Source organism: Ochotona curzoniae, unplaced genomic scaffold (genome assembly GCF_017591425.1).
Source record: "Ochotona curzoniae isolate NIBS_2020 unplaced genomic scaffold, NIBS_Ocur_1.0 contig_3819, whole genome shotgun sequence".
NCBI lineage: Eukaryota > Metazoa > Chordata > Mammalia > Lagomorpha > Ochotonidae > Ochotona > Ochotona curzoniae.
Genome location: NW_024466004.1, coordinates 1,659,142 through 1,773,082, shown reverse-complemented (window position 1 = coordinate 1,773,082; position 113,941 = coordinate 1,659,142). Strand labels below are relative to the sequence as shown.

The 113,941-nt window shown below is 50.6% G+C and overlaps 3 protein-coding genes and 1 long non-coding RNA gene across 6 annotated transcripts; 1 reads left to right on the top strand and 3 right to left on the bottom strand.

The window, feature by feature from the left end:
• Positions 1 to 8,298: 8,298 nt before the first annotated feature.
• On the bottom strand, positions 8,299 to 33,049 carry DEF6 (DEF6 guanine nucleotide exchange factor). Its single transcript, XM_040983234.1, has 11 exons — positions 32,472 to 33,049; positions 16,019 to 16,159; positions 15,341 to 15,526; positions 13,464 to 13,700; positions 13,215 to 13,361; positions 11,769 to 11,877; positions 11,376 to 11,674; positions 10,270 to 10,436; positions 9,967 to 10,165; positions 9,050 to 9,140; positions 8,299 to 8,903 (listed from the first exon to the last, which is right to left on the bottom strand). The coding sequence occupies exons 1-11, from the start codon at positions 32,565 to 32,567 to the stop codon at positions 8,674 to 8,676; spliced, it is 1,902 nt and encodes a 633-aa protein (XP_040839168.1). The 5' UTR covers positions 32,568 to 33,049; the 3' UTR covers positions 8,299 to 8,673.
• Positions 32,916 to 35,676, top strand: LOC121158511. The gene is made up of 3 exons (XR_005884193.1): positions 32,916 to 32,986; positions 35,259 to 35,351; positions 35,453 to 35,676. It is a non-coding gene; the product is annotated as an uncharacterized LOC121158511 (long non-coding RNA).
• On the bottom strand, positions 33,201 to 72,146 carry ZNF76 (zinc finger protein 76). 2 transcript variants are annotated; one of them, XM_040983236.1, is made up of 14 exons: positions 71,872 to 72,146; positions 52,215 to 52,383; positions 43,142 to 43,222; positions 42,955 to 43,032; positions 41,614 to 41,813; positions 39,642 to 39,758; positions 39,367 to 39,442; positions 38,702 to 38,827; positions 38,383 to 38,562; positions 37,522 to 37,755; positions 37,263 to 37,426; positions 36,496 to 36,660; positions 35,481 to 35,594; positions 33,201 to 34,971 (listed from the first exon to the last, which is right to left on the bottom strand). In XM_040983236.1, exons 2-14 carry the CDS (start codon positions 52,285 to 52,287, stop codon positions 34,867 to 34,869), a joined length of 1,713 nt encoding a protein of 570 aa, XP_040839170.1. In that variant the 5' UTR covers positions 52,288 to 52,383; positions 71,872 to 72,146; the 3' UTR covers positions 33,201 to 34,866. The 2 variants fall into 2 exon arrangements, with proteins under 2 accessions (XP_040839170.1, XP_040839171.1); XM_040983237.1 differs by lacking the exon at positions 36,496 to 36,660.
• Positions 72,147 to 80,820: 8,674 nt separating this feature from the next.
• Positions 80,821 to 112,496, bottom strand: SCUBE3 (signal peptide, CUB domain and EGF like domain containing 3). Of its 2 annotated transcripts, none has more exons than XM_040982950.1 (22): positions 112,064 to 112,196; positions 99,254 to 99,376; positions 97,881 to 98,006; positions 96,109 to 96,243; positions 95,039 to 95,164; positions 94,755 to 94,871; positions 90,401 to 90,517; positions 88,664 to 88,786; positions 88,133 to 88,249; positions 87,582 to 87,707; positions 87,234 to 87,350; positions 86,965 to 87,069; positions 86,575 to 86,691; positions 86,097 to 86,258; positions 85,637 to 85,852; positions 85,167 to 85,328; positions 84,754 to 84,921; positions 84,129 to 84,290; positions 83,515 to 83,712; positions 82,892 to 83,044; positions 82,656 to 82,735; positions 80,821 to 81,148 (listed from the first exon to the last, which is right to left on the bottom strand). In XM_040982950.1, the coding sequence occupies exons 1-22, from the start codon at positions 112,146 to 112,148 to the stop codon at positions 80,999 to 81,001; spliced, it is 2,985 nt and encodes a 994-aa protein (XP_040838884.1). In that variant the 5' UTR covers positions 112,149 to 112,196; the 3' UTR covers positions 80,821 to 80,998. The 2 variants fall into 2 exon arrangements, with proteins under 2 accessions (XP_040838884.1, XP_040838885.1); XM_040982951.1 differs by having other exon boundaries at positions 80,999 to 81,148; positions 95,039 to 95,161; positions 112,064 to 112,496.
• Positions 112,497 to 113,941: the final 1,445 nt, after the last annotated feature.

Sequence of the window (113,941 nt, the reverse complement as noted above, 5' to 3'; positions counted from 1 at the left end):
GGCTCTGAAAATTTGTCATCTTGTGTCCAAAAGAGACTGGTTTGTGGCACCAGCATGGTGGTGGAGCTGCCACCTGTAATACCAGCATCCCATATGGGCGTCTCTTCAAGTCCCTGTACCCATGTGGGAGACCTGGGATCCCTGTACCCATGTGGGAGACCTGGAAGAACCTCCTGGATCCTGGCCCAATTCTGGCCCAGCCCTGGCCATCAGAGACCATTTGGTGAGTGAACCAGCAGATACAAGATTCTCTCTCTCACCCTTACTCTCTGTGCAACTCTGTCATTCAAATAAATAAAACTTAAAAATGTAAAATAAATAATAAAATGGAGGTTAAGTTTATTTTGGTGCAAAAACAATTGAAATACATGCATATAAAGGGGTCTTAAAAAACTTTCTGTGGGGCCAGTGTGGTGGTGTAGCAAGCCAATCCTCTGTCTGTGGCACAGCATCCCACTAGCTTGTGTTCCAGCTGTTCTACTTCTGATCCATCTCTCCGCTATGGCCTAGGGAGGCAGCAGAGGACAGCCCAGTCCTTGGGCCCCTACACCCATGTGGGAAACACAGAAGAAATTCCTGTCTCCTGGTTTTAGATCAGCTCATCTCCAGCTGTTGCGGCCATTTGGGGAGTGAACCAGCAGATGGATGATCTGTCTCTTTCTGTCTCTACTTCTCTCTGTAAATTTGCCTTTCAGGTAAAAATAAATAAATGTTTATATATACATACATACATATATATATAATATATAGTCTGAAAAACTATAAGAATTTCTCATTAAAATAAACTTATATTTTAATTCTAACTTTCTGTGAATTAAAAATTTTTTTAATTTTATTTGAAAGTCACAGTTACAGAGAGAAAAGGAAAGACAGAAGGATATCTTGCATCCCCTGGCTCACTCCCCTCATGGTCATAATGGCGAGGGCTGGGCCAGGCCAAAGCCAGGAACCAGGAGTTTCTTCCAGGTCTCCCACGGGGTGGCAGGGATCCAAACACTTGGGCCATCTTCTGCTGCCTTTCCCATGCCCTTAGCAGGCAGCAGGGTATGACGCAGAGCAGCCGAGACTCGAACCAGCACCCTTCTGGGAAACTTGTAGGATACTACATCACAACACTGGCCCTTTCCTGTGAACGCTAAAGTACCTTCACATGCTTAGATGTTTAGATCTCATAGTTCCACTTGGGTAGCCTGTCTTGAGGAAATAATATTAAATAGAGGGGGAAAAAAAACTTTGTACACAAAAATGTCCCTCACATTATTATTTGAAAAATAAAATCTGAAGAAAATTGAATTTCCAACAACAGAGAAATGTAGGTATGTTATACTGTATCCTAGCAGAATACTACACAGTCATTGAAAATACTAAAATGAGTTGGCAAGAAAGTGGGAAAATGTTATGATGTGATATGAAGTGGGAAAAGATGGAATATGACAGTAGGAATAGAGTAAAATCACATGGTCTGGAAAACCGGGAAAATCCTAGAGGAAAACGCAATGAAATGTTACCAGTCATTGTCTTTAGCTCGCGGGTCTCTGAATTATTATCTCTCTGCATTTGTTTTGTCTCCATAATAGAAACATGGTTCATTTGATTTTAGGACCCCAAAAGGAAATTTTTCTTCATATTGATCCAAAAAGAATGTGTATCTCCCATTGTTATCACCCAGGAATCTCTCCTTGGAGGTAAACTGAGGCACATTGCGTTCTACATATGAGCCCTTCTGATGTTGGTCCCCTTCCCCTGTGCTGGCTCCGTCAGGTGGTACCATCCTTAGTGCCTTATGAAGACGATGTGGCTGTCTCTCCCCACGGGGCTCAGGAAGCAGCCCCTCCCGGGCACCTGTCCTGCCCCCCGCTGGCCCTGAGTTCCCTTCCACTGTCAGCACCCCTGCTTCTGAGGAGACGAAAACACTGGGCGTTTCTTCCAGCCTCCCCTGCAGTGGGGGCGTCACAGCAAGATGAAGACCCGGTGGGTCAGATGCTTGTAAAGCTGGGGACGTGAAGAGCATGAGGGGAGCGGCGGGGGGGAGCTCCACCTCATTCCCAGCACCTTGCCTCCGCTCCGTCCCACCCCCTTGCGATACACACATGGTAACCCTGGCGACAGCAGTATCTGCGCCCAGAGGTGGCAACCGGGGCGTCTTCCCCAAAACTGCTCTATGGTCTGATTTGGAATATTCTTCCTGATATCCCAGCCTGCCTTCTGATTTCCTTCTGCTCTTGATCTTTCAAGGAACTCCTCGAGATTCTTTTTTTTTTTTTAAATAATTATATATTTTTATCGGAAAGTCAGATATACAGAGTGGAGGAGAAACAGAGAGGAAGATCTTCCATCCGATGATTCACTCCCCAAGTGGCTGCAATGGCTGGAGCTGAGCCAATCCAAAGCCAGGAGCCAGGAGCTTTTTCCAGGTCTCCTTTGCAGGTGCAGGGTCCCAAGGCTCTGGGCTGTCCTCGAGTGCTTTCCCAGGCCACAAGCAGTGAGCTGGATGGGAAGTGGGGCTGCCAGGATTAGAACGCCCATATGGGATCCTGGTCTGTGCAAAGTGAGGACTTTAGCTGCTGGGCTATCACGCTAGGTCCTAGATTCTACTAAAAGATTCATTTTCATTGTCTGCTTTAATAGGCCCATGATTGTTGCTTCAGTCATAAAACCAGATGAGAAGAGCTTCCCTGAATCTCCCTTTTCACCAGATTTGCCCCCCAGCTCCCTGGGCAGCCAGGTGGAAAAAGTTAGTCCTTCTCAAGTCTCTGCAATCCTTTCCAAACCAGACAGGGAGCCCATTTTCCCAGCCCTACTCTGGTACCCAGCTGCTCTGTCCCTGGGTGACTGTGTGGCGTGAGAAGCTGCACCCAGGTTTGTCGCCCTGCCATGTCCATGGTATGAAGAGGGTGGGAACATAACCCCAGTGTTTGGAGGTGGAGTGTCTGAGAGGTGATGGGATTGGCTTGTTGGGGTGGTGCCACCTGGATGGCATTCTTGGGGCTCTGCAAAGACAAACGAGGCGTTCCCTGCCTTCCTCCCTTGTGAGGATCCGTGCCACGGTTGGCCTTGCCAGCAAGGACACCATCATCCAAGGCCAAACCAGTGGGAGCCCCCTTAGCCATGGGTTGGACTGAGAGCCTTCAAAACTGTGAGGTAAAATCAACTTCTCTTTATCAAGTTGCCTGAGATGGTCCATAATAGTCATGAAGAGCTGCCCAGGACACTGAATCTGTGGACCTTCTCCATGGCCATTTCAGACTCAGGCCAGGAGGTGGGAGCCTCCGTAGTCTCCTATAATCATCCCCCTCCCCTCACTGCAGAGAGGTCACGTTGAATAGGCACTTCCTGCACCAAGGTAGGCACCTGCCATTGAGTTGTATGACATCCCTGCCCTACAGCCCATGTCCCCACTCCTGTTCACATATCAGCTGCAGAGTAAGAGAAAGACTGATGCATGGTTGTGAGACCACAAAGGCTGTGCTTCCCACTGGTCCCGGAGTTTAGGGATATCTCTAAGGACTTCATAGGTAGGACACAACTTTCCTTTGTCCAGACTGTTGGAAAGGGCAAAAGAATTATTTTTCTAATCTTGGAAATAAAATATTAGAAAATGCCTTCTTCAGAGCCAGCATTGTGGTTCAGCAAGTTAAGCCACTGCCTACAACATGGGCAGCCCGTGTGAGTGCTGGCTTGAGATCTAGCTGCTCCACTTCCAATTCTGCTTGTAATCCCTGGTGGAAACAGTAGAAAAGTGCCCAAATATTTGGGATCTCACTACCCACATGGGAGATCAGATAGAGTTCCAAGCTCCTGACTTCAGCTTGTCCCAGCCCTGGCTATTGCTACTATTTGGGGAGTAAACCAGTAGATTGAAGATCTCTCTCTCTCTCTCTCTCTCTCTCTCTCTCTCAATAACTCTGTCTTTCATACAATAAAATAAATCAAAGTGTCTTGGGCTTTATCCTGCCAGCATGCCCCATGGCCACCAAAGGGTGAAGTGATAGCGTGTTTTGGCCACAAGAACCACCAGAGGTCCCGGCGTGGTGGTCTTGTGGCTAAAGTCCTTGCCTTGAACACACTGGGGTGCTGATTCTAGTCCTGGCAGTCCCACTTCCCATCCAGCTCATTGCTTATGGCCTGAGAAAGCAGTCAAGGACAGCCCAAAGTCTTGGGAGCCTGCACCTGTGTGGGAGAACTGGAGGAAGTTTCTGGCTCCTGACTTTAGATTGGTTCAGTTCCAGCTGTTGCAATCATTTGGGGAGTGAATCATTGGACAGAAGATCTTCCTCTCTGTCTCTCCTCCTCTTTGTATATCTCACTTTGCAATAAAAATAATTTTTTTTTTTAGTTTTAAAGTACGATTTATTAGAAAAAGTTGAGAAAGGAGACTCCTGTCCTAGTGACAGGAGGGGGCGTTAAGATCCTCTGCCATAGTGGCAGGAGGAAAAGTAAAAAAATAAAAAAAAAAAAAAGAACCACCAGAACAATCTGGTGGGGGAATCTCTGTTCAGTGTACACAAATTACAAGCTTATAAAGGTTAAGGAAGGGAAGGACTGGGGGGCATCTCCCAACAGTCCCCCCAACCCAAAATGACACTGTAATTGACTAGAAGGTATGTCAATTCCAGTCATGTCAGAGGTCACCTTCTGTATGCAGGGCTAGAAGCTGTGTCTCAGGTCATGGGCAGGTAAGCTGTGAGCCATGCCCACCAGGTAGCAAGCGGAGATCGGGGGCCATCTCCCACAAAAAAAGAAGATACATCTTTTAACCCTTAATAATATCTCCCAGAGCTGACAGCATTGCATGCTTATCCCAGAGTGGATCACAACCAGGCACTTGAAAGGATGATCTTCATTTAATTGTATCACACCTCAACTGTCAACTGTCTACGTCCCACCATAGACAAGTCAAAAGCCTGGAATGATCCCCATATACAGCTGAGGAAACTGAGGGTCCAGGGTTGACTCACCACCTAAAGTCAAGACTTCCTAGCAATTAAGCATCTCTACAGACAGGTCCCATGGGACTTTTTAATATGTATTTTTATAGTAGTCTTTAAGATAAGCTCCTCACCTTTCCTGAAGCAATATATAAGATCTTTGCCATCTGGGTCTGGCACAATGGCTTGGATGGTTGGTTTTCTCCCTTCAAGTGCCAGGATCCCATATGGGTGGCTGCTACCCACATGACTTGAAATCCTGAGTTAACTTCATGCTAAGAGAGATCCTAGAAGATAGCAATAGTTCAAACAGTTGGGTCCCAGTCATGCTTGTGGGAGACATGGATTGCATGTCAGCTTTCACAGTAGCCCGGCCCAGGCATTGTGAGTATTTGGATAGTGACTCAGTATCTATCTCTTTATTAAAAAGAATTTAGAAGAGGTCTAGAAAAAAATGAAAAACACATAAATGGTTTTGCTCAGCAATCAGAAATTTTATATTGTCCCCTTTCCCCCTTAAATGTGGTTGCGTATCTCCATTCCACTTTCCTCTCAATCTCATCTCATTGTCACACATTTTTTTATGTCTAAGCCTTCTTGATCACCATCTCTGCAATCATATACATTGCAACTAAAAATGTTTCTCAGTTTCATGTAGCTATAAAGCTCTAGATGGGAAATTTTCTTCTGGTTTGATTAATCATTAAAATTATTACTAATGTGGGGCACTGGCATCATGGTACAGTTAAGCTATTTGTGTCAGTGGCATCCCAGTGTCAGAATGACAGTTCAAGCCCTAACTCCTCCATTTCTGATCCAGCTTCCTGCTATTGCACCTGGGAAAGCAGCAGATAATGGCCCAAGTGCCGGACCCCTGCACCCATGTGGGAGACCTGGATGAAGTTTTGGATTCTTGGCTTTAGCCTGGCCCTTACCTGGCTGTTGTGGCTGTTTGGAAAGTGAGCCAGCAGATGAAAAACCTTCTACCTCCTTCTCTGATGCTCTATCTTTCAAATAAGTAAACATGTAAAAAAAAGATTTATTACTGAGCCCCGTGTGGTGACTCAGTGGCTAAAGACACCTTACACACACTGGGATCCCATAAGGGTGCACATTCATGTTTCAACTGCTCTGCTTCCCATCCAGCTTCCTGATTGTGGGAAAGCAGTCGAGGATGGCCCAAAGCCTTGGGACCCTGCACTCACATGGGAGACCAGGGAGAAGCTCCTGACTCCTGGCTTTGGACTGGCTCAGCTCTGGCCGTTGCAGCCACTTGGGGGAGTAAACCTGCAGATAGAAGAACATTCTCTCTGTATTTCTCTGTCATTCTGCCTTTCCAATAAAATAAATCCTAAAAAATGGATTTACTTATTTTTTTTTTAAAGATTTATTTTTATTATTTTTTTATTGGAAAGGCGGATATACAGAGAGGAGAGACAGAGAGGAAGATCTTCTGTCCGATGATTCACTCCCCAAGTGAGCGCAACGGCCGATACTATGCCGATCCGAAGCCAGGAGCCTCTTCCGGGTCTCCCACAAGGGTGCAGGTTCCCAAAGCTTTGGGCCGTCCTCGACTGCCTTCCCGGGCCACAGGCAGGGAGCTGGAAGGGAAGCGGGGCTGGCCGGGATTAGAACCGGCGCCCATATGGGATCCCGGGCGTGCAAGGTGAGGACTTAACCACTTGCGCCACCGCGCCGGGCCCGGATTTACTTATTTTAAATAAACCAACTGATGGAAGTCTTTTTTTTCTCTCTGTATAAATTCTGCTTTTCAAATGAAAATAAATTTTAAAAATTAAAAATAAGCATTTGTCAAATGAGTGGAGCAGAGTTTGAGTCTCAAATACTTCATTACTTTTCTGCAATGTGACATTCAGCCACTCACATCAGAATTCCTTTGTTTATATGTTTGTTTAACAAATATTTGTTGCTGACTTCTAAGAACAAGACCACTGAGTTAGGCACTAGGGCAAAGTTGAAGACATGTCCCTGCCCTTAAGGAATGCAAATGTTTATTTCTGGATAATGTTACAAGAAGCGAGATGGAAAGTCAGGCAGCATGAGACCAGGTGGATGTGAAAGGCAACTGCGAGAGCTACAAGGCGACGCTCAAGATGCCCTGCTAGGCAAGCTTGTCATGAGTCTCGTCTGCCATATACAGGAGTGTGAACGTTAATGAACAAAACTCTAGGATACCATGGAAGAATTGGAAATTAGGAAGAGGCAAGGACACATCTACACTTCAGAAGTTCTAGCCAGGTAGCGAGGGGAGAGGGGTAGGCGGAGAACCGGTTACAGTTTTTAGTAGGGAGGTGACAAAGGGCAGAATAAGACAGCAGCCATAGGACAATAACCACTAAGTGGTGATTTTGAGAATAATCAGGAAAATAAAATAATTAGACATAGGGCAAGATGGAGGTATCAAAGATTAACGCTGAAGTAGCAGAGACAAAGGCTTAAGGTGTGGCACTAGGCATGGGATTGAGAAAAGAGCAACAGGTGTGAGTAGGAAGGTGGAGATGCTACTTGATTTGATAATTAGTTGTGAATGAGGCAGGTGAGCAAGGGGAAGTGAATTTTTCTAGATTCCCCTGAACAACAAGGTCCGTGAGTCTGAGAATGTGAGAGTGAAAGCAAGTTAAGCCTCCATTTGTTCATGTATACAATGACAACAGTGACAGGCAGCCTTTGGAGTTGTTAAGAGAATTAAATACACAGGCCAAGTGTAGGACAAAGAGTCGATGGCTGGTCAGTAAATATTAGTGTCTGATACTAACACAGGTGCCAAGTACCTAATCTTCATACAACCCTCTCGAGTAGGCACAATGATGATCTCCAATTTACTGATGTGAAAATGTAGCACTGATACATGAAGAAACTTGGCTAAAATCAATCATTTAGTGAGCAGCAGAGCTGGGTTCAACACCTGCACAGTCTGGCTCAGAGCCTTCATTAAAAAAAAAGGTTCTGCTTATTTATTTGTTTGAAAGGCAGAGTTACACACACACGCACACAGACAGAGTTCCATCTGCTGTTCATTTCCTAAATGTTTGCAGTAGCCCAGGCTGGGGCCAAGTTGGAACCAGGAATTCCGCCTGAGTCTCCAATGTGGTTGCAGGGGCCCGAGCAGTTGGGCCATCTTCCGTTAGCTTTCCCAGGCACATCACCAGGGAACTGGATTGGAAGCAGAGCACTCAGGACCAGAACTAGCACTCTGATATGGGATGCTGGTATCTCAGGCAGAGGATTCACCCACAACGCCACAATGCCAATCCTTCATGTCTTCATTTCTACCCATTCACTACACCTGGCTTTCTTTGGACTCTTGGGGAAAAAATATCACACAAGATGAATGGACTCAAGCCAGTAATTCATTCCCAGAGCAGTTTTTATTTGGAAACGTCCCTCCGCACTTAGTGGTGGCCCAGGAGGGCAGTTGCCCTCTGGCTTGCTTGTTCACTCTCTTTCCCAGCCCAGGTCCTCGGGTCCATGGGGCTACAAGCACAGGGCCAAATTCCCAAGTATCAATGGCCTGGATCACTTCTGTAGCCTGGGACTTGGGGCTGGTGTGAAAGATGAGCTAGGCTCCAGCCAACATTGTCATAAGGTTGGTTGGCAGGTCTAGGTCCCAGGGACCAAGACTCCAGCTCTGTCTCCTTGCTGGTACTGGTGTCACCCACAGGCCTGCTGTGGCCACGTCTTGGCAGGCAGGAGGACACTGGGACAAAGAAAGGACTGAGAGAAGCTAGTTTTCTGGAGTGGGATCCAGTTTGTCTTCTGCGGCAGCAGCGGCAGTGGCGGTGGGGATGGGAGACTCCTCGCCCCCGTTGAGGGACTTTGGCTGCTCACTGCTGGGGGAAGGAGTCCTGTGGCCTTGGGATCCCCAGCGGCTCAGGCGCTTTAGGGAGGAGTCACGACGGGCGAGCAGGGAGGGCTGGAAGCCCGTGAAGGAGCTGCTGGTGACGGGCCGCTTATCTGGCGGAGAGAAGGCAGGAGCATGAGGGGACCTGTGAGGGGCCTCTGTCCAGACCTTAGCTGGGCCTGGAGATCTGCAGGTGCCCTTCTCCTCTACCTTCCCCCTCCCGACTCCAGAGGGCGCTCCAGAGCTAATCCCGTCTCACCTCCAGGTTCGATGGGATGCATGAGCCGGTTCATCTGGACATTCCAGTGTTTCACGTTGGTGCTGGCCTGGCGCAACTTCCTCTGGGCAGCCTGTGGGGCAAGGCCAGCCGGGATGGGGATGGGGGAGGAGTGGGTCAGAAGCACCATCCGCAGCAGGCATCTTGATCTTTTCAGGTTCATGGGCGCCCTTGGCCAAGGTTACTGGTAACTCCCCCCAGGACAACCCATGCTAAGTTCACAAGTATGTACGTGGACAGAGCCTGCCCACTTTCAGGGAACTTATGGACACGTTGTGTGTGCAGATACATGGTCTTATCTAATTTACAAAGCAGAAATAAACAGCAAGCAAGTTCACCAGAGGTTTCTGTGACTCGCCCAGGAACCATGGCAGCACACCGCCCTGTCCTCCGTCACAGGGCCACGAGCAGTGGCTGGGGATGGGCAGTGGAGGCTGTGTGTGTGTGTGTGGGGGGGTGGATATTGAGGGAGGAGCATTTCCTTTTATGGATGTCTTTCTGAGTCTGTTCTACCATGATTGTGTAAGTCAAAGCAAAATGCAGTAGTTAAATGAGAACAAAACAGCAAAACTTCACCTTAAAAAAAGAACTCCATTTTTATGGAGATTCAGGCTCCAAGGAGTCTGGCAGTTAAAAGTACAGAGATAACAAAATTGAAGCTTGGGAGAGTAGCAGGTAAGAAAATAATTGCCCAGATTAATAACTGTGTTCACAAGCAGCAGCAACTATATGCCATCTACCAAATGTTACCTTGTTGACCCCTGACTGCAATGTTCATACCAACTTCCCTCCCCAGAGTAGAGGCTTGAACCTCAGGGAGGTTAGGCAATTTGCTGGAGGTCCCACAGCCAGGGGAGAGGACCTGCTAGCTCCCCCTGCACGCTCAGCTCCGCACTCACCTCCACGTCCTCGTCGGCCCTCTGCCGGTTCTGCCGCACCTCCTCCAGCTGCTGCTGAGCCTGCTGCAGGGAGCGGCTCTGCAGCGCCATCTCCTGCTGCAGCTCCTGCTTCTCCTGCTGCGCGCGCTCGATGTAGCGCTCCTGTTCCTCCTTCAGCTGCATCAGCTGCTTCAGCTTCTCCTCCTCCTCCTCCAGCAGCCTGGGTGGATGGGCGGGGAGGCAGTCACGGGGTGGTCGGCAGGCAGGGTGCTTAGGCAAGGGGGTGGTGGCTGGAAGCACCAGGTGGGAGTCCCCCAGGCCTACCTGGTCTGGGCGAGGCGCACCGCCTCCTCGTCCCGCCGGGCTTTCACCTCCAGCTGCAGGGCCTCCTGCAGTCGTTGCTGCATCTCCTCCAGCTCTTGGATGCGCTGCCTTTGGCGGGCAGCCTCCTCCTTCTTCAGCTCCATCTCGGCCTGCATGGAGGCCCGGGCCTGCAGGAGGATGGCAGAGAGCTTAGGCAGGTGGCCTCCAGCCCCGGGGGTTCCCAGGTTCTCCCCACTGGGCAACCTGAGGGAGAGAGCCTAGGGAGCTACTTCACGTGGGATTTCCTGATCTCACCCCCCTTTTTCAGAGTTTCCTAGGTCAGCTAATGTCAGTGAATAGATGCCACGTGGGGGCAAAGGGGCCCAAGTCATTACCTTCTTAGCATTAGCTTTAATAATATGAATATACATCCTAGCTAAATGATGTATTACACTACTATGCTAAACAAATATTATAGGTACCGCCTCCCAAGCACCCATCTTAATAATAATTATTATATATGCATATATAATTAGGGCTTGTGCTTGGGAGGCTACTGTAATTATTACCACTGAGATTTATTGAACACAAGTGTCTCCTCATTTAATCCGCCTACCTCTATGAACAAAGCTGTGTTAGCACCAACATTTTACCGCTGGGTAAATAAAGCAGAGACCCTAAGGAATTGCCTGAGGCCACTGAGTTCCTAAAAGACAGAGCTCAGATTGAATCCCCACATCTCTGACTCTGAACCCAGCTCTCCTCAGTGGTCCATGGAGCTGCCAGGGCACTGCTAGCCCGCCTTGATGTGCAACCTGCCTACCGCCACCCTATGGTCCCTCAACCACTATCAGTGTGAGCACAGCTCAAGTCTAGTCCAACCTTGGTTCAAGCCAATCCGCAATCAGCCACTCTTTCTCTCCAAGCCCAGTCTCTGCCAAGCCCAGGTCTCCCCAGAGACTCCACTTTATGCCCACCTGTTTACCGTCCCGCTCCACACATTCTCTATTAGTTCCTTCCCTGCTTCCTTAGCCACAGGTCCCACTCCTCCACACACCCACATCCCTCTTTCTCACCCCCCACTTTCTAAACCCTAGGCTCCTCCCTGCCGGGGGGGGGGGGCGGACCTGCTCCGCCTCCCGCAGCTGCCCTTCCAGCGCCAGCTGCAGCTCGCGGTGCTGGCTGCGGCGCCGCTCCTCCTCCTCCTGCAGCAGCCGCTCCGCCTGCCGCTGCGCCTCCTGCAGCAGCTCCAGTTCCTGCAGCTTCCGCTCCTTCTCCTCCTGCAGCTGCTGCAGACGCAACAGCTCCTCCTCCTTGGCCGCCCGGCGCCGCTCCCGCTGCTCCCGCTGCTCCCGCCGCTTCTGCTTCAGGTCCTTGTGCAGCGACGTCTTTCCCTCGGCCTGCAGCCGGATCGCCGTCTGGATGGCTGCGGGGTGAGGGCAGGTCATCAGCTGGCGCCCAGCCCCTCACCGTGGACCGTGGGAAGTTGGCTGGGTCCGGGCTGCTCCGCTAGCACTCACCGGCCGTCCATTCCTGGCGCTGGCGTGTGTCCGAGGCACTCATCTCATACGTGCGGGTGGCTGTCTTCACGCAGAACATGCAACGCTTCCCGTCGCGGTCCGCGAGCACCTGGGCAAGAGGACAGGCTGGCTTCACCGAATGCCCTGGGATGTCCCAGCTCAAGCCCTGGCCTACTCTGGCTTATCATCTTCCCTGGGGGCCTTGCCCCCCTCAACATAAATGGTTAGTTTAGGGCATACTTGTGCCTCCCGCCCAGTGGCCGCTCTCCGCCCCTCTCCGCACTCCCCCCCTCTCCGCGCTCCCCCACCCCGGGTCTGCAGTCTTGCTTGTTGAGAAAGCAGATGCCTTCATTCTATGGGTATTTTGGTAACATTTGTTCTTCTTTGAGGTTTTCATATGGTGGAAGATACCCCAAGGTGTGGGGAGGGGAATCTGCGTTGTTAGATAAAAATTAGGCATGATTACCTCTATTTATTTCATCCTGGACCCCTGGTCCAGCCCACACTGCCTGATAGTGGTGAGGCTGTGCTATTTGCTTGCACTCATGCTGTTTACAGCACCACCTGGCTCCTGACATGACAATGGATGACCAAGCTCCCATGGCTGTTAACAGTTTTGTGAAATGTCATACAGTGTTGGCCAGGCTGGGAGACATTCAGATCTCCCACAGCTGCTGGGGAGAATGTTATCTGGTGAAGCTGTTGAGGAAGTCTGGTAGTTCCCCAGAGAGCTGGGACCTCCCCTTGCTCAGCCCCCAGGAGCCAGCGATTCCGCATTGGGTGTGACCGATACATGCTACAACATCGATGTTGATGCTAAGTGAAAGACGCCAGACCCAAAAGGGTAAATGTAGTGTGAGGAGACTCACGTGAAATATCTGGAATTGGTAGACAAATTCTGCGAGAGTAGAGGTTAAGTGGGGGCTGGAGACCAGGGAATGAGGAGTTAATGGGTGCAGTGCTTCTGCTCTGAGGATGACACATTCGCAAACAGGCAGTGGGGATGTTTGCACAATAGCATGAATGTACGAATTGCCTTGAGGCTGTACAGTTCAAGTGGCAAAATTTTCATATTCTATATATAAAACCACTGCTTCAAATAGGGTTGTTTTAAGCCTCTAAAATAATACTGAGCAGGGCCAAGGGAGTGGGGAGGCGAAGGAGAGGAGTTTGAAAGAAGATATGGATAAAGGACAATGATCTTTGTAAACGGATGCTTAGCAGGATTTGACGTGCAGTGTGGACATGAGCCATCTCCTCTTTAGCAGAGATCTCTATCTTCAACACAAGTCACGTGATTCACTCATGCTTTGGTATTTGATTTGTGGCTTTGTCTCCCCCTTTTTAAAGTGCTTGCATGGATGAGAATGGCCTTGGGGTGCCTGGCTGGATTTCACTGTTTCACCCTAGTTCTGCCCCCATTTCACCCCCAGCTTCGATTCTCACCTCCACGCAGCAGTGTGCATCCAGGGGGATGCTCCCCCTCTTCTCTTTGCACTCTTCACTCCCGAAGTAGCAGAGGCAGCTGGGTTGCAGCAGGAACCAGCGCTCGGCCCAGTTCCTCCTCAGGTGCCCTCGCTTCCACAGGTAGCCCTGCCAGCCAGGGTTGAGTCAGACTTTCTGGGCCCCCCAATGGCTTCTTCACCACAGCCCCACCACCCCAGTGGCTCTCCCCTGGGTCCGTGCTGGTCTCACCTGCTTCAGGACATCCTGGATGAGTTCCTGGTAGACTTCATGGATGGCCATGCTTAGGGTGTCCCGACCCACACCCCGCAGGCAGCGGCCTGAGTTGAAGAGTTCTAGAAACTGCCAGACACTGAGCCCTCCTGTGGTCTGGGCCGCCTGGGCCTCCTGGGCCAGCAGTTCGTCCAGCTCCCCCAAGCCCACCTCCAGGCTCATGCTACTGAGCACCTTCTTCAGCAGGTACTCCACCTACAGGGGGAGAATGGAGGAAGAAGGCCTGGTGACTGCAGCAGGCAGTGTGCACAGCGTTGCGTTGACATGGGGGAAATATTCCTAGGGTCGGGACAGAGGGAACCAGGACAGGTGCATGGCAGTGGGCCAGACGACCAACTGCCTGTGGGGAGCAGACTGACAGATTTAGTAGGGAATCCAGGACCCCCCCCCCCCCAATTCTGGTGTCCTCTCCCCCTCCCTGTCCACCTTTTCCTCCTTTCTACGTTAAGGACAAGCTGAAGGCGGGATCTTGCAGTGGGGGCAGGGGGCGGGCAGACAGAGGCAGCACATCATAGAAAATATCAGGGGTGCGCAAGGGCCCTGCTCTCCAATACCCTTGGCTGGCAGATGACAAGACCAAGGTCCTGTGGCTGAAGAGACTTGCTCTTCATCCCCCCATAAGTTGGGAGCAGCCAGAGTTCCACCCCCAAGCTCTAGTCCTCAGCCCTGGGGAATCCTTCCCCTTGTGAGAAAGCAAGAGGACTGGGGGTTGGGGTAAGCAAAGTTGGGACAGGAAGCCTGTTACAGAAGAACAGGAAGTGGTGGTTGGGGTACATCCTGCTGAAACTCATTCTCTCTGCATGTTGTTGGCAAGAGCAAGTGGCCCTACAGCCTCTGGGAGGCCACCTTGCCCTGACTGGCAGGGATCTGAAAAGGGTGGCCATCCCCTGGCTTTCTGGGACTTCAAAGACAATGACCACAGGGAGGTGGGTGCGGGCCTGCTGGGTTTCCGATGGGGAATTTGTAGAGGGCACCAGATCCTGTCCCACCCCCATGAGGTGTTTTATCAGTGACTCTCAGTCTACCCACAAGCAGAAGCAAAAAAAAGGACATAAATTTCACTGCAGTTGGACACGCCAGAACCTCTTGTCCACACAGAGGCCCCTCCCACAAACACCTGCTCTGAAGACCTAAGATCAGTTTGACATCTGCCCAGCCACTAGGAGGACGAATGGGTCAGGAGAAAAGCTGAATATGCAGGGGAGGCAAGGCTGGAAGCATTTGTCCAGGCCTCTTCTCTTGGGAGGCTACATCTCACCCCAAGCTGAGTCTACCCTCGTTCTGCTAAAGGGAGACGGAGAAGGGACACAGGGAGCTAGGGCCAGACTTGGCACCCCACCTGGAACAGTCAGAGTTGCTTCTGTTCCAGGCAGGTCTCCTTCCTTTACAAATCGCCCCTTCTGGATGACTCCCAGGAATGGCCCAAAGCCTTGGGTTCCCGCACCCACGTGGGAGACCTGGATGAAGCTCCTGGCTCCTGGCTTTGGTTCAGCTCAGCTCTGGCTGTTGCGGCCATTTGGGGAGTGAATCAACAGACAGAACATCTTCTTCTCTGTCTCTCATCCTCTCTGCATATCTGACTTTGCAATAAAAATAAATAAATCTTAAAAATTTTTCTTCAGGTTGCTTTGCTCCCATGAGGGCTAGCAGAACCCTGACTGAAGTGTGACTTCAGCTCTCCTAGAAGGCACAGTCACTCTTGATTTGGGCAGTTCTAATATGTATGTATGTGCAGACACCTGGGTAGGGTGAACAGGTGTCAGCATGGACAGGTGCCTTCATCATTTCTGAGACAGGACCCTTACAGACTCAGTCCCCGGGACTGCCATCCTCACCTCATCAGGAACCATGATCAGAGGGTACTTGTCCTCAGACAGGAAGTTGAACAGGCACCAGAGGCGGAAGGCATCCTGATTGGAGAGTATGCTGTTCCCATTGCTGTCCACTTGGTAGTTCTTCTTGGCCGTCAGGGTCCAGCACAACTCATCAAAGTGCTCCTTGACGAAAGCTCCCTCCTCCACCTGCCACCAGATCCACATGTCAGCCAGCTGCCAACCAGCTGTCACCCAACCAGACCCCACCCCAGGCCACCTGGCTGAACCCAGAGTGCTGCTTTGAGGAATCTCTGGACCAATTAGCAGGTGCTTAGCGGGTTCCAATGACCTCCCCAATATACCCAAACCCACCAAGTTCCTCAGGGAAAAAAGCGGGGGAAACACAGGGGGAATGGACAGCCAAGCAGGACCTGGGAAGAAGATGACAGGTGGGACGGAGGGGAGACGGGGGTGCAGGTGCAGACAGGGTCAGGGCATGAGCAGGATGGAGGCTAGAATAGGAATGAAGGACATCAAGGAGGGGGCTGGGATGTAAAGAACAGGTCGGGAGAGTAGGGGTGGACAAAGTGGGCAGAAGTGGAAGTCTGTCAGAGGAAAAGTTGCAGTGGCAAGGTATCGGGGTGAAGGTTGGCTCAAGGAAGAGGGGACGGGCTGGAGGTAACCTCAGCTGGCTCCTACCTTGTCCAGGATGTACTTGTTGAGGTAGGGCATGTAGCCCTGGCTGGACACAGGGCCGTCATCGTCATCCCGGAAGTGCTCCTCCAGAGCCACAGGGTCATGGGGGATGTGCAGGACAGTGTACAGGTTGTGGGACAGCACCTGAGACAGAGCAGCCATTTGCCTTCCTGTACCACAAGCAAAGCCAGGCCAGAGGACAGATGCTCCCACATCCCTGCCTGTCCCCACCCCCAGCCTGGCTGAAGTCTCTGCAACCCTGATCGGTTCAGTGAGCAAAATCCACACAATTGCCATGTGCCAAGCACAAACAAAAGCTATTCAGTTAGCCTCCATAACAAGTATTCATAGCTCATTTACACAGGATAAGCCACCAGAGGCCTTGAAATATTTCTTATCCAAGGTCACAGCTGACAGAACTAGGATTTGCATCCAGGCAGCCACAGACTTAGCCATCCTATTAGGTCTGCAGACAAGGACACTGCCCCAAACTCCAGGATATTGCTATGGCGCAGCACGTTAAACCTCCATGCTATATGGGCATTGGTCCAGGTCCTTGGTGCTCCGCTTCTGTGATCCAGCTCTCTGCTAATGTGCCTGGATAAGCAGCAGAATTTGGCTTGAGTGTTTGGATGCCTCTACCCACGTGGGAGACCTAGATGAAGCTCTAGGCTCCAGGCTTCAACCTGATCCAACCCTGACCATTTCAGCCATTTGGGGTGTAAACCAGCAGATGAAAGATCTTCCTCTGTATTTCAAATCAGGCCATCTTCCTGCTGATTTCCCAAGCACAAAAGCAGGGAACTTAATAGGAAGTGGAGTTGCTGGGACTTAAACCAGTGCCCGTACTGGATGTTGGAGTCACCAGTAACAGCTCATCCCATTATGCCACAACACTAGCCCCAGTGCCGTGTGTGTTTGTTTTTTGAGAGCTTGGGATTCACCTCCACAAGCTTTCTAAGACTAAGAGCTCTCCATGCTGCTGAACTGTCTACAGAGACGTAATTACCACCCCAGGACAGAAGTCCCAAACCCAGCTGTTTTCATCAGACTCAGTGTTTAGGCTACAGCGTGCCCACACCCAGGCATGTCCACTCTGGAAGAGCCCCTCTAAAGACAGGAAAGAGCCTAAACAAGGTTCAGGAACAATGGCCCATGGGAAGTGGCGGCCAGGGCTGAGATAGGATCATGGTCATGACCTTGTGCAGAAAAGGGTAGTCTGTTGAACAGATGCATGATATTAGAACAAAGGGGTTGGGCCCAGCGGCATGGCCTAGTGGCTAAAGTCCTCACCTAGAACGCCCGGGATCCCATATGGCGCCAATTCTAATCCTGGCAGCTCCACTTCCCATCCAGCTCCCTGCTTGTGGCCTGGGAAAGCAGTCGAAGACGGCCCAAAGCTTTGGGACCCTGCACCCACGTGGGAGACCAGGAAGAAGTTTCTGGCTCCTGGCTTTGGATCGGCATGGCATTGGCCGTTGCGCTCACTTGGGGAGTGAACCATCCTCCTCTCTGTATATCTGACTTTATAAATAAATAAATCTTTAAAAAAAAAAAAAGAACAAAGGGGTTGAAGCTTTCAACAAGACCATGTGGTTAAAAAACATATAGGTCAGTTGGCCTTGGAGTCATTCTGTAAGGGCAGCGTGAATGATTAGGGATGCACTAGCCACTCCGCGAGGGACTTTCAGTAGCTCCCTTCTGGTCTCTTGATACACAGATGTTCCCATTTCTGCTTTTCAGTTGAAGATGGCAGTGCTTTGGAGAATCTACCAGTAAATGGCAGAGCTGCCGTTGGGAGCAGGTGCATCTGGCTCCAGAGGATAGCTGGCTGGCTCCTGCTCAGAGCAGTGGCTTAAACTTCTCTCTCCCCAACTGGCCCATGAACCCTGGAGACAAGATTCATCTCCATAGCACCTCTGTCCTCTTCTGTCCCCCCACCCCAAATGCCATCCATCAGTACTGGATGCCAGGGCTTCCTGTGCCACCAGCAGTTCAACTGGCCCTGTCTCAGAGATGTGTGTGTGTGTGTGTGTGTGTACAGCAGTGTTATCCAAGGTGCTTAGTTCTCCTTGGTGAAACAGGGAGGTGGAGAGCCTGGCCCTGGGGCCAGTGCTTCTGTTTTTTGTCTGGGTAGCCATCACTGGAATTTGGCTATGTGAGTCAATAAGTACCCTTTCCCTTATGCCAATTGAGTCTGTGTTTCATCACTTGTATCCAGAAAAGTCCGGGCTCCTGCTCTAAGGGGTTGCCACTGGCTCAATTCCTAGCTTCAACTGACTCAGCAGGATTCTAATGCCAGATATCCACTGGCCACCACTGAAGTGACAAGCGTTATCCCAAGAGCTTTATTTATTCCCTTCTGCCTCCTAGCCTCTTCAAATTATGCATATCCTTTTCTCCCTGCAAGCCTCTTCCAGACGTGCTTAAGGAAAACTCACACACTGCCCCAGCTGTGTGACTACACCCCAGAGTAAGGAGGGACCATGAAAGGCCATGACCTTTACTGCTGAGTTGTAAGATCTTGGATAAATACCTTCACCTTTCTGAACTTCAGTTTTATTGTCAATAAAATGGGCTAAGAGCTGCCACAGGGAAGAGCTGGGAGGATGGTGTGAGATGATATGTTCGACCTGCTGGACTCATGCGTGTACAGAGCAATGGTTAGTTCCTTCCCTGGATGGAGAAGAATGCTCTTAACTCAGCAAATCAACTCAGATGCCAAAGACAGAGGGTAAAAGGCACGGAGGAGGTTGTGGGTGAGGATTAGGGGGATCTGATGTCCCACTGGCATGGTGTGAATTGAGGGTCTTTATGGAGAGTGAGCATTTACCAAAAGTAAAATTGGATATGACCTTTGCCACAGCATCCAACCTACAGGTGCCCAAGGGAACAGTTACACGTCCAAGAACATTCACTGAAATATTGCTTATAGTAAGAATTACAGGAGCTGGCATTGGGGTACAGTGGATCAAACTGTTGCTTGTAATGTTATGTATCAAAGTACTGGTTCAAGTCCCAGCTGCTCTGCTTCTATTTCAGCTCCCCACCAATGTGTTTAGGAAAACAGTGGGTAATGGCCCAAGGACTTGGCCCTTGACACCTATGTGGGAGATCTAGATGGAGTTTTATGCTCCTGGTCCAGCCCTAACAAACGCAGCCATTTGGGGGAGTGAATCAGAGGATGGAAGATCTTACTCTCATGTTTCTCCCTCTCTGTGTCATTTTGCCTTTCAAACAAATAACATATAATCTTAGAAAAGAAGAAATATATAATATAATAGTATAATAGCCTGCCTTATGGGCACTAGGATCTTACACGGGTGCTGATTTGTGTCCTGGCTGCTCTGGTTCCCATCTGGCTCCTTGCTCATGGCCTGGGAAAGCAGTCAAGGACGGCCCAAAGCCCTGGTGCCCTGCACCTGCCTAGAGAACCCAGGGGAGGCTCCTGGCTCCTGGCTCCTGGCTTCAGAGCAGCTCAGTCCAGTCTTTGCTGCCACGTGGGGAGTAAGCAGCAGATAGAGGATCTTTATCTTTGCTTTTCTTTCTCTCTGTAGGTCTTTCTTTCCAATAAAGATAAATACATCTTGGAAAAAAAAATAGAAAAGGAAGCAGGCTCTGTGGCACAGTAGGCAAAGCTTCCACTTGTGGTTCTGGTACCCCATAAGAGCACTGATTTGAGACTTGGCTGTTCCACTTCCAATCCAGCTCCCTGCTTATTGCCTGGGAAAATAGCAGACAATGGCCCAAGTTCTTGGATCCTTGAGCCCATGTGGGAGACCCAGAGGAAGCTCCTGTCTCCTGGCTTTGGGTCAGCTCAGCTCCAGCCATTACGGTCATCGGTAATCTGGGGAGTGAACCAGCAGATGAAAGTTCTCTCCTTCTCTCTGTAAATCTGCCTTCCCAATAAAGATAAATAAATCTTAAAAACAATAAACAACATAGAATTGCAAACAACCCAAGGCTCCATCAATAGTGGGTGGGCAGGCCCAACTCAGTAGCTTAGTGGCTAGATGCCTCACCTTGCATCTGCCGGGATCCCATATGGATACCAATTTGTGTCCACTGTTCCACTTCCCATTCAGCTCCGTTTGTGGCCTGGGAAGGCAGCTGAGGATGGCCCAAAGTCTTGGGACCCTGCACCCACATGGGAGACCCAGAGGAAGCTCCTGGTTCCTGGCTGCAGATATGCGAAGCCCTGGCCATTGTGGCTGCTCGGGGAGTGAACCAGCGGACAGAAGATATCTCTCTGGCTCTCTTCTCTGTAAATCTGACTGTCCGATAAAAATACATACATCTTAAAAAAAAAATAGTGGCTGGGCATACCATGACAAGTACCCTTATGTAAGGTTGGACTTCTGGCAATTGTGTGCTCATCAGATGACTTAATTCAGGACTGGTACTGTATGCAGTGGGTTAAGTTGCTGCCTCTAACACTGGCACTTCTTGGGTTCTGACGTGAATGCTGTATGTTCCATTTCCCATCCAGTTCCCAACTAACATGCCTGAGAGGGCAGCAGAAGATGGACCAAGTGTCTGGACCCCGTATACACTTGGGAACCTAGATGAAGCTACTGACTTCTGCTTTCAGCCTAGCCCATCCCTGGCCATTGCAACCAACTGGGGAGTGAACCAGCAGATGGAAATTTTTTTCTTTCTCTCTTTTCCCCCTCCACACTCCCCCCCCACCCATTCTCTCTGTAACACTTTCAAATAAAATCAATAAATATTTTAAAAAAATTCTCCCAAGACCTTAATCTTGTCTGCCAGGATGATAATCAGGCCTTCTTCAAAGGATGTGTTGAGTCAAGAGCTTACTAGCAAAGTGCTCAGATGTGAACTACCTGTACTATTTATAATTATATGTGTAGACAAGGAAAGATAAGATGCTATATCCTCATGTGAAAAAAGCAAGCTACAGAGTGAATGTTTGTGATCTACATATGTGTGCAAAAATTAGTGTGAGGAATATGAAACTGCGACTAGTAGGTCTAAATGATCAAATGTCAGAAATTCATTTGGTTTAACCTAACCTGTTTATTTGTCCATAGAAAAGAATCCAGAAGACTCAGCAAACTTCCCAGTGATTATCTCCCCACACCCTAGAGAGAGCCATAGAGCTCAGGGGATAACTATGATCTTAACACCTTCCCTCCCTACTCTGAATTTTTTTTGTTAAAGGTAGACAGAGGGAGAGAGCAAGCATCTATCCTCTGGGATTCACTCTCCCAAGTGCCTGCAACAACTGGAGGGACTGAAGTTGGAGCCAAGATTTCCCTGGCAGGTGGCAGGAATCCAGGGTCTGCTCTGTCAGAAAGCTAGAGTCAGCAGACAGGGCCAGAGGCTGAGCTCAGATATTCTGATGTGGGATGCAGGCTTTCTAACCAGTATCTTTTTTATTAAAAAAAGAAGAAGAAGAAGAAGAAGAAGAAGAAAGAAACAAAATCACAGAGAGAAGGAGTGCTGGTTCATTCCCAAAATGGCTGCAATGGCTGGAGCTGAGCAGATCTGAAGCTAGGAGCCATGACTTTCCCCTAGCCCCCTACATGTGTACACAATCCCAAGGCTTTGGGCCATTCTCCAGTGCCTTCCAGGCTATAAGCAGGGAGCAGGATAAGAATTGGAGCAGCCAGGATACAAACAAGCCCCCATTTGGATGCTGCTGCTGTAAGTGGAAACTTAGGTTGCTATGCCACCAATTGATCCTGGTAACCAGCATCTTAATCACCAGGCCAAATACCCACCTCTGCGGGCCTGGCGCTAAAGTCCTCGCCTTGCATGTGCTGGGAACTTGTACGGGTTCCGGTTCTAATCCCGGTGGTCTTGCTTCCCATCCAGCTACCTGCTTGTGGCCTGGGACAGCAGTAGAGGATGGACCCTGCACCTGTGTGGGACCCTTAGAAGAGGCTCTGGGCTCCTGGCTTTAGATTGGCTCAGTTCCGGCCGTTGCAGCTGCTTGAGGAATGAATCCGTGGATGACAAATCTTCCTCTCTGTCTCTCCTCTCCTCTATATATCCAACTTTCCAATTCAAATTAGTAAACAAAATCCTTTAAAAACACCCACCTCTTAATTTTTAAACACAAAATGTGGTCTACTTTTGTAACAAACATCATCACCTTTCACAATATATTTTTTTTTATAGTTTGACTTTTTAATAACCAGTAGTATATATTGCTTTCATGGAAAAAAAATTAACAAATAGAGATTAAAAAAAAAAAAAAAAACGGCACCAAGGCTGCCGTTTACCACTAGTAATAATTTGTCCTGTGATGAAGTTGTTCTGTAAACACATTCCTTTGCTGTTCCCTGTTTGAGTGAGCAGTTCTGGGTGTCCGGTATTCTGTGAATGTGGAAGGACTCAAATCCAACCCTGGCTCTAGGAATCTATGTAAGGCCTCCTAGCAGTGGGATGTGCCTCACTCCCCAAGTCTAACCGAAACTCTCCCGTGGTTTCCCTTCATCTTCAGAATGAGAGCACAGGCCCCTGCAGAGGCCTCTGGGCCCCTGTGACCTTGCCTGCTCACCCATGGTCCACACCCTCCGGGGCTTGGCTTCCCTAACACTCATCCAGCCCCAGGGCTTTTGCACGTACTGTCCTGCTAGCCTGGATCATTCCTCTCCAGGTAACTCTCCCATTTTTGTTTAGATGTCACCTTTGGTGGAGAGCTTCCTGACCATATCAAATCAATCTACAACCTAATCCTCTCTTAACCCCTATACTCATTTTCTCTTCCTCTTCTTTCTTTCTAATTTATTTGAAAGGCAGAATTATGGAGAGAGGGAGAGAGAGAGAGAGAGAGAGAGACAAACATCTTTCATTCACAGGCTCACTCCTCAAATGGCCCCAACAGCCAGAATAGAACTGATCTGAAGCCAGGAGCCAGGAGCTTCTTCTAGGTCTCCCATATGGGTGCAGGGGTCCAAGCACTTGAGCCATCTTCAGCTGCTTCCCAAAGCCATAAGCAGGGGGCTGGATCAGAAATAGAGCAGCCAGGACAGGAACCTTTTAGGTCACAGTACTGGCCCCAAACTCTTACACCTTTTATCCCTGCTTCTGCTTTCTTTCTCTCAAGCTGTATCTCTGATATGTATGTGTTCTGTTTATCATCCAGAGATACCACAGGCAGCGATAGATGCGTGCTTTGCTCTCTGCTGTATCACTGGGCCTGGCACAAAGAAAGGGATGCTCTGTACATATCTGCCAAATGAACTTGAATGCTTCATGGAAAGACAAACAGAACGTAACAAAGAGAAAAACACCAACGTTAGACAGACATGGGTTGAATCTCTCGAAGCGCATGAGCCTCCTTAGGTCTCAGTTTTCCCTATCTCTATACAGATTCTGCAGGAGTCTGCGCAGCCGCCTGTGGTTATGTGAGCCATGCTGCTCCTGGGTTCACCTGCCTGTGCCGTTTTACTCACCTGTACCCTTTAGCACTGGACTCTGGAGAGCCCAGGTCCCCCGAGCTATCAGGTGTCGGGGCCAGGCCCAGGGCTGGGGGTCTCTGCCAGAGAAGCTAGGCAGACCTCAGCCAGTGGCGTTTCCTGTGCCTGGGTGTGGGTAGGGCAATGGGGTGGAGCCAAGGGGTCAGGCTAGAAAGGAAATGGCAGGGGTGGAGTGGTGAACAGGAGCTCACTTGCAGATCTCAATCAAGCCCCAGCCCGGGAGGCAAGGACTCTCATGATTGTCTGCTCATGGGTGAGGAGATGAAGGCTGGGAGAGGTCAAGTGTCTTGCCCAAGATCTGCTGGCAAGGCCCTGCTTCGGTCTCTGAGCCACGTGGGCTCTGGCTGAGCGTCAGTCACCTGGGGAGCTGCTGAAACCGAAATCTGCCTGACCCGCCCTGAGCTACTGACTCACAGTTTCCGGCGCCGGGTGGGGAGCGTGTCCAGGTGTCAACACTCCTCACCAGCTGTGGGCTGGGCTCCCACCCCAAGGCAGTCCCCTGTTTGTGGGTGGGCAGCCTTTGACCTTTGAGAAACTCTGCATATTCACCCTTTCCTCTGGGGTGTGTGTGTGGGGGGGGAGGGCTGGCGTGGTGGCACATTGCGTTAAGGGGCACTTGCAACTCAAACATTCCATATAAGAACCCAACCAGGCTGTTCTGTTCCTGGTCCAGCTCCCTGCTAATGCACCTGGGAAGGCAGCAGGAGATGGCCAAGTGCTTGGGTCCCGGCACCGAGTGGGAGATCTGGAGGAAATTCCTGATTCCTGGCTTTGACCTGGCTCATTCCTGGCCTTTGTAGCGATTTGAGAAGTGAATCTACAGATGGATGATCTCATCTCTCTAGCTTTGCTTTGAAAATAAATCCTTAAAATTAAAAAAATATGTATTTTAAATGCAAATGTACACAGAGATACATCTCCACCCATCGGTTCGCTCCCCAAATAGGCACAAGGGCTGGAGCTGGGCCAGACTGAAGTCAAGAATCTGGAGCTTCTTACAGTTTCACATGTGGGTGCAGGAACTCAACAGCTTGAGCCATTCTCCATTGCTTTTCCAGGCACGTTAGAAGGGAGCTGGGTCAGAAGTGGAGTAGCCAGGCCTTGAACTGCTCCCCCAGGATTAGGCACCTCAAGTGGCAGCATAACCTATTACACCATGGTGCTGGTCCTCTTCAAATCAATCTTTAAAAATAAACAGGGACAAGCATTGTGGTATAGTGGGTTAATCTGCTGTCTGCAATGATGGCATTTCAAGGAAGGGCTAGTTTGAGTTCTGGCTGCTCCACTTGTTATCCAGCTCCCTGCTAATGCGCCTGGGAAACCAGCAGAAGGCCACATAGTAATCTCTGCTAGTCATGGTGTAGACTAGGATGGAGTTCCAGGTTCTTGGTTTCAGCCTGGCCTAGCCCCTGCCTTTACAGCCATTAGGGAGTGTACTAGCAGATGGAGGACTTCTCTCTCTCTCTTTCCCCCTCTCTTTGTGTAACTCTGCCTTTCAAAGAAGTGAAATAAATCTTTAAAAACAAAATGTGGGATAAATGTGTGGGAGTTGGTGTCAGGTTTGTGCTGATAAGTGACCAAGAAGTGGTTCTGTTTGTTTCCAGTCTTCATGCTCTGGAACCCCCGTCTGACGAAGGGGTAAGTGCAGACACAAGGGGTGTTGAGAATCCAAAAACAGCAAGCAATGATTTCAGAAAGAGTGGATAATTTTCATCTGCTCAGTGAACTCTGTGTGTGTGTGTTTAAAGATGTTAATTATTTGAAAGGCAAAGTCAGCACCATGGTGTAGTAGGCTAAGCTTCTACCTGCACTGCTGGCATCCTATCTGGGTGCTCTTTCATGTTCCAGCTGCTTCACTTCTGATACAGCTCGGTGCCTGTGATCGGGAAAGCAACAGAGGATGGCCCAAAGCCTTGGGCGTCTGGACCCACATGGGAGAAACAGAACAGGTTCCTGGCTCCTGGCTTTGGATTGGCTCAGCTCTGGCTGTTACAGCTACTTGGGGAGTGCACAGCAGATGGAAAACCTTTCTCTCTTTGTCTCTCCTCTCTGTAATTCTGCCTTTCCAATAAAAAGAAACCAGCCTTAACCAAAGGGGAAGAAAAACAAAGAGAAGCAACTTCATTTATTACTTCTGCTAACAAAGTGAGGACTTTGGGCCCTGCACGGTACCCTAGCGGCTAAAGTCCTCACAGTGAGCACGCCTGGATCCCATACGGGTGCTGGTTTTAATCCCAGCAGTCCTGCTTCCCATCCAGTTCCCTACTTGTGGCCTGGGAAAGCAGTCGAGGACAGCCCAAGGTCTTGGGACCCTGCACCCACATGGGAGACCCAGAAGAGCTCTTGGTTCCTTGTTTAAGATCGGCGCAGCTCCAGCCATTGTGACCATTTGGGGAGTGAATCATCGGACAGAAGATCTGCATTTCTGTCTCTCCTCCTCTCTGTATATATCTGACTTTGCAATAAGAATAAATAAATCTTTTTTAAAAAGTGAGGATTTTCAACCCAACTCGTCTTTCAAATAAAAATAAAAGAAACACGAAGTGAAAGTGAGAGGAGAGACAGAGATCTTCCATCTACTGGTTCACTACTCAAGTGACTGCAAAAGCTGGGGCTACGCCAGGCCAAATCCAGGAGCCTGGAACTCCCTTTGGGTCACTTGTGTAGGTGACAGGGACACAGGTACTTGAAGCATCTTCCACTGCATTCCCAGGCACATTAGCAGGGAGCTGGATTGGAAACAGCTTGAAGTCTGAATTACAGCATGCCAGCATTACAGACAGTGACTTAACCTGCCACAGTGCCAGTCACAGACTAGGGTCTTTGCATGACATTATCCTTTTAAAAGACACAAAGCGGGTCCTCACCTTGAATGCGCCAGAATTCCATATGGGCACCGGTTTTAATCCCGGCAGCTCCACTTCCCATCCAGCTCCCTGCTTGTGGCCTGGGAAAGCAGTCGAGGATGGCCCAAAGCCTTGGGACCCTGCACCCATATGGGAGACCTGGAAAGAAGTTTCTGGCTCCTGGATTCAGATCAGTGCAGCATCGGCTGTTGCGGTCACTGGGAGAGTGAATCATTGGACAGAAGATCTTCTTCTCTATCTCTCCTCCTCTCTGTATATCTGACTTTCCAATAAAAATTTAAAAACAAATAAAAAATAAAAGACACAAAGCCTTGTAAGATTTACAAATACAGGGTCTGGTCTTTAGTGGTTAAGCTGCACCTTATGCTGTAGGCATTTCTTATGGGAGCCAGTTTGAATCCAGCACCCTGCTAATTCTCCTGAGAAAGCAGCAAAAGGGAGCTCAAGTGGTTGGACCTCTGCCACCCAAATGGGAGATCTGGATGAAGTTCCTGGCTCCTGTCTTCAGTCTGGCCCAGCTATGGCCGGCTGTAATGGCCATTTGGGGAGTGAACCAGCATGTGAAAAATCTCCTTGTCTCTTCCCCTATCACCCTCTGTAACTGTTCATTCCAAATAAATAAATAAAATCTTACACAATAGCTTTGGGTATAGTTTCATGAGTACCAAAGTACAACTATTGGGGGACCTAAAAAAAGTTTGTGGAAAACGTGTATTGTGAGAAAATTGTTTATATATTTCAATTTGTTTGGCACTAAAATAAACTTAGCTTTTAATTCCATTTTCCATGAAGTGAGTAACCTCAAACTATCATGATGCATGCTAAAAATTTTATTTTACTTTATTTTAAAAAAAGATTTTTATTTTATTTTTATTGGAAAGGTAGATATATAGAGGAGGAGAGACAGAAATGAAGATCTTCCATCCGATGATTCACTCCCCAAGTGACCACAACGGCCGGTGCTGTGCCGATCTGAAGCTAGGAGCCAGGAGCTTCCTCTGGATATCCCACAAGGGTGCAGGGTCCCAAAGCACTGTCCATCCTTTATTACTTTCCTAGGCCATAAGAAGGGAGCTGGATGGGAAATGGAGCAGAAGGGACACAAACTGGCGCCCATATGGGATACCAGTAAGTGTAAGGCAAGGCTTTAGCTCTTAGGCCATTGCATCTAGCCCCTAGAAATTTCATTTATTTATTTTTTAAAAAGATTTATTGATTTTTATTGGAAATTCAAATACACAGAGAGGAGGAGGAGAGACAGAAAGGAAGATCTTCTGTCCGATGACTCACTCCCCCAGTGACCACAATGGCCAGTACTGCGCCGATCCGAAGCCAGGAGCCAGGAACCTCCTCCACGTCTCCCATGTGGGTGCAGGGTCCCAAGGCTTTGGGCTGTCCTCAACAGCTTTCCCAGGCCACAAGCAGGGAGCTGGATCGGAAGTGGAGCTGCCAGGATTAGAACTGGCACCCACGTGGGATCCAGGAGTGCTCAATGCGAGGACTTTAGCCACTAGGCCAATGTGCTGGGCCCGAAATTTTTTTTTAAAAGATTTTCTTTAGGGGCCAGCACAATGGTTCAACTAGCTAATCCTTTATCTTGGAGCACCTGTAGCCTATATGGGTGTTGGTTCTAGTCCTGGCTACTCCACTTCTGATTTAGCTCCCTGAAATGGACTAGGAAAGCAAGGGAGGATAATCCAAGTCCTCAGATCCCTGTACCCACATGGGAGACCCAGAAGAAGCTCCTGGCTCCTGGTTTTGGATCAGCTTTGCTCCAACCACTGCAGCCATGGAGGGCATGAACCTATTGGGTGGAATATCTCTGTCTGTAAATCTTCCTTTCAAATAAAATAATAACAATAATAATAATAATAATAATAATAATAATAATAATAAAGAGTTCCTTCCTTCCTTCTAAAAGCCAGAGATCCAAGAACTCAATGTCTCCAACATAGGTGACAAGAACTGGTCATGGGGACAGCATTGTGGCATCAGGTTTAACAGCCATTTGCGACACTGGCAATCTGTAACAGGGTGCCAGCTTAAGTCCTGGTTGTTCTCACTTCTGATCCAGGTCCCTGCTAATGTGTCCAGGAAAGGGGAAGGGAGGCGGTGCTTTATTCAGATTTTAACCTATTTTGGTAGGCTGACTGGATGGCTGCTTCAACTCTCCTGTTTTATAGATGGGAAACTGGACATGCAAGGCTGCGCAGGCTTTCGACACTAGCTAGTGGGCTCTGTCCTGGGGCTGTTTCTAACAGTCCTCCACTAGGAAGGCTGTCCCCTCTGCAGAGAGCTGGAAGCTCAGGGACTCTGAGTGAGAGATGCCCCTAGGCCCCAGGACAGCCTTGAGTGAGGCCCCGCTCCCCTCTCCTCCCTCCCCACAGTGCCTGCCAGCCAAGGGTAAGGAGGGAGCCTGCTCACTCCGGCCCAGCTGCCCCAGCGGGAGGCGGAGGTGGAGCTGCCAGGTGACCCTCCACTAGGCCTGAAATCACAGCTACTCCCTGAGGGAGAAGGTGTGGCCTGAGGAAACCCATCATTGCCTAGAGTGCCTCCCACTGCAGTTCTGACCTCACTTTAGAGCTGGTTTCATGGATCTGCACTCACTCAGGGCCCTTGGCTTCTGGGAAGTTCTAAGCCCTAGTCCTTCCCGGGCACTAGGGCCATTCCTATGATCTAGCTTCACTGTCTTCTCCCAGATGATGAAGGATCTGGCTTCTTGCTGAAGTCCCCTTCCCCACCCCACCCAGGGCCAACATTCCCAATTTCTTCCTCCTCCCTTGGGCCTCATTGTGGCCTCTTTATCAGCAGCTCAGGGGAGAGATGGCACTTGTCACTCGCAGATGTAGCTTGCCCTGCACTGGGACGGGTCTCCTGCCTGGCCCCCCACTGCAGCCCTCAAGGCCGGGCAATTTCAGTTAGCACAGGATGACCTCCGGCATCTTCTTGCTCATCCCTGAGGCTGCCAGTGGGAGGGGTGGGGTGGGTCCTGCTGGTCCAGCTCTTCTCTGCTCTTTCCTCATCACTATTACACTCCAGCCTTTCCGGCAACTCCGCCCCACCACCATCACTACTTTTTCCCGTTTCAGTGTCTACCAGGAGCAGCTGCTGGTGGGGGCGGGGGGGGGGTGGAACAATCTTTCTCCTGCCTTCTCTCCTATGATGCAGACCACGGGGTCCTCAGAGTGCCAATTTATCTGAAGTGGGGAACTCTAGCATCCATCTAGAGACACGGCGTGCAGTAGGCTTAACCTGCGCTATGAAGTGATATGAAGACAGTTGCACTGTGCAAGCTCTCCACGGAATCTTCCCGAGAAGTAACCTGGACAGGCAGAGAGACTGAGGGAGGAGCTGTCCAGTTAGAATCCAAGACAGAGGCTAAACCTGGGAAGCCTCACTGCTTTACAGTACTAGGAAAGGAAGAATCGCCTGAGGGCTGCCCCTCCCTGTGTGAGGGGTTTCAGAAGCCACAGGTGATGGAGAGGCGCAAAATGCAACCTTGGAAACAACAGGCCATGGGGGGTGGGACTGTCCTAGCCATGTTGGAGGTAGGCATCTAGCCAAGTGGTTAGAATGCCTGCCTCCTTTATCACAGTGCCCAGGGTTTGGCACCTGACTGGTTCGCCCCATTCCAGTTTCCCGCCTAACGCAGACCCTGGAAGGCAACAGAGATAGCTCAAGTTCATTGGGAGTATATGGATTGAGTTCCTGGCTCTCAGCTTCATCCCACTTCAGCCCAGTCACTGTGGACATCTAATGATGGAAGCAGGGGAAAGTTTATATATATATATATATATATATAATAAGTAATTACAAAGGGGGCCTGGTGTGGTAACCTAGTGGTTAAAGTCCTCATCTTACATGCACTGAAATCCCATATGAGTGCCATTTCTATTCTTGGCTGCTTCAGTTTCCATTCAGCTCCCTGCTTGTGACTTGGGTAAGCTTTAGAGGACGGCTCAAATCCTTGGAGCCCTGTGTGGGAGACCTGGAGGAAGCTCCTGGCTTCTGGCTTTGGATCAGCTCAGCTCTGGCCCTTGTGGCCACTTGGGCAGTGAACCAGCAGATGGAAGATCTTTCTCTGTATCTCTCCCTCTCCCTATAAATCTGATTTTCCAATAAAAATGAATAAATATTAAAAAAACAATTTAAAACGTATTTGTACAAAAGGGGTGCTGGTGGAGAGTGGAGGTGAACCAGAGTTTCTGTAGGGATAGACTTTGAATGATTTATTTCTTTCCATGAATCCTGAGGACCCAACAACCTGCAATACAGGATTTTATGAGCGTGCTGGTTGGGAGATTCTCCCCAGGTGATCAAAGGTGGTAGTGGGAGTTCCTTCCTGGGAGAGTAGAAAATCACTTCTTAGAAGCTTTCAAAACTAGCCAAAGGGATAGCTTGTGGATATGATCACTGTGGAACATTCAAGTTCAGGGAGGTGGGAATGTCTACTATTCTGCATCCATCTCTCAGGTTTCTAGGCACCTCCTACCTTACTAAGAGTGAAGCAGAGGACTGGCACTGTGGCTTTATGGGTTAATCCTCCACCTCCAAGTGCCAGGATCCCATGTGGATGCTGGTTCGTATCCCAGCTGCTCCACTTCCCATCTGGCTCCCTGCTTGTGGCCTGGAAAAGCAGTAGAGGATGGCCCAAAGCCTTGGGACTCTGCATTTGTGTGGGAGACTCAGAGGAGGTTTCTGGCTCCTGGCTTTGGATCAGCTCAGCTCCAGGTGGGGTAACCATTTGGGAAGTGAACCAGCAGATGGAATATCTTTCTGTCCTTCCTCCTCTCTGGAAATCTTCTTACCAATAAAATAATAATAATAATAATAAATATTGTTTTCTAAAGAGTGAGGCAGGTGGGCACCTGGTACAACCTTTAAGATACCTTTCAAGACAGTGGGTACAAGTTCGGGCTCCTCTGCTTCTGACTTGCTTTCTGCTGAGTGTGCACCCGAGGAGGCAGCAGGGGATGGCTCAAGCAGTTGGGTCCCTGCTGCCCATGTGGCAGAGCTACATCAAGTGTGTTAATTCCTGACTTTGGTCTGGCCCAGCCCTGGTTGGCTGTGGGCATTTGGGAAGTGAACCAGCAGACAGATTTCTCTCTGCCTCTGTGTCCTTCTGCTTTTCAAATAAGTACTTTTAAAAGAAGAAGTAAGAAGATGGAAGCTTTTCTGAGATGACATTGTCCCTTGGGAGAAGGGGGCAGGTGAGGGGGCTGGGGGTGAGGAGAGGCTAGGGCCTTGCCTGATGTCTGGCATATAGCTTCAAGTGGGAAACTCAATGATCTACTTGCAGAGTGAATTAAATAAACCTCTATGACCTAGAGAGCTGAGGCCCACCCTGCTTCTTTCCCTCAGCATTTCCTGGTTCTGGCTACCGAGGACCTTTTTTCTCTGTAGCACTAACCTGGGAGGGGTGGGCAGCACTAGCCTAGGACTAAAGGAAGAGGGAAAACAATTTAGGCTTTGGTAATTATCTAGCCTGAGTAATGGGTTTTAGGGACGATCAATGATAGGATCCAGCCAGGTTTTGGTTTATGTGCACACACACACACACACCCAGCCTGGCGTCTCATGACCCACGCTAACAGTTTGCTCTGTGTGTGTACACACAGTGGGATGGTGAGCTGGGCAGCAGTCTACTGGGGTCCCCAGCCTTGTCCCCAGTGAGAAGCAGGGCTCAGCAACCAGCCTGGGAGCGTGGCAGCATGCTATGTCCCTCTCTCAGCTCTGGAGGAAGTTGACTGACAAGTACTGGCTCAGTGTCTTCTGAGGCAGGAGGAAGCGGCAAGCAGCAGCAGGGTGCGTGTCCAAGCACGACTCAGGGGAGCTGTGTGTGCTCATCACTCCAAACCTGAGACGTGGCCTGGCTCACGGCCAGCAGAACCCCATGATGCCACTACCACCTCCACCAACCAGTGAGAGAGGGAGGTGGGCAGGAGCTCTGTGGCACTTCACCAACCTCACCAGCCCCATGGTGGGTAGCAGCATCCACCCGGCCGGCTGGCCGTGGTGGCCCGTTACTCGGCAGCAGTGCTCCGCCCCAGGGGACAGCTGGGTGCCTCCGAGGCATCCCCGGGCTCCCAGATGGATGGCGGCGCACGTCTGTTGGCCTCCCCCGGCCCCAGCGCTCCTCACCTTCAGCTGGGACTTGGAAACTTTGCCGCTCTTCTCCACGTCCAGCGCAGTGAAGGCGTACCAGATGGACTTCAGCAGCTCCTTGCGCAGGGCCATGGCTGAGGCGCCCGCCCGGCCCAGGGGCGGCTCTAACACTGAGATCCGGTTTCAGGAAATGCAAACGGCTGCCGAGACCGCAGAGGGGCCGTGGTGCGGAGCGAGAGCTCCACCTGCCTGCTTGCTCTGGCCTGCTGCTCAGTAGCCCCACTCCCTGCTGGCGGCCCAGGGACCAACTCCTTGATGGTTAGAGCCCTGGCTCAGCGTTGGCCTGGATCTCTGGGCTTGGGAGGTCCTTTCAGAAGTCTCCTTAGCCCCGGAGCTCGCTGGAGCTGTCCTGGTTCCCCGGAGGTCGTCTGCTGAAGGACAAAGGAAGCCCATCCTGACTTGGGAGCCAGGCAGCCTGGGGTTCCGGTCTCAGATCCACACTTACCAGGTGGGAAGCCGTGGGCTACTTCACTTGGAGAAACTCCCTCTTGGTAAGATGGGAAGGATCCCAGACTCACAAGGCCCTATGGGTGCCGGAACAGCTGGGAGGCATATCTTAGGCTCTGTACAAAGCACTTCTTCCAGAGCCACTTAACACCACTGTGGGGTGGGGCTCCACCCAAGAGGAAGAAAACAAAGGCAATGCCACGAGGCTGGGGGGAGGAACGCAGCCGGGCACCTCTCCAGGTCAGGCGGACTCGGCATTTCATTTGCTGGCTCCATCCCCTGGGCATTGGCCTTAAAAGGCATGCAGAGTCCTGCCCACTCTGGGCCCAGAAGACATGCAGATTGTGAGCACTTGTGGGTGAGCCTTGTGTGAGGTCCAATCGCAGTGGTCCTGGCAGTAGGCAGCCACACCTTCAGGTCCAGCACCCAAAGGGTGGTAGTCACACTGAGGATAACAATCATGGGTGCCCCAGACACCTGTCTGGGCCAATTCTGAGACACATGTCCCTCCTCCCACCCTGGTTTTCAGGGTGCTGGTGTTAAGAGTAGCTGGAACTTTTCAGGTAACCCAGGAGGGGATGTCTGGGTCAGGGCGTTGAGGGTGCATTTCCAGGACGCAGGAAAGAGCTTGGGGTACGGTCATCATAATGGGGAAAGAGACATTTCTAATCCTTGGCAAGTCCCTGTTCAGCCAGGACCAAACCTAGAGTCTCTTGCCATCCCATGCCTTTCCCACGTCCCTTCCTCTGGCTCCTCTGCCCTTACCACTTGCTTTGTAGTGGGTCTGACTGTGGCTTTGGAATCCACAGCACAGCCCTAGAGCTCGGCTGGCACCCCAGAGTGGGCTAACAGAGCCAGAATTTGGGCACCAGTGATCTCACATTCTGCCCTTCTCCCACCAGAGCTGTGCCCTCTGGGAAGAGTGACACGAATGCGGCTGCAAGGTGCGACTCTGGGAAGCACAATTCCCCCAGCCCAATCACCCTGAGGCCTGAGACGCAGTCTGGAGCCACCTGCTCAGCTGTGGGCAGGAAGTCACAGGGGCTCAGCAGGGTTTATTGCAAGCAGACCTTCCTCCCTCCCCACTGTGCCCCGGCAGACCAGCTGCTATGGAGGTGTGGAGGCTGAGCGGGCCTTGCGCCAGGGAAACAGGACCGACAGTCTCACTTGACAGAGGAGCTAGGTGGAAACTTGGGAACTTTTATTAAATACTCATTCATCCGTTTGCTGCTGCCATCACCACCCACAACAGGAGAAACAAATTATCAAAATGGAATTAAAAAAAAATAAACCAAAACAAATGAAACCCAAGCGCCAGCCAGTCTCTCTCTCTATATATACACACAGGGCTGTTCTTCTGCCTCTCTGGGCTGGGGGCAGTTGGGGGTGGTGCGGGCTGGGCACCTTTTCTCCAGCCACAGGCCCCTGAGGAATTAATTCTGACTGTGGTGGCAGGGAGTCCCTGGTGCCGAGCAGCCAGGTATCTTGGGTTGCCCTCCAGCCTCTGGGGAGGTGGTTATTGCTGGGGGGGGGGGGGCGGGCGCTGAGTAGGGCTGGGCCAGGCCTGTTCTGTCCCAACTCAACTAAAGAGCCAGCTGATCTCTCCCCTGACGGGCTGGGATCAGTAAGGATAGAGGGCCAGCTCACTGCTGCCCACTCTCCACCTGAGAACAAAGGTGAACTGAAGGCAGGAAGTGGGTCCTCTGTAAGGGAAGGCTCCCCTCAGTGTCTGATGATGACCCACTCCCCATCTGAGGCAGGACCCATCCCCTTCAGGAAAGCTGTTTTTCTGCTGCCTTTTTTGCCTCAGAAACCCATGTGCAGCCACCTCCCGTGGGCTAGCCGCAGCCAGGACCCCTGGCAGCAGGCATGCCTGTGCAGCATGGCACCTCCTCCGATGAGGTGTGGGACCCAGGCCTCGGGCTCAGCAGCCACTCTCCGACACCTCTGTCTCCAAAGTCACGGTCCCTTGCTGCATGGCAGCAGTGGCTACGCTGATGGCCTCCTCTAAGGTCTGCTGCTCTTCCAGCTGCAGAGAAGGAGGAAAAGAAGCAGGACAATGAGACCTTGGCTGCTAGGTTCTAGTGTTAAGTTGTATGTGGTCTGTTTGGTTGAATCTCTTCCATCTACCCAGGCTGATCTGTCACACCCTGAGCACTTACAAGAAGCCCCAGTAAACAGGAAGCTCACAGAAAAACATCTTAGGTTAGGCATGGCCAGGGAGTCATGGTAGGGTCCGGGGACAGCCTGTTCACAGGACAACAACTGGCTGGCGAGGACTGCAGGATCCTCTACTTCTGCCTTTGTATTTCTTAGAATCTGGGGCCTGAACCACAGGTGGACTGCATTCAAGGCTGGAAGAAGACTCACAGTCTGCCTCAGCCAAGAGAAACTGACACATGTGAGGATGTACGCAAAAGGAATCTGCCCCCGGAAACGGTTCTTCTTCAGCCACATGCCCTTGCCCATCTGATTCCAACCCCACTCCCTTTCCTTCCCTTCTCTGGCAGTAGGATGCCTTCCTATACTTCTACCCACCTGCACTGCAATGTGGGTTCCATTGGCTGTGGCCAATAGTGCCACCTGTTGATGATGAAGGGATGCTACACTTGAGTCCTCAGCCATGACAGCTCCAGAAGTGATGATTGTGACCTGAAACAGAGCAGGTGTTGTGGCATAGTAGGTAAAACCACTATCTGTGACTCCAGCATCCCATATGGGCAGCGGTTCAACTCCTGGCTGTACCACTTCCGTTCCAGCACAGTAAAATGGCCCCAAGTGTTTGGGCCCCTGCCCCTCATGTGAAAGACTTGGAGGAAATTCCGGCTTCAGTCTGGCTCAGCCTCAATTGTTGTGGCCACTTGGGGGAGTGAATCAGCAGGAGGGGGATCTGTGTCTTTAACTCTTTAAAATAAATAAATCAATCTTTTTTTTTAAGCCTGTAAACTAGAAAGAATATTCAAAAAAATGAGATCTTCCCACCCACCTGTAGGATTCTCTCTTCCCTCCCACACCAAATAATAAACTCCTTCAAGTAAGGTAGCTTGGCTAGCAGGGAGCAATCCAGAAGGGAATTAAAACCATTATGGGTCAGATGAATCCGCTTGGGGCTGAGAACTAAGGAAGTTGGAATTTTCCCAATTTAGAGCCTAGCTTCGTTTTGGGATTTTGAATCAAATAAGGTAAAGCTGTAAAAACAAAACCAACCCAGAGATAACTTAATGGCCTCATTTGAAAACAGACCCTGAAATCCACGAAAGAGTGGTTTGTCTGTGGTCCTAGCAAACTGGGGTTATACTGGGATCTAGAAACTATCTCTTATCACTTCTTGGCCTTTGGCTAAGATCAAGTGTAGAAACTGTCTCCTGCCTTAAAATGCTTCTGAAGATAAGAGCAGCGAAGGCCCAGTGGTGCGCTGGGAGGAAGATCCTTCTCAGTGCAGAATCTGAGACTTTCTAAGAGGTGTAGTGGGGTTCGCCTGTATTTTCTTGCCCAGCCCACAGAAAGGAATGACAAGCAAATAGGAAACACCGAGCAAACCGCCTGGTCATACGGGCTGCGTCTGCGTGCCATCAGCGCTGACCATGGTGACCGTATGCGTGCCAGACGTGGCCAGGTCGTCATCATGACTGGGGATGGCGAGGGTGGTGCTGCCGTGCTGGGTCACCATGCTGATGGCACTCCCCAGGGCCTGCAGGTCCTCTGGGGTGATGTTGACCTGCCGACAGATGGGAGCATGTGGGCTGGGGGTGCCAGTGGAGGATGTGTCTGTTCTCCTAGATGAGGCTAGTTTATCAGTAAGCTAGGTTAGTGTTATGTCACAGAGGGCAAACAAACACAACAGGCCCAAGGTTACTCAGAGAAGTTATACTAGAGGAATTCCACCGACCACTTCTATTTGCTTCTGGGCCCTGTTGTGTGCAATTCAATTCCTCGTAGTGACAGCTCCAGAAGGCACTAGTGTACTTGACAGAGTATTGCCGAGGGTCAAGCTATACCAGTAACTCTGGTGGGAACCAAGCCCTCACCCCATGTTCTGGCCCCTCTTCCAACATGCCTGCCTAGAGAAGGGCATCCACAGGTTTCACTGGGAGGATCGAGGCCTATCAGCCTCTGAGTAAAGAGGGAAGCTACCAACTGCTCCAGAGTTGCACACTCCAAGCTGGAAGCAGCAGGGGGGACTGTGCTATAAGCTTTGGCCTGTTATCCTTGGGCTTTTAAGGTCTATAAAGTCAAAACAGAAAAGGTAGAGCTGTTGGAACTCCGGGGCTCCCCACAGAAAATGGGGGTACTCCATCCCTAGCCCCCCAGGGCCTGTACCTGCTGGGTACCATCCTGAGTGATGAGAGCCACTTGGGCAGCCCCATCTTCCTCAGTCACCATGGCCACCTGGGTTGGGATGTCATCACCCTCTTCTTTCACCTCCGAAACATAGGTGATGCGGGGTCGTTTGGGTGGTGGGCTCTCTTCGGCTGCAGAGGCGGCTGGGAAGAGGACAGCCCAGGTTGACACCTGTCAGGGGTTGCCACTGGGAAGGTGTGGCTTGTCCCCACTCTCACCCCTTGCCTGCTCCCCTTACCCTCCAGCTGCTGCTGCTCGTAGAGGGCCTGCTCGCTCTCCTCTGTGGCTTCCAGCTCGCCGTGCACACTGCGCTTGTGCATGGCCAGGGTGGAGGTCTGCCGGTAGGTCTTGCCGCAGGTGCTACAGGTGTAGGGCTTGCAATGCGTGTGCACCACGTGGTGCTTGTACAGGCTTGAGTACTCGGTGAAGCGCTTCCCACAGCCTGGCACGGTGCAAACGTATGGCTTCTCCCCTGGGGACACTGGGCTGTGAGGGGGGTGGGAACTGGGGCTGGCAAGGGGAAAACTAAGGGGAAAGGGGCAGGGGACAGGGTTGGTGAAGGGAGGAGAGCCAGAGGGAGGGAGAGGAACTGGGACTTCAGGCTCTGAATGAAGATGGAGGGGACAGGGCTGGGGGGAGGGGACAGGGCTGGGATGAGGGAGGGGCTCGTGGGGTTTATCAGGGTGTGGTTGGGAGAGCTGAGTGTGAACAGAAGAGACAGGAGCCAGGAAGGATGCCTGCAGTGTCAGTGATGTTGGGAGAAAGGGGGCCACACATGGGCCAGCTGGGGGACATGACATTGGGGACAGGACATGTAGCAGTCACAGGGATGGTGGATGACATGGGGAGCTCAAAGTGACATTCCCCATCATTTCTGATCCTGGCTCCTTTTCAAGAGCTCAGCTGGATGCAGTAAAGGAAGCATTGCTCAATGCAAGGAAATGTGGTTCTGGGGATCCCCAAGCCCACACCGGCCTGGAACGGTTGGTTGGCAGGGAAAGGCTTTAGGCTGGGAGGTGAAACTGCCTCCCATCAGTAGCCTGCAGCAGATGGGGCCAGGGGCCTTGGAGGGGTGGTCCTTGCACACTGGCTGGCCCACCTGTATGGATGCGCACGTGATTCTTGTAGTTGGTGGCACTGGTGAAGCCACGGCCACAGTGGGGTTCAGGGCAGGTGTAGGGCCGTTCGCCCGTATGGGTGCGCACATGGACCTTGCGGATGTTGGATGTGGTAAAGGAGCGGCCGCAGCCCTCAAAAGGACACCGGAATGGGCGTTCACCTGTGCAGATCAGGGCTGTGAGGGTGGCTCAGGAAGTGGGGGGCCCTGCCAGAGCATGAATGCAATGGCTCCGGGTCCAGTGGGAAGGGCGGGTTGAGCTCCCTTTCAAAGGGAGTGCTGGGATCAGGGCCCAGCCTACCGGTGTGGGTGCGGACATGCTTCTGCAGGTCTCCTGAGGTCTTGAAGGCCTTGCTGCACAGCTCCTCTGGGCACTTGTAAGGTTTCTCTCCAGTGTGGGTGCGGACGTGGCTCTTCAGCCCATAGCCTGTGAGTGTATGGTAGAGAGGAGTGAGGAAAGCATCTCATTCTCTCTGGCTACCTCATCTGGAGGTTTCCACGTGAAGGTGTACCTCTGGGAGGCTCCAGAGCGCTGCTGGCTCAGGAAGCCCTGGTTTACTGCTAGCCCAATCCTGCCGGGGCATGTAAGAAATGCTGGACAAAGCCATTCTGCCCTCCTTCCCTCTCCAGGGGAAGCTAGAGCCATTTCAGAATGGGCAACCACGAGAAGGAATTTCACTACTTGGTCCTCATTTCACAGAGGGTAAAACAAGGCCCAGGAAGACGCCATGGCCCGTCTTACACCACGTGGTTGGTCAGTATCAGAGAGGATCCAGAGCCCAAGTGTCTCCAGCTAACCTCCCAGGCCACTTGAGCTGGCCAGGACCATGCTGCCTCCAGTCCCTACAACTGCTGAAGAGAGCAGTCTTGTGTTGGGTTCCCTTCAGGCAGGCCCCAAGGCTGACCCAGAACCCCCGACCCTCAACTGTAAACCATCTGCCTTCAGTTTCCATCCTGGAAGCTTACCCGTGGCAAAAGCCTTTCCGCAGCTGGGGAAGTCACACCTATATGGGCGGTCACCTGTATGAGCTCGCTCATGCACCTGTGAGGACAAGCAACCACACGATTCAGAGGGACCAGGACGTGGCCTAGGCTGATTCTCATCCCTCCTGCATGTCCACATGTGTAAATTTTGGTACATTCACCTCTCCCTTCAGCAGACAATGAGTAGCCTGAGGGTTAGGGACCAGTTCCAATCAGAGTTGGAGGGAAGACAGGTAAATCTATACTGGCACCCCTACCTTTAAGTGATGTGCAGTGGTGTAGAGACGCCCACAGCCCTTGTAGCCACAGCGGAATGCTCGGTCTCCAGTCTGCTGCCCTTTGCCATTATGGGCAGCCTGGCTGTCCTGCAGAACCTAAGGAACAAGTCTTGGAGTCCCTATATGTACCCTCCCCGATAAAGGGTGGGGAGGAGTAGGACATAGGGGTTAGTTGGCAGCTGGAGACCCAGGGTGAAGCCTGACAGTGGCCTCTGGGGCTGAAGGACATATCCAGGTAAAGAACAGATGCAGTGGAGAAACAGGGGTGGCTTGAGGTGCCACCACCCATCTGTGATGCAGAGGATGGCTGGTGTAGGGACTGTGATGGTAAGGTATCTGCCAGACAGCTAGGTAAGAGGGAAAGGAGGTTGTCTGAATGCATACATTTGAGTTAGGCTAACAAAAACCTCTCTTTTAATCCCAGCCACCTATGAGGCCCTGGTGGTTGATACCTTCCACTTCCTTCCTTTGGGAAATTCGTGCTTAGAAGGAACATTAACTTCGCTGTGGGGATGAGGTCACCAGGTTTACCTAGTAGAAAATAAGGCCCAGAGAGAAGTGACCATGACCCAAAGCACTCCAGGAAGTGGACAGAAATCTCAAGTTCAGTTAACAGCTTTTTAAAGAGAAATAGGACCTAGGGCCTTTTAATATGAATCCCAGTCTGAAGTTTACACACACACACACACACACACACACACACACACACACACACACACACACACACACACAAACTGAGACAGACATCTCCCATCTCTTGGTTGATTTTCCAAATGACTGCAATAGTCAGACTAAGAACCCTGCCCAGGACGGTGTGAGACGGCTGTCTCTTGCAGCATCCCCAGGAATAGAGATGATGGGGGAAGACTTGTCAGCTAGCAGGGCACTCTCTGGCCTAGCAGTTTGAATGCCACAGCTCTTATCAGAGTGTTCAAGCTCCTGACTTCAGCTTCCTGTGCATGTGCACCCTGGAAGGCTGTACTGATGACTTAAGGATTTAGGTCCTTGCCACCCATGTGGGAGACCTGGGTCGAGTTTCTGGCTCTTGGCTTCGGCCTGGCTGTTGTGACACATTTAGGGAGTGAACCAGAAAACAGAAATCTTTCTCAGTTTGTCTCCATCCCTGCCTTTCAAATAAAATGAAAATAAAAGTAAGTAGATGAATAAAGCCCAAGTCTCTTCCCATCAGCAGCTTGTCTCCCATCTGGTCTGTGAAACACACACCAAAGGGGCCTAAAGCGCCACGCTTCATTTGGAAAAGACAAGGATTTCCTCCTCCACACAGCTATTCCAGGCTTCAGGTGTCAGCTTCAGGGTACTCTGCCACATGTACACCAAGGCCCTGCAGTCCAGTCCAGCCAGGGGGCACTGGACTCAGGAAGCTCAGAGAGGCCCATACTCCTGACTCCCTCGGGCAGGATGGGAGTTCCAGGGGACAGCACTTAGACTGGCCAACACGGGGATAGCCAGGACCTTTCTCTCTGGCCTCATGTCCAAGGATGCCAGCTGCTGCATTTCATACGCCCTCACAAATGCCCACTGAGACTAATTTCCCAAGGGACTAAATGAGTCAAGGAGAAGAAAAAATACAAGGGCATCTGACTTTAGTGCACTGGGAAACTAATAAATATCATAGACGAGAGCTTTCCCAAAGAGTGCAGAGGATGATGACAGTGAAGCCACGCCCAACTTCCCATCAGATGATGTCACTGTTTCTGACAGGGCCTTCTCTCTGCAGACAGCAGGAAGAAAGCTGAGTGTAAGTGGCTGTCAGCGGTCCTGGCCAGGCTGTGATGAACGCTTTGGAGGATGACATGTGAACACTGAGTTGAGGGGAGCCAGGATGAAATGGCAGAGGGTGTAGCCTAGGTTGTGTCCAAGTCCAGGGCTGCCCTTGTCCTAGCAGGGGGCAGGTGCAAGGGATGGGCAGCATCAGGCTGTGTGTGCTCACTTTACTGGCATACTGCTCCAGGGCTACCACTGTGTCTGCGCTGAAGCCCTCCTCGTCCTCTGCAGCCAGGTCCTCCAAGCCCACCTCTGTCTGCACAGCAAGGATGGTGCTGTTGGACGCCACAGCTATGGGGTGGTGGATGTAGGCGGTGGAACCGTCTTCCAGCTGGACGGCCTCCAGGGCGCTGGGGTCATAGCCCTCTGTGGGGAACACAAGGTTAGCCCCAAAGCTGCACACGGGGAAGAGATACAGAGGGACATTGGCTTTCAGTTCATAAGAGGTACAGATGCCAAGCGGGGCTTCAGTACCCAGTCTCTCCTGGCCTCTAACGTGCTGAGCTGCTCTAGCCCTCCCCCTGCAGCCACCTCTCTAAAGGAGGAGTTCTCCTATGAATCATGGAGTGGGAACTCAAAAAGCTCCTTTAGGGCCTAATGGCAGACCATTATCACTTTGGCCCACATGACCACAGCAGCGTCCTAACCAGCTGCCCTTTCCCACTTCTAGTTCCTTCCAGGCAGCAGAGCAAACAGACACGGATGTGATGATGTCATCTAAATGCCTTTCTACTACTTCCCACTCTTTCCTTTATCCTGACACTCAAGCATGAGTGCTATGGCCCTGCCATTCTCTCCTGGCTGCACCTTATGCCTCTATCCTCATGCCAGCACTCCAGCTCTCGATAGTTCTTTGAATGTGTGAATTTCCCTGGCCCCCAGCTCCACGCCTGCCTGCGCTGACCCTTCAGTCTGCAGAACTGAGCCCTCCCTGGCACCCTGCTTCCCCCAGCCAAGTCCACTTCCATTTCCTCAGATGCTTTCCCTGAGCCTCACCCCTTATGCAAAGGCTACGTCACAGGGCATGGCCGTTCCACTTCTCTTTTCCTCACCAGACTCTGAAAACAGCCTGAGTTAGTTCCCTCTTGTGTGCTCCACCCTGAGTATACTGTGCCTGGCATGCAGCAGTTACTCCAGCAGCCATGTACAGCAGGAATAAACTGTTCTTTTTCAGTCTTAGGAGCTTTATTCTTAAACATTAGGAAGGTCTTGAGGGTCCATTTAAAGCTCTAAGGGTCGTTGGCTGTGATGAAATCATATCTTATGCCATTGAGGCTCATGGCTCAGTCATGTGCTGGCAGAAACTGGAACTCCCATGGTCTACACCAGGAAAGGGAGGTGAGGCTGCTAATCCAGGTAAACACATATGTACTTTGGAGACGACAGCTCCGTCACCTACAGCTCCATCTTCTATAGACCAGCACCCGTGGCGTGCTGCTCCTTGCTTCAGCCTCTGCCGCTCGTGCCTCCCTTCCCTGGCTGGCAGTCGTGAGAACCATGAGCCCACCTTTGGGTGTGCGGTGTATGTAGGCCATGCTGCCATCCTCCAGCTGCACAGGCTGCCCATCCTCAAAGGAGAGACATTCTGGAATGAGAACAATGCCTGACTTTCTCTGGATCTCAGGGCTTGCAGACGGTCCCTTGGGGGCCTGCTGGATCTCTCTCCCAGGGCAGGGTTTCAGGATGGCCCTCACCTTTCTGTACCGTCACTTGATGGATGTAAGCTGTGGTACCGTCCTCGAGCTGGATCACCTGTCCTTCAAGCAGCTTCTCTCCTGTGGAGGTGGAAAGGGAGAGAACAGGGCCAGGCACAGAGGAGCTCTAAGAGCTGCCGGCTTGTTTGCAGCAAAGGCCTCTGAGTCTCAGAACTATGGGCTACAGGGTTAGGTCTGGGTAACATTCTCTGTGTTCCTTCACCCCCTGCCTCCTCAAGGCCCTGAGGGTGAAGACACTGCACCAAGTAGGAACCTTACATGTCCTAAGAGATTTTCCTCTTGTCATTCCTAAGAGAAGCAACCTAGGCAGGCACTGTAGTGTACCAAGTTAACCCTCCTCCTTCCAGAGTGCCAGCATTCCGTATGGACTCTGGCTTGAGTCCCAGCTACTCCTCTGTCAATCCAGCTCACTGTTTATTGCCTAGGAAAACAGCAGAGGATGGCCCAAGTCCTTGGACCTCTGAGCCCACATGAGAGACACAGAAGAAGCTCCTGGCTTTAGACCAGCCTAACTCTGGCTGTTGTGGCTATCTGCAGAGTGAACCAGTGTATGAAACCGCACTCTGTCTCTCCTTCTCCATAATTCTGCCTTTCAAACAAAAAGAAATACAATTTTTAAAGAGCTCATTCATTTGTTATTGTTGCTAGCAAAGTGAGGATTCCATCTTAACAGGGAAATTGCTGAGATTGAAGCGAATGGAGAACAAATGATGCCCTGAAAAACTTGAAAGAACTCATGAGCCACGTTTAAGCAACAGCGTGAACTAACAAGATCAAAATGCACTTCCTCATCCTTCCCCGAGGAGAATAGGCCAAGACCCAGAGCCTCTAAAAGGCAGAGTCCAGCACTGGGCTGACAGTGATGGGTTTGGGAAGTAGGCCACGCCTTCTCTGAGTTCTAGCTCTACCTCAGATTAATTGTGATCTGGGGTACCTTTGTGCCTCAGTTTCCTTTTCTTAAAATGGGGATTGTGGGCTGGCACTGTGGTGCAGTAAGTTAAGCTACTGCTTGTAATGCTAGCATCCTCTTTGAGCACCAGTTCAAGCCCCAGCCCAATCCATTTCCCAGCTGATGTGCTTCAGAGAGCAGCAGAAGATGTTCATGTACCTGGACCCCTGCTACCCATGGGGCAGACCTGGTTAGAGCTCCTGGACGCTGGATCAGGTTTGGCCTAGTCCTGGTCGTTGCAGCCATTTGGGGAGTGAATTAGCAGATGGAAAATCTTTTTTTCTGTCTCTCCCTCTCTGTCATTCTGCTTTTCAAATAAATAATCTTTAAAAAATAAAAACAGGGCTTAAAAATTGTTCCTTCCTCATAGAGTCATGTGAGTGAGACTATTCTGCAGGTCTATGTTCACCTCGTTCTTGCTAAGCAATGTTTTTTCTGTTGACCACTGATACACTCATTTCAAATTTTTAATAAAGGACTGACTCACCTAAGACAGTGCAATAAGCAGTGCAAAAATTATCAAGATTCCAGATTTCCTTAGATATCCCCATTTGTCTTTTTTTTTTTTTAATGGGAAGTCAGATATACAGAGAGGTGGAGAGACAGAGAGGAAGATCTGTCTTCCACTGACTCACTTCCCAAGTGACCATAATGGCCAGAGCTGTGCCAATCTAAAGCCAGGAGCTTCTTCCAGGTCTCCCTCGCGGGTACAGGGTCCCAAGGCTCTGGGTCACCCTCCACTGTTTTTCTAGGCCACAAGCAGGGAGCTGGATGGAAAGCAGGACTGCTGGGATTAGAACCAGCACCATATGGGATCCTGGCGTGTGCAAGGCAAGAACTGAAACTGCTAGGATACCACGCTGAGCCCATCCCCATTTATCTTACAGGAAAATACTTCTGAAAGGTCTATAAATTAGATTTGGGCAATCTCTCCTGCACAGGTGTTGCAAATCAGAGAGAGAACGAAGGAAGGAAGGGAGGCCGAGTAATGTTTGCTCCTTTCTTTACAAGTTTCAGACTTAGGAACATGAGCCTGTGTGAGCTGGGAATAATGATCAAGCTGATGCCTCTGGTCCAGCTCTAACAGAGAACTCCACAGGCTTCCCCCCAGATGCCTCTTGAACAACAGATCCCCAACTCAGCCAAGGCAGGTGGGAGGAAAGGTAAGAAGTAGGCAAGAGAGCTGAGATGGGGGAAGAGGACCTGCTGCCTGCCCTCTCATCAAGACAGCAATAGCGGGGTCCAGTGCTGTAGCTTAGCTTATCTTGCATGCACTGGGATTCCATATAAGTACCAGTTTGTATCCCGGCTACTCCACTTCCCTTCTAGCTCCGTGCTTGTGGCCTGGGAAAGCAGTACAGGTTAACAAAAGCCTTGAGACCTTGCACCCATGTGCAAGACCATGAGGAAGCTCCTGGCTTCTGTCTTCGCATCCGCTCAGCTCCAACCATTGTGACCACTTGGAGAGTGAACCAGCAGATGGAAGATCTGTCTTTCCTTCTCTCTGTAAATCTTTCCAATAAAAATAAATAAATCTTGGGCCCATTGTGGTAGCCTACCAGCTAAAGTCTTCTCCTTGCATGCATCAGTTACCCACATGGGCACTGGTTCATACTCAGTGGCCCCGCTTCTCATCCAGCTCCCTGCTTGTGGCCTGGGAAAACAGTCAAGGACAGCCCAAAGCCTTGGGACTCTGCACCTCTGTGGGAGAGCCAGAAGAAACTCCTGGCTCCTGATGGACTCAGCTCTGTCCATTGTGGCCAAATGGGGAGTGAATCAGTGGATGGAAGATCTTCCTCTGTGTCTCTCTTCCTCTCTGTGTATCTGCCTTTCCAACAACAACAAAAAAGTAAATCTTAAAAAAAAAAAAAAAACTTGTCTTAAAAACGAGAGAGCAAGCAACAGCCAACCCTCATTTTCTCACTTTGTCTATTACAGCAGGACCACCAGAACTTGGGACTCTGAATGCTCCAGTGGAGCTGCTGTCAGCACAGTGAGTTTTGCTTAAGGCAGGAACCAAATGTTGAGAAGGGTTGTTTGAGGAAAAATTTGTAATTACATATTTATTTGAAAGAGTTTACAAAGAGAGATGGGAGAGATGAACTGAGAGAGAAAGAGAGAGAGGCAGAGAGAGAGATATCTTCCATCTACAGGCTCATTCCCCTAATGGCCACAATAGCCAGGCTTAGGCCAGGCTGACATTGAGAGCTAGGAGCTTCTTCCTGAGCAGTCATTTGGGTGCAGGAGCCCAAAGCACTTTGGCCATCTTCTGCTACCTTCTCAGGCCATTAGTAAGCAGCTGCATCAGAAGTGGAGCAGCTGGGACATCAACTGGTACCCACATGGATGCTGGAGCTGCAGGAGTCAATTTTATGATAGTCCCTGAGGAAAAAAAAATTTTTTTTTAAGATTTATTTTTATTGCAAAGATAGATATACAGAGAGGAAGAGAGACAGAGAGGAAGATCTTTCGTCCGATGATTCACTCCCCAAGTGGCCGCAATGGCTGGAGCTGAGCCAATCCAAAGCCAGGAACCAGGAGCTGGCTCTCCCACAGAGGTGCAGGGTCCCAAAGCTTTGGGCTGTCCTCAACTGCTTTCCCAGGCCACAAGCAGGGAGCTGGATGGGAAGCAGGGCTGCTGGGATTAGAACTGGCGCCCATATGGGATCCTGGGTATACAAGGTGAGGACCTTAACTACTATGCTATCTCGCAGGGCCCCGAGAAAAAAATTTTAACCTGTAATTTTCTCTAACAATTGGACTACAATGGGGAGAAGAGCTGATGAATGGGGGCCTTGAACCCATTACAACAGGGTGATTATATGTTTCCATTGGCCTGGAGCAACCCTAGGCACATTCATTAACAGCATACTCTTCCACTTTGCAAAGCATGGGGCCTAAATGACAAGTTTCATGCTCAACTTAATTAGAAAATAAATCTCGTAAAATGTTAGGGCTGCTTGCTGGCTAAGCAGGATGTTAGCTGCCTGTTGACAGAGACAAGCAGCTCTAGCAAAGTGTCAGAGGCGGTCAGCACTGTGATAGAGTGGGTAAGATGGCTGCTTGTGTTGCTGGCATCCCCTGTGGGTAAGTACCAGCTGCTCCACTTTTGATCCAGCTTATTGCTAATGCTCTTGGAAAATCAGTGGAGAATGGCCCACATACTTGTCCCCCTGCATCCATGTGGGAGATCAAGATCAATATTCGGCCTCCTGGCTTAGCCTGACCTAGCCCCAGCTATTGTAGCCATCTGAAGAGTGAACCAAAGCTGGAAGAGCTCTATGTGTGTGTGTCTCTCTCTATATATATATAACTCTACCTTTCAAAGAAATAAAAACATATCTTAAAAAGGGTCAGAGGAGGGGCCCGGCACAGTTGCATATGCTGGAAGCCCAGCTGCTTCATTTCCCATCCAGCTCCCTGCTTGTGGCCTGGGAAAGCACTCGAGGATGGGCCAAAGCCTTGAGACCTTGCATCTGCATGGGAGACCTGGAAGAAGCTCCTGGCTCTCGGCTTTGGGTAGGCTCAGCTCTGGCCGTTGTGGCCACTTGGGGAGTGAACCAGCGGGTGGAAGATCTTTCTCTATGTCTCTTTTCTCTCTGTAAATCTAACCTTCCAATAAAAACAAATCTTGAAAAAAAATGTGTCAGAGGAGTTCACTGGTCTGTCAGCTCATCAATGGGAAAACTGTGTGTGCACACACGTGTGTATGCAAGCACATGCAACACCATGGAGGATGCAGAAAACAGAGCAGGCAGGAGTGACGAGACAAAGATACAAACGGGGAGGCAGCCCAGCTAAAGGCAGCTACATAAGAAGTTGCCTTGTACCTAGACAAATGTCACACTGCTGGGAGAAAAGTGCCAACAGCTGGCTGGTATTCTGGGTCTGGCTCATGCCAACTCTATTAATTGTACTAGTGTGCCAGTAGAGCTGCCTAGTCATTAACATTAAATCTGTAAGGCAGAGGTGAGTAGACTGCTGCCACCTACTTGCTGGGGTCTTTGGGCCAGGGTGGAGGCCACTGAGGGTTTTTAATACGGGCAGAGTTGCCCATAGGCCTCTCCAGGCCAGGCTGCTGCACCTGCTGGTGAGAGCAAGAGCCAGGCTGGGGTCAGGCCAGGTAGTGGGTCTGGAGTGTTATCATCTATGGGCCTGGGCTATGCTGCTATGCCTGCTGATGCATGAGAGCCATGGCTGGGGGCGTGCTGGGCAGGGGGTGCCTAGAGGGTCTTCCTGGGCTAAGCTGAGGCATCCACTGGCATGCATGTGAGCTGGTGGTGGTGGTGGGCTAGGCCAGAAGCCTAAAGAGCTGGCATATCTGGGTTCCCTGGGAAAGGCTGCAACACTTGCTATGGGGAGAAGCCCACCAGTGGCTTTTGGTATCAGCAAGCAATACTTCCTTTCATCTTATGCTAGCCATGACACATCAAGATCTCAGACCTCAGGGACCAGAATCCATGGGTCTGTGTTCTGGCTCCATCTACGTTGCTGATTCACATGCAAAGAAGTCAGAGTAATGACGACAATATGGAGGGTCATAGCCATTAGCACTGAGAAGAAGTTCTCTGGCTCATGAGAGGAACCCATTAAGATAATATAGTAATAGTTTCGAACTTGCGATGGGTAAAGCCTATGTCCCTAACCAGCAAGATTTGATGAACCTGCACCTTTCAGTAACTCCTGGAGAAACAGTTGAAAATCTCTGAGGGGAAAATGAAATGGAGCAGATGGGTAGCTAGCTTAGGGTCATGAGCTGAAAGCCACACTTCCCTGCTCTCTGTAAGCCTCACCTGCCTAACAATCGATGACCCCTCTCCCAGGATGTACCTCCCCTTATCAAGGTTCTGGGACCATATCATGAAGCCACTCCAAAGATCATATGATCTTCTAAATAAATCTTAAACAACAACAAAACCAGAAAAATACAAAGGCAGGGGAACAGACAGACCCCAACACAAGAAGGAATGAGGAGAATGTGATCAGATGGGATCAGTTGTTTTTCATTCATTTATTCAGCCATGAATTCTTCATGAAGAACTGAAGCATGGGAACAGCGGCCAAAGCAGGCGGTAAGCAGCCCTACCCAGGGTGCCTAACTTCCTCCATTCTAGCAGACTGTTCCAGAAGGACAAGATCCGTATTGGCAAGACTTCACACAGAGGGTTTCAGGCTTCAAAAGTCTTCTAGAGTAGTTCTATTCTCAAGAGAATGAAACCTTGAGAACTGAGACACAACAGACAGCTCATGACAAGAAGCCTGTTCAGAAGGCCCCCCTCCCCACAGTCACATGGGAGACAGGTTCAGACAGCCTGTTTAGTTGCCATCAGGAAACAGGCAATTACAACCGAAATAAATAAATGACTCCTCTGTAAACTCAGGAATGGAGATTTATCTTGGAGGGGATGTTTCAATTACAGCGTGTTCATGAGGATAAGGATGTTCACTGAATCCAAAGAAAGGACAAGTAAAGAGCAGGAATGAAGGAATGTGTTTGGCCTAGTGGTGGAGCCGTCAGTTAGGAAGCCCATTTCCTACAGCGGAGTGCCTAGGATAGCAACTTGGTCCTGCTGGCACCGTGGCTCAACAGGCTAATCCTCTACATGTATGTACCAGCATCCCAACCAAATGAGCACTGGTTTGTTTCCTTTGGGAAGGCAGCATTTTCTTAAATTTTTAAAAGATTTTTTTTTCCATTGGAAAGTCAGACATACAGAGAGGAGGAGAGACAGAGAGGAAGATCTTTCGTCCACTGATTCACTCCCCAAGTGGTTGCAACGGCTGGTGCTGTGCCGAACTGAGGCCAGGAGCCAGGAACTTCTTTCCAGGTCTCCCACATGAGTGCAAGATCCCAAGGCTTTGGGCTATCCTCAACTGCTTTCCCAGGCTTCAAGCAGGAAGCTGGACGGGAAGTGGGGCCACTGGACACGAACTGGCATCCATATGGGATCCTGGTGCAGGCAAGGTGAGGATTTTTAGCTGCTAGGCTATCGTGCCAGGCCCAGCATTTACTTAATCTTTATTGGAAAGGCAGATTTACAAAGAGAAGAAAAGACAGAGAGAAAGATCTTCTATTTGCTGATTCACTCCCCAGTGGCTGCAATGGCCAGAGCTGAGCTGATCTGAAGCCAGGAACCAGGAGCTTCCTCTGAGTCTCCTACATGAGTGCAGGGTCCCAAAGCATTGCGTCATCCTCTGCTTCTTTACCAGGCCACAGGTAAGGAGCTGGATGGGAAGAAGAGCAGCCAGGACAAGAACTGGTGCCTATATGGGATGTGGCGTTTGTAGGTGGAAGATTAGTCAGTTGAGTCAAGGTGCCAGTCCCCCAAATAAACACATTTTTTTAAAAAAAAGAAAGAAAAAGAAAAGAAAGAAAGAAATTTGGCTGTGGTTCCTGATTCCAGCTTTTTGCTAATGGAAAATCCGAGAGGTAACAAGAGAAATGGCTCAAATAGTGGGGCTGATGCCATCTATGTGGAAAACCCGCACTGGCTTCCTGGCTCCTGGCTTCGGTTTAGTTCAGTCTTTGCTGCTGCTGTGGAAATGAACCAGCATTTGGGAGTGTGCATCCTCTCCTATGTATTTCTGTCTATATCTCAAATATATACTTTTTTTTAATTAAAGAGAGGAATGAGGTAGCGTTTGCCCAGTGCTGCTCAGGGAAGTCATAGCTGACACGCCTGAGATGGCAGGGCAGGAGGCAGGAGTGTCCTGCTTGCGGGTTTTGCCCTCAACAGTCTTCTTCTGCCTGCACATCTAGCACGATCTCAGTCTCCTGAGGATATGAATAGCATTACCAGACCAAATATAGTAAACTTAGGGAAATCTGAATTTCAGATAAATGACAAACTTCTTACTGCAGATTGAACATCCCTGTATCTGCAGATCTGAAATTCAAAGCTCCAAAATCCAAAACATACTCATCCTCAAAAGTCTCAGATTTTGAACTATTTTGGATATCAGATTTTGATTGGTTATAAAGGATTTTCAACTTGTAAGTCTATGTAAATATCCCAAACGCTCCCCACCAAAAAATTTCAAATCAGAAATACCTCTAGTTATGAGTTTACTGAAAAAGGCTACTTGGGCCTGGTGCAATAGCGTAATGGTTAAGGTCCTCGCCTTGAACATGCCAGGATCCCATATGGACGCCAGTTCTAATCCCGGCAGCTCCACTTCCCATCCAGCTCCCTGCTTGTGGCCTGGGAAAGCAGTCAAGGATAGCCCAAAGCCTTGGGACCCTACTACCCGTGTGGGAGACCTGGAAAGTTGTTCCCAGCTCCTAGCCTCAGATCGGAACAGCACCGGCCGTTGTGGCCACTTGGGGAGTGAATCATCGGATGGAAGATCTTATCTGTCTCTCTCCTCTCTGTATATCTTCCTTTCCAATAAAAGTAAATAAATAAATATTAAAAAAGAAAGAAAGAAAAAGGCTACTCAACCTGTACCCAGTATTATTGCTTTAGTGCTTTGTTTTTTGTTGTTGTTGTTTTTTAGTATTTAATACCGTTTTAAATATTATTTTATTTATTTGAAAGAGACAGATTTTTATGTGTCTGCCTCATGCAATATTTGGAACATAACCTATGGTGCCACAAAAATATCTGCTGTTATCTGTAAATCCAAACTGACAGTGTGTCCTCTATTCTTGGCAAGCCGCATATTAGAAATGAAGCACATATAGAAAGGTACTCGGGCGCCCCCTGGGAGCCTAGAAGAGCATCTTGTGCATAGCAGATGCTTTGCAAATCGTCTGCGTACTTCCAATTCTTGAAGTAAGACGATGACCTGCTTCTAGAAAAGTACTGAGAAACTGGACAGGAAATATGTAAGAAACAGGAAGTCACAGCACCGCTGTGTTCATCCATTCCAGGAATATGAACTGCTCACTACATGTCAGGAACTCTGCTAGGGCAAGGTCCTGGCTCTTCCAGCTCGGGCAGTCTGGCTTCCTGGGCTGTCTTTTCATCAAGTCCCACCTGAGACATTCACACGGAACAAGCCATGGCAGTGGGCAGGGTGACGGCGAGATGTCTAGAAGGGGACGCCCTTTCCCAGAGGCTATGGGGCAAGGCAGGAGGCCGAGGGCTCTGGACCACTCACCTTTGACGGCCTGCTGGATGTAGGCTGTCGTCCCATCGCTGAGGGTCACCGTCTGCATCCCCAGGCTCTCCATGGCAAACTGCTGCTCGTGCGCTTAGACATGAAGCGGGCTTCTGGCCAGCACTGAGAGCCACAGTGGAGGTCAGAGATTTTCTTCTGGGTCACAAATCTGAGAAAATGACAATGTCATGTTATGCGTTGTGCAGCTGTCTCCTCTTGCAAGGTTGCCCATAGATGGAGCTAATGAGGCAGTGGAGAAGAAGAAAAGGAGACCAGTTCTTCAGAGTAGAGAAAACGATGTTGGTTTTTTGGAAAGGGTTCAAAATATGAGTTCTAAAGGTTGGGCGCAGACAAGAAGCACATCAGCTCAACTGCTGTAAAGGAACAGCTGACTGATCAAAAGCCACTCTGAAACTGGCTCCTCCTGCAGGGGACCCCTGGGAAAGGCAGACAGCCAACCCCAAACCACCGCTGGTTCTCTATGCCTGCTCCAACATCCCTCTGTGCTCTCACCCATCTGCCCAGTGGCCCTGCTGCCTATCCTTAGGGCACATCCCACAGCTGTCCCAAGTGGCAAGTGTCCCCAACACAACTCACAGTGTCCCCTAAGCCCCAGAACTATTCTCTTCTCTAGTACCCTGTCCTGAGGTTGGCACCTCCTTCCACTCAGAATTCAGGGGGGTCCTCCCGGAGTCCTTGTCTTCCTTCAGAGGTCTGGGTGTCCATTTTGGGCAAGCATCACATCACAACTATTCTAACAGCCTCCTAACTTAGGTCTTCAGATAAGCCTTTGCCTGTTTCCAGTCCATTTTTGTACACATTGTCAGGGTGACTCTAAAAACAAACAGGACACATCTTAACACGCCCACTTTCCCAATTACAGTTCTCCACTAGCTTCCTGCTGCCCTGAGGATCTAGCTAACTGGAAGGCGTGGGTGCCGCCTCTTCCCAGCACTCAGAGCCCTAGGCTCACCTGCTCCAGTACCTATTCTTGATCATTTTCACCTTCACTGCCTACACAAGACTCTGAGTCTTAGTCAGCTCTCTGACTCCCAGTGGTGTCTGTGGTGGTGGTACTGTGGGCCCACACAGATCGTTCCAGAAGGATTCAGCAGCGTGTCTTGTGTGAGGCAGGAGCTCTGCTCTGGCTGGCCCAGCTAGCAGAACTTCCTCTGCATCCCAGGTGTAAGCCCCTCTCTGTCCACTCTACACTGTGACCCCTGCAGGAGGCTCACCTGGCCTGCCTATGTGAGCATTGTGACCTACCGGCTGACATCCTGCTGCCCACTGGGTTTTCACATCAGAGCGCCAGAAAGGGATGTCTGTGCACCACCATGTGCCCTCTCCTGCTTGAAGCCAGAAGTGATCAGTTGGGTTTTGGAGGCCCCAAGGATTGATCAAGATCAATTGTCTTTGCTAAATTACAGCCTGTCTCTGACACACTGGTTGCAATGCTCCACCCCCGGTGTGGTATCTCATTTAGATTTATTCATTCATTCCATCCATAAACTTTTAACAAACGAGCTAAACTCCAAGGAGGCAATACTACTGGTAGTCAACACCATTGCAGGGGATAACCATGTGCTAGGCACAGTGCAGACACGAACTCACTCATTCTCACAACAATCCCACACTTGGCACTATTTTGTTTGTTTCAGATTTTGAAGGTATTGAGTCCCAGTAAGTAACCTGCTTAAGGCTGCACAGCTATAAACGGGAGAGGAAACATGAACCCAGGCCATAGGATCCAAAATGTTCTAAGTATTCCACTACGTTGCCAAATACACAAGTGCTTGAAGCTGGTTGTTCATGAGCCATGAAGCCACCCAAAATTATTTTTGTGGCATGTGAGTCTACACATTTTTCTGCAGGGAGTCTGAGGTTATCATCAGAGCCTGACAAGGATAAGGCTAAAGCATCACTGCTCAAAGTGGAAATGCTAGTGTTTAATCCACTTTCTCAGATCTATTAGGATCCTCAATGAGACCCTAACCTTAGCCAGATTCCCAAAAACCTCTACAAAGTCCTTATCTTGTGAAAGCTCTGGTTCTGGCCTCTATTGGTCTGTTCCATGACTTTCAATTTTCACTTTTTAAAAATAAAAGAAACATTTATTTTTATTTGAAAAATTCACAGAGAAGGAGAGACAGAGACATCTTCCATCCACTAACTCATTCCCCAAATGGCAGCAAGAGCCAGAGCTGGGCCGGTCTGAAGCCAGGAATCTGGGGCTTCTTCTGGGTCTCCCATGTGGGTGCAGGGGCCCAAAGACCTGGGACATCCTCTACTGCTTTACCAGATGTATCAGCAGGGAGCTGGATCAGAAGTGGAGCAGCAAGGACTTGAACCCGCAACCATGTGGGATGCTGGCACGGCAAGTGAAAGCTTAGCCTACTATACCATAACACGGGCTCCAACTTTCGCTTTTTAAAAAAGATTTTAAAGGCAAAACTACAGAGGGAGGGAAGGAGTGAGGAGAGAGAAAGAGAGGGTGGAGAGAGAGAGAGGAGAGAGGAAGAAAGAGAGATTTTCCATTGCTGGTTCACTCCTCAAATGACTACAACTAGGGCTGGGCCAGGCCAAAGTCAGGAGCTAGGAGTTTCATCTGTGTCTTCCATGTAGGTGTGGCAGCCCAAGGAGTTGAGCCTCCTTTGCTGCTCCCATGTTAGCAGAGAGCTAGATCAGGAGTTGAGTGGCCAGGATAGGAACCAGCACCCAGATGGCATGCCAGCACCAACATTAAATCCTTTAATCAGGAAGAAAGAGATCTTTTCAGTAACTTATTTTAGTGTAATAGCATTGCGTCAGAAATAAGGGCATACATGGCAGATTCAGTCTAAAAATGAAGCACAATACAGGATTGAAAAGGTATTGCAGGGTAGCCTCAAGTCTTTACAGTGGGGCCCTGCAGCTCCTGCGGCTTTGGGATTCTGAGGCAGTTAGCAGTGTGGTTAATTGCACAGGTTCCGGAGTGGGCATCTGGCATGGCAATGCTTCGGTTGAAGTCTCAGCTCTACTTCGGATTTCATCTTCTTGCTATTGCGCACTCTGGGTGATAACTCCTGTACTTGGATCCTTGGCACCCATGTCGAGGAGCTGGATTAAGCTCTGGGCTCCTGGCCCAGTCCCAGCAGCTGCAGGCATTGGGGGTAGGGGATGAGAGAAGGTGAATCAGCAAGTGGAAGATCTCTGCCTCTGCCTTTCAAATGAACAAATATATATATACATCAAAAGGAGCACAGGCACAGGCTCTGGATACAGCCAGCCTGGGTCGTCCCAATGCAGGTTCTCCCTTCTAGAAGTCATGTAGATGTGGGCAAATCAATGAACCTTTCTGAGCCTCAGGTGCCCCATCTCACCAATGGGGACAATAGTGGCACCTGTTTCACAGGTAGCTGTAGGGGTGCGAAGTGTATGAAGTCACATGTATATGAAGCACTGCCATTCAAGGCGCTGACACACAGAAATACTGGCTTTACCCGAGTGGGAGACCTGGAAGAAGATCCTGGCTCCTGGCTTTGGATTGGCGCAGATCCAGCCATTGCAGTCACTTGGGGAGTCGTCGGGTGGAGGATCTTCCTCTCTGTCTCTCCTTCTCTGTATGTCTGACTTAGCAATAAAAACAAATAGATCTTAAAAAAGAAAGAAAGAAAGAAAGAAATACTGGCTTTGAGGAGGAGGGGAGGCAACGGAAGCTCAAGGCAATGCTTTTGAAGCAATGCACATTTCTAGAACGTTGTAAGTGGTGACAATAGCTGCAGGTGTGCAACACCAACTTCTAATCTTGATTGTCTCCTATGTCTGCCCCCTCACCCAGATGGCCCAAAGAGCTCTTCCACTGCTTAGAAGGACTTCACTGATACACATACACCCCTCTTATGTGTTGTCACTGCTGAAAGCGCTTTGCCTATACTAATTAAAACATTTTTATTTGAAAGGCAGAGTGATGAAACAAGGGAGAAACCAAGGGAGTGATCTTTCACAACTGGTTCATCCCCAAATGCCTGCAATAGCCAGGGCAGGGCCAGGATGTAGCTAGGAGCTCAGAATTCTATCCAAGTGGGTGGCAGGAACTCAAGTCCCAGAGCAACTACCTGCTGCTTTCCTGAGCATCTGAGTAGGCAGCTGGGTCGCAAACAGAGGAAGCTGGAACATAAACCAGCACTCTGATGGATGTGAGGATGTGAGCCTTTCAAGTGGCAGTATAACCCGCTATACTACAATGCCTGTGCCTACATTAACTCTTATGATCTGCAAATAGTCCTATGAAGATATAGGTACATTATTTCCATTTTACAAGATGCAGTGACTAAAGCTTGGAAATACAATCTGCCCAAGGCCCCAAGGCCACTAAGGGCTGACTAGGGAGTTCAAAGCCAGGCCAGCTGAAGCCAGATTCTGCACTTCTCAGTGTTTGGTACACTGCTTCCTTTGGCCAATCCACCATGACTGGCACACACTGTCAGCACGGAAACACTTGGACATGGGTTGTTTAGCTTCCATCTCAACCACTGAAACTTAAACCGAGCCCTTCTTAGCCTGCCTGCAATGGCAAGAGGGAAGGGCTGGTAGCCGCACTTAACAAAATAACCCTTCTTAGATTCAAAGAAAACAAACCTCTACCCCTTTACAAGTTTTCTGTCCAGGCTAAATAATCCCAACTCATCCACTTTTCCTCCCATAACACTGGCCTTTCAAGTGGCTCACTGTTGCTCTCTAACCTTGCCCAAGTCCTGGGTGGACTCCCAGCAGAGCTGGACTGCGGTGGGTGAGGTGAGTGCCTCTGTGGTGCCAGGCATGTCCAGGGCCCTGCCATTCTTCAGTCGGGATGTGAATCTCTGTCTAGTAGGGGGTCTCATATTGCCTGTAAAATTATTTAGTTTGGCCCTGCCAAGGCAACTGCAGGTGGGACTGATTCACTAAGTCAGTAGTGGGTTAATTTTTAAGTAGATCATCTTGTATGGCCCATGAACGATGTTATAAATATATAGCCAAACGGCCCTCTTGGCAGGAGAAAAGATTCCCCACCCCTGCTTTAAGTGACGGTCTATTCTGAATTCTCCCGTGCTGGCATCGCGCCAACAGGAGTGACCTGGGCAGAGTGACAGACTCTTGGTGGTGCTTCAGGATGGCTGTTACCTGAGGACTTCCTCCACTCAGACTCTGGTGGGCCCTGAGGAAGGGCAATGGGGGTGGCTGGGGGTGGGGTATGGCTGCTTTTCTCTTTGTCCTCCAAGGGCATATGGTTTACCAGCGCTGTAATAACGTGAGCTGAGGACAGGGGAGACAGACTGGAAAAGAGAAGAGTGGTAACAGAAAGGCCAGGGATCGAAACGGAACACTCAGAAACCAGCAGCAAGTCTTGTTCTACCAAACCCACATTTCAATGGACTTGGCGTCACAAGACATCAGTGAGTTTTAGCTACTATGTTAATGTAAAACATGAATTAGAAATTACGAGGGAGAGGTGACATTTGGAAAAACGTTTTGGATACTTGGGACTTTCAGGTCGCCTTGCACTGACACTGCCTTTCTAAAGCAAATAAGGGATGTGAAAGAAGGAAACCCAAGAGTAGCTACGGCATTTGTTTTTCTCCACTTTGTCATGGATGAAGACTAATCTGATCCACACCAGGCTGGGCCGGGCCGACCATGGGCACCTGCTTGCTACCACGACCTGCTTCTGCCAACCAGAACTCCCCAGACGATGGGAACAAGGCTTTCTGTATGCTACCTCGGAGGGCAGCCCGGAGGGCAACTGCATTGAGTAACCCAGAAAATGAAAAAAAAAAATTTTTACTTGGAAAGAGAAGAATGATCAATTTTGACTAGGAAAAAAATATGACTTAATTTTCACTCAGAAAATTCCTCATTTGCAAACATGGAAGACTTCTCATAGATGACAAAGACACATTAGGTTGGGCGGAGTGAAGCTTGATGCAGACCAGTGGCAGGCCAATTAGACCCAGATTTGGAAAAAACTGCAGCAAAATGATTCAATATTTGTTATTACCCAAAAAAAGACTTTGGCGCACACCAAAAGCCCCTAGCGCAATGAGCTTATTTCTGTGGTTTCCTAAACACTGGAGAGAAAACAGGAAATCAGTAACAGAAATCTGCATTAATGTAATGAGCAATTCCAAACACCACCTAAACATCTCTTCGCAACAGACACACTGAAGTTAAAAGCCTGATCACTTTAGTATGGTTCCTATTTGCCTACTGCAATTTTTACAGATTTGAATTAGTCACAAAAAGAGAGTCATCAAAGCAAATTATTTCCAATTCCAAAAGGCAATGAAAATACAGACCCTTTTATTATTACAGACTGGAAAGCATTTAAACTAAAATAACTTCCCTCTCTGTCGCTCTGCATTTCAGATGAATCACTGACTCTAGGGGCCAGGCACTGTGGTAAAAGTACAGTAGGTTGTCATTTTCCACGCTCACGTGTCATACTGAAGGGCAAGTTCGAATCTCAGCTCCTTTGCTTGTGATGTAGTTTCCTGTTGAAGTTTGACAGGAGGCAGTGCATGATGGTTTAAGTGCTTGGCCTCCTGCCACCCACATGGGAGACCCAGTGGAGTTTCAGGCTCCTGACTTGGGCCTGGCCCTGTCCTGACCCAGTGGAGTTTCAGGCTCCTGACTTGGGCCTGGCCCTGTCCTGGCTGTTGTGGCCATTTGGGCAGTGACACAATGGATAGAAAATTTCCTTTCACTCTGTTGCTCTCCCTTTCAAGTGGACGAATATAAGCAGTTTTTTAAAAGTCACAGGAAAAAAAATTTATCAACAACATCAAAACTACCAAAATTTCAGCCATATTTTTAAGTGAACTTTTATATCCTAGTTTGTAAATATGTAACATGGCACTTGATGTTAGCCAAAAGCAATGCAACACGGCAACTACAGCTGGTTGTCAAGCCCACCTTTTGAAGTTTATATCAAGATAGAAATCAAGCAGATATGACAAAGCTGCACCCAGACTGGTTTCTGGAATTCAGTTTCAGGTCACTGGTGTGAGAAGGGCTGTTTGAAAATGAAACATTCCACTGGCAACAGGAAGGACTAAGTTTAGCATATCTGCCTGGTATTCAAAAAGTCATCCTGGGACAAAAGGTTAGTCTTTACATTTTAATTTTTCAAAGATTAAAGTTCTGTTTCATCAGTTCATTAAAATGGAACAATATGCAGATCCTCATTAGGAAGTGAACGTTGCGTTGGACCTCTGAAACAGAAGGAAATTATGTAGAACAATTTGATTTAAAAAAATTTCAGGAGCTGGCAATTGGACAAGGCTTCAGCCGGCAGTGCTGATGTTCTCTACGGGTGCTGGCTATTGTGCTGGCTCTTCTACTTCTAATCCAACTCCTTGATAACGTGCCTGGGAAAGCAGTGAAGATGACCCAAGTGCTTAGGCTGCTGCCACCCAATTCGGGGATATCCAGATGGCGTTCCAGGCTCGGCCTTCGGCCTGGCTCATCTCTGAGTTATAGCCATTGGGGGGGGGGGGGAGGCAAGGCAGTGGTTGTAAAACTTGTCTCTCCCTCTGTCACACTACATTTCAAATAAATAAATATATTTTTGTCAAGGTTTACTCTCATTAGTAGTTAAAGGACAGGAAAGAATAACAATGGCAATATACCTATTAAATCACCAAAAATCAAAGTAAAAATGTAAAATCCAATTATCGGGCCTGGTGCAATAGCATAGTGGTTAAAGCCCTCACCTTGCACGCACTGGGATCCCATATGGTCGCCAGTTCTTATCCCAGTGGCCTTGCTTCCCACCCAGCTCCCTCCCTGCTTGTGGCCTGGGAAAGCAATCAGGGATGGCCCAAAGCCTTGGGACCCTGCACCTGTGTGGGAGACCCAGAAGAAGCTCCTGGCTTTGGATTGGTTCATCTCCAGCCGTTGTGGCTGCTTGGGAAGTGAATCATCAGACGGAAGATCTTCCTCTCTGTATATCTGACTTTCCAATAACAATAAGTAAATCTTAAAAACAAAAACCCAATTGTCAATGTTGGCAAGGCTGGGAGACTGACACAGGTTGTCATGATCCAATTTAACAACTGGTAACAGATAGATCACTGAAGATCCACAAATGGTAAATAAGTGCTTTGAGAACATGCTCTGGAGATGGCATTGCATGCTGTGGGTAGACCCCTGCTTGAGATGCCAGCTTCCCTTAATAGAGTGCCTGGACTCAAGTCCCACCTCTGCTTCCGATGCAGCTTCCTGTCAATGACCAGGGGGGAGCTCCAGGCTACTGGCTTTGGTCTGGCCCAGAACTGGAGAACGCATCTATCTGTGGAGTTAATCAGCAGACAGAAGCCAGCTGCTTTGTCTTTCTCCCCTTTTCCCTCATCTGCCTTTTAAACAGAGGAACAAATAAATAAGCCAATAAACCTCTGAGACGAGATACCACTACACAGCTATCAAAATACAGAGAAATCCAGTACACGGATGACATCAAAGCCAGCAAGGGTATATATGTGATGGCAAGAACTCATGTCCATGGCTGATGGGGAGACCAAGCAGTACAGCCACTCAGGAAGACAGTGACAGATCCTTACGAGGTTCAACATGCTTCCATCATAACATCCAGCAATAAAAGTTCCTTGGTATTTATTCCAATGATTTGAAAACTTAAAAAAACTGTGGCACAACCATACAACTGAATACTACTAAGTGATTTAAAAATAAATGCGCTTTCAAGTCACAGAAAAACAAGGAGAAATCTTCAATGTATTTTGCTGAGTGAAAAGAGTCAATCTGAAAAGGCTACATATATAGGATTTCAATTATGTGGCACTCTGAACAGACATTACATGCAATAAAAAGATAGGCGGCTGCCACAAGTTCAGGGTGAGGGAGGGAAGGATGAACAGGTGCAGCACAGGGAACTTTGAGGACAATAAAACTCCTTGGTACAATACTGTCATGCTGGATACAAGACATCATGCACTTGGGAAGACCCACAAAACATCCAGGACACAGTAAGGCCTAATGTGAACCACGGGCCTCAGTTAATAATCATGTGTACTGGCTGATTCCTTTCACAAATGCACCTCATCAATGAGAGATGTTACCAAAACGGGCAACTGGTGGGAAAAGGAGTATGTGACAACTTTCTTGTTTCATTTTTCTGTAAGCTTAAAGCCTTTTTATAAACACTTTATTGATGAGTATTTTTTTTTAATCCAACAACTAAAACTGGCATATGTGTATTGCTGACAGTACTGGAGGTTGTCTCAGGTTCTTCTAAGAACAACCTATCAGTATTTTTTTAAAAGACTTATTTATTTATTTTTACTGAAAAGTCAGAATATAGACAGGAGGAGAGACAGAGAGGAAGATCTTCTGTCCAATGATTCACTCCCCAAGCAGCTGCACTGGTTGGAGCTGAGCCAATCCAAAGCCAAGAGCCAGGAGCTTCTTCTGGGTCTCCCATGCAGGTACAGGGTCCTAAAGCTTTGGGCCATCCTTGATTGCTTTCCCAAGCCACAAGCAGGGAGCTGGTTGGGAATTGGGGCCGCCGAGATTAGAACTGCCACCCTATGGGACCCCAACGTGTGCAATGTGAGGACTTTAGCCGCCAGGCTACCGCACCAAATGATTTAAGATTTGAGAACTGAAAACCCCGTCTTCATAATTCACAAAAAGCAAGAGCTACATGCAAATAAAGCTTGTTTAAACATTTCAGACAATCATGACAACTATACAGGTTAATGAATGGGTGTGGTTAACAAACTAACGAATGATAAGAGAAAAACAGACATGAGGTTAAGGATTCATCCAGTTTCAACTTGCAGAAAACTTAATTTCAAATGAGACTGTCAGACAGTGAACAACTGTGCTAAAAGAGGTATAATTTTTAAAGCGTAAAATCACTGAAATAAAAACACACCATCTACTTTTAGGCTTTTCTTCTATTCTTTTCACAGCCTTCCTATTATCACCTTCACTTCAAGGCTATACAAAGAAAAACACTGAACTTTTCCTGCCCCATTTCATGTCGATGTAGATACTGAGGTGGGGGAACTTCTCTCTCTCTACAGGTTTTCTTGCTTTTTCTAATAACCATGAGACACAGTTATACTTTCAGATATCTATATCTATATTAAGATTTATTTACTTGTCTGAGAGGTAGAGTTACAGACAGGAGACAGAGAGAAAAGTACCCCATCTGCCGATTTACTCCCCAAATGACTGCGATGGCCAAGGCTAGGCCGAGCCACAGCCAAGAACCAAGAGCTTCATCCAGGTCTTCCCTAGGAGTGCAGGGCTCCAAATAGCTGGGCCATCATCTGCTGCCTTCCCAGGGGCATTAGCAGGGAGCTGGACTGTAAATGGAGCCGCTGGGACTTGAACTAGCACTCACAGGGAATGGCAATGCCGCCGACAGTGGCTTAACTTGCAATATCACAATGCCGGCCCCTGATATGTTTTCAAATACTATACTCTTCAACCATGGGGAAAGGAGTTTAAACCTATTAGTTTTTGAAGATTTATATGAAAGGCAAGAGTGACAGATCTTCCATCTACTGAGTTATCCCCAGATGGCGACAACAACCAGGGTTGGGTCAGGGGGAATCCAGGAAAGTAGCCTGGAACTCCATCCAGGTCATCCCACATGGATGGTGGGATCCAACACCTGGGCTACCTTCCACTGCCTTCCCAGGAGCATTAGTAGGGAGCTGGATGGGAACCAGAGGAGCCAGGATTTGAAACTGCACTCTAATGCAACATGTCTTACTATCTTTTGAGATTCATTTAATTGAAAGTCAGAGTTACAGATATATATGTATATGTATATGTGTGTGTGTGTGTATATATATATATAGAGAGAGAGAGAGGGAGAGGGACAGAGAGAGAGAGAGTCTCCCATCCATTAGCTCACTCCCCAGATGGCCACAAACGACAAAGCAATAAGTTTCACCTGGGTCTCCCACATGGGGACAAGGGACTACGCACTTGGGCCATCCTCCGTTGTCCTCTTAGGCATATTAGCGGGGAGATGGATCAGAAGTGGTGCACCCAGGCTGTGAAGCAGCATCCATATGGGATGCTGGCATCAAGGTGGCAGTTCTACCCATTATGCCATAATGCCAGCTCCACAGAATCTTAAACTGCTGTGCTATAGCCCCAGATGGTCATCTTTGGTATGAAGTATCTAGAACCAACACATGGCTGCGACTCCAGACTCTGGCTGCTCATTGACATGGACCCCAGGAAGTGTCAGGCATTGCCCACTCTTAGCCCTGGCTGCTCTGAGAACCTAAGGAGTAAACCAACAGATGGAACTACTCTCTGTGTCTTTGTCTCTCAAATCAACAAGTAACTGAAATATTTATCCTGGCATTTTATCCTGGCACAGAATGTCACAGAGGGACCCTGTGATTCAGTATCCTATGCTAATCTTCAGGAAGTTTGCTACATTCACAAGTAAAGTGATTTTCATATTTTGGGGAAACAGGCACATTCCTACCATATTGGTTGGAATATGCATTATGCTGATCTCTATGGAGTATAGTTTTGGCAATGTTAATCAAAACTGCAAACATATATACTTATGTGACCTGGCAATTTCATATCTACCTTCAGGGGAAACACGTGTGAAAAACTGCACATGTCCAAGTTTCACGGCAACCCTGCAAGTTAAAATAATAAAAATTAACAGCAGCATGAATGCCTGTCAACATGAGACTTCCATAGATGTAGACAGAAATAAATGAAGCTCCTTAAATATTAACATGGAAAGAGCGCCAAAATATACGGAACAAAAACAACAAGGTAAAGCGGTCTAGCACTGTGGTGTAGTGAGTAAAATTGCTTTCTATCATGCTGGCATCTCATACAGGTGCTGGTTAAAGTTCTGCCTGCTCTACTGATCCAGATCCCTTCTGATGTGCCCTGGAAAGCAGTGGAGGATGGCTAGAGTGCCTGGACCCCTGCACCCACATGCAAAATCTAGAAGAAGCTTCTGGTATCACACCAGCCCAGTTCTGGCCATCGTGGTCGTGTGTGGAATAAACCAGCGGATGAAGATCTCTTTCCCTTTTTCTCTCTGTAACTCTTTCAAGTAAATAAATAAATCCTTTTTTTTTTTTTTAAAAAAAAAAAAGCAAGATACAAAACAGTAATTTGGGTATTCTGCCACTGGTATAAAAAACTATGAAAGGGTAGTCAAGAAGTTACTGCCCAAAGTTACTGAGTGACAAAGATAGAACGAGAGACTTTCCAATGTCTATCTTTACTATTAAAAATAATAAAGAATTAACCCCTTTGAGACTGTATTGTCTATGTGAAATAAAATAATTAACAAAAAGCAAAGTCTTCAAAAACATGCTTTGCCCTGCCTTTGTTGGCTACAGGAACATCCACAGTCCTCCACTCATAAGGCATGGATAGTCCATGTTTCAGGTGTTTAGTAAAACTGTGCCTGAACACTTAGCTTTACAAATGATGGACGCCACTCTGAAACGGTCTAGGCAAAGCTGCTCAAGGTGCGCATGGGACGACAGTGAGTCACAACAGGGCCTTAAGCCACTCTGGCTCTGACACTGTGTCTTCAGTCTGGTTAGGAGTGTGGGTGGTCCAGGTAGGCGCTACCTTCTTCCTCACTGTTCCATGAGCCCTCAGACAGTAGCTGCTAGGCTGACAGGATAACCTCAGAAAGAACCCTTGTCTCGGAGACTCCAGCCATATCCCCAACATCAAATCTTCAGGGTTGTTGTACAATCTCAAGGAGCTCCTAGTTCCTTCGTCCTTATCTCCAGCTGTTTCCAGTGTCCAGGGGTCTCCAGTGGTAGTACCCACTCTAAAGCAGCAGGGTCTTTAGACAAACAAATCAGTAACGCAGTGAGACATGGTGGCAAGCCAACAAGTTCTATCAGGGCTTCTCGGAGATCGATGGTTCAGTGAAGGACAGGCTCTGGGCCCGGTGTTAAACCAGAAGTGTCAGAAGAGGGCTCCAACTCACGGGTGGGGACAGTCCAACTTGCTTTCAGACTCTGAATGACCTGTCCACCAGCACAGATCTTTCTGTTCCTAAACTGAAAGTAGGTCCTGTACTTCTACCAGGAAACCCACTGGTTACACAGAATTTGAGACCCTCATGCTTCTATACCTTGGGTGGTAACTGACAGAGCCAAAAGCATGTTTGTCAGTAGCTTGAGGAAACGGCATCGGAAGCAGGTCAAGGCCATTATTTAAAGTTAACAGCAGCAATGGTGCTTGAATTTACATTCCTCCGCCCCTACCTCGCGCACCCACTGCAGCAAGAACAAAATTTCCTCATTCCATCAAGTGGCAGATACGGATTACATATCTACTTTAAACTAATTTCATGAATGACTAAACAATTAGGATGAGCTGTATCGTGTATTCTCTTGTTTATTGGCCAGATTTTCCTCACAAGTAGTTCCCTTCATCCTTAGATTGAGCTATCCGTAGTGCAAATATCACATGGAAAATTCCAGAAATGAATAATTTGTACTTTCTAAAAGTACACTATTCTGTAGCATGATGAACTCTGTCCTGCTCTCCAGAAGGTGGGAGGTGAATCACCTGTGTCCAGTGTCTTCACGGTGTATTTGCTATTTGCCTGCTGCTATTTGCCCTGGTGCTTATCAGACTGAACTGCCTTGTCAAGCAACCCTTCTATTCTTATTAATGGCCTCAAAGTACTACAGCACTGATACGTAAAAAAATCATAAAGCGCTTCCTTTAAATTAAAAGTGGAAAAATAGTACATGCCCATGTGGAAAATTTTTAATAAAGATTAAAAAAACAAACAAACAAAAAAACCTGCATGCTGAGATTGCTAAGGCTTGCAATAAGAATGAATCTTAAACCCACCACATTGCAAAGGAAAAAGAAAGGTGTGATAGATTTGCTGGTCACCCCAAACTGCAGAAGTCTGACCAGAGTGTAGTAAGTACTTAGCTAAATTGTAAACAGCTTTACGTCTGTGAATGCAAAAACAGGAAAACATGCTGTATTTATAGGGTTTGGGCATCCACAGGGGACACTGGAACATAGCCTCAAAGACAAGGGGTGGCTGTGTACAGGCAGACATCTCAATGGCACAAACTTAAACTTAAACAGGCAAAGGACAGTTTCCAAACACAGTTAAAGGATTATGCTGCCACTGCATATGTTTTGCTTAGCACTTGATCCTTTTAGTGGAAAACAACATTCATTTTCTGTTATACTGATTCTAATTTAAGTTCCTAGGGAGCAAGCATTTTGGCTTAATTAGCACCTAACTGAAAAAAAAAAGATGTGCCTTCAACTACCAAATAATTAATACCATTAGGTCTACATAGTTACCAGAGCTCTTCATTTTAAAAAAAAAGTATTCATTTTTTTGAAAGACAGTTACAGAAAGAGAGGCAGAGATCTTCTGACCATGGGTTCACTCCCAAACAGCATTAATGGACAGAGCTGTGCCAGGCTAAAGGCAGGAGCTTCATCTGCGTCTTCCATGTGGGTGACAGGGGCCCAAATACTCGGGCTGCTTTCCCAGCAGCATGAGCGGGGATCTGGATACAAAGTGGTGCACCCAGGATATGAACATACGGGATGCCAATGTCACAGGCAGCTTAATCTACAACATCATCAGGTGGCCACTTTAGCTTAAACTTGAATCCTGATTCATTTCCACTTGAGGTGAATTACAGCTCACTGAAACCTCCAAAACCAGATTTGAAACCCTTCACTGACTACAGAAGTACGGACTCTTTAAAAGAAGCTCCCAGCAAGGGGTAAGTGCGGAGTCAGGGACTGAAGAGGGACCAGGAGACAAGGCTCACACCCCATGCCTTCCCGGTTGTGGCACAACACTCTCTTCCCCAACGAGGCTATCTCTCTCACCGGCAATACCATGTTACCTCCCCTGACATCCTAGTTCACTGCCTCCTCTCACCCTCAGGTCAAGAACACAGGCTGCCTGGCTCATGTTACACCAGACCAGCAGGCTCCTCCTCAATCCTTTGGCTTTCTCTGCACCGAGCAACCAGCAACTCCAGGAGTCTTTTCCTGGGGCCTCCCTCAGGGCTTAACTTCACATTCTCCATCCTCAGATCCCCTCGTGTGCAGCACAGGACCCCAGCACACAGCAGGCACTTGCTGGGTAGTTCAGGAAGAAAGGAAGGAATCTCATCACCAACATCCCACATATAGTTCAGCAGTTTCCCAAATGCCCTCGGTTACAGACACCTTATTTACTCTTTAGTCCTTAATCCACCAAGTCTCACAACCACAGGGCTGAGCAGACAGCTTCCTTCTAGACTAAAGCAGTCATTTTGCAGGCAGAGACAGAGGTCAGGCACTATGGGGAACGTTCCAAAGGACCACACAGCAGCCCCATGGCGAAGCAGAGCCTGATACCTGATCTGTTGGTGTTTTTCTAGTTCCTGACATTGTCTAAGGTCCAGCAGACCTGTACACATCTGATTGTTTAAATCTAACACAGCGACTTTTAAATCCAAAATCACATCTCAAACTTGGCATGTGGAGAAGTGAATTCTTCCTCTCTTCTTCACAAGCCTGCACCTTTTCTCCCCCACTTAAGTCAATGGCAATTTCATCCTCACTACGCTCAGGCCAAAAATGTGGGAGCCATCTTAAACTTTTTTTTTTTTTTGCTGCTGTTGCTGTTGTTCTAGATTTCCAACAGACACAAAGGAGAATAAATAGCATAATGAACTTTTGAACCCATTTACTTGACTTCCAACATTTGCCCAGTTGGTTTTTGATCTCTGCTAGGTCCACTGATTTCCTCTAGCTGTTTTCTTGAGGACAGATCTAAACCAGACAGACCTTGAACTTGCTACCACTTTATTCTAGCAACTGTGCTAACCCATGTCTCTACTCCAGAGTCTTTACAGAAATATGGTTTAAGAAGCACTTACACCCATTGCCCCCAACAAGAACCATGACGAAGAGAGAAGCATCTAAATCCCAGGCTATCTAAACCAAGGGATTCTTTCATTATCATGCATGGGAAAGGCTTTGAAGAGAGGGCTCCTGGTCTCTACAAAATGAACATGAACGTGAACTGTTTTTTTTTTATCTGATGCAGGACTTCAGAGTGGGTTACTTGGATCTGGTAAGTATTCACTGATTGCCACTGATGAGCTGATTAAAATGGAGGAAATATAAAGAAAAACCAGCTTCTGCTCTCGAAAAGTCACAGGAATGAAACGCGGAGGGGGAGGAAATGAGGGGGAGGAAAGAGAACTCAACTAAAATTCAAGCAGAGTATGTTCTGTGCCTTAAAACAATCTCCTTTTTCAAAGCTACCCACAGAATTAGTAGACCCTAGGCTATATCTCCTCCTTTAGTTTCATCTTCTGCTATATTTATTGATGTATGTACAACCAATAAGTAAATGATAGGACACCTGGGAATTTGGTGGCCCACAGAAAACACTTCTGGGTGCGGATATTTAATATCACTTTTTTTTTTTTACTACTCACTGGTTCAGTCTTCCAAGGGGCAGGAAGGGGGCCGCTGGAAAGTCCTCACTGGGTCTGCTAAACAATGGGGCTAATGTAACGGCAGCTGACAAAGCACTCTACTCTGAAGGCATAAACAGCAAGCAGTTTCAGAAACAGGCCAGGATAGTGGGAGTGTATCCAGGAGATATGGCTAGATCACTTCTCCTTGCTACTTAAAGGACTGCAATCTTGGTAATCTATTATTAGAAGCCATCAGAAGTGTTCAGAGTGCAGTTCTTCGGGCAAACCAAGGGCCAATGAGATTTGGCGGACATGGTGTGTGTGAAGGAAGGAGGGTTGAGAGTAGCAAGGCAGATGATGGGGCCATGGCATCAGATGTACGGGAGAGTGGAGTAAGAGGGGCAGAGTTGGCAAGGGAGGGAGATGTACATGATGATCAATGTGTTATCAAGACTGTGCGGTGGGGGAGAGCTGGTTAGGGAGGCAGGAAGGAGAAGGCATCATGAGGACAGGAAGGGGGAAGGTCTGACTATTTTAACTGCAGTTTGAAACAGTGGACACTGATGAATCTGAGGGAAGATGCCATGAGATGGACAGGTCTTACCTCCCAGGATACTTCTTCACCAGGGGTATGAAGAGGAAGAACCTTAACGTGAGGGTGTCTGGGTTATGAGGAATGTGTTTGTCTTGGGATAGAAGGGGCTTCCCATCAGGAGGTCACCTGATGAAGGTCTCATCACCTGAAGGTTTCAGGTGACAGGATGTGGCTAAGGAAGGTGGGAGGGAGGAGGGGACAGAACACCGACAATGAAAACAGGAATGGATCACAGGGGGAAAGACTACTGGGCTGCAGGTGTCAGAGTGTATGAACACATGTGTTCCTGGAGGTAACAGGACCAGAGGATCGGGGAGAGGGTCCGTGAGGTAGGAGGCAAGGCAGGGTGGCAGCATCATGGGAGGAGGGCTCAGAATGCCAAGGACTCACACACACAGGCAAAGGTTATCTGAGCAAAACATCAAGAGAGGCAGTAAGGCTGGTCAGGCTCAGGACAAGCCAACCCAAATAGGGTACTTTGAGAAAATGACAAGCGGGAAGGTGATTCTCATCTCCTCCACCCTCTCCCCTGAAGCAGTCCCTAACCAGCAAGCCTTAAGGCTGTGAGAGGTGGTCAGAGAGACACTGAACAGGCTCTGCTAGGTTGCACCCAGTTTATAACCCTAAGACCACACCCTGTTATCCTCCACAAACAGCCATTCTTCAAATCTAGCATAAAACCACACAGGTTTCAGATTCTTTGGGCCTTCCCAAACGAAGGGTCATATGTGATAGAATATTATATAAATCTGGCTTTCTCTTTTTTATCTGTGTTTTGTTATAGGGACCTCAGCCACAAGCCTTTATTTTCCCTCTCCTATAAGGAGGAAGAGTCTGAGAGATCAAGAGTCATGAATAAAAGGATGAGAAAGTCCCAAAGGCACAGGCCAAAGGGTAATGGAAACTGAAGGTCATGGGATGAGGTGATGTTCTGATTAGCAATCACTAAAAACGAGGCTGAGATTGACAATATTGGGGAGATTCAAGGTTGGGAAAGGCAATGGAGTTAAGTGGGTGTTTTGAAGCTGTGAGTTCAAATTCCAGCTGTGATAAACAGTTATCTTGACTTCCAGGCTCATTTACTTAAACTCTCATACCAGTCCCTGTGAAAAAATAATGTGGTAAATATAATACTAACTTCTTCTTGGGCTGAGAGGTAAACTTAACATATATGCCAAGTTTGGAATACAGTAGGTGCTCACTAGATCAATCATTATTAAGGAATTGTTGGGGTAAAGAAACAGAAAAGCAGGGGGCCATAGCAGAGTTAAGACTAGGATGCGGATGTCAAGAGGCTGGGCAAGAGGTCGTAAGGCACTGTTGACTTCCCAGCACCCAGGACAGGGTAAGACCCTGGGGGAATTTCTCAATAATCGCAGCTGCTGTTGCAGCTTCAAGTCCTGCAGATGAAGGGCCGGGGTTAGCCTGGAACCCAGACTTCTTATCACATAACGCTCCCAGCTGAACCACTCTCCAACACTGCCTTACAGAGGTGTCAACTGACAGGGCCTGGCCAAGGAAAATGGCCTATCAAGAGCACAGAAGGTCACAGGAAAAAGACCCATGAAGCCGACTCAGGTAAATTCTCTGTAGAGGAAGCTTCCAGGGAAACGTACAAAGTCGATCTACAACATTACCTGGACTGAGAACAGCAGGATTTCACAGCTGGAAGGGAACTCTTGGGATTGCCTAACCCAAACTCATCACAAAGTTAATGAGGAACTGGGAGTGTGTGTGTGTGTGTGTGTGTGTGTGTGTGTGTGTGTGTGTAAGGGACTTTTTCAGGTGTGTGTGTGTGTGTGTGTGTGTGTGTGTGTGTAAGGGACTTTTTCAGGTTCCCAAAGCACAAGAGTAGCAGAGCTGGGACTTGAACCCGGGACCACACACTCAACCCAGACGTCTCCAATACATCCATCTGTTCTCAGTATTCATCTCCATATCCTCCTCAGCACTTCTGGGTGGCTTGTTAAGTCACGTGCTGATTGACACTGGAGGGCTGAGGACACACAGAAGATGCCAGCAAGAATGACTTCAGGATGAGGGAGACCAGGAAATGAGGACCACGGGCTTATACGGGGCAGATATTTAGGGTAACCCAAAAGATAAATGGGCGGGAAACTATCCCAGTTGTTCTGAGGGACATCACCAAGTTTTTGAGAGAGTGTTTTGGGGGAGAAGGGGGTCGCTGAGAAGGAGTGTGTGAATCACTGTGGATTACACCTGAGGGTCACTGGGTTGATGGATCCCAGAAGTATTGAGCGAATTTCTGGGTGGGCGGTCAGGGAGTGAGATTTAAGGTCCTGGGGTCAGTGGGTGGCCAGGTGGGGGACACAGCAGGTGGAGGCTGGCGCAGCCACGGGGTGGGGTTTGGGAGTCCTGGGGGAGGAGTCGCAAGGCAGAATGGAGGGGCAGGGACCCTGGGTGGGGGAGGGGTCAGGCCACCGTCCAGCGGCCCAGGCCACCGTCCAGCGGCCCAGCTGCCCAGCTGCGGCCGGAGGAGGGTGGGCAAGACGGGCTCGGGACCTTCCCAGGGCCCTGCGCCCGCCCGGCCTCCCGCCTCGGACACGGCGGACCCCCTTTTCCCGCAGCCACCAACCTGACAGCCCCCGAGGGCGACTCCGCCGACAGACCGCCATGCACCGGGCCCCGCCACCAGCGCCGGCCCCGCAACCCGCCTGCGCCATAGCCCGCCCGCCCGCGCGCAGCTTGCCTCGCGCGGTATCCAGGTTCCAGGGCCGCCGCACTTTTTCCTCTCCTCTCGGCGAGCCTCTACCGGGCCCCGGAACCCGTCTAGAAAGTAACAGGGCACGCTCCACCCCGCGCCGCTCCCCCCACCCTCACCCCCGTGGCCGCGGAGGATGTCCACTTATCCTGGTTCCGGGGCCCCTGGAGCCCCGGCCGCCCGGCTCTGCACCGGACCCCTCGGAGCCCCGTCCCGCCCCCGGCCGAGCTGACGCACGGCCCTCGAGGCCGGCGTCGTGACGTCACCACGCCCGGGTCAGGGCCTGCGGGCGCGGCTCGGGCCCGGCCCGTCGCTATGGCAATGCGGAGTCGCTACGTGTCCCTGCTTCACGGGGCTTGCGGCGGCGGCGAGGTCCGCTCCCCGCGCTCCCGGAGCGCTCCCCGCCGGCGTCTGCGCTTCAGCAGCAGGGCAGGTTGTGAGGGACGCCACGGTTCGCGAGTGCCACGGTCCGCGCTGGGGCTGCCGACGCTCCTCCGGGCTCGGGGCTGTGACTGCAGGCTTCCTTCCTCCTGACGGCGCGCCCTCAGCACCCACTGCACCTCGCCGTGCACCTTGCTACTGCTCTTGGAGGCCTGAAGGAAGCATTTGCAGGTATTCTTGCAGAGCCTCGCCTCATGGAGCGCACCCTGACGGTCCTCTGGGGTCTCTCTCCCGTCACCTCCACCCCCTACCCTGTGAGCCCCCTCTGGCTTCTGGTCCCCCATCCAGTTACTCCCCGGTGTCGGCTGTCTGAGGTGACCAGGTCCCAACGCTTTAACTCTGTTCCCCTACTCACTCATGCCACTCCCCTACCAACATGGAGCAGCCGCGACTTCGGGGGACGTGAGGAACCTGAGGAAAAATGAAAAGGGATTTTTTTTTAATTGTTAAATGAAGAAGGAGTTAGATGAAGAACCAGTAACAACCGTTTCTTAGAGGAATGGGTGCCTGGAGGGATGAGGTGAGAAACCCCCCTCCCCTCGCCCTCCCCCATCCTTTCAGACTACTTTAGCATTCTCGGCTCGCCACAATTTGATTCTTACAAAACCTTGCACATCCCCTTGGCTCCAGCGTTTCCAGAGAGGGGACTGGGACCCGAGTTCCCAGGCTGCCAGTTTCGGAGACAGTGACCCTTGTTGGCCCGTTTATGGGTCATTCTGTTCTATATATCTTTGCGTGGAAACCCCTGAGCCCGACCACTGTGGTGCTTTCCTGTTCTTTTGTAGGGGGTTGACAAGTTAGATGTTTAGAACATAAGTAACCCGTCTTGTAGCATGACTCTGTTAGACGTGAGGTAAGGGGACATTTTGGCTCATAGCAGTCGCTCAGGTTGTGTAAACACATTCTCTGATGTTTTGCACAGGGACCGAAAGGAAGAGTTTCTAAGAATGTGCCCTCTGTTAAGCACAAGGTGAGTGTACATTAGGAACTAGAACAATAGATACATGAGTTGGTCCCCTCCAATCTTACCCCAAACCATCTTTTGTCGTAGTTTAAAAAAGAAAAAAAAAAACAGTACTTATATTTTCTGCAAATCCGAATCCCTAATCTATTTTGCATTAAACATTCAGTAAAAATTCTGGAGAAAACATTGTCTGTGTAAAGTAATTTTTTTAAAGGTATTTAAAAAATTATTTGGGAGCCTGCCACAGTAGCTCAGTGGTTAAAGTCCTCTCCTTGCATGCGCTGGGATCCCATACAGGTGCCAATTCGTGTCCTGGCTACTCCACTTCACATCCAGCTCCCTGCTGTGGCCTGGGAACAAAGCAGAGGATGGTCCAAAGCATTGGGACCCTGCATCCATGTGGGAGACTTGGAAGAGACTCCTGGCTCCTGGCTTAGGATCTGCTCAGCTCCAGCCATTGTGGCCACCTGGGGAGTGAATCATTGGATGGAAGTTCTTCCTCTTTATCTCTCCTCCTCTCTGTATATCTGACTTTCCAATAAAATAAAATAAATCTTTAAAAAATATCAGTGGGAAATAAAACACTGTTTCTTACAAAATAGATCACTAAAAATTAGTCAAGAATAAGATTATGTAGTTCTGGGCCTGGCGCGGTGGCGCAAGTGGTTAAGGTCCTCGCCTTGCACGCCCGGGATCCCATATGGGTGCCGGTTCTATCCCGGCAGCCCCACTTCCCTTCCAGCTCCCTGCCTGTGGCCTGGGAAAGCAGCAGAGGACGGCCCAAAGCCTTGGGACCCTGCACCCGCGTGGGAGACCCGGAAGAGGCTCCTGGCTTCGGATCGGCATAGCATCGGCCGTTGTGCTCACTTGGGGAATGAATCATCGGATGGAAGATCTTCCTCTCTGTCTCTCCTCTCTGTATATCCGCCTTTCCAATAAAAAAAAAATAATAAAAATAAATCTTTAAAAAAAGATTATGTAGTTCTAATATTATAATAGATACTAAAAACAAGATAGTGCTATTTCTCATATATTTTGAATAATATGTCACTAATCCATGATTTTGAGGAAAAGGTATGTTATTGCCATGGTAAATGTGTGTACTTACTTGCACACCAAACTCTGATTTTTAACTTTTGGGAACAATTAAAATGATGTCTAGACTTCAAAAATAACTCCAATAATTTTGTTAGGTTCTAAACTTTTTGGGTCCAATGACTAACAAATTATTTGTAGATTAAAAACATAGACGATGATAAACAATTTTTTAAAAGATTTATTTGTTTTTATTGGAAAGATTTAGAGAGAAGGAGAGATTGAGGGAAAGATCTTCCATCTGTTGGTCCACTCCCCAAGTGTCTTTAACAGCCAGAGCTGAGTTGATCTGAACCCAGGAGCTTCCACCCGGTCTTCCATGTGGGTGCAGGGTCCCAAGGCTTTGGGCTGTTTTCCCAGGCCACAAGCAGGGAGCTGGATGGGAAGTGAAGCAGCTGGAACATGAATCAGTGCCCGTATGGGATCCTAACACATTCAAGGCAAGGACTTTTAGGCTATCATGTTGGGCCTGGTAAACAATTTTTTAAGTTGAAATAAGAGGACTGACTGATAGTAATATTGTATGTGAAAGAAGAATACACGCCCTCCCTGCAAATCCCTAGATTTTTTTCACCCATGGCCCATGGCTCAAATGTGAGAAAGACCATGGTGAAAAAGGATGCAGACTAGTCAGCGCGTGAATGTGCCGCCAGCTCTCGGGTTGGCTTTAGGAAACATTGCACAGGGAAGATGAAGATCTGGAAATTTACCTCCTTGAAACTCCCCTCAGGTTGATTTCATTATGAGGGTGGATCCCTTGCAAAATTTTCATATCCTTCTGAAAGAATTCCTCAGACAGTCTTCATCTATCCTCACTTCAGAGACAACAGACAGCCTGTCCTCCTCCAGTGGCTATGACTGTTCACTGTTCTAGAACACCAGTGCAGGTGTCTGAGGCAGTAAAGAGGAAGACAAACTTGGTGTTCTGAAACTAGAGGAGGGTCAAGAAGGGTTCTATAGCACTGTCGGGTGACTTGAGTTCCTAACCATGAATCAGATGCTGTAAAAAAAAAAAAAAAAAAAAAAAAAGAGGAAAAAAGGTGCTGGCAGATAGCAGGCTTCAAATGTAAAAGGTAAGTGCTCATCAAGTGCACTATGTTTGGTTTTTTTTTTTAAGATTAATTTATTTTTATTACAAAGTCAGATATACAGAGAGGAGGAGAGACAGAGAGGAAGATCTGTCTGGTGATTCACTCCCCAAGTGACCGCAATGGCCAGTGCTGCGCCGATCTGATGCTCCAAAGCCAGGAACCTCCTCCAGGTCTCCCATGCAGGTGCAGGGTCCCAAGGCTTTGGGCCATCCTCAACTGCTTTCCCAGGCCACAAGTAGGGAGCTGGATGTGAAGTGGAGCTGCTGGAGTTAGGACCGGCGCCCATATGGGATCCCAGCACATTCAAGGCAAGGCCTTTAGCCTCTAGGCCACCGTGCTGGGCCTGCATTATATGTTAATAAAAATTTTAAATAATAATCAGAAAGATTTCTAAAAAGATGGTTAAGAGTTCAAAAGAGAATGGATTCGAGTTCAGGGTACCCAATGGTTTTATCAGTATCCATAAAGATAAGTCATGTTTTGTCACATACGGTTAAATTCACAGAAAGTTAATGTGCTCAACACAAGTCCAGTCAACCACCAAGTGAACTGGGTTCTCTCTCGTGTTAGGAAATCTGTGTGGGATACTCAGTTATAATTAGAAAGTTACATGAGGTGTTATGGGGCTTGAGCATGGTTATGGTTGTTAAGCCATAATAGCCAGATGCTTACCACCTGGGATATAAAAGGAAGCTCGGCAAGTGTGGGATGAATGTGTTTCTCTTCAGTATAGAGGTTAAAGGAAAGTTCAAAATTCTGGTGAGCCAACACAATGTATTTTTTGACAAGATAGATTTTTTTTTTCCTCTTGTTCCTCAAGCCATATTCCTAAATAACCCGATCGATAGATATAGAATCCTTTATCATGCATTTATTAAATCTGAGCCTAGGAATAGGAATTGTTCATTTATGAAAGAGATTGGTGATTACATGCCAAGGCTGAGTTAACTGTATTTCAGAGTTTTTGTGGCCACGAGTAAACTGTATGAGAAGATCACATCAGATGACCCTTAGTGCTGGGACTGTGCTAGAACTGCAACCTTCTTAAAGATATATTTATTTGAAAGGCAGAATTACAGAGGTGGAGAGATGGAGATTTGCCCATCTGCTGGTTCACTCCCTAAATGGCTGCAACAGCTGGAGCTCGGCTGGTCTGAAGCCAGGAGCTTCTTCCATGTCTCTGAAACAGGTGAGGGGTCCAAGAATTTGGGTCACTTCTGCACGTTCACAGGTAGCAGGATTGAACTGTAGCAGGGGGTACTTGAACCTGTGCCTATATAGGATGCTGGTGCCGTGCACTGGGACATTTTAACTAGGGAGGTATACAAGTTGCCTGTGACCTGGGCCAGTTTTGTTTTTTGGTTTTTTTTTTTTTTTTGACCATACAGTGGCGAGGAGGAACAATTCTCTAGACTTCCCACACTCTCTACATATCCCATCAGCAAATAATTCTTGATCCTGCTTTTAAAGATAAGAAATAAGCCTTTCCAAATCCTTGAATCTTTAGGAAAAAAAAATGGATTGGCAAAACACGGAGGTGAAACTAACAGATACCATGTCTCCTCCAGGGTTTTTCCAGCTGTAAGATAAACTGCTGAGATAGAAGAAGAGATACCAGGCTGAGGAGTTTCATTTAGTATTTTAATAATAATAATAATAATAAAAAAGACAATACAAAACCCAAACATTTCTTTTTACAAGTTCAGATACATACTTTTCCCCAAGTGCAAAATACTCTATGAAGCTGCATCATTTGCTGTTTATCATTGATTGTGTAGGAGGTGTTTACTATATTGGCAGAAGTGGAAGGCAGATATATAAATACAAGATTTTGAAATTTCTTCTGCATTAAGAAAAAAAAAGCGCCTCCCACATGATGATGATTATTCTCTGAAACATCAGCTCAACTTACACAGAAGAATAAAGGTTTCAGTTTATCCAAACTGCTACAGTCTGTGTTCTTTAGATAAGCTGATGACAACTGGGGAGTTCTAGTCCCTCTAATCATACATTTTCTTAATTCCTAGTTCAAATAATGGCCCAACGAACAGGGCAGGCTACCTTTGAGACAGGTCACATTTAAAGATACGCTTATGTTTGCTTCACTTTGCTTTTACCATGCTTACAAAAGAAACTAGGCAAGCTAACATTTTCTGCCTTACGGTCAGTCACGGTTTGCCTCTGTCCTCCGTTTGAAGCTGTCTTATCGAGATTAAGTAGCAAATCCACAAGTCTGAGTGCTCCATAACATCTCCTGACATTTTGAGATAGGACCTCCTTCCTGCTCCATTCTACCATGTGTAAAAGGGTTTCACTAGGGCCAACGATGAGGACTTTTCTTTCTTTCTTTCTTTTTTTTTTTTTCCCTCTGACTGAGAGTTCTTAGGTTAAGGAAACAGGCCTAGCCTAATCGTAAAGAGAAAGGGGGACAGAGAAGTAAAGAGGAACAGCCATGGCGTTGAGGAGATGAATGTCTTCCTGGCAGGCATCACTTGGCACTTGGAGACTTCAGGAGAACAGCTGCCCATTCTGACGCACATCAGAGCAGGTTTTGTATTGAGATGAATAACTCCTAGTACCATGGCCCTACCAACACCCCATCCTGCAGAGAGGCCTCTGGGTGGGTTCATAAATGTTGCTATTTCCACCATCTTCCTCTTTCCCTCCATTAGTTCAAAACAATAACAACAACAACAACAACCAATACCTCCTTGCTGTCTGTTCTGTGAAGGCCTTGAGAGTCCCTGAGTGTCGACTCCTCATTCAGTCTACCCCAACCCTCATTTGATGCCCCAGGGTGTCTTCTTCCGTAGGTTTCAGCAGTAGCTTTGCTTGGGTCCTTAACTTGGAAAACCTAGATCAGACTTGGTGGGCAACAGCAGGCTTGTACCTGCCCACCAAGAAGCCTAGTGGTCTACACTTTCCCAGACTGTGCAGCTCCTCTGGAATAAATGACTGGAGGGAAGTATATGTATGCATGTGTATGGCATCCCAGGAAAGGAAGGGATCAAGCCAGACCCTGAAAGTATATACTGAGAAGCAGTTTGGACTTTCCACGAGGGTTACAACATGGCAGGGGGAAAGGAACCAGAAAATAATCCTGACTTCCAGTGGAGAATTAGGATGGTCAAAGGCAATTGAAGAAGCTTTCACGGCTCTGCTTGGTGAAGTTGTTTTGGGTCCTTTCATTGGCCCTCTGACACAGAGCAAGTCAGACAGCCAAGAACTCCACCAAGGGCCACAGGACTGGCTAGCGGGTGTCAGGGGATGCAACTGTGTCATTGCTACTCCCAGCTAAAGCAATTTTGGTGGGCATGAGGCTCCTTTAACTAGTTGAGTCTTCCAGGGGAGCAGTAACAGGGCAGTCACCTGGAGATGGACCTGAGGAGTCTAATGGCAGCCTCTTACAAGGACTACAGCTTTGGGGAAGCCAGAAGGAACAAATGGAAAACAGTTTTACAAACAGCAGCTGGACTAAGGGTGGCGTGTGAGGTCTGGTCTTGGGGCATAGACTCGATTCCTCTTCCTTTTGCAAAAACAGTAGTCGAGGAAGCTAGGCTCGAAGTCAGCTCTGAGTGGGAAGTGGCCAGGGTCAGGCCAGTACCTGGGGCCTTGGCCAGCTTTCTGCCTGGGTAAATGTCCTGTCCTTGCCTCCCACAGCCTCGTCTCTGCTTCAGAAAAGGAGTCAACCCATCCCTGGATGGTGGGTCCTGGTCCTCTTCCACATGCAGAAAAACAGGATGAAGGCAAGGCAGGAAAGAGGTGAGGGTATTCCCCATCTGAGACAGAGAATCAATGACCCATTCCATTGGCCTCACCAACCAAAAGGTCCATGCTGAATCCTTGGAAAGGCAGAGCAATGGCAGCATTAGTTGAACAAACACAGGCTCCTCTCCTACGGTTCCAGCAGGTGGCCAGAACCCCCAACCTACACCTCAGATAGCTCGGAGTTCTAGCCCTATGTTCCCCCAGCCGAGGGTCCTGGAAGTCTGGGTGGCCGCTAGCGGAATATGGACAGACAGATGCTCCAGCACTCAAGGTTCATGAGATTCAAAACTAGTATTCTTCCACTCCATGCAGTTCTTCACTCCTGGGCAGCTATAAATAGGGTTGTTCTAATTGAAGAGAAAGAAACAAAACAAAAATACCAGAAACAAAACAAAACAAAACAAAAAACAACTCCTCCCTCTAGACAACATAGACTCAAAGTGATTGCACTTATTCGATGTGGACAGGATGAGCAGGAGGCTTGCCAGGTGTACACACTCCTCCGGCAGCCCACAACCCAAGGCCAGAGGTAGGCGGCTCCAGGCTGGCTGCAGAGCGGTGTCAGGGTGTGTGTGGGGGTCCTCTCTGGAGGAGCCCACGAGCCACCTGGGTTACAAGGGGAATAAGACAACTGTGGGGCAAGGGCCAGCTGGCTTCAGGTCAACAGCCATCACGCCTACCACATTTAGCCTAGAGAGAAGGCCTACCCCCAGGGAGCACGTGGCTGGGACAGAGGGAATAGCTGGGGCACGGAAGAGCAGAAAAGGGATTCACGTTTAAGACTGGCTTCCAGTTGTTCTGTAGTCTAGTCCTTTAAATAATCCATTTCCTTTTCTCTCTCTTTCTGTTTTCTAACCGCTCTTCCTCCCCGCCTGTGGTATCTGTCCTGCAGAGCTGTTGTAGTTTTTCTCTTGGGGAGCCACAGTAGTGCATTCAGCATGGTGATGCCTACCGTGCTTCCTCATTTGGCTGGCGTTCGTGAGCCCGTGAGCCCGTGAGCCCAGCCGTGGGGGCCACTGGATAATCCTTATGGATTAGACTTTAGGCAAAGACATGGGGAGGGGAAAGAAAAGAAGGGAGCTGCATGGTCAAGAAAGCCAGCCATGTCGGTGGTCTAGGGCACACCCTGTACCCCGGAGGACTGCTATTAGCATTAAGCTTGTTAAGTCGGAGACTTCTTTGGCACGACCCTGGGTTGTTAGAGTAACCCTAGGGTGCACAGTCCAAGGACATCCTGGCTCCCAACTAGCAAGGCACAACCCTGCAATGGCGGACGCCCCCGCTTTTCCCTCGTTATAGCCTGCTGGGCTCACATTCTTCATGGGCCCCTAGCACTCTTGCAAGCTGCTGGACCCAGGGCTGGTGACCTGTACTGTTCCTTCCCCCTGCTGGGGAATAAAGCCAGCACTGAATAGCTTTTCCAGGGAGTGTGTAGGAAAAAACAAGAACAGCAAGTAAGGAATGAGAGAGAAAGGAAAGGAAGAAGAGTGCCTGGTCTGTGTAGTGATAGTGTATGTGTGTGTGTGTGTTTTCCTCCAAAGAGAAGAGAGGACAGGATTCCTTGTGTGGAGTGGGAGCTTCCAGCTCTTGAGGGCTGAGGAGTCTGGGGGCTTCAAAACCTGGGTCTCTGGATTTAGGGGCACTATTTGTAAGGCCTGAGGAAGCTGGAGACTTTGGAGCGGAGCAGCTTGATGAAGGATTTTGGCAGCATCTCCTTGTGCTTCTCTGTATACTTGAAGTAGTTCTGGGGGTGGGCCAGCACCTCAAAGAAGGCCTTGATGAGCTTCTTGTCCTGCAGAGGGATGGCAGGCAGCATCCTCAGCCTCAGCGGCCGTGTTGGGCAGGAGGGACACAGGCCACTGTGGGCAGCCCCTCTTGCTATCTAACGGGCACCTCACACTCAAAGTCCAGAGTGAAGTCTGCATCCCCTTCCCCATCATCAGCTCCTTGTCTAGCATTCCACAGTCCTGTCCTTGCAGCCCCACCTCTGGAGCCACCCTTGGCCCCCCTCTTTCTCACAGCTCTACCTTTAAACCACAGTCAGAGCCTGAGCACCTGCACAGCTTCCATCTCGCTCCAGGCCACTACCATCTCTCCCTCAGGCTACTGGAGTGGCCTCCCAACTGGTCTCCTGGTGTGCTCTCAGACACTGTTCTCCCCACAGGCAGCGAGTGGGGCTTTCAGACACTTCTCTGGTCCCTTGCCTGGCCCCTCTTACTGTTCTCCCCCTCCCACCCTCCTGGGTCCTCCCCTACTCTGCCCCCTGCACCCTGCCTCAGTCTGCCAAGCTGCACTGGCTTCTGGGAAGTTCTTGAACACACCAGACTCTTCTCTCATGCAGTGATTCTCCTTGGACCATTTACTGAGTAACCCTGATAGCTCGTGCAGGTTTCCTCCCGTCTGAGGCCTTTCCTTACTGTCATGATATGTGGAAGAGTCTGTCAGGTGCCAGGACTGTCACTAGAACTCAGATCTCCTGGTTCCTGGGCTGGTGGCCTTTCTACTGCATCATTGCATTTCTAGAATGACAGGTGGCAGGTGCTTCTAGGCCAGCACCCTACTTGAATCAGAATGGCTGTACTACTCCATGCGTCAGAGTTTCATGGTACATTTGATTTGAAATAAGGGTTCATTTAGATGCCTAAAAAAATATCCGAAAGGTATGTTTGAAATTGTCTTCTTTGAAGCCTACAAGTTCTAGGAGGTTGTTTTTGTCATGGCTTTTATTTTGATGATAATACAGATGCTGCTAATGAAGATAGAACTTTTGTTTTTCCAGTCATGACTTATGAAGGACAATTGTATATTTAGGACTGTGAGTATACATTCTTAAGTAGAATTAGGCTCCATAGACCCACAGTGTCCAGTCCATTCTTTAATAGAGGACATAGTTCTTTTCCTTAAAGACATCTACCCAGTCTACCCAGGAGTGGTTCCGGAGAGAGCTTCTCCGTGGGGGCTTGGGAGAGCAGGAGGGGAGGAAGGGACTGAGGCTCAGGCATCTTTCTACACTTCATTTTCCACCCTGTATCTCTTAGCGGAGGCGGTAAGGGATCATTTTGCCTTATCTTCCCTTTTCCACATTTCCGCAAAGGTATGCTATTGCCTGAGTGATGCTGCAGTCAGATAGATGGGTTGGGCTCAGATCCCAGGTTCCCCACCCCTGGACAGAGTACTAAACTCTGTGTGCCTCAGTATTCCCCTGTCGTAAGCCAGGAGCAGTGAAGGCGTCTCCCTCACCAGGCACACTGCCTGCCCATCATTAGGTGCTGTCATTACTGATGCTAATATTCACTTGCCTTTAAAATCTCCTGATGGTTTTCAGAAGCATAGAGCCGGCCGTCTCGCACAATGTCTTCTACCAGCTGCTCGTAGTCCTCTGGAAAGACCCAGATGTGTGTGTGTGGGTGGGTGGGGGGGTGACCAGAGGAGGAGGCAGCATTGAAACAGGCAGGGACTCGCTCCCAAGAGCCATGAACCCACCCTTTCGCACCCGCCTCCCTGGCTCTGCTGCCCTCTGCTGCCCTCTGCTCACCATCGTAGGTCACATAGGGGATCTGGAAGCCGCGAGCGCTGTTGGCCTCGCTTGTCTTAAAGTTGATCCAGAGCTTCCTGGAACGGGCCGTGAAGGCGATGGGGCGCTCATAGGTCTGGCATGTCTCATAAGTGGTAATGGAGGATGGGGAAGCTGGCAAAGCAAGCAGTCAGTAGGACAGTGGGACAGTCAGTGGGGCAGCAGTGGGACAGCAGTGGGACAGCAGTGGAGGCTATCCACACCCTCCCGGTGGGCAGGAGGGCTGTGGAACAGGGCGGGCAAGGACTCACTGACAGAGGCTACACACACACACCCCATCCATCCTCTCCCATGGCTCCTGCTCCGCAGCTCCTCCCTCTCCCATACGGTCTACAACATTTGGCCATTGAAATGAATGTAGTGGCAAAAATGCTAGGCTTAGGAAAGTTACACACCTACTAGGGTCACTGGAGTACTAGCCCCAGTGCTGGCCTGAACCACTCGCCACCACCATTCTCCTCCATCGCCTTCCCTCTTCCTGGGGGGCTTTCAACGGGTCCCTGACTTCAATGTCCCAATTCTTCCCTGTCCTTCCCACCCAGTTTTGGACTGCCCTCCCGTAGCCCAGTTCTGCAGCCACCCACAGTTCTTTCTCATGACGAGGACGTCCCCACACTCGTCCTCGGATGGCAGGAAGATCTCAGGTACCACGATCAGGATCTTGCGCTTGGGTGGGGGGTTGATGTTCCAGATGCACTCCACGCCGGCTGGGTAGTTGCCCGGGTAGTTTGGGGACTCGATATAGCCAGTGAACTCACCTAGCTCCCCACCACACTGACGATCTGCGACCAGCAGCGGTGGGGGGAGAGGGTGGGTGCAGAAAAAGAAAGAGAGGTCAGCGGGGGGAGTGGGGCTGAAGAGTTCTCAAGTGGAGGGCAGACACCTGCAGATGGCCTCCATGCCACGTCATCTCTCCTACCCTGCCCCTGGGCTGGGTTCTCCTTCCTGCCTTCCCTGTTCTCTACTAACTTTTCTTCTCACTCCCCTTCCTCCCCCGCTCCCCGTTAGCTGTCCCCAGCCTCATAGCTGCCTTTGAGACCGCGCGGGTTGGGGAGAGGCAGAGGGTGGGACTTTCCCCTCATACCTGCTCCCCATCGGTTTGCCGCTGCCTCCCATTTGTCCTCCCGGCTCCCCCAACACGCCCTCCCTGGCCTCTCTGTCCCGCTCCCCGCTTTCCACAGTCTGGCCTGGCACATACTTTTGCACTGAGTCACACTGGTAGAGCCATCAAAGTCAGTGCTGGTGTTTCCCGGGCAGCGGGTGCAGAAGTTCTGACGGAAGTCAGGCTGATAGGAGCCCATGGCGCAGCGGATGCAGCGGTGGATGCTGGTGTTGTAGTAGTGCCCCGGGGAGCACTGGACTGCAGGCAATGGGGGAAGAGGCAGGAGTCAGGCTGGCAAGCAGAGTTTCTCTTGGGGGTCCCTACCTTTTCCCAGTCATGTCAGAACTTAAATTCCAAGGGGAAAAAACAGACTTTACAGAGTGGTTGGCTGCAGTGCCAATCCTTGTCTTCCAGGCGCTGAGCAGCATGCCATCTTAAACAGAAACTCCTATGGGGAACATAGGGTACTGTGCCCGCATTTCATCAAGGCAGAGTTAATGGACCCCCAAGCAGACTTTGGTTCTTGATTCTCAGACTTAGGACTTGTTGGGGAGATCAGGATGGGTTGAATAAACAGCTGCTGGGCCCTTCTCAGTTTGGAGATAATGGTGGGGCAACATGGCCAGGTCTATCCTCGGGGTCCAAGGAGGTGTTTTTGTTTTTTGTTTTTTGGGCTTTTTTGGTAGGGGAGCAGCCAGGGTGGAGTGAATAGCCCCCTCACCTTTGGTGTCACAGTCCTGGAAGGACACGGCCCCCTCATGCTTGGTGGTGAGGCCCCCGCCACACGGGAAGCATAGGGTCCGTCCCGCTTCAGGCTGGTAGGTGCCACGTGGGCATGGCTGGCAGGGCTTAAACCCATCTGTAGAGTGTTGGCCAGGTGGACACTGACCTGCAATGAACCAAGGGTCCAACTCTGATGGGGGTGGTCCTGAGTTACACACACACACACACACACACACACACACACACACACACCCGCCATGGGGTCACCCAGTTCCAGGGGACAGAGGCATACAAACAGGATGTTCACTAGGAGAGTGGCCGGAGGCCTGGGCCTGCCATTCCGGAGATCCCGTGCCCATGGCGTCGCAATGCCCACCCTACCCCAATCTGTATTGTCTGTTCCCCTGGCACCTGCACATGTGGTGACGTTGGTGGCTCCGAGAGGCCCTTGGGCATCACTTCCAGGGCAAAGGTCGCAGGAGAGCTGCCCTTCTCTCTCCTGGAAGGTGCCCGCTGGGCATGGCACACACTGCTCCGTCTGGCCGTGGTAATAGGTTCCCTGCGGGCAGCTGACTGAGGGAGAGTCGGCCGTGCTAGCCACCCACCCCCTCTTCCCCCCACCACCCAGCTTCTCACCACCCAGGCCAGGGAACAAATGGAATCCCGCTTGGCAAGTTGGGGTGTGTGGGGGGGGGTTGGGGCACAAAGCTGTGTGCCAGAGAGTTGCTGGCTCCAGTGGGTAGCTCTAGATTTCACCCTGGGAAGGGAGGGTGGTGGGTAGGAGGGTCATGGCTGCCCCATGAGAGGTGCAACTGAGGCCATTAAGAGGTCCCAAGCTGGGCCTTACCCATGCCCTCCCAGCCCCCATCAAGCTCCCTTACCACACTTGGTCCCAGAACGGTGCTGCCCAGGCCTGCAGGCCTCCAAGGGCTCTGCTCGTTCCCCAGGCGCTGGCCCCGGCTTGTGGGCCAGTTCATAATCGAGGCCCGCCAGGCGCAGCAGGAAGCGGTCCTGGTTGATGGACTTCCTGAGCATCTTCAAAGACCCTTTCAGTCGCCGTTCCATCCGCTGCCGGAGGCAGGGCAGCCCACAGGCAGCTGGTGGTGGGTGGTGGTGGTGAGAGTCAGGGAACGCAGAGAGAGAGTGGTGTGAGCGGAGGGCAGGGAAGTGAAGCTGGAAGCTTGGAGGGGCCGGTTAAGAGGGACCCAGCTTCGGGAGTGGCATCAGGCAGGGTCTGCCCCTAATAGACAGGCTGCGTCCCTTTCTTCTGCTGCTGAGACCTAAGGCTCCCCAGGGTGTCTTCCCCTCCTGGCCCCACTCCCAGCAGTACTTCAGTCCTACCTGTGGTTTCTTCGGCTCTGACCTCTGCCTCCAGTTCCAGGGTGAGCCGGGTGACCTCCTTGCCCGGAGGGGTCCGGGCTCGGCGACCCTTGCCCTTCCGAGAGGAGGAGTCACACTTGAGGTGGATGAAGGTAACTTGGCAGTCAGAGCAGGGGGCACCACCTGAAAGAGAGGCGTTGTCAACCCCAAAGGCATCTCAGGGGACAGGGAGAGTTCTCCCCGCTCCCTCTCCCTCCAAGCTCTCACTTCATTCCCTAACCCAGGCAGATCATGCCAGGTCCCTGGTTGCAAATGTCTCTCAGTGCCCTTTTTAGCCTGGGACACTACCGAGCTGACAGGGGAGATCCTGGGAAGCGTCTCGGGCCCTACACCCCTAACTGCTTTGACCTTGCTGGTATGCAGGATTAGGCAGTGGAGCCAAGGGGTGGGGAGGGTTTGGTGGCCCCTTGGCTATTAGAGTGGGGTCCCCGGTCCAGACCTGGCCCTGGCATTTTGCCAGCCTCCTCCATCTTGCCCTTGTTGCGCAGGTGCAGGCGGCATTTGGCGTCCTTGATCTTGAAGGAGGCGCGCTGTTTAACTGACAGCACTGCAGTCTCTAAGAGGGATGGCAGAAGCTCAGCACAGGCTGGGGATCCCATAAGGGAGAAGCTGGGCAGTAAAAGCCAGAGACACAGAGGCTCGGCCAGGAGAGCGACATGACGAAAACCAAGGGGAGTAGAGGGAGCCAGACAGCAGGGCTGGGGAATTACAGAGCAAACATGGGGTGCAGGCAGACGGTGAGGCCGGGGGTGGGGGAGAGTGGAGGACACGCACGAAGTGGAGCATTCAGGGGCTCATTCAAGAGAACAGGGTGGCACCAAAGCCTCACCATGACAGTGGTTGGAGCTAGTGCTGTTCCCGGTATGGCCAGCTCGTGCCGGAGCAGCCCTGGGGCTGGGAGTGCCGCAGCTCACAGTGAAGCCGTTCTCAGACTCTGGGAGAAGAGGCCCATCACTGCTCTGACCTGCTTGCCTAATCTCTCCCAGCCTTCATCCCATCAGCTGGGTGAAGGAACCCTAAGGGAGCTACCCGAATAGCCAGCCTTTCTGCCCTTCTCCCCCTACCCCCTGAGTCCTCCAGTCCCCTTCCCCCATGTACCTGGCAAAAACCTGGCCCGGGAGGGGCAGGTCAGGGCACAGGTGTCCTTCTTGCCAGAGCGGTTGCAGCTGAGCATGGCTTTCGACGCCCCGGGATTGCCCTGACACTTCACTGGCTCTAGGAAGGGGAAGAGAGGCCTGAGGAGAGGGTGCCTTCCTCCCCTTCCATCTCCCTCGATTGGCTCATGTGCAGAAAGAGAATCAGATACACCCAGAACTCCTGCTGTACCCATGGAGTTGGATGAAGGAATTAAACTTGCCAGAAACTTGAATTGGCTACTTTTCCCCAGTCCCTTACTCCCCGCTGAAACTGCAGTTCCAGATTCCGCCAGCAGAGGGCACTGCCCACCTGTGCAGTCCTTGCCGTTCCAGTGCAGCCGGCCGTGGCCTGCTGGGCAGGTACACTGGTAGCTGCCAGGCGTGTTGATACAGCCAAAGCGGCAACCTCCTCGGTTGATGCTGCATTCATCCACGTCTAGAGGGAAGGAACAGAGACACACATGGTGGGAGCACAGTGGGAGCCGGGGATGAGCAGTGAGCAAAGCACCCCGAGTTACAAACTGTGGAGATTCACTGTACAACTTTATCATACCTTAGTGTACGCTGTAAAATTTGTCAAGAGGGCAGATCTCATGTTTAATATAATTAACAACAACAAGCTTTAAAAACGACCACTGGCCTCATCCCCTCATCTCTGTTCCCAAAGGGACAGGCTGTCATTTGGGAGTTGAGGATGGGTGGGGTCTGGGAACAGAAATTCTGGAGGCAGGATGCTATGCCCTGTGCTCCTATCACCCAGGTGGCCTTCAGAAACTGTCCTGAGCCTTTCCATTTCATCCCAGCAACTGTAGACCTCACACACAAACACACACACACGCAGGGTGAGCCTCGCTGGCTTACCCCCACAGTGAGTGACCCCATACAGCAGGTAGCCACGATGGCAGAGACACTGGAAGCTTCCTGGCGTGTTGACACAGATGTGGTCACAGGTCCGATCGAAGGAACACTCGTCTATATCTGCAAAAACAAGGATTTGAGCCACTGAGTCTGTCTGAGGGGCATGTGGTCCTTGCTCAAGTCAAGGGCTCTCCGCCTGCCTCCCTGCTCCCCTTGAATCGGAAGAGCCCTGGGATCAGCGTTTGAGCAACATGTTCGCTCCACTTGGAATCCTTGAAGTCAGTAACTGCAGGATGTGCTGCCTGTGGATCTAGGCTACTACATGCGGTTTAGACAGACCGTGCTCTGCCAAGGATGGGAACTGGCCAAGCCATGTGTGCTCCAGCGTGGAGGCGGCCCTTGCCAAGAGGAAGCGGCACCGTTTGCTAATTCACAGCACGACGCTGTCCAGAGACTTCTCTACACTGTCGATGGATTTTCTCAGACTCCAGCCCTCTGTCCTCCTCGACGGTGCCCAGACCCAAGTCCACTTACCCTGGCAGTTTCTCTCATTGATGAGGAGTTTATACCCCTTCTTGCAGCTGCATTCAAAGCTGCCCACCGTGTTGCGGCAAATGTGGTCACAACCTCCATTGTTTAGGCGGCACTCGTCAATGTCTGGGAAAGCGAGACAAGCAAATGAAAGAGAGTTTGGAAGGCCGGAAAGAAACAAGAGGAGATGCAATGCAATCCCCTGCTCCCCCCTACCCCCCGACACAGGGAAGACCAAGGAGGGTTCACGCCTCGTGACTCCCCTCTCACTGTCCTGAATCTGTTTGCTGAGACAGATGGGGACCAGAATCAGGCTCTCAGGGAATGGTCTGGACCAGGAAGCAGGTGGGCATATGACCTGCAGGCTGGTCCGTGCCCTGCACTCTCCAGCTGGTGGTCATTCCTAAAGAAGCCCGTCCCTGTGCCTTGCCCTGCCAGCACAGGCAGGACAAGAGCCCTGAGCCGGGCATAGGAGAGGTCGGGAGTCCAAAGGGACTCACTGGGGACAGGGCAGCCCTTCAGGGAGGAGCTGGGAAAGAGGCCAGGCTAGGGAGGACCTTGAGGAGAACCAGCGAGGCTGGGTAGCTGATGGGGGAGGGCTGGGGGCCGGCAGGGGCCTGGGCGGGGAGAGGTCTGGAGAGGCTCAGACCTGAGGCAGCTTTCAGCACTGGTAGGGGAAGGGGAAGGAGTGGGGGGCGGGTGAGCAGCTTCCTTCCTGAGGTCAAGTTCCCTGAGCTGGTGGCAGACAGGACCCAGGCTCCTCACCCCTGCTAGGAGAAGGGGGCAGGAAGGGCAGCCTTACACTTCACTCTCAGCGTACCTGTCAACAGTCCTTCCCAGCAGGAAGCCTCTAGCTCCCCGGGCGGGGGGTGGGAGTGCCGAGGGGGCTGCTGACCTGCCGCCCTAGCCCTCCCCTGCTCCCTTCCCCTGGCAGCTGCCAGGCCAAAACACACAAAGCAGGAGCCCAGTCCTCCTCCCCTGTCCTCGCCCCTTGTGGCCAGGGGACACAGACCTGATGAATCAGTATTTTCAGTGTGGCGAGACCCCTCCCTCTTGCCTCCTCCCTCCTCCCCCCTCCCAGGCCTAATTAAAGGAGTTGGGGGGAAGTAGAATGGGGCACTGTGGGAGATGATACCATAATAACAGCCAACAGCGTGTTTACCATTCGCCACACTCTGTTCCAAGTGCTTCCTGCACACTGACTCATCTAATCCCCACCGTAACATACCCGGGAGGCGAGCACTGTGGGGAAACTGAGGCACAGAAACCGCTCCAGCAACTCATGCAGGATCACAAACATGAGTGCTCCTCCCCAGCGCCGGCCCTCTGAGCCCTGGCTCTGGTCCCTCAGCCACCTGGGAAGGGCTGTGGAATGGGGGCCACAAAGGTACTAAGCCACGCCTGTGACCTCTGGCACAGTCACGGCTCAGAAGGCCTTTCAGAACCAGGGACACACGTGAATGGCATGTTTGTTAGGCACCCGTAGGGGAGTGGGGATGGGAGTAGGGTAGGGGCAGGGACCACTGAGGATCTGGCTGGATTTTGGTGCCTCTGGAACTGCGATGGGCAAGGTAGAACGGCAACAACTCTCAGCCAAGTCCTGGGTTCTTTACAAAAATGATGGCGAGGAGCTGTCCCATGACAGGTGCCAAGCTAGCTTGGGGCCCAGCCTTAGGCAGGCCCCTCTGTGCTCGGGTCCTCTCCAAGCATCCCGCCCCCCCCCAACCCCCGCTTCCTTACCTTTGCAGGTCTTCCTGTCTGGCTGCAGCATGAAGCCCACCGGGCAGCTGCAGTGCACCCCGGTCGCCGCATCGTGGCACTTACTGTCGCAGCCCCCGTTGTTGACAGCACAGGTCTCTGTGCAGGAGGGAGGTGGAGGACGGTAACCAGGTGACCAGCCTCCAGCAGGAGGGAGGTGGAGGACGGTAACCAGGTGACCAGCCTCCAGGAATTCCCCAACTGTTGGCCAGAGGCCTGGCTGGAGAGTCGTGGAGACTACAGGAGACTACAAGGGAAGGCTCTGCTACCACCCTGAGCTTCAGGAGGAGCACGAAGCTGCGGCTCCCAGCCCCCTTCCTCCCACCACTCCCAGCCCCCATCCCTCACAAGTGCAGCCAAGCAGTCCACATCCCTGCCCCCTGCTTGATTGAAACAAGGTGGACAGCAGTGAGGCAGGTACAAGCCAGAGCTGTCAGGCAGGAATGTGCCGATGGGGTGGAGGGGTGAAGGGAGCAGGGAGGGGTGGGAGCGAAGCGAGGGGGGGTGGGTTTCTAGCCACCAGGGAACAAGAGGGACCAGCCAGGAGTTGCCTCTTCTTGCCCGGCGCCTTGTGGGGGTAGGCACTGAGGGTGAGGTGGGAGGAGAGTGCCCGCAGAGGGACATCCTCGCTTTCCGTCATTTCCCTTCTCCCCTGCCCAGCTGTCTTAGGACTGACCCCAGTTCCAGACTGACAACACACATCAGGGTCACCTCCCAGACCTTCCTCCCCGAGTGGGGGTGACGGATAAGTTAGCTGTGTCGTTTGACTTTCTCAGTGGGGGTGATAGGTAGGTGAGGGTACAGGAGTAAAAGAATGCGGAGGCGAAAGGGAAGGGTGTGGAAGGCAAAGTCCTCTCCCTCTCGGCTGCTAAGTTTTCCAAGAGATCAAAGTAGAGGTGGACAGCACAGCTGTGTCCTCTCTGAATTCAGAGCAGAAACAGCAACAACAACAACCACCTAGAGGGCAGCTCGGGAGAGTCCGGTGAGTGCCAGGCCCTGACACTGCTGACTGTATGGGGCAGGAGTCGGGGGCAGCTAGAACACTCCCACGAGAGAGAGAGAGACAGAATCCCAAGGCCCCCACAAGTGATTCTCAGAAACGGATATTGAATGGGAAAAGCACTGGACAATACTGTCAATTTCTGGAATTTTGTCACCGTCAGAAGAGGCCTGGCCTAGCCTATGGATTCCCAGCCATGCCCGTGTTCCTCAAATGCCCAGGTTTGGGAAGAGCCACAGTGGGATCTCCTTGGTGTCATTCCCACCATAGTCTTCCCTAAAGTCTTGAAGGGAACCATGAGTTCAGGCTCTGTTTCTGACTCCAAACCCCCAACCCCTCTACTACCACCACCCAAAATACTGTTAACACAAGAAGAGGTTCATTAAGTCCCGGACCCAAAGGGGAACAGAGATCTTGGGCCAGGTCTGGTGACCTCAGAAAGATCTAGGCCAGGCAGCAGCAGAACTGGCATGCTGTCACCCCCAGCTGGCGCAGGGAACAGCATGGATGCCCACCCCTGCAGGACAGCATATTCCAAAGCAGGGCAGGACAGGGCATAGCCCCACCCCTCGCTCTCCAGAACCACAAGTCCGCTGTGTGCTGGACACTTACTAGTCGTGCCGCACACTCTGTTGGAATCGTCATGCAACCTGAAGGGAGGCCTGTCATTCTCCTCTTTCAGAATAATTGGAGGCTCACAGAGGAAAGCAGCTTGCTTGCCTGAGGTCTTTCACGGGTGGCAAATGGCTGAGCCAGGATTCAGACTCAACTGTGCCCTAATTCAAATGCCGCCCATGCTCTTAGAATGGTGAGGGATCCTGGCACCGTGAACTAACGTGGGCAAGAGCCCAAGGAAGGCCTCCCAAGGAAGGGATGGCACCTAACATTAATGCCCTCCTATCTCAGTTGCCCTGTGGGCATCAAGGGTATGGTGAAGCCGGCTGGGTCTTCTTGAACTGAATAGAAAGGGAATGAGTGGGGAGGAGCTGGGGGCTGGGAGGGGGTTGTTAGTTAGAAAGTAGGTGTGGGAAGGAAGGAGCGGAAGAGAAAGGGAGTGACAGGGACAGAGGGAGACAAGATCCACACGAAGACTCCCAGGCCAGCTCTTTGGGACTTAGGTTTCCTGTCACCCAGTGGGCCCAGTGCCCAGGCTGCCAGGACAGCCCTGCTGGCAGGCTGATGGGCATGCGGTTAGTGGGAGCCCCAGCAGGTTAGCCCTTCCCCTAGCAAGCCAGTGAGAGTAAGCGGAGAGAGCAGACATATTTACCATTAGAAACGGCCTGAGTGGGGATGTGCTGCTCTAGCCGCCTTTCCCCTGTTTGACATTGTAAAAAAGGCTGTTTAGATGCCAGGCGGTAGCCACTGTGGCCCACTGGGTCCCAAACCCCTCCCCACCCCTCCTCTGCCCTGTAAGCCCACACCATTAAATGTCCCCCAGCACCTCCCCCAGGAGCCCTGGGGCCCTATAACAGAGTCATTGCTCTCACCCTTATCATGCCTGGCCTCCTCGCAGCAACCCGCCAAGGGACTGAGAAACTGACTCTCAGAGAGGGGCCATCATGGGCCCAATACCACACAGCAAGCTAGGAGGCAACCTCCGGTCTCCGTCCGGAATCCCACATTCATGCTTTCGGCTAAACTGCACTCTCCATCTCCCCCATTAACTCCAAAGGCATTTGATGACTTGCCAAAACAGCAGGGTTTCCTCCCCCCCACCCCTGCCCCAGGTCTAGTGAGAAAAGAGAGCTCTGGGGCCAGGTGAGGTAGGCCTGCTGGAGAAGAGGAGGCGAAACTGCAAAAAACACAGCTTCCCTTGCCCTCCTTGGCTCCAGGCAGCCGGAGCCCAGCTGGTGGACTGAATCTCGGTTTAGGGAAGAACTCAAGCGGAATGGGGGTGGCTCTCAAAGGCAGCTGCGTCGGGGTCTGTGTGCACAGAAGGGAACCACAGTGGGGTCAGGCCCTCATGTCCATGGGCCTGTGCACTGTCCTGATTCATGTATTTTTTTCCCTGGGGTGGGGAGTGTTGTCATTTGTGGTTTCTTTGGGGGAAGTTCTGGGCTGTGTGAATGTGCCCGGGGTGGGGGGCAGGGGAGGGAAAAGGGTATGGCCGGATAGAAAACCAGATGAATTAGATTCCTCAAGGACAAATGAAAGGAGCTGGGAGAAAGCAGCCCGGAGAAGCAAGGGGGTCTAGACACGCCCTGAGGTCTCCAGAGGCTGAATCTGAAATGTCAGCAGGTGGGACTTCCATGGAAGAAGTACCTGGGAACTGGCTGAATCTCCAGCAAGTGCCTGCAGGGGTCCCTAGGAGAGCCTCATCTGCTCCCCTGGTCCTGGGTCTGCAGTGAGGGGTTTGGGCAGGCCTCTGGTGGCAGAAGAAAGGAGGGTCTGGTCCTCCTGTCTTTGCTATCCATGACCTCACCCACACAGACTGGTCACACATTTCCCAGCCCTGACAGATGTGTCTGCCCTTAAACACGCAGGCCCAGATCAAACCTGCCTCCTGCCTCTCCCCGGCAAAACTCTTCCTTTGCATTGCCCACCACTCCACGGGGGTCACTTCGGCTTGTCACCTTGTTAGCACTAATGACTGAAAGACTCGGGGAACAAGGGGTTTCAGGAATGAAGGATTCCTGAAGTCATGTGAGATGAGGCCTAGGAAGAGGGATTGAGCTACTGAGAGGGCCCCAAAGCAGTGTGGGGGCAGGGAGGGGGGAGGGATGGAAACCTGGAGTCAAGGAAGAAGTGAGAAGGTGACAAATGGAGCTGAGAGGGCGTAGCACTGAGATCTGAAAGGGGGAAGAAACGGGGCAAATGAGGGGGCTTTGCAGGAGGCGGGGGGGTGGGCAGGGATGCTACAGAGGATGCCCGGTGCCAGGACACCCCACTCTGTGTTCAGGCCTGGCTGCTGCAGGGACAAACACTGGTCTGCGGCTTCAGTCCCGAGTGGGGCAATGGCCTGGGACAGCTCTGTCTTGGCACACTGGTTGGCAAGGAAGCTGTATTTTGCCAGTGCTCCACCACCTACCCTGTATAACCTGCATTGACCAGCACCTTGGCTTGTTAACTTTAGTGTGGCTGCACTGTATTCTGGGGGTAAAAGAGGACAGCGAAGTTCTGGGTGCAGGTAACGCATCCAGTGAGTTAGGGAGAGGGTCAGGTGAGCCCCGGGATGCCCCTCACTGGACCTGTCACTGTCCAGGTCTTTTAACTCCCTCACCCATTCACAAGGTGACCTGTTCCTGGGCCTCTGTGCTCCCATTCTCCCCCTAGTTCCCAAGGGCCCCCCCATCCAACATCACATGGGCAGACTGAGTTCTTCCCGGCCTCACCCACCGATGCACGTCTTCCCGTCCGTATGGAGCACAAACTTGACGTGGCAGCCACACCGGGGACCCTGCTCTGTGTCATCGCATGTGTGCTGGCAGCCACCATTGCCATAGTTGCACGTCACTGTGCAGAGAGGACAGCAGGCCTGTCAGTGCTCCCCAGTGTAGAGACTGGTGCTCCTTCTCCCATTCCCTCTTTTCCTCCCAGCTCTGTCTTCTTGCTGCTGAAGCCCAGTCCTTCCTCTCTGTCCCCTTCCTCGCTCCCCCTCCCAGCCATGCCAGTGAGCTCACACTTGCAATCCCGTTGATTCTTGGTGAGCTCGAAGCCAGGACGGCATTCACAGGCAATACCCCCCTTAGGGGTTTCGCGGCAGATGTGGGCACAGCCATGATTCTTGTTCATGCAGTTCATTCCTTCTAAAAGGTAAAAAAGAGGGAGTGGCCTGTCTCCCTGGGAGTGGTGGGGGGTGGGGGCAGAAGAAGAGGTGGAAGGGGACCAGGGGCCTAGGAAACTGGGAGAATTCTTGAGGTTACAACGCAGGGAAGGGATGAACTCTTCCTCCTCCTTCCTTGTGACCGGCCTCCTGTCTTGACCACAGAGCTGGGTGCTGTCCAGCAGAGCCAAGAGCCAGTCTGAATGGCACAATAGGCACAGACACCTATACCAGAAAAATGTACATGATCGCACTGTCCTTCAGATACCCAAACTTGGGGTGTGGCAGTTGTTGGACATCGGACAGTGAAAGACCTGAGCCAGAAGATGTGCTCTCCTCCCACAGTCAAATTGGGAAGGAGAGAAATAGCAATCAGGTGTGTGATGGGAGTAGGATCTGACTGGTATCATCTCTCTTGTGATTTTGTTCCACAAGCATGTACTATGTTCCTACCATGTACACAGCAGAGTGTTAAGCACGGGGGAATCCAAAGATGAATCAAATACAGTCCCTGCCCTCAGGGTCGGGGAGCATGGGGGAGTCACAGAGGATACAGACCACACTTCCTGCCTGACACCCCATCCTGTACAGGGAGGACAGCATTGTGACATCCAGCCCTCTTAGACAAGCTGTGGCTTGGAGAGGCTCAGACACCTGCAGTTTGAAACAACAGCTTGTACATTCCTTTGTAACCTCATTCCCCAAACTGACCCCAGCCCCACCATTAGTTTTTCAGGTTTTACTCTATTTCAGAGTATCTGTCCAGGGAGCAATGAAGATGTGACTGAGTTGAGACACAAAAAGACGTTCGTGGAATTGAGAAAGGAGCTGAGACTTCAGGGGATTGTTGAGGGGAAGGTGGGAACAGAAGCCTGGGGTGGATGGGGAACAAACAGGTGCAGGGGACCTCCCAGGTCATGGGCTGACCTTCTGGCCGCTGGATGCAGGTGTGCTGGTTGTCGCTGAGGAAGAAGCCTTCCCGGCAGTGGCATTCGTAGCTGCCCATCATGTTGACGCAGCTCTGCTGGCAGCCGCCATTCCCCTCAGCACACTCATCCACATCTGTGCAGGACAGGAGATGTGTGGGTTCATGGTGTAGGATGCGCCCTGGGACTCAGCATCCAAAGCTGAAGACAGTCTTAAAGAATCCAGCCCCCTATCTCCCAAGCCCAACATCAGCCCAGACACTTCTCCACCTGACCCTCACCTTCTCTCCAAAAAGGACACACCCAGGGCACTAAGTGAGCAAGGAAGTTGAACTTGGCTCATGGAGGCAAAGACTTGCCTCCCTTTCCTTCATCTGTGGAGGCTGGATCCTCCCAGGCCACAGATCATTAATGGATGAGAGCAACAGTGATGAGGATGAAGGCTGGGGGCAGATTGGTCAGGGAGATGTGACTCAGGGAGGCCGCTGGTTGTGACAAGCAGCCAGGGGATCAAGGAACCTGGAAGTGGGTCTCCATTCCACAAGAGTCTATGGCTGCAGTGCTGAGATTGGAGGGGGCATGCTGGGGGAAGGCAGTGGGACCTTAATTTCTTGTGGGGCAGGGACCATTTCTATGGACAGGCCACTGCCCTGTCCTTCCCCCCACTTCCCCCATGCCTGGGCTTGCTGCCATATTTCCCAGCCTTTCTCCTATTTTGGTTTAACAAAACATAGTCTGGCAGCTTGGCGGGGAAGGATGGGGGGGGAACAGAACTGCCAGGCCACACCCTCAACAGGAGGGGGGAGAGTAGACTCTCACCCCAAAACCATTATCCCCAGATCCCAGAGCCAAGCGTCAATGCTTGACTCCATCTCTGTGCCAGCTACTGACCTCCCAAGTCCATAGCCCTGCCTGGTTTGCCTTGGCCCACAAGGGAGTTTGGCTGCCAGCCTCCCCAGGGCCTCATCAGCCTCCCCCCACCAGTCCTTTCTGCAGAGACCCTGAAATCCTCTCTTTCCCTTTTGGCCAAGAACAGGGAGACCTGGATCCAACTGGCTCTTACCTGTGAGACACAGCTGTTTAGAGAAGCTAAGGAGGTATACTTTGCTCTGCTTTGTTCCTGTGTCTGCTCCATCTCTTGCTAATCCCCTGGGTTTCCCCAGCACCATCTTCCTGCTTGTGCTGTGTTACTCATTCCATCCTTCTATTGTGCAGTTCTAACCAGGTTTTTTTTCTTCCCTCCATTTCTCAGTGGGGACGCAGAAACCCCAGCTGGTTGGTAATGACCATGCTTCCCTGAACTTGCAGCCTCACCCTCCTCCGAGACAATGGTCCTCCCACGTGTTGAGTACCTACTCTGTGCTGGGGACTGGACAGGGCTCTTTAAGCAAGTTTTCTGAGTGGCTTATTACTATTACCTTCTTAGAGATGAGGAAGCTGAGATTTCCAGAGATGAGCTGATTTGCTCAGGGCCCCACGACTAGTTAGTAAGCAGCAGGAGCGGCCTCTGTCCAGAGGCCAAGTCATCTTCGCACTGTGCTTCCTCCACTGTGACCGAGCTCACTGTTCTCATCTCCTGGCCTTCAGCCTGGGAGCACTCCCTAGCAGCATCAACTCTGATGTTTTCTTCATCCTTACAGCCCAGTCCCAAAGGGGAGACTGACCTTGCCGCCTTATGGGAATGCATCTCTTTGAAGTTACTTTGCCCCTGCATGCCTGAGAGATGGGAAATGCTAACCCATCCCACCTCCAACTCTCTTCTTCATTGCTTACCCAAACAGTTGTGTCCATCATGCGCCAGGTGGAATCCATCATAGCAGGTGCATCGGTAATTACCAGGGATGTTGACACAGTCATGCACACAGCCTGCATTGTCCTCTCGCTCACACTCATCTACATCTGTGGACAAAGAGAAGCTGGGATGGCTGAGCCCACCTCTGTGCCCTGCACTGTCCAACCCAGGGCTCAGCCTTGTGGTCGTTATTATTATTTAATATCGCCTTTCTTGTGTGTGTGTGTTCACATGGTTACATCATAGCCTATAAACCATTTTACATTCTGTGAATTTCCATCTAAGCCTTCCAAGTCATAAACATTTTCTCACATCTCCATCCAGTCCTTCTAATTACTATTGTATATGGTGGGAGAATATTCCATTGTGCTGTACATATTATAACTTGCTAATCCTCTTTTCTCTATTGTTAGGCATTTAGGTTTCTTTCATTTAATTTAATATCAAAAATAATGCATTTGAGAGCATCTTTACCCAAATATTATTCTGTTCCTTTCAATTTCTTTTGAATAAGTTCACAAGAATAAAAGTCTTGGGTCTAGGGGTGTAAAATACCTTTTAAGAATCCTTAAATTAAATGAAAGGATTCCTTAAATTCAATTAGCTCTCCAGGAGCTCCTCATCCACAGATTCAACCAACCACAATCCCAAATATTCAGAGAAAAAAAATTGCAGCTGTACTGGATATCTTGCCACTGTTTTCTGGCATTTAATTTGTATTACATGTTTTGGGCAACCTAGAGATGAAGTAAAGCATATAGGAGAATGTAAATGTGTCGTGTGCAAATATCACACAGGTTTAGCTAAGAGATTTGGACACCTGTGAAGTCTGTTACCTTTTGAGTGGAGGCGTGGGTGACCTGGCACCAATCCTTTGTAGATGCTGAGGGACAAGTGTGCCTTCCAGTCTGTGCCATTAAGAGTTAATGAGTCTGTCTTGCCTGCTACTGAAACCTCCTCAGCACTTAAGTTCATAAATTTAAAATAGTATCTAGAGGCTACTTTAATTGGCATTGCTTTAATTATGAGGGGAAGATGTGTTTGTTTACAGTAGGAATTCCCCTGAGGTGCATTTTCTGTTCTCATCCTTTATGGGCTCAGGATGAGGATGTTAAACCACCCTAGGTCCCATGACTGGGATGCTCCCAACCCAGCTGGGTGGAGGGGCTGTGAACTAGTCCAAGCAGAGAGCCTCAGCCGACCTGTAGGGCCGCTTTGTGCACATTAGGAAACAGTACCTTCTGGGCACCCTCAGGCCTCAGCGTCGTGGGCAGTGTGACCAGCTGAGGTCTCTGACACCGGTGTCCTCTCTCTCCCATGGGCTCCCCTTGCGTGGGCACCCTCCCAGCCTCACCTTTGCAGTGTTTGCCATCCCCCGTGTAGCCGGACTTGCAGATGCACTTGTATGAGCGTGGGGTGTTTTGACAGATGGCATCGATGTGGCAGGTGTCAGTCCCCTCCACACACTCATCCACATCTGTCAGGGGCAGAGCAGGGGGGGAAACACGTGAGAACTTTCTGTTGGAGGGGCTCCCCTCTTCTCTCAGACGGAGGCAGGCGCCTCTCCAGAGACCAATGCCTTTCTGCATTGACTCTGTAATCTCAGGAATTTAGAAGGGGCCTCCTCCCCCCAAAACCATCCTCTGAAAAGCTTAATCCACAATGACAGCTAACTTCTCCTTGATTTAAAAACAAACAAACAACAACAAAAACCACTTTAGCTGAGTAGTATACTTAACCTGATTAGAAATAATCAACCTAGTGTGAATTGGTTTACCACCTTTCTTGAGGAGCAGGCTTGGACGAAGGGAAAGGCACTGGGACAGGGACGCAGACTCTGGGAAGGTGGCCTGTGAATGAGGATAGTTAAGTAGCAGCCTCTAAGAGAGATGGGATTTGAAGCCAAGATAGCCTGAATTCCAGGTGTCATCTGTGTGGGCTGCAGAACTGTTAGTTTGTTAAAAATGCATGCTGTCAGCCCTTATCCTAGGCCTGTTGAATCCAGATCCTTAAGGTGCTTGCTATGTTTTTACTAAATCAATGCATAAATCTGTAACTTCTCTAAAGGCACCCTGGAGCCCTGGCTTGAAACCCATCTTCTGTTTTCATACTTTTGGTGGGCAGGGGGTGGGAGGGCTGGTCTAAAGTTTTCTGTGCTGAGAACTGAATTATAGATGAGTGCCACTCAAAGGCTTTGCCCAAAACCTTCCAGGTTTCTATTCAGCTCTGCATTCGACTGTTTGCACCGCTCCCCAGACCCAGCGCTAACAGCCACACTTTCTTCCTCATTCAGACCCTGCAGCCAGGGTGCACACCCGCCCTCCTCTCACCATGGGGAGGACTCCCAAAGTGAAAGAATGGAGAAGTGGAGAATGGAAGACTAGCTCCTAAGTGAGGCCACGAGGGACTTCATAGATGGTTAAGAGGCTGTGTGGAGAATCAGCTAATCCAATTGTTGGAAAGAAAATGGTACAAAGAAATGTACTATTGTGAAACAATCATAAGCGCAAATTCCAGATTCAACTCCAGTTCTACAACTCTCTTTGGAGGCCATTTTTATGTTCTGTCTACTCCCCTTTAAAATGGCCCAGTGCAGGAGCCTACGGGCTAAAGTCCTCGCCTTGCATGTGCTGGGATCTCATATGGGTGCCGGTTTGTATCCTAGCTTCTCCACTTCCCATCCAGCTCCCTTCTTGTGGCTTGGGAAAGCAGTCGAGGACAGCCCAAAGCCTTTGAGACCCTGTACCTACATGGGGGACCCAGAAGAATCTCCTGGCTCCTGGCTTTGGATCAGCTCAGCTCTGGTTGTTGCAGCCACTTGGGGAGTGAACCAGTAGATGGAAAACCTTCTTTGTCTCTCCTTTGTAAAATTTGACTTTCCAATAAAAAAATAAATAAATCTTTTTAAAAAATTTAGATGGGAGTGGTTGGGGGCTGGTACCGTGGCATAATCAGCTAATCCTCTGGCTGTGGCAATAGCATTCCTATATGCATGTTGCTCCACTTCCAATCCTGTTCCCTGATTATGGCCTGGGAAAGAAGGGAAAAGTGGCTCAATTCCTTGGGCTCCTGCACCCACATGGAAACCATGTGGAAAGAAGCTCTTGGCTCCTGGCTTTGGATCAGCACAGCTCTGGCCATTGCAGCCATTTGAGAGTCAATGATGTTATAACTATTTGGGGAGTGAATTGGCAGATGGAACATCTCTCTCTCTCTCTGTAACTTGGCCTTTCAAATAAATAAATCTTAAAAAATAAAAAATAGAATAGGCCTGGCAAGGTAGCCTAGCGGCTAGAGTCCTCACCGTGCATGCACTGAGATTCCATAATGGTACTAATTCTAATCCCAGTGGCCCTGCTTCCCATCCAACTCCCTGCTTGTGGCCTGGGAAAGCAGTTGAGGACGGCCCAAAGCCTTGGGACCCTGTACCCACGTGGGAGACCCAGAAGAGGCTCCTGGCTCCTGGCTTCGGATCGGCTCAGCTCTGGCTGTTGTGGCCACTTTGGGAGTGAATCATCGGATGGAAGATCTTCCTCTGTCTCTCTTCCTCTCTATATATCTGACTTTTCAAAATAAATAAATACATAAATCTTTAAGAAGTAATAATAAAATAAAATAAAATGAGGGTGGTAATATCTCCTCACGAGAGGCTGCAAGTAATTTGAGATAATTTGTGTAATGTCCGTAATGGAGTGTCTGGTAAAAGGAGGCTCCCAGTGTAGAAAGCTTGACACAACAGGTGTGAAATCAACAAGATGCTCTAGGGTGGTAATGATAGCCACCAGCCACACAAAGCTATTTAATCTAGATTTCAGTTTCCTTGTTGTACTACCAGCCATAGACCAAATGCTCAGAAGGCACATGTGACTTAGTGGTTCCCACCACAGTGGACAGCACAACATGGACAATTCCAACATCACAGAGGGATTTACTGGAGAGCACAGGGTTTTGAAGAAGGGATGCCCCTAGTCCTGGAGTGGAGTTATGACAATGTGTAGAAGCCCTTCTCTGGGGCCATCTTGGAGGTGTGTACCTCCCTGTGAAACAGGCTGCCTGGGCTCATGGGCTTCCCATTGCCTCCATTCAGTAGTCAGCACTGATGCAGATAACCGCAAACCCAGGTGTCCTGGCAGAGCCTATAGGAACAGCAGCCAGGCGTTCCCTGCCCTTTCCCATCTCCCTGCTCGATCTTTATCCATCTCCAGCAAAAAGACTCCTCTCAAGAGGACATTATCTCCCCCACTCCACCCTCCATACCTACTACAATACCTGCCTGGTCTACTCCCTTCCACACTGGAGATGCATTCCTCTCTTCTCTTTCATACTGCTTGACTTTCTAAATCTTTGCAAAAGCTCTTTCTGGTAAACCTCATCCCTGGTGAATTTGTGTTGCTCAGGGACTCAGTTTGCCTGAGACAGAGAGATCTTCCTTGCGCTGGTTTGCTCTTCAAAAGCCTGCAACCTTTCAAAGCTGGGCCAGACGCAGCCCAGCAGCCTCACGCTCCTTCTGGGTCTCCCATGTGATGGCAGGGACCCAAGTGCTTGGGTTATCTTTTGTTACCTTCCAGGGTGCACGGTTCCCTGCTAAATCTTTAAAACCATGTCATCTATCATGTTCAACTCTCCTTCCTTGCTGAAGAAGAAACCCTTCAACTATCTGGTTCGAGTTTTTTTTTTCTTTTAGAAATTAAAATATTCAGAATCACATACAGGTTACCTTTAAGTTCAGTTTACTGCACAGTGATCATTTGGGGGTTATATTTTCCATTACATGTTGAATGGAGATTACAATATTGTAAGAAAATAAGAATCTTAAGTTAACCAGGTACCTTTTAGCACAATGAATTGAAATATACACACGGAAGTTTCCAGACTTGTGGGAAATGGTCTTCACATACCATACAGACACTCCTCAAGGCTACCCCATCACCCACGTGTGCTACCTGAGACGCTAAGCTGTATCCCAGAGAACAGTTCTCCTATGCATACAGCAGAACTGATAGGTCACCAAGCTGATGCACATAGACTAAGCCAAGGAGTGGACAGTATTTCTGAAGTTGTATTGTCATTAAAGGGTATAGCATTTCTGGACCAGTGCAGCGTGCATAACAGGAAGGAAGGAAATCATCCAAAAATTAATTTAGAATTCATAAAAGCCATGTCATAATTTGAGAAAGTCCAAGGAAAATAGATGGCAAAGGGTTATCTCCTTGTTAAAATCAAGATGTCAGGCTAGCTGGAACCTTCTGGAGCAGGTTAGGACTAAAGCAGAGTGATGAAATAGGGCCCCAAGTCACATCCAGCTTTTCCTCTTTTTGTCAGTTCATTCTTCTAGAGCCTCTCCCACCTGCCTACCTGCCCATGCAGAATTTATCCTTGTAGGGGTCCTGTCAATGCTCACGGCCACAGTCTCTGCTTGTTCTCTCGGGGCTCGGACAGAGCAGCTGGTGTCATTGGGTATGGACTGAGCCAGACCAGTGGCCACACGCTGGTGACCTTTATAGAAAGTGTTGAGGGTCCCCTGGAGCAGCTGAATTGGGATATCCAGAGTGAAGCTGGGGCTGCATTCTTTGTCTCCCAACTTGGACAACGTGGATAAACTAGTGGCCCAAGCTGGGAAGAGACCATGGAGGCACCAGTCTGACATAGTGGTTAAAAGAAGAGGTTCTGGAGCAATACTCAGCTCAACGCCAGTTTTGTCTGCCCTTATGGTCCAGGGCCAACCTCCAAAATGGCCTCTTTAATGGGAATCATCATCGTCACAGTACCCCGCTCCTTTCTCCAGGGCTGCTCTGGGGTCTGATGAGTTCGTACCCATCCAGAATTTAGCACACAGTCAAGTGCTCCAGCAAGAGTTGCCGTTATTAGCCCTTCTCTCCAGCTTTCTCAACTCCATCCTCATGATCAAAGCCCTGCTCCTGGGATATGCAGCACCTTAGGGCATGTGGTGGCACAGCAGGCATTGGAGGGAGACGCATCCCTGAAGGTAGCAGCTAACAGCTGCCCATCACAGTTGTTTGTGAAGGCTCTGGAGACCCCACCGCAGGTACTGACTGCAACGAAAGTTGAAATTAGGGAGAGTGGTGGCTGCAGATAGGACAGAGGAACAGAGACCTCGAAGCGTCCCCATCTCCTGGCTCAAAGATGCAGGTCTATAGCGGCAGCAGCTTTCCCCTGCACCACCTGACGCTCCAGGGCCTGGTGGAGCACTCCCGAGAAACTTCTCATTGGAGGGAGGAAGAAGGAAGTAGAGGGGCAGAGATGAGGTAGAGGGTACCAGAAAGGGTGGATCATTAGAATCCTGAAAGCCCTAAGATTTCCTTCCAAGGATGGGGAAGTACACCCCAAAAGAGAAGCAGCAAGAACCCACCCCCACCCCTACCCTCTACAAGGAAACGCTTACCCTCCTTCACAGTTTGTGACTAGGTAACAGAGATAACAGAAGGAGATAAGCCAGGCTGTGGGCTGTAGACAGACTGTCCCTGCCCCAGGCAGGGCCACCCTACCTTTACGCCATTCCCAGCGGTGAAGGGCACATTTGGTGGGCCGGAGCAGAAGGTCAGACACAGCCTGCCTGGAGTCCCAAGCCACTCACCCACCTGGGATCCCTTTCTGTACCTGCCAGGCTGGTCCAGGATGTTTGGTGTTCTCTGCCTCACTCCACCCTTCTTCTCCCATCATTGACAGTCCCATTTAGGTATCACTGGGGGGAAGCTACCTGTGACTGCTCGAGCACCTGACTGCCCTGTAATGTCTCTCACACATTGCCTTGATTCACTGCTGAAGCTTTGATTTATACGTATTACCTACTGAAGCTTTATGTTCTATGAGGCCATGGCTTTGGAATCTTTAAAACTCAGGCAGCAGCTGAAACAGAGTTGAGTGTATTCATTCAGCCATTGAGCAAATAGGTATTGAGCAGCTGCAACATGGGGAGTACTGTGCTAAGTGCTAGGGATTCAAGAGTCGAGTGGTACATATGTGGTGAACAGGTGGATAGTGGGAGGGTGAGTGGAGGAGTGGATGGTGGGAACATCCTTTCCTCTGTGTTAGCTCATGGGGAAAACTGATTTCTTTGCTCCCCTGTGATCCTATCAGAGTTTTGGGTGGAGGAAAGTCCCAGGAATTTTAATCTTTAAAGAAACTCAAGGAAGTATAAAACTTAAAAAAAAAACAAACAAACAAACAACAAAAACATCATTTGGCAAGTGCTGGGGACAGAACAGATTGGGACTAACAGATCCTAGGGTCTCACAGGCATCTCTTTCAGACACCTCTTGCTAGCACCTGGTGACAGGACAACTGAGGTCCTCCACCCCAGACCAGCATTTCCTTGTGGTTCCTGGTTGGGTTATTCATTCCTTTTATTTTCTTTTTAAGATTTAAAAAAATGTTTTTTTATTGCAAAGTCAGATATACAGAGAGGAAGATCTTCCATCCATTGATTCATTCCTCAAGCAGCCGCAACGGCCAGAGCTGTGTCGATGTGAAGCCAAAAGCCGGAGCCTCTTCCAGATCTCCCATGCGGGTACAGGATCCCAAGGCTTTGGGCCATCCTCGATTGCTTTCCCAGGCCACAGCGGGGAGCTGGATGGGAAGTAGGGCTGCCAGGATTAGAACTGGTGTCCATATGGAATCCTGGCGCACTCAAGCTGAGGACTTCAGCTGCTAGGCTACTGCGCCGCGCCTCAGGTTCCTAATTCTTAATGCCCATGTCTAAGTAACATCCGAAACACAGCCAGCCAGGCTTAGCTATGACATCTTAACCCACAGCATGCACATGTACACTCACACATGCACACATCTGCTCTAACTGTAGACCAGAGCAGAGCCTGCCTCCCCACTACGGGTGTCCCAGGCTGTCACCCCAGTTTGGGGCTGGCTGTGACTCTGTGACCTCAGCCAGGACCAGGGTGCATCTTCAGCCTGGACAAAGCAGAATTGGAGGATGGGAGGTAGATGAGAGAGACCCTAGGCAGAGTCTGGGAAAATGACCACCTCTCGACCCCAAAGAGAAAAGAATACTTTTTTTTTCTTTTTTCTTTTTGCTAAAGAGTAGCCTTCCCTTCTCCCACAATCTTGGCCTTTCCAACTGAGCAGCCAGGAAAGCAGTGGTGAGTGGCAATGTGCTGGTCCTGAGATCCTACCACCTGATGAGTTTCTCTTTGAAGTCCTACCTTGTCCCCAATGCATCTCTTTGCTCATTTTGATTTTCTCCTTTTTGGCGTGGACAGGACTAACAGCCTTGAGCAGATGACAGGGAAAAGCTAATGAGCTGGGGGGGGGGGGGAGAATAACACTGACTAGGGGTGAAGGATGGGAGGGAGGTGGACTGAGAAAGATTCTGGTTTCATGATTAGGAATTTCTTCAAATTTGTTGAAAAAATAACAGCACTGTCAGCTGTGTGTAATTCCACTAAGCCTGCAGAGTTGGTTTCCCATATAGATGATCTCATTTCGTCCTGTAATGGTTCTTTCTCTTGCAAAGCAGATGAGGAAACCGAAAGCGGGTAAGGGCATCTTGGGGAAAAAATAAATGGTGTGAAGCCGGGACCCCAGGCTTTCGGAGGCCCCATCCAGCGTTCTGTCAGCATCCACTGTCTTCTAGAGGTACCAAGGGAGGAACTCAGTACTGACCAGGCCATAGTCACTGGTCAGTATTGAGCTGAGTGTGAGGCAAGCACCTGGTGCCTTAACCATGGAGTGGCCTGGCCCCAAAACGTGGAGACAGGCCAATGCTCTGAGGCTTTGAGCATCTGAGACAAAGTTGAGGGGTGTGCAGGGAGGGTGGGGACAAGAGTCGCCATAGGAAGAGGTGGGCAGTGCAGCGGTGGGCAGGTGTCGCCCGCCTTGGATTCACTACACTGAGGCCAAGCAGCTGGTTAGAAACAAAAACAAACCCCAGGGATACAGGTTCCTGCTGTTAACAGCCTCAGACTGCCAGAGGAAAACTCCAAATAAATATAATTAGAAACCTGTAAAAATGTCCTCTTTGGTAAACCTGTTCCCCAGGGTCTCCCCTTTAAGCACTCCCTGCCGCTGCTTCTCCAAGTCCTCCCTGGCCATGCCCACGGAGCCTGATAACTCACCCTCACCCAGGACCCTCAGACCTGTCTCCTTGTCTTCTTCTCTCACATCTTCCTGCCCAGTCCAGCAGTTCCTGACCAGGTTTTTCCTCAGCTCACAACTGTCCATGATCAGACCTTCAGAGGCCCCAGGCACGGGCTCTGAAAACCCAACCCCACAGCTCTCTAGGGCCACAGGGACAGAGGCAGCCAGAGGCAAGAACAAGGGCCACCGCATCCCACTGAGGCTGGCTGGGGGGAGTGTCATCATCCCACCTGCGTCACCACATCCATCACAGTGTCCACTCATGACTACCGAGTGATCTGAGGAGCACAGAAGTCTACACCAGGGCAGGGCGACATCGAAGGCTGTTCTTGGAGCTGGAGACACCTGGTGTAGGGTCAAGGTCTCAGAGTCCAACCCCATTGGGCATTTCAGTCCTGCGTCCTGATTTTGTTGGAGATCTCTCTCTCTCTCTCTCTCTCTCTCTCTCTCTCTCTCTCTCTCTCTCTCTCTCTCTCTCTCTGTGTGTGTGTCTCTCCCAGGACTATGTTAAGGAGCAAACACCACCATTAAGGACAGACCCATCAGGTGCTTGGGGTCCTAAGTAGGAGAGTGACCAAGGCTCAGGCAGGTGGAAATGGAACAGGGTCTGGGAAGAAAGGGCCCAGACATCGAGGCGAGCAGCCTGGAGAGGCTTCGGCTGCAGCCCAGCCTGGCCACAGTGGCTTCTGCCTTCAGCAGGTAGGATTTTTGGTGAGATGTGCAGAATCTGGGCACTGCAAAGGAACCCTCCTGATTTTTTTTTTTTTACAAGTGAGGAAGACAGTTTCAATGTTTTCCTCCAAGACCCCGGTCCTAATTAGGCCCTGTATTTACCTAAATGCACTGGCACAAGCCCCTACTTCCCTGTGCCAGTATGGGGCAGTGTGGGCAGGGCAGGAAAAGAGTGGACAGTCTGGTGACAGGAGTCCATGCTCCCTGTTCACCTAGGTGGATAGTCCCCTTCTTCCCCCACCAGACATCCCTGGGTTGGCTGTTAACTTCATTTCTTTCCCTAAGGCTCAGCAGTCATCCTAACTTGAGACTCCTGAATAAACTGTCCCCACGTGTGGGCCTCTTGCGAGCGCTGCCAGCCTCAGAGCAGCTCCGATGCTGTTTCCAGCCCGGACAGGGACTCTTTCTTAGAAGTGGTCATGTGCTAGGAGTACGAGACGTCCAAGGAGGCCCACACAGTCATGTGGAGGGCACTGGAGCTGGGGGGCAGGCACCTGGGTGGGGGTGGGTTCAGGCAGCAAGCTCTTCCACCTCCATAAGTCTCTAGAGGCTCTGAAGCCATTTGTTCCCTTCCCCAACCCCCTGCTGAAGGCTCTGGACCAAGCCATTCCACTTCTTCAGTTTTCCAACAAAAATAAACTCCCCCCCCATGGCCCCCCATTTCCCTTTCCCTCTAACTGGGAGCAAGTCCCGGGCACACACCCCACCTTCCCAGCACGCAGGCTCACATGCACACTCAAGGCGGAAAACACACCTCCGCTCACTCCCTAACTCAATACAGGGCTGGCCCCTTTCACAACAGGTCTCAGCCCCTCGCAGCTCACATCGCGCACTCAGACTGCCCAGGGTTGCAGATGAGTTTCTTCTGTCTCTGCCTCAGCGGCTTCTACCCATTCTCTCACTCCATCCTGAAAACAGGGAACCATTTCTGTGCTCTCCTGGCCCCAGGCTCCCCACTCTCCCCCAATCCTCCAAAAACATCACCGGGAGGAGAAGTCAAAGGGATTCTTGAGGAATTTGTAACAGTCCAGCCCCGATTCTCTACCTTTCTGGAAAAATGGGAGGAGGGGGGAGGTTTGGAGGGAATGATGAAAGGTCAGGCTCCGAAAGCAGGGCAGGGGGTGGGGGGGCTCTCCGTCCTCTCCCGCCTATGTGGCCTGGATGGGACACAGGCAGTAGACGGCTGCCACTGACACGGGTTATGGTTTTCATTTCATATTTTGGAGGGAGGGGCTAGGAGGAACAGTCCCCTCACTGTAAGAGCCGGCCACAGGAGCCAAGGGGGAGTGGGAGGAAAGGAAACAGGCACATTAAAGAGGAAGAGAGGGGTGGGTGGGGGGGAAAGAGAGACACATACACCCCGACAGAGACCAGAGAGACGCGCACCAAGACAGAGAGACACTGTCTGCTGCCAGTGGAACCGCTCAGTCCCGGGGATGGCGTTACTTGGAAACTAAATACACGACTTTATCAGAATGCTGTCCTCCTCTCCAAGAAAAAGCTGAAGGGCCAGGCTGGCTACTCTCAGAGCCCACCTGGGGGACTAGGTTCCCTGGAGGCTGGGACACCTTTTCAATCCACTGTAACCTGAGCCCGATGTGAGGATTAGGTCTTTTTAACCACTGTTGCCCACCCCACCACCCTCCCCCTCCCCCATAAAAGCAAAGGAAATTAATACTTTTAAGTTACCAATTATCTGGGTTATCCAGTCTGTCTACTTTAAAACACACAGACAAGCACTTGAAAAACACAACCATGTACTCTTCTGCCCACTCCCTCCCAGCCACTCATCCACACAAACTTCTCACAGGCAACAAAGCGTTAGCACCCAGCCCTAGCCTCCAAGTGGCATGGACACAGATGCCCAGCTAGTGTCCCCTGTGGGTGAGCATGGTGAGCCTCACACACACACACACACACACACACACACACACACACACACACTCCCTCTCCTGCACACTTAGGTCTCAATCTCTGGCGCGCCCCCCTCCAGCCCACTTGACTTTAGTTTTCCCGTTGTGTGGAATGATTAGTGAAAAGGGACAGGGAGCCACGTAACCCCAGCGGCACAGTAGCTCCTCGCAAGAGTTACTGCCGTGGGCAGTTGTAGTTTTCAAAGACCTACTACAACTTTAAGACCATGGAGCGTTAAAAAGCGTGTTCCAGCACCAGGGAGACAAGGGGACCTACGCAGTGCCCACAGCACTTGACGTTCCTGCAGCATCCGCCTGTCAGTTTGGGGTCCAGACACAGTCTTGTAATCCAGCAAACCTGCTGTTAGGCCACCTCTGGCAGATAGGGTTTACAGATTTCCTGAACAGCGAGGTCAGCAAGAGGCTTCCGTCGTAAGCCGAGCCTGACTCACAAATGAAAAGGAAGGAAGGAAGATGCCGTGCTAACCGTAGTCCAGTCTGAGCAAGTGTGGCCTGTGAACGTGATAAGCAGGGGACAGAACTACCAGTTCCTGGAGGTAAGGGGCCTTCCAGGGTAGACAGCATTTTGCCCAGCACCCTCTCTCCCGCCGCCCCCAAGCAGGGCTGTCCACTGGAAGAAGCTTGGAAGGGTTCTGATCTCCTATCCCTCAAGGTACACCTCTTAGGCTTGAAGGCACCTGTCCCTTTTAGGGGTTCTCCGTCTACTCCTGGAGCCTCCTTGCTTCTCCCTTTGCCCCCAGCACCCCTCCTGAGGCTCCCCAGGCCACTATACGCTGGCTCCGACTTGAAAGAGGCTCTTATCTTGTCTCTAGATGACTGCATGAAATCTGTTCCTTCCTTCAGACTAAACTCCCTGGCTAATTCTATGTTATGAGTTAAGTCAGCACGCACTACAAAAGCCAGCTTTGTTTATGAAAACACAAGCAAATCCACAGCGGAGGAGAGGGGCTGCTCCCAGGCTGGGGGCGGCAGTTAGGGTGTGTGTGTGTGGGGGGGTTGTCTGCAACTAGGACTGGAGTTGGGGTTGGGTTGGCAGGGTGTGGGGGTGGGTCTTCCCCTTGACAGACAAGGGTCTCTCCACTTTCTGTGGTGTTGAAAGAACAGGTTGGAGGGGGAAGAGGGTGAGATGAAGGAGGAGGTGGTGTTTTTGTGGGAGGATGGCAGCCCCTTCCTTTTAATAGAGAGGGAGCCCACCCAGGACTGCCTACCATCCAGTCCTGGTCGCACCGATCCGACTGCCAGGCATCCGGGGCTCCCCAACTCCCAAGTTCAACTTTCTCCCCAGCCTAGCCACCTCCTCCAATTCTGACTCTTGCTGGCTTCAAGAGCCCTTGGGACAATAGGCAGAATCTTATCCTCCTGGGCAAAACTTGGCCAGGAACAGTTTTTCTTTTTTGTCCATATAAATCTCTTGTCAGTGAGGACATCCTGGGGGCGGGGGAAGGGGAGTAGCAAGAGGTCAAGGGGGAGGAGAGGCTGTGCCAAGAGCAGTGCGCAGCACACCAGCCCGGTTTCTGCCAGGCAGCACAGCCTTGGGACTGGCCAGGCGAGATGGGAGGGCTGAGGGGGGTCAGAGACCAGGGCGGGAGAGGGCCTTTAGGTCTCTAATTCCTTGGAGGGATCTGCCAGAGCTCCCCAGCCTGGAATTTTTACTTTTGTTATTTTAATGCAGTTCTGACCTGGATTTAAATGGAATTGGAAACCCCAGGCCTTAATAAATAAATATTATGATAAGAAATGAAAGCCATGCAAGACCAAGGAGCTCTTTCCCCACCCCCTGCCCCCCATCAAAGAGGCAGAAACGCAATTCTCTTGCGAGCTTCCAGTCACAGGATTTTTCTTCTCTCCCGCAGCCCCTACCATCGTGTGACAGAGGAGTTGGTTTTTCCTATTTTTATTGAACACTTCTCTACCAATAAGATAGCACTTTCGGAATCTCTCTTGGCGTGTGGGTTGGGAATGGGGAAAAGAAATACATGATGTGGCCAAAGTTTTCATTCCCTTGGTCCCTCCAGGCCAAAAACTTCTTTGCCTTTGGGGACAAGAAGTCTTTGGAAGATGCTGGGGGTGGCGATGACGTCTGGCAGAACTGCGAGGCGCGCGGTCACGTCTGCTAATTCCCCCCACCCCGCCACCGCCCCGCTCCCCCCGCCCCCCACCCGCCCTCACCGCAAACTTCTCATCCCTGCCGCGCTTGGCTCCTCCAGCGTTACGCCCGGGGCGCAGCGCGCAGGGGTCAGGCATCCAGCCGGAGTCCGAGTCCTCAGCGCCGGCCCCTGACAGCAGCTCATTTCCTAGCACCTGCCTTGCCCCTCGGAGATTGCGTCCAGACCCTTGGGCCCAGCAAGTAGGGACAGCCCCGTGGCCGCGCGCCCCTCTTTCCTTACCTTGCGCAGCTTTGCTGTGCTGGGCGGCGCGGACGTGGACCAGTAGGACTAGCAGGCAGAGCTTGGGCACGAGCCCTGAGCCCATGGCTGGAACTGCGGGCGGCTCGTCGGCCGGGGCCGCGCAGCCGAGGGGGGAGGGCAGAAGCCGCCTGGGTACCCCCGCGAAGAGGAGGATGGGAGGGGCGCCCCGCCGGGGTCGGGGGGCTGCAGGCGTAGAGCGCAGACCGTGGAGCCCCGGGCTGGAGGTTCCGATGCTGCCGTCTCCTCCTGGCCGACGTCGGGGAGAGGGAGGCGGGGAGCACGATGAGGCGAGGGGCGCCCGGCGCGGATGCCGGCGAGGAACCCCCGCCTTCTCTCAGCCCAGCTCTGCCCGCGGCGGCGGCGGGGCTGCCCGGTACAATCCCACCCAATTCTCAGCTTCGCCGGGAGAGAGCTGCCGCCGGAGAGCGCGCCGAGCCGGAGCGAGGGACCTGAGAAAGGGGAGGGGAAAGGCAGCGCCAGAAACACGCCCTTTCTGCCTCTCTTTCTTCCTCGCTCTCTTTCTCCGTCTCTCCGGCTCCGTCTCTTTTTCTTCGCCTTTCTCCTCCTCCTCCTCCTCTTTCTCCTCCTCTCCTCGCTCCTTTTCGTTTTCTTTCTCCTCCCCCTCCTCCTCCTCCTGCTGCTCCGCCACCACCTCCTTTTCCGTGCCTTTTTTTTTCTTTCAAATGGGGCCTCGGCCCGGCGGCCGCTCCCCCTGCGCGCCCGGGCGCGGCGGCCCCCTCCCCAGGCTGCCGGGCCGCTGCCTGCAGGAATTTACAATCCAGCGCTGGGGGAGCGGGCCCGGTCTCCATGGAGACGGCTTCCCCGGGAGCAGGGAGGTCAGGCGCAGACCGCGCACAATCAATGGATCAATGCAAGCCCCGCTAGGCTCCAGACCAAACAGCACCGGGCTCCAGCTCGTCCTGTCTCCCAGTCGAAACAAGTAGGGGAGCCAGGGCGCACCCCTGCGCTCGCACGCGACCAGAACCGAGAGGCACGGGTTTGCACGCACACCTCCATCGGGAGACAAAGAGGGCGCTAGGTGTCCGGATGACTGGGCGAGACTTGGACGCACGGGCACTCGGGACGCCGTGAAACGCGAGGGCCCTTAAAACGCACAGAGCGGCGAAGTAGTGGCCTCCGGGCTGCTACCCTTGCCATGTCCCTTCCTCCCCCCACCCCGACCCCCCAATCCCCATTCCTGTGAAGTCTGCGTTTACTTTGAAAACTCAGAGAGTAGCCTTCTCTGTGCTGTAGAACTGCAGATGCCTTGTAGTTAAGATCTTGGAGGTACGCCCACTGGGGCTACCCTGCCCTTACTGACATGGGCTCACACGCAGGCCTTCTCGTGCTTCAGCGCGGGCTGAAGCTGACCCAACAGGGCCATGCCTGTGTGTGCAAGACACAAAGACAGGCAGGCATACTCCTCTGAACTTGCCCTCGCAGCTTCCAGGAGTGGTACTGACAGTTCATTTTTTACTTCTCAGCCCCCAACTTCAGGGAGGAAGAAATGGTGCCCACCCAGCAGCAGCCCACTTCTGCTCCCCCACCCCCACCTCTACCCAAACCAGGGGTGTCTTCGCCTTGCATTGTGGGGAGAGCAGGCAGTCCTTCTGAGAGGTGTGAGGACTTTCTGGGAGTGGGAGCTGCAGTCAGACCATACCCAGAGCAGTGTTGTGGAGCAATGGGACCTTCAAGTCACCCCAACCTCCACCCCCACCCCCTGACCAGCCTAGCCAGGCTCCTCAGGGGACCCAGGAGGAAAGGGCAATTGCCAAGGCCTCTTTGAAGAGGAGTGGGTTCTCAGACCCCCTGACACTGTCCATTCACATCCACTGGTGGGGGATGGGCCTTCCTCCC

Coding starts and splice junctions, on each gene's coding strand:
- DEF6 (XM_040983234.1), bottom strand. CDS start 32,567: ATGGCCCTGCGCAAGGAGCTGCTGAAGTCCATCTGGTACGCCTTCACT. Junction 10,437..11,375: donor AGCTGCGGGAGGCGGAGCAG/GTCCGCCCCCCC, acceptor ATCCTCCTGCAG/GCCCGGGCCTCCATGCAGGC. Junction 8,904..9,049: donor GCATCCCATCGAACCTGGAG/GTGAGACGGGAT, acceptor TCTCTCCGCCAG/ATAAGCGGCCCGTCACCAGC.
- ZNF76 (XM_040983236.1), bottom strand. CDS start 52,287: ATGGAGAGCCTGGGGATGCAGACGGTGACCCTCAGCGATGGGACGACA. Junction 39,759..41,613: donor TGGAGCAGTATGCCAGTAAA/GTGAGCACACAC, acceptor CTTGTTCCTTAG/GTTCTGCAGGACAGCCAGGC. Junction 34,972..35,480: donor GAACCCACATTGCAGTGCAG/GTGGGTAGAAGT, acceptor CCTTCTCTGCAG/CTGGAAGAGCAGCAGACCTT.
- SCUBE3 (XM_040982950.1), bottom strand. CDS start 112,148: ATGGGCTCAGGGCTCGTGCCCAAGCTCTGCCTGCTAGTCCTACTGGTC. Junction 85,853..86,096: donor CAGAGCCGAAGAAACCACAG/GTAGGACTGAAG, acceptor ACCCACCACCAG/CTGCCTGTGGGCTGCCCTGC. Junction 85,329..85,636: donor CCGTTCTGGGACCAAGTGTG/GTAAGGGAGCTT, acceptor ACTCTCCCTCAG/TCAGCTGCCCGCAGGGAACC.